The following is a 107,322-nucleotide window of genomic DNA, read 5'->3' as shown; positions in this document are numbered from 1 at the left end:
TTCGCGTGCGGAAATGCATTTTTCTCCCACGGTCCCACCATTATTCGCAATTATTGTGAACGATGTGCATTGACCTTTTTCTCACGCCACTATTCGCATGTGGAAATGCCCTTTTCTCACATCTTAATTCGCAAGTAAATGTGCACCTAATAATTGTCGCGAACGATGCGGAAATAATGCCACGTTTGGTCCACATACAATGTCCCCTGGAATATCTGCCAATAAATCCAATTATATTATTTATTTTAATGCATTTTTACTTTAATATATATCCTTTTTTTTTTCTTAGTTTTATTATTTTTATTTTTATTAAATGATATTTATTTATTTCTTCCGCTTTCAATGATGAGAGCAAGAGTTTGACAGGCTAGTAGGAAACCCTAGTGGGGGTACCCACTTAGACCACGTTATTTTATTTATATATATAAAAAACAAAATATGTTTATTTTTTTATTAAAAAATAATACAAATAAAATAAAATTTAAATTTATTCAAAATTTAAATTTTAAATTATTTAATATTTTATCTAAAAGAACTGAAATAATTAAAATAAATTTAAAATTGGTAACCAAATCACATGTAAATAGAGAAAAAAAAAATGAATATAGTTTAATAATCAAAGTGCTTCTTAAATCACGGAAGTGTATTAACATTCAATGATTAACCAATCAAAATGAATAAAAAAAGTAATTGCGAAACTTTTTGAAATAAACATTTTAATTGTAATTATATTTTTAACATAAAAACAAAACCATTAAATATATATAAAAGACAAAATCATTTATCAACACAATATTTTTTTTTTCTAAGGGACATTATCTCATTCAACCCTTATGAGCTTGGACAACTTAATTATAATATCTCGAATGAAATATAATAAAATTAATTTACATTTCACAATCCAACAAAAACAAGTATAAAAATCATTGATTCATTTTAAATTTATTTTTATTTTTTTCATCCTAATTTTTCTCAATATTTTCTTTCATATTTTTATTGGGAACAAAAATAACCTAATCGATGGGCACACAAAAATTCCTATTGAGCTTAGCCCATAAATAAACAAAACACATATTAAAAAAATCATTTTATTAAGAAAGGTACGGAATCTTATGATTACCAACCAATTAACACGTGTCTGAAATCTTAAACTTATAAAATTCGCACTTATGATCCATATGACGTCGTCTAATAAACCACAAACATAAATCCAAAAGGGAAATCCACCCCTCTTTTTTCTCTGCACTCACAACACGTGTCTGAAATCTTAAACTTATAAAATTCGCACTTATAATCCATACGACGTCGTCTAATAAACCACAAATCCACCTCTCTTTTTTCTCTGGACTCACCTGCGTTCACATCGTTATCGTTCCTCCATGATTTATTATTGTAATAAATATTACATAAAATATATATTTTAATTTTTATGATTTTATTTTTTGAAATATCATCTTCTAATTATATAAATTAAATAAAAGAAACATAATAATTTTTTTTACAACTTTAAATTTTAATGAAAGCAAATATATAATTTAAATTTAAAAATTCAATTTTATTCGAAAAAAGATGACTCAAACTTATACATAAATGCCAACCAGCTAGCAAAGAAGGGGACCGGAAGAAGACGACGGCGACTGGAGCTAGTAAAGAAGGGTGGCGGCAATAATTCAGCCTAGGTGGACCACTAGAGGGAAATTCAAAATTCACTTGAGCACATGTCTTAGGAAATTCGACGTTATCAGAAATGCGTCTGGGACACCTGGGTTATGAACGGAGGACGTCATACTTCACACGTGCCAAATTCAGGTGTTCCAAACTACTTTTTATTAGAATAAATAAGAATGTGTTTTTAAATATTAAAGATATTAAAACTGTTAATTAAAATCACCGTGGAACCAGGACCACCTCCTGATAGTACGTAGAATAAATTTTTTACGACAAGACAAGCATGATATGGAATGTTGCCTTCTCTTTTTTATCTAACACTCTGAAAGATTCCAAAAAATTGATGGAACAAGAGAGGCAAGGCTCATAAATACGAACCGAGAATTGAAATGTACGACAAAGATGACGCGTACTACTAATCCAGTGAGTGAGATGAATGACAGAAGTTACTCGGCCTGGTTTTAGGTAGTAACGCATCATCCTGCAAATCTCAGATGCCAAGAGAGAGACGCAAAAAAAAAATAATCGAGGAACGGTTTTCCATTCTGTGATCAATTATAATGGCCGGACGTATGTTTGACCTAATTAACTCCCTGAAGAAGCCGTCAATAGTGAAGATAAAGCATGTAGCAAAGGCAAGGCTGATTACAAATGGATACTGGGAGATTTCCGGGGCCCACGCAGCTGCAGAAAATCGATTTTCCTTGTCCTTCTCATCTTTTTATTTATCGACTTTTCTACGACAAGCATTTTCCCAGCATCTCGATTCTCCAAGGTAAAAATGCCTACCCCTCTTCATTATATATGGAGACCGAGGCCTTAGCGCGTTATCACTCATCACTCCTCACTCCTCCTCTAAAGCTATGGCTTCTTTGCCTTGGTCGCTCACAACCTCCACCGCCATCGCCAACACCACCAACACTTCAGCCTTCCCACCTTCTCCCTTGTTTCAAAGGGCTTCTCATGTCCCCGTAGCCAGAAACCGAAGCCGCAGATTTGCTCCTAGTAAGGTGTCGTGCAATTCTGCGAATGGTGATCCAAACTCGGATTCTACCTCCGACGTTCGAGAAACTTCCTCAGGGAAGTTAGATAGGAGGAATGTGCTTCTTGGCATAGGAGGGCTGTATGGTGCTGCTGCCGGTCTCGGCGCCACTAAGCCATTAGCCTTTGGGGCTCCCATCCAGGCACCGGATATATCCAAGTGTGGTACCGCCACCGTGCCTGATGGTGTAACGCCCACAAATTGTTGCCCGCCAGTCACCACAAAGATTATAGATTTCCAGCTACCTTCCTCAGATTCCCCCATGCGTACCAGGCCAGCTGCTCACTTGGTCAGCAAAGAGTACTTAGCCAAGTATAAAAAGGCCATTGAGCTGCAGAAAGCTCTTCCTGATGATGATCCGCGTAGTTTCAAGCAACAGGCTAATGTCCATTGCACCTATTGCCAAGGGGCTTATGATCAGGTTGGGTATACCGACCTAGAACTCCAGGTTCATGCTTCATGGCTTTTCCTCCCTTTCCACCGTTACTATCTCTACTTCAATGAGAGAATTCTTGCAAAGTTGATCGACGATCCCACCTTCGCTTTGCCCTATTGGGCTTGGGATAACCCTGATGGCATGTATATGCCGACCATCTATGCTAGTTCCCCATCATCACTCTACGACGAGAAGCGCAACGCCAAGCACCTGCCTCCGACTGTGATCGATCTCGACTACGATGGCACCGAACCCACAATCCCTGATGACGAACTAAAAACCGACAATCTGGCAATCATGTACAAACAAATTGTGTCGGGTGCCACGACTCCTAAGCTTTTCCTTGGTTACCCATACCGCGCCGGCGATGCGATTGACCCTGGAGCGGGTACCCTTGAGCACGTCCCACATAATATAGTCCACAAATGGACTGGTCTTGCTGATAAGCCTAGTGAGGACATGGGAAACTTCTATACTGCCGGCAGAGACCCCATATTCTTCGGTCACCACGCCAATGTCGATCGGATGTGGAATATATGGAAAACTATAGGAGGTAAAAATAGAAAGGATTTCACGGATACGGATTGGCTTGACGCCACGTTCGTCTTCTACGACGAGAACAAACAACTTGTTAAAGTCAAGGTCTCGGACTGTGTCGACACTTCCAAGCTGAGATACCAATATCAGGATATTCCTATTCCATGGCTACCAAAAAATACGAAGGCCAAAGCGAAGACGACCACCAAAAGTTCCAAGTCGGGAGTAGCGAAAGCGGCCGAACTCCCAAAGACGACGATCAGCAGCATCGGAGACTTCCCAAAAGCTCTTAACTCAGTGATAAGAGTAGAAGTTCCAAGGCCAAAGAAATCAAGAAGCAAGAAGGAGAAAGAGGATGAGGAAGAGGTGTTACTGATAAAAGGAATAGAGCTAGATAGAGAGAATTTCGTGAAGTTTGATGTGTACATCAACGACGAAGATTATTCAGTGAGTAGGCCTAAGAATAGTGAGTTTGCAGGAAGCTTTGTGAACGTACCACACAAGCATATGAAAGAAATGAAGACGAAGACCAATCTGAGGTTCGCGATAAATGAGCTGTTAGAGGACTTGGGAGCCGAAGATGATGAGAGTGTGATCGTGACTATAGTCCCTCGTGCTGGGGGCGATGATGTCACCATTGGTGGAATTGAGATCGAGTTTGTTTCCGATTGATCCCATCTTTCAATGATTATCCATTATATGTATGTATCAGGTAAGTCACATCTTTATGTGACTAATGGAAAATGTGAGACTTCTCTGTACTCTCCCGTCAAGTCTTTTATTAATTTAGAGCTGTTTGGTTTAAATTTAAGGGGTTTTTAATTAGTGTTAGTTTCCTGTGCCTTTTATTTACTTTAGATTGAAGTGGAAATTGAAGTTAAATTTACTACTTTTATAAGATAATATGGGGGGTTATAAATATTTTATAAAAAATCAAACAACTTTTTGTACAATTTAAAATATATTTTTTATAAGAAATAATATTTATCTCATTTTTATGTTATTTTTTTAATTATAAGTTCTTTAAACAAAATTAAACAAATATATTAGATTTAGGAAATAGTTTTTGATTTCTTAAAGAGGATCCAAGAAGTTGCAAAATATATTATGGGATATCCAAGATCATGGGCTTGATTTTCAAATCAATAATTGGAAATATACGCCATATTTGAATGGTATTTTTCTTCTTCCTACTTTTCCTAATTTCTTTTATGCTATTTACATAGCAAATGCCAATTTAAATGCCCTTCTTTTTTTAGATTTAATATCCAATAACTATTTGTAATACATTTGATGACTACTTGTTATATAATTATATGATATAAAAATAATGCAAAATAATAGCCCTGAGGGGTAGCTCAATTGGTCCAGTATTGGGTTTGCTCCCCAATGATTACCAGTTTGAGTCCCCTTAAAACCATTGAAGGTTTACCTAGTCGTTAACTTTAGGGCCCTGTGGGATTAGTTGAGGTGCGTATAACTTGGGTCGGACATCCAAGATTATTAAAATAAAAAAATATACTTGTTACAACTATTGGATTGAGTCCCTACAAATGAAACATGAGGTAATAAAGTTTTATTTATGATATTTTATTTGTTACCCCTTTTTATATATTGACATTAATTTGATCATTTAGCTTATATAACTTCCATTGTACATGATTTAGGTATATTAAAAATTGCACAAAATATATAATTTATGAGTTCATTGGAATATGATAAGTTGTTCATAATCGGTTTATAGATTTGGATAATCTAGTAAAGATTGTAGTATTATCTTATAATTTGAGAAATGACTTGTCTACCGCTAAGATGAGATTCTTATGATGAGTGCATTTGCATGATATTATTGGACATTTTTAAAGGATATATTTTGATTGAAAACATCCATAGCATAAGTATGAGTACTTGTAGACCCCCATATGGGGCTCGGTTTTCATGCAGCCTGTTTTGCCAAGTGTCACAATTCCATAAGGCCATATGTTGATTTCTAGTTGGTTGCTGGGAATCAGAGTAGTGGAATTGGAGGACCAATGAGAGGTCGACACGTGGCAAGAAGATTCCAAAGAATCTGCCGAAGCCGTTATGGAGGAGCGTCTCTGGCGGCTGGAGAGGAGGTTGCTTTTTGGACGTGTTTGTTGAGAGATATTTCAGGGAGAGGAGGATAGTTTAGCTTGAGAGAGGTGGTGCTTTTTGCGAAGCTGCTTGGAGATATTTTGAGGGGATCCTTTGCTTGGGTGAGGGGGCAGGCTGGTGACTTAGGGACACTAGAGAGAGAAAAACAGGGGAATCAGAGGAGAAAAGGGTGAGAGTTTGAGGGTGAGTTTCTAGCTTAAAGGAGAGGCTACCGGAGGAGAGAACAGGGAGCAGCAAACTGTGAGAGGTAGTGGTGCTATTGGCTGCCGTTTAGAGGAACTTGAGAGAGAGCGAGACTTGAGAGAGAAAGAACCAGAGAGTTAGAGTTTTCCAGAGAGAACAGAGAGCTTGAAGGAGAAGAAGGTAAGAGTATGACTGCCACTAATCTTTTTGTTTTTTTTCGTTGGTAAATAGTCTCTTTACCTCTTCTCGATATTTTCTACGGATTGCTTGATTTGTGTTTAGTTTTTATGGCTCATGTTTGGTTGATATCTCTTTCATTTTCTTCGAGATGATTCGAGAGTGGTACGACTATGTTTTTAGTTGGGATGGAAAACTTGTTTTGCTTTTGTTTTCAGTTCCATAGGATATTTATTTGACTTCACTCACCCCCACCTAAGCCCATTGATTGATGCATGACATGAGGCTTAGATGTATTCATTTTGCTCCAATTATTTGTACTCTGTCTTGCCGTTTTCCCCTGTTACTGCCTCTGGTGCTGGTTCAGATGCTATATGCAATAGCAGTATAGTAGGAGAAGGTGGTTTTGACGAGGGGTTTCCTGAGGTGGAGAATTTCATGCACATCATAGACTTGAAGTCTTGTGATAGAGTTAGAGAACCGTGAACGCAGCATTGTCATTTGAAAGAAACGATTTACTGTATCTGATTGATGTCTGGAGAGGAAGTTTTGGGCTGGAGAGAAGGAAGAGAGTATTATGTTTGAAGACTTTCTGGGCTAGTGATTATTTGAGAGTTGCAGACGGCTGGAGGAAATGATGAGCTGAGAGCGAAGGAAAACGAACTTGAGAAAGAAATAGAGCAAGCAAAAGCTATCCTCAAACGACGTTGGCGGCGAAACACCCCCGCCATCACCGGAACGCCAAGCGACCAATGAAGCCCCTTTTGAAGATATTTTTACCTGTTTTCTTTCATGCTATCCCTCCATGGTTTCTTCTCTGTTGTGGTTACATTCTCGTTTTTGGATCCTGTTCTATGCTTGGACCAGATCCGAAAACTGGCTGACAATTGTACTGATCTCCAAGGTTTCCTTGTTTTCAATGCTGTTAGTGGTGGTACTGGCTCTAGGCTTAGTTCACTGCTTTTCACTACTACAAAAATTCAAAATAATGACGTTTGATTCCTTGACACTTTTAAAAAGCGTCATTATTTAGATTATAATGTTATATTCAATGGCGCTTATTAAAAGTGTCATTGTTTAGTGTAATATTTTTCAATGCATGGCGCTTATTAGAAGCGTCATTGTTTGATAAGGGCCATCTAAGTATAACTCGGTATATAATGACGCTTATACGAAGTGTCGTAGGATTAATAATGTACCTTGACACTTTTCTAAAGCATCATTGAATTATGGGTATAAATATATCTCCCTAAAATATTTCTTCCCCTCCACGATCTCTCACCCACTAAACATTTCCTCCACCATTTCAAACCCCCCTCCCCCTCTCTTCCCAAATGCTCATCCAAAATCAACCCATGAGCAAGACTAGATGGGGAGTTGTAGGAGATTTACCAGTGGGCATCATCACACATCCTTCCCCTATCCTTCTTCATTCCTAAACTCTAACTTTGACAAACCCTATTTAGGAAACTTATCGGGTTACCCATGTAGTTCACCCTAGATTGAAGTTTTTATTTTTTATTTTTTATTGCAAATCGATTAATATCCGTCAATCTCTAGTGACCCAAGTGGCATGAAAAACATGTATTTGAGTTATGAGGTTCTTAATCCAGTTATTGTGGGTGACAAATATGGGGTTCTTGATCCAGCTATTGTGGGAGAGGCTTGAGGTGGGCATAGGGCATCATTTTGCCCAGATATGGAGTTACGGGGTTCTTAATCCAGTTATCATGGGTAACGGATATGGGGTTCTTGATCCAGCTACTGTAAGGAAGGGTTGGGGTGGCCATAGGGCATCATCTTGCATAGATTTGTAGGGAAGAGTGTCACATGGGTTGGACTGTGGTGGTTCATGGTGGAGTTGACTGTCATCGAGGATAAATCCAAGAGGTGATGCCTAGCTACAGGTTTCTGTTGCTTTGGGCTGGAGTTGAAGATTGGTAAGTATTTTTGTTTCTTGATTATTTAATAGGGCTTTCTTTGATTCTTTTATTATGAAAAGTTTTATCCTTTTGTTTCTTGAGAACTATTGGGTGAGGAAGTTGGAAGTTGTTTTTGTAGTTGTTATTGCAACAATGGTCCTTTCATTCATTTGGATGTTTCGTGACACTTAAACCCATTGGAAAGGAACTTTTGATAGCCAAGAAATTCATTTTTTATATGAAGTGTTTTTCCCCATGTTTTTATGAAATATTTTCTTAAGTTGCATCCTGAATAAACTGACTTTGACTATGAACCTATTTCTTGGTGTTGTGGTACCAAACCTTAGCTCAAAAATAATTTGACATGTAGTAGGAGTTGTTAGTTGTGTTATAATGGCTCACAATGTATTTTTGCATTCTGTTTTGGTACAGTCAAGGAATATTGACCCTCAAAGTTCAGGTTCAAGAGGCACTTAAATGGTATTCAAGTGAGCCTCCTGTTGTCCTTCTCATTTCTTTGGTGATTAATTTGTTTGTGACAATTATTTTTGAGAAGGGATTTTCTGGTAATAAATAGACAAGTCTACTTATGGTAATTCAGTTTTTAGAAAGGAGTTTATTAGAATTATATTAAACTAAAATCTATTTTTAACTATTTATGTTGAAATTTAATTTCTTTAAAACTAAATTCCTTTATTTTAGATATTTAATATAGTAAAATAAGAATCAAAATAAACTTTCATTCACTTATAAGAACCATAAATAGTAATTTAAAGCTAAAAAAATTTGATTATATATATTTTTTTAAATATTTTTGACAAAAAATTGAAGTTTTTTGTCATTGTTAATTAAGTACCCATTCTTAAAAAGTTTTATCAAAATTTTAAAGTGATGCAATTCATTTTCTTTGGTGCACTTGGTTTATTTTAAACTATTTCTGTTTGAAAGGCATGGTGTAACAGTTTGAAAGGCATGGTGAATTACACTTGGACTGAAGTTTTCTTTTTGCCTCTGCTTTTATTAGGTAAAACTTGTTCCCAATGGGTAAACTATAAAAGGAGAAATATGTATTTTATTGACTACTTTTAATAGGCAGAAAGATAAAATGATGTCATTAGGTTGCCCATGTTTCTCTCTTATGTGCTGTAAGTCTACCCTTCTTGAATTGAATCATTTTCTTTGAAGAACGTGTTGGGTGCACCATATAGAATAATAAACTAAGTGTCCTTTGCACTTCTCTCCACATAAATTTAAGGAAAATTCATAGCATTTTCTTTTATAAGGGTCACCTTTTTTAAAGTGAAACACCATACATGTGTATTAATTATGACCTTTCTTGCTTCAATTGCTTGAACTTAGTTTTTGTAATAGATTTTTTGAATTAAAACTATGATTTGAATTCTAAAACTTTAAGAGAAAATAGGGACTTAGCTTCAAAAGATATAACATCCGAGATTGCTACTCACTATGGATGTATTTATGGTTAACAAAATTAAAGAACTGTTTGGTTGTTTAGAAATAGTTTAAAATAATCTTAAAATGGTAAAAATATTTATATATTATCATTTTTTTCACATTACTCCGTAATTAATATGGTTAGTATAAAATGTATAATAATTAATTAATGTCGTATCTAAACTAAAAAAATGAGAGTAACAAAATCTATTTGTGCTTTTACTAGGATTTTATATGTTTTAAAATTCTCCTAATCATGAATAAGATTAAACTTGACATGATTTATTTGTTTCTAAGTAGTGAAATTTCTTATTTACATGTCTTTTTTTTTTTGGTAGAAAAGAAGAAACTCTTGTGTAGTAGTTAATAAAGTTTTGTTTTATATTTGAGTTGTTGTTGGGACATTTAGGAATGACTTTATTGATTTTAATTTAAACTTTAACAATAATTAATTAATTGAATATTTTAAATATTTAGTTTCATGATCGTGAGTGGGGCAATCATGGGGCAATCATGCATTATTGCATCCATAGAAGTGATTTGAAGATGCATGACAAGTATGTGTGAACACTTTCTAGCTATATTTGTATGCATGCATATACTCAAGGACTTGGTAGGGAAGGTTATATTTAGGGTTATGAGACTTGCAAAAGGTAATTGTGTTTTTTCTAATATTTGAATTTAGTATAAATATTTGTAATTTCATATCTATTTGATTCTTCTATCATTGCAAATGTGGAATGCCTTAGGTAGGAGACAAAACGAAAGAAAATTTGAGAAATTGAGCTTTTTATGAGTTTATTATTTTGAAAAAAATGTAATTTTGCTCTTTCTTTCTTTTGAGTTAACAGTTTCATCTTTTATTTTATGACCCATCGAGCTCTCCCCTCCCTTTCCTTTGCCACCACCTGTCCTTTATACTTCCCTACAAATTCAAAATTTATTCAATTTTACATTACATTGTTAGAGTTTTAAAGTTTGTTATTATGAAAATGCATATATATTGTATCTTTCTTATTTTTACTATATATATATATATATATATATTATTTAGTTAGTAATTTTGTTATGTCCTTACTAATTGAATGTAACTTCCTTGAGTTTTATTGATTTCAAGACAACTTCGGACTTCATCAAATTCGGATTTGGATTATTTAGACTAGTAAAATTTAAGGTAAGTACGTATTTATGGTTGGTAAAGTTTTTCCTAATATAAGAAATTAGGAAGAGTATCTATTTATTTCACAAATAAATATATACTTCTACTTTTTTTAATACATAGTCATGTGTAGGTCTTTTAAAAATAAATAAAAAAACTCACATATTCTTATGTGGTTGATTCTTCCTTTTTTTCTAATTTTACTCCTCTTACCTAAAGATAATTAGCTCCATAATTTTGTAGTGCAAACTTGTAAACAATCACTCAATAATAGTGTTTCAAGTGTGATTTATACTTAAATTGACTATGTATTTTTCTTCAAACTGGTTTTCCTATATGACAATTTAATATGGCTCTTGCAATTGTTAAATAATCCAAATTGTTAGAGTTTCTCTTCTATGGAGTTCCTTCATATCTTGGCTTGAATTATTCCTAGAACTATTCATTTGATATTTTCTTTGTTTATTTGAAAATTTCATGTTTACTATACTGGTTGAACATTTATTTTAGGTTAATTGTTTATATCATTTTTTAGTTATTCTATTTTGTTTTGAAGTATCATGATTTGTAATTTTTAACTTTTCGATGTTATATCATATTTGGAAATATATTGCTCTTGAAGATTTTTTTATTTATTTTTATTTTTTATTACTGATGAAACATTTTGTATAATTTTATTATAAAGTTTCTATGCACAACTAGTGAGAGATATCTTATCCTCATGTGATAATTAGCTCTAACTATTTTTCTCATACTCATGTTCATTTTCTCAAAATTTTCTACATTTCATTTGACATTGGTTCTAATTTTTTTCCTCAATTTTTTGTAAGGGTTATAGTTTTAATTATACTTATTGGTTGTTGCAAGTATAATTTAGAGATTTTCTATTCTTCGTATCTTTGTTTGCAGGTTGCAAAGGAAATTGGAAAGAGTCGATGCCAAAACGTACCCATGAAGATTATATCAATCAATGAACTCATTAGGCAATTAAATTAGGTTTTTGTAGATTATGGTTTATTGATCTTAATAGTTATTACACTAATGTTTGTTCTTTTTTAAAGGAATAAACAAATTTTGTTGTAAATAATTTGATATAATTAACAAATTTGTATGTAATTATTTTTCCTAAGTAGTTACATTAATTGTTCAACTAGATTGATGTATATCAATATTTGAAGATATTTTAATTAGCAAACTTCAATTTAATTTTATATCTTATAATTTTTCTTTTATTTAATTATATAGGAAATCCATTATTTTAATAACAATATATAATTATTATTTTTAATTGCAAATGCGTCAAATATGACACTTCTAGGAGTGTCATGGATAAGAAAAAAATCAAAGATGATGCTTTTAAAAGTGTCAAGATTGGTAATTTTATAAAAATTATTTTAGAAAAAAAATGTTCAAAGATGATGTTTTTACGAGTGTCATGGTTAACAGTATTCAAAGATGACACTTGTTTGAGCGTCATTGAATGCATTAATCAAAGATGACGCTTACTAGAAGAGTCATTGTTCACTAACACATATGATGACAGGCTAGAAGATGACGCTTTAGAGAAGCGCCATCTTTTCTGTTCCTTGACGCTTAAAAAGCGTCATTGTTTTCCTTTTTTCTTGTAGTGTTTGGAGCGTCTTTCTATTGATTTATGGCAAGAAATCAGTAGCTTGGGTTCGTAGGGCTGCAAAAGTTGAGAAGCTCGCCTTTCCTATAAGCATCCTTGTCGTCATTATTGCTGTTTCGGGAGCATTTGTTGAAGGAAAAGATTGACCATGCATTAAAGACATCGGGATTTTCAATTTCTGTCATGAAGGCAGATCAAAAATTTTTGCAACGTTTGGATGCTCCACATTGGCCTGTTGGTGTTGATGGTAATTGCTGTTGGAGCTGTCCCGATTGCTACTGAAAAAGTTGAACCAAGCACGAGAAGGAGTCTAGTACCACATTTGCAGCAGGGAGAAGCAGGTGTGTGAAGTTGGAACGGACATTGATTGATCAGCAGAGGAACGAATTTGAGGATATGTTGCGTGCTTTGGCATTAGAAAGGAGTCAGATAAAAGAAGCTATGGGATTTGCTTTAGATAACGCTGATGCAGTTGGAGAGATAGTTGAGGTTCTAACAGAATCTTTAACACTTAAAGAAACACCTATGCCCACTAAAGTTGCAAGGCTCATGCTTGTCTCTGATATTCTTCACAATAGTAGTGCTCCAGTAAAGAATGCATCTGCATACCGTACCAAATTGGAAGCAACCTTGCCTGACATAATGAAGAGCTTTAATGACTTGTATCGTAATATAACGGGAAGGATTACTGCTGAGGCCCTTAAGGAACGAGTTATGAAGGTTCTTCAAGTCTGGGCGGACTGGTTCCTATTTTCAGATGCATATGTCAATGGATTGCGGGCTACTTTTCTTCGATCTGGGAACTCTGGCGTAACACCTTTTCATTCTATATGTGGTGATGCACCAGAAATAGAAAAGAAAACTAGCTCAGAAGATACTGGTGGAGTAGGCAAAGTCCAACTTTTCCTAGGAAACGCTGGAACGGCAATGCGTCCATTGATAGCTACAGTTACAGCTACGGGTGGAAATGCAAGCTATCATGTACCTGACGGGGTGCCTCGCATCTTGTCACCTGCTTATTTTCATCATTATAATGCATCAACCTTAAAAGGAGAAAACAAGCTAGGTGTCTTAGAGGAGTTTGAGCAGAAAAGTGGAAGTGTCTGAGAATTTGGCCATGATGAAATAGGCAGCTGCCACGACACAGGTGCAAGCAGTTAATGCTAGCCAAAACTGAAGCAGATAAGAGGGTTGAAAGAAGCTTGAAAGGGATTTGGAGGAAGGGAATGGTAGTATCGGCCTGAAGAGTTGGAACAGGAAGAAGGGCTTTGGGCAGGGGAGGAAGATGACGATTTTGAGATGGAAAAGAATTGACCCCGGAGGAGCCAGAAGCATTGAATAAGATCAGGAAAAGAAAAGCTTGCTTACTCAACAGCATAGGATCAAGATTAACATTTACAGTGGACGTTCTCATTGAGAAATTCGCAGTAGGTCTATCTATATGGCTGCTTCGCCTTCATTGGCTATCTCATGTCTAACCCCAGCACTCACATCTTGGGCCCACGTGCATGTATTTTTTGGCTTGCATGGTACACTATACGCATAGCCACCCTTTGGGGTCACGTGTCACCTATTGCTTCATCATTTTCAACTCAAACCCTCTTTTGTAAATAATCTTGAAATCCCGTTTTTTTTCCTATTAAAATAATCCATAAATTTCCAATTTTCAAATAGTTTTCTAAATTTCATTTCTATCAAATAATTTTGTTTTATTTTTATTTATTTATTTATTTTTCAAATTATCATCTTTAGAATTTTTAGGATCACTCAAAATCTCTTTTTAATAAAATTTGCTTCCACTTTCTATTCGGCAAGCAATTTTTAAATCTTTCATGATCTTTTAAAATATTTTAAAAATAAGCAAGAATTAAATTCCGTAATTTCGAATAATGGAATTTATGGAATTAATTCATGCTAAAATAAACGGGCTTTGGTGGGGACCCGACATATCTGATTTTTCGATTGATTGACTGATTGATTTGATTTGATTATGATACATGACTGATTTATCATGCTCTCTTACATGCATGCTATTGGTCCTTAATTGTGCACTAACCCTCTCTCTTGATAGTGTATGGTGGCTTGTTGCTCAGGTACGTACCTACTTTCCTTTTGGTTGTTGTCTATGCATGTCCTGATTCTTATATGTGTATGATCATTCAAGATATTCATTAATTTACTCATCAATTGCCATGTTAGCTTCATTTTATTAGTAGAGACCCGACTTTAGGGACTTAGAGGGGTGCTACGGTCTTTACCGTACCTTCCCGATAAGTAACCTGACCCCCGAACTCGATCCGGTTTTTCACAAATCGCTTTTTCCAAAGTAAGGAGTCACACTTAGGGTTTTCCTTTCTTATTTTGTTTACCCTTTAAAAATAAAACAAAAATAAGTGGCGACTCCAAGTCATTTTCAAATAATCAATAAATCATTTTTCAAAATAAAATAAAAATCGAGCTCACCATCGAGTGGGAAACGCATGAGCCGAAATGCGGGGTCCACAGTACTATATTTCTAAATCTATGATTACTAATGATTTTTGTTGTTATTTTATTTGATTTGCTGCAATAAATTTGGAGGAACCTAGGAATAGTTTGCATGCACCTTACGAATTTCAGATAAGAGGAACGGAGTAATCCAAAGTTCCCGGTAATAACAACTACCTACAATAATTTTTAGATCATGAGTTTTAGGATATATTTTGCCACACTTATTTCAAAAATTAGTTTTACTCAGATATGAAAAACAATTTTTTGGGCTTATCATTGCGAAGGTATTATATTCTTAGATATAATGCAAAACTTTTTAAATATTTTATATGTTTTCAATTGTTTCTTAAAACATTATAGAAGAAAAAAATGATATGTTTTTTAAATAACTTCTCAAAAAACTATTTTAAGTCAAAATTTTGTGTTCCTTCTCAAAAAACTATTTAAAATCAATTATTTGGAACAAAGAATTGTTTTCAAGTAGAGTTTCTAAATTGATGTTTAAAGTTTTTGAGACATGAAATTTGAAAAAAAAAATTAGATATAGAAAAAATGATTTGTTTTAATATAAAAAATAAAATAAGAGAAATAAAATTCAAAAAGCATCTTAAACAAAATTTATGGGGCTGAACAAACCTTGTATTATGTGTTTTTTCCCTTTTATTTTCCCTTTTATCAAACTTTTCAAAATTCATATGTAGCTCTGAAAACCTTGGTTTGCATAGAGAGCTAGCTAATTTTAATAAGAGCCACAAGCAGAAATATCAATCCATCTGCCTAATTAATCATTTGATTTACTATCCGATTTGGGTTTTGGATTTAATGTGAACAATTTTCAAACTCTACTATTTGAAACCCAATTTTAGCTTGGGCCTGGTCCAATTTGAAGCAGCCTTTTTAACCCATGCCGAAAGGTTGCTGCTTCAATTTGAATCCCTCTCGACGGTCATTGTCTTTGAAAGAACAACTTTTACAACAACTTTACTTTAGATTTATTTTTTAAAAAATGTAAGAAAAAAAATAGAGAGAAAAATATGAAAATAGATTTAAAGTTAATAAATTATTTTTACATGTTTTTTGAAACTCTTTACACATATTTTTTTTTCTCTTCTATATAAAAAATAAATAATTTTAAAATGTACAAATGTCCTACTAATTTGAATTATATTTGATCTTTAAAAATTTGAATTATATATATATATTTCTTATTGTAAATCGAACATAATAAAACATTTTACTTATCATTTATTTTCTTTTTATTTTCCTTCGAATAAAACAAATTTACCATTTTTTTACTTAGTATTTTCCTTGAAATCAAACATAGTTCAACTCTGTCTCAAAAAGAAAAAAAAAATGAATGAAATACTAGAAATGATGATATTCCAAAACTCATAAATGGAATCTCAATAAATAAATAAAATATTTGAGGATAAAAGTCAAATTTCAATTTAAAATAATTTATCATAGTTATGAGTTAAACTTAATCATTATCCTTGAAATTATTTAAGGGGATATAGTTGTTTCATGCAGGATATCATAATGTCTCTATTGAGAGTTTCCATCTTGCTGCATGTTGAATAAAATGATTGTAGGAAACTTTCAATTACTTCATTCCAAGGCTTTAAATCATTAAAGTGCATGCAATCATTAAGGTGAAGTAGAGAGTTAGGGCATAGTGGGATTTCTGGTTTTTTTAGAATGAGGAGAAGAAGAGGAGAGGTTAGGGATTCATGGAATTTTCGGAATTTTTGGAGAAGTGAAATAAGTTAAAGGTTAAAGAAATTTTGAGAATGAGGAAGAAAATGAAAGGTTATGAGGGTATCATGGGATTTTTAGAGAAATAAAGAGATTTGGGCTTCTAGGGATTTTGAGAAGAGAGGTAGAATTGGTTTAGGCTTTGTTGCAATTTTGGGTTTGTGTTTTTCTCTTCTTTGATTTTTTCACATATGGGAGGCTTAACCGGCAAGGTAGAGGGCATTTTTAAAAGTGCATGAAACTCCAAATATTTTAGAAGTAGATTACAAACTTTGAAATATGTAAAAGTGATAATCTTAATTAGGAAAACACCCAAGAGGGGGGAGGGGGTGTGTGAATTGGATTTTTAAACGATCTTTTTCAAACACAACAAATTTGAGCAAAATAAACATAAATATAAAGAGATAAAGTTAGAGAAATCAAACACATATTTTATTTTATAGTGGTTCAACATTCTTTGCGTACGTCCATTTTCCTCAAGCTCCTAACCAAGTGAGGGTTTCACTATCTTGAGGCTTCAACCAAACTTCCAACGTCTTTACACTTGAATTCTGACTTTAATGAACTCTTACACAATCCCTTCAAGTCTCTTCTCACAAAAACATTCAAAATATAGATGAAAACCTCTCAACCTAGCTCAATAGAAGATAAAAAGCAACTGAAATTGCTAGGAAGAATGACAAGGGTGCACTTAATGAATATACAAGTGAGGATTTAATGTACCAAGTAGAGAATGAGAGCTTTTGGGTGAACAACATGTAGTTAAATAATTAAATGCATGTGTTCTTTTACTCATAAATGAAGTGGAACTCTCAATTTATAGGTTTTTAATTTTAGGATTCAAAATGTCAAAAAATAGCCTCGATAGGTGGAACTGGGGATTAATCGATTGACTAGTCGTTGGAAAATAAATGTATGGCAAGTGACTATTGGGCCTCAATTGGGACTTGATCGGACCTTGACTAGACCTAAACTGGGAAAACTTATCCATCGATCGAGAATGCGTAGCTAATAGAAGAAAGATAAAGTTTTTTTGCATTCCTTGATTGGGAAGGCATAATTGGTTGACTGGTACCTTAATCGGTTAAACCGATTGACTTATCCTTTGACCGATTCACCAATTTTGGCCTGAAAACCTACATTTTTCTATTCTTTTCACTTCTAACACTTAGGAGAGGTCTTTAAGAACATTAATGAGTCAAATTTAAAAAGATTTGCCTAAGGTTTGCATAAGAAAACTTGAATTTTAATGAAAAATTAATTTTAATGCATAGATTGAGTTTTTAAAGATGTATGAAAAGATATGAAAATTTTAAGTGCACCGATGCATTTCATTTACATATATTTCCTAAGATTAAAAGGTCTTTTATGTGTCTCGATCTTGCATTCATTGGGTTCTTTGAAGAATTTCTTAGATATCATTTTTAATTTCCAAACTAAAATTTGAAATTATTTTAATTCAAAACAATTAGCAATTTAATTATGGTTTGTTATCATCAAAACACGATTAAGAAAACCCTTGGACTAACACCCATTTTGCTAATAATTTTATATTAGTATGTGAAAACGTATTTTTCCCTAAATTGCGGACATAAAACAACTTTCACATGACTTAATAATAACTGTGATTGAATTGAAAATAATACCATGTCTAGTCTAGCTACAATATTGAAGAAGTATCTACAAGTAAATTAAAATTAATAAATTATTTTTATATATTAGTTTAAACTTATTTTACTCATATTAACTATTGTATATAAAAATTAAATAATTTTTAGAAAATATAAGTTTCACCCAAAATAAATAACATTTTTCTTAATATATATTTTTTCCTTTATACTTTTCTTGACAAAAGTTAAGGCATTGTAGTCATAATTACAAAATAAAAAATTTAGACTATTAAATATGTATGACAAGATCGAGATCTTGAATGAGGGTAGAAAAAAATGAAACTTGAAAATGTATACGCTGCAACGCTTGATTGGTGTTGTTTTTTTTTGGTAAGTACATTTCTATATTGTAAGCGGACCATTTCTTGGCATGTTTTGCTTTATACCGCAATTATGTATTTATACTTTAATCTTGTTTTATCATATTTGATTCAATTCTTTATATCTTATTCGCATTATTTGTATTTTCATTCAACAATTTTTAGTTTTCTATACACACATGATAAAGATGGAGAGCTCCCCAAGTACATAGTTGATACCTTAGTTTATTCCTATATAAATATTCATACAAGATAACCAATTTCACTCTTTAACCATATTCAACGTCCCTACATTGAAAGGTTTGTTTTTTCAAAGATAATAAAGAAAATTGGTGGAGATAATAATTTAGGCTATGTATTTTTATTCAAAAAAAAGGTGATATATGTCTCCATGATATAGGCATTCATATCATAATATCGTAATTCTTCATGTCATAAAATTGTAGTTGATGACTATGATTTTAATTTTTTTTAAAATGATCAAAATCATAATCAACAACCACTATTTTAATTTTAAACTTAAAATCGTAAGTGGTGATTGCGACTTTGAATATTTGATAAAAAATTCAAAATTATAATTAATATTATAGTCACTAATTACGATTTTAAATTTAAAGTTAAAATCATGATTGATAACTATTATTTTGAATTTGATTTTAAAGTTGTAATTATCAACTATGGTCATAAACTTATTTTTTAAAATAAATGTATTATATTATTTTTATTTTATATTTATTAAAAATATGTAAGTAGTTAATAAACTTATATGATTATTTTAAAAAAATAATATATGAAATTATACTATTGATATTTTTAATTTGATATAAAAATATTTTTGTTTAATTTTATTAAAACAATTTACATTATATTTAATATAACATAATTTTATCAAGGTAGGTACGGAATCTTATGATTGCCAACCAATACAACACGTGTCTGAAATCTTAAAGTTATAAGATTCGCACTTATAATCCATATGACGTCGTCTAATAAACCACAAACATAAATCCCAAAAATCCACCCCTCCTTTTTCTCTGCACTCACAACACGTGTCTGAAATCTTAAACTTATAAAATTCGCACTTATAAATTTGTAATCCATACGACGATGCAGCATTTACAGTCAATATTGAAGATAAGCATGTAGCAAAGCAAGGCTACAAATGGATAGTGGGAGATTTCCGGGGCCCACGCGGATGCAGAAAATCAATTTTCCTTGTCCTTCTCATCTTTTTATTTATCGACTTTTCTACGACAAGCATTTTCCCAGCATCTCGATTCTCCAAGGTAAAAATGCCTACCCCTCTTCATTATATATGGAGACCGAGGCCTTAGCGCGTTATCACTCATCACTTCTCCTCTAAAGCTATGGCTTCTTTGCCTTGGTCGCTCACAACCTCCACCGCCATCGCCAACACCACCAACATTTCAGCCTTGCCACCTTCTCCCTTGTTTCACAGGGTTTCTCATGTCCCCATAGCCAGAAACCGAAGCCGCAGATTTGCTCCTAGTAAGGTGTCGTGCAATGCTGCGAATGGTGATCCAAACTCGGATTCTACCTCCGACATTCGAGAAACTTCCCCAGGGAAGTTAGATAGGAGGAATGTGCTTCTTGGCATAGGAGGGCTGTATGGTGCTGCTGCCGGTCTCGGCGCCACTAAGCCATTAGCCTTTGGGGCTCCCATCCAGGCACCGGATATATCCAAGTGTGGTACCGCCACCGTGCCTGATGGTGTAACGCCCACAATTGTTGCCCGCCAGTCACCACAAAGATTATAGATTTCCAGCTACCTTCCTCAGGTTCCCCCATGCGTACCAGGCCAGCTGCTCACTTGGTCAGCAAAGAGTACTTAGCCAAGTATAAAAAGGCCATTGAGCTGCAGAAAGCTCTTCCTGATGATGATCCGCGTAGTTTCAAGCAACAGGCTAATGTCCATTGCACCTATTGCCAAGGGGCTTATGATCAGGTTGGGTATACCGACCTAGAACTCCAGGTTCATGCTTCATGGCTTTTCCTCCCTTTCCACCGTTACTATCTCTACTTCAATGAGAGAATTCTTGCAAAGTTGATCGACGATCCCACCTTCGCTTTGCCCTATTGGGCTTGGGATAACCCTGATGGCATGTATATGCCGACCATCTATGCTAGTTCCCCATCATCACTCTACGACGAGAAGCGCAACGCCAAGCACCTGCCTCCGACTGTGATCGATCTCGACTACGATGGCACCGAATCCACAATCCCTGATGACGAACTAAAAACCGACAATCTGGCAATCATGTACAAACAAATTGTGTCGGGTGCCACGACTCCTAAGCTTTTCCTTGGTTACCCATACCGCGCCGGCGATGCGATTGACCCTGGAGCGGGTACCCTTGAGCACGTCCCACATAATATAGTCCACAAATGGACTGGTCTTGCTGATAAGCCTAGTGAGGACATGGGAAACTTCTATACTGCCGGCAGAGACCCCATATTCTTCGGTCACCACGCCAATGTCGATCGGATGTGGAATATATGGAAAACTATAGGAGGTAAAAATAGAAAGGATTTCACGGATACGGATTGGCTTGACGCCACGTTCGTCTTCTACGACGAGAACAAACAACTTGTTAAAGTCAAGGTCTCGGACTGTGTCGACACTTCCAAGCTGAGATACCAATATCAGGATATTCCTATTCCATGGCTACCAAAAAATACGAAGGCCAAAGCGAAGACGACCACCAAAAGTTCCAAGTCGGGAGTAGCGAAAGCGGCCGAACTCCCAAAGACGACGATCAGCAGCATCGGAGACTTCCCAAAAGCTCTTAACTCAGTGATAAGAGTAGAAGTTCCAAGGCCAAAGAAATCAAGAAGCAAGAAGGAGAAAGAGGACGAGGAAGAGGTGTTACTGATAAAAGGAATAGAGCTAGATAGAGAGAATTTCGTGAAGTTTGATGTGTACATCAACGACGAAGATTATTCAGTGAGTAGGCCTAAGAATAGTGAGTTTGCAGGAAGCTTTGTGAACGTACCACACAAGCATATGAAAGAAATGAAGACGAAGACCAATCTGAGGTTGGCGATAAATGAGCTGTTAGAGGACTTGGGAGCCGAAGATGATGAGAGTGTGATCGTGACTATAGTCCCTCGTGCTGGGGGCGATGATGTCACCATTGGTGGAATTGAGATCGAGTTTGTTTCCGATTGATCCCACCTTTCAATGATTATCCATTATATGTATGTATCAGGTAAGTCACATCTTTATGTGACTAATGGAAAATGTGAGACTTCTCTGTACTCTCCCGTCAAGTCTTTTATTAATTTAGAGCTGTTTGGTTTAAATTTAAGGGGTTTTTAATTGGTGTTAGTTTCCTGCGCCTTTTATTTGCTTTAGATTGAAGTGGAAATTGAAGTTAAATTTACAACTTTTATAAGATAATATGGGGGGTTATAAATAATTCATAAAAAATCAAACAACTTTTTGTACAATTTAAAATATTTTTTTATAAGAAATAATATTTATCTCATTTTTATGTTATTTTTTTAATTATAAGTTCTTTAAACAAAATTAAACAAATATATTAGATTTAGAAAAGAGTTTTTGGTTTCTTTAAGAGGATTCAAGAAGTTGCTAAATATATTATGGGATATCCAAGATCATGGGCTAGATTTTCAAATCAATAATTGGAAGTATACTATTTTTCTTCTTCCTACTTTTCCTAATTTCTTTTATGCTATTTACATAGCAAATGCCAATTTAAATACCCTTTTTTTTTTAGATTTAATATCAATAACTATTTGTAATACATTTGATGACTACTTGTTATATAATTATACGATGTAAAAATGATGCAAAACAATAGGCTTGAGGGGTAGCTCAGTTGGTCCGGTATTAGGTTTGCTCCCCGTGGGATTAGTTGAGGTGTGTATAAACTGGATCAGAAATCCACGATTATTAAAATAAAAAAATAATGGAAAACAATTTATACTTGTTATAACTATTGGGATTGAGTCCTACAAATAAAACATAAAGTAACAAATTAAGTTTTAGTTATGATATTTTATTTGTTACCCCTTTTTATGTATTGACATTAATTTGATCATTTAACTTATATGACTTCCATTGTACATAATTTAGGTGTTTTGGATAATATATTAAATAACTAAAAAAATAATTTTTATCAGAAATATTTATTAAATTAATAAAATTAGTCACGTTTTAAACTTTTAAAAATGGTTTTTAAGTTCTATTTTTGGAAAAGAAAATTATTTTTTAATTAGGAAACGCTTAGGTTGATCATACTCAAAACCCTTCTTATAATATCTAGCACAAGTTTGTAGTATAAAACAAGAATTAAATGTCATGTTGTCTTTCTCTTCCTCAAAATCTACCATTATCTAAAATACCAAAAAAATTGATGCACGGAAGACTCATAAAAATACAGACTAATAATCCAAATGTCACGTTGTTTATGGACCACAAAGATGATATCTACTGTTGACCCAGTGAGAGGAGTGACAAAGGTTTCTCTATCGTAGAGGAATATAACGTGGCGAATCTTAGCTGCCTTTATCTCTAAATATCAAGAGAGAAAAACAAAAAAGGGAAAAAAAAATCATGTGGGGAGTTGCTGCATTTTTTTTTGAGATTAAAATTATATATTCATGTAATTTAAATAAGCATTTATGCAGTTACGTGATAAATGAAGATGCAGGCAGTGGGTGTTTGTGTTATCAATGGCGAAGCTAAATGTGTAAGTTTCCAACAAAGAGATACGTGCATGGTGTTTTGTTTGAGGAAAATCGAAGTGTCTGTTCTTAATCTCGACAAATAATTAATTAAGGAACTATTTTTCGTTGCTGTTAACTCCATGAAGAAGCAGCATTTATCAATATTGAAGATAAAGCAAGGAATAGGATGATTCCAAATGGATAATGGGAGATTTCCATGGGGGGCCTATACAGTGCAGAAAATCAGTTTTCCTTGTCCTTTTCAGCTTTTTATTTATTTACTTTTCTACGGCAAGTGTTTTCTCGACATCCCTAAGGTAAGAATACGTACTACCTACCCCAGTTCATTCTGTACAGAGACTGAGGCCATAGAGCGGTCTCACTTATCACCCGTAACTCCTCTAAAGCTATGGCTTCTTTGCCTTGGCAGCTCACAACCTCCACCGCCACCGCCACCGCCACCGTCACCACCTCCAACATTTCGGCCTTGTCACCTTCTCCCTTGTTTCACAGGGTTTCTCGGGGGAGTCAGAAATCGAAACCACAGATCTGCTCCTAGTAAAGTGTCGTGCAATTCTACAAATGGTGATCCAAACTCGGATTCTACCTCCGACATTCGAGAAACTTCCCCAGGGAAGTTAGATAGGAGGAATGTGCTTCTTGGCATAGGAGGGCTGTATGGTGCCGCTGGCGGCCTCGGCGCCACTGAGCCATTAGCCTTTGGGGCTCCCATCCAGGCACCGGATGTAAACAAGTGTGGTGCCGCCACCGTGCCTGAGGGTGTAACGCCCACAAATTGTTGCCCGCCAGCCACCACAAAGATTATAGATTTCCAGCTACCTTCCCCAGATTCCCCCATGCGCATTAGGCCAGCTGCTCACTTGGTCAGCAAAGAGTACATAGCCAAGTATAAAAAGGCCATTGAGCTAATGAAAGCTCTTCCTGATGATGATCCACGGAGCTTCATGCAGCAGGCCAATGTCCATTGCGCCTATTGCGATGGGGCTTATGATCAGGTTGGGTTTCCGGACCTAGAGCTCCAGGTTCATTTTTCATGGCTTTTCTTCCCTTTCCACCGTTTCTATTGCTACTTTCATGAGAGAATTCTTGCAAAACTGATTAACGATCCCACCTTCGCTTTGCCCTATTGGAGCTGGGATTCCCCTCCTCCTGGAATGCAAATGCCGGGCATCTATGCTGATTCCACATCAACACTCTACGACGCGAAGCGCAACGCCAACCACCTGCCTCCGACTGTAATCGATCTCGACTACGATTTCACCGAACCCACAATCCCAGTTTCGGAATTAGTTGCCAACAACCTGTCAATCATGTACCGGCAAGTTGTGTCGGGTGCCACGACTGCTAAGCTATTCTTTGGTGCCCCATACCGTGCTGGCGATCAGCCTGACCCCGGACCGGGTACCATTGAGAACGTCCCACATGGTCCAGTCCACATATGGACTGGACTTTTTGACGAGCCTCATGAGGACATGGGAAACTTCTATACTGCCGGCAGAGACCCCATATTTTTCGGTCACCACTCCAACGTCGACCGTATGTGGACGCTATGGAAAGCTATAGGAGGTAAAAATAGAACGGAATTCACGGACCCAGATTGGCTAAACGCCGGGTTCGTCTTCTACGACGAGAACGCCCAACTTGTTCGCGTCAAGGTCCGAGACTGCCTCGACCATCTCAAGCTGAGATACAAATATCAGGATATTCCTATTCCATGGCTAAAAAAAAGTACGCAGCCCAAAGCGAAGACGACCACCAAAAGTTCCAAGTCGGGAGTAGCGAAAGCGGCGGAACTCCCAAAGACGACGATCAGCAGCAGTGGAGGCTTCCCAAAACCTCTTAACTCAGTAATAAGAGTAGAAGTTCCGAGGCCAAAGAAATCAAGAAGCAAGAAGGAGAAAGAGGATGAAGAAGAGGTGTTGCTGATAAAAGGAATAGAGCTAGATAGAGATGATTTCGTGAAGTTTGATGTGTACATCAACGACGAAGATTATTCAGTGAGTAAGCCTAGTAATAGTGAGTTCGCAGGAAGCTTGGTGAACGTACCACACAAGCATACGCAGAGAATGAAGACAAAGACCAGCCTGAGGTTAGCGATAAATGAATTACTAGATAACTTGGGGGCTGAAGATGATGAGAGTGTGATCGTGACTATAGTCCCTCGTGCTGGGACCGATGGTGTCACCATTGGTGGAATTGAGATCGAGTTTGTTTCCGATTGATCCCACCTTTCGATTCTTATCCATTATATGTATCCGGTCACGTGTGTTTCGAAATCAATGAAGGTCATTTCTACGCATTATGTATCATGTAAATCACATCAGTATGTGACTAATGGAAAATGTGAAATTTCTTTCTACTTTCCCCTTCCATGTTATTTTATTTTTAAAGTTATAAGTTTTTTAAACAAAATTAATCTAATAGATATATGTATACATGCAAACCGTAATTATAGGACAATTAACCGAGTGGACAATTTTCGAGATAGTTCTGCCTTTAAAAACTTAAAAATGTGTACATAAATGGAAGCACTATTTCTTTAATTAATTTTATAGATTAGTTGGGTTTTTGTGCTAGGAAAGAGTAGTTTTTTGTTTTTCCTCTTTTTTGTTTTACCTTTTGAGGCTCATTGTGTGTACTTTCGTGCACATTAGTTGCATTTTTGTTACATTCTTTTATTTATCAAAATAAGCAAATAAATAAATAAAAACTTAAAAATGTGATTCTCTTTTATCTTATAAGAAACATAGCCCAGTCCTATTTATTCTTGAGCTATGTTTGGTTTCAGAAAATACTAAGTAAAGAAAAAAAATTATTTAGAAAAATGGTTTTCTCATATTTGATTTCACTATAAAAAATATAAAAGAAAAGAAAATAAAATATAATTATAATTAATTTGAATTTTATGTATTTTGAAATTGTTTAATCTTACTAAAATAAAGAGAAATAAGTAAAATAAGTTTAAAAAAATGTATAAAAATAATTTATTAAATTTAAATTTATTTTTTATTTTCCTTCAATTTTTCTTTCTTTCGTATTTTTCCTCAAATTTAATGAGAACCAAATATAACCTTACAACCTTACATAGCACATACTCTACTGAATCTATCTTTAGTTTCTCTCCGGAGACTTTGACAAAGTAGGCTTTCTTGGGTTTTGGTGAAGACAACTATTGAATATAGTTATATAAATTACCATTTTCATAGTCTTTATTGATAAAAATCCCAAAGTTGTTCATGACTTTGATGGAGATGCTCAAATTTGTTGGGAAAAACCAGAAAAACAACACACAACAAATAATTCTTTTCCTTTCTTTGTATGCCTAAAATAGGATTCTCATCAAATATCCAATTAGAGCAATAAAATAAATATCAACGAAAGCACCACAAACAATAAAACAATCTAAGAGAACACTAAGAATTTTGACGTGGAAACCCAATGTGGGAAAAAACCATGGGACCGTAATTTCAAACTTCTACTATCACCAATAATAATAATGAGTTCACAATAATTCTCTTTATAATAACTAGAGGCTCACAACAACATCAAGAATAGGATTTTTTGGCTAACCAACATCTATATCATCATCTACTAGATGAATTTCAACAAAAAAAAGTCTAAATCTCACCAAAGTGGGCTTTTCAAGAAAGCACCATAGAGATGATAAATCAAGGTATGAACCATTGAATTTATAGAGCTTGTTGCAAGGATTCACCACATGAAATTTGAGCCAAAACGGACAAAGTTTTCCTTTTGATCTTCCGTCAAATGCCCCTAAAACCCTTTCTTTCTTTCTCTATTGCTTTTTCTTTTATTTTTTCTCCAAACTCCTCATTGCATCATTTTTCACATTCTGTTACTTTTTTTTTTGGGCCAAAGGCCCTTCATTAGTCCAGTCCACAATGACGAAGCGGACCCAACAAATCTCCTCCTCCGTTTCATATGGTGGGCTTTAGTAAGCCCGTTTTTCACCTACAAGCTTCAAGCTTCTCCTTAGGCAAAGACTTTGTGAACATATCTGATCCATTCTCACTAGTATGCACCTTTTCTAAGTGCAATTCTTTCAACTCAAGCACATCACCAATCCAGTGATATTTGGCATCTATATGCTTGGATCTTGAATGGAATGTTGACTTCTTGGAGAGGTGAATAATACTTTGATTGTCACAATGAATAATATATTTTTTTTTGTTGTATACCGAATTCTTATAAGAATTTTTTCATCCACAAAGCTTCTTTGCATGCTTCTGTTACTACTATATATTCTGCCTCTATGGTTGACAAAATAACACATTTTTGTAACTTGGATTGCCAAGAAACTACCCCTCCTGCAAAGGTCATCAAGAATCCTAAAGTAGACTTCCTAGAATCAAGATCACTAGCCATGTTTGCGTTTGAATACCCTTCTAAAATAGGTTCATCGCTGCCAAAACACAAGCACATCCTAGAAATACTTCTTAGATATCTCAATATCCATTTCACAGTTGCCCAATGTTCCTTCCTAGGATTAAAGAGAAATCAATTGACAACCCCAATTGCATAAGCAATATTTGGTCTTGTACAAACCATTGCATACACCAAATTGCCAACAATAGATGAATAAGACACTTTGCTCATTTCTTCTTCTTTTTTTTTCTCACTTGTTGGACATTGCTTGGAAGAAAGCTTGAAATGACCTACAAGTGGAGAACTAATTGTTTTAGCTTTGCTCATATTAAATCTTTCAAGAATCTTTTCAATGTAAGCCTTTTGAGATAGCCAAAGCTTCCCATTCTTCCTATCACGGGATATCTTCATGCCAAGTATTTGTTTAGCAAATCCTAAGTCTTTCATTGAAAAAGACTTGCTTAGTTATCTCTTTAGCTTTTCTATTTTGCTAGCACCATGGTCAATGATCAACATGTCATCAACATAAAACAGAAGAATAATGAAATCATCATCTGAAAACCTTTTTGTAAACACACAATGGCCTGAAGTGGTTCTGTTGTACCCATGACTAATCATAAAAGAATCAAATTTCTTATACCATTGTCTAGGTGTCTATTTGGGCCCATATAAGCTTTTTCTAAGCTTGCAAACAAAATTCTCCTTACTCTTGACTTTGAATTCCTCTGGTTGTTCCATATAAATTTATTCTTCCAAATCACCATGAAGAAATGCAATTTTCACATCAAGTTGTTCAATTTCCAAATTCAAACGGGTAGCTAGCCTAAGAACAACTCTTATAGAGGATATTTTCACTACTGGAGAAAATATTTCTTCAAAGTCAACAACTTTTTTTTTGACCAAATCCTTTCACAACTAACTACTCCTTGTATTTTTTTTTTTTTTTTTTGTGAGCTATTGTTTCCATTTTTCAGTTTATAAACCCATTTGTTCTTAAGAGTTTTCTTGCCTTTAGGTAACTTTACTAAGTCATAGGTATGGTTCTCAAGCAAGTATCTCATCTCTTCTTGCATGACTTTATCCCACTCTTTCTTATTCTCATGTAAAACAGCTTCTTGGTAAGTTTCTGGCTATTCTCTGTCAATAAACATTACATATTCATTAGGAGGATATCTTGTAACAGGCTGACGCTCTCTTATAGATCTTCTCAATGAAATCTCAATTGGTAGTGATGAAGATGCTTGCTCTACTTGTTCAGTTAGCTCAACATCATTAATTGTATAGGCTTCATTATTGACATTCTCACCATGTTCTTCTTGTTCAACTGTAGGAACTTCATCATTGACATTCTCACTATGTGCTTCTTGTTCAACTCTCCCATGATCATCTTGTACAATAGGTGGAGGAATCGGATCCACAGTAAAAGGAATATTAACAGAGGATTTAGACTTTTTGACTTTATCAATATCATTAAGCAATTGATCTTCAAGAAACACCATAACTCTTCTTCGGATTAACTTTTTGTTCATTGGATCCCATAACCTATACCCAAACTCTTCATGACCATACCTTAAGAAAATAAACGATTTTTCCTTGACATCAAGCTTAGACCTCTCATTTCTGGGAACATGAACAAATGTTCTGCATCCAAATACTCTCAGGTGGTCATATGAGACATCTTTCCTTGTCCACACTCTCTCAGGTACATCACCTTTTAAAGGAACTGAAGGAGAAAGGTTTATCAAATCAATTATTGTTTTCATAGCCTTTCTCCAAAAGGACTTAGGTAGCTTGGAATGAGAAAACATACATCTAATAATTTCTTTAATGGTTCTGTTCATCCTCTTTGTTACCCATTCTACTGAGGGGTCTTAGGTACAGTTTTCTCAAGTATGATGCCACGAAGTTTGCAGTAGCTTTCAAATGGACCCCTGTATTCACCACCATTATTTGCTCTAATGGCCTTCAACTTTCTTCATGTTTCTCTTTTTATTTTGGCATAGAGTTTTTTGAAGGCGTCTAACACCTGGTCTTTAGTTTTTAAAGAAAAAACCCAAACTTTTCTTGAATGGTCATCAATAAAAGTCACAAAATAAAGTACACAACAAATAGTTTTAGTTTGCATGGTACAAACATCAATGTGAATTAAATTAATAATATTTGGCCTTCTAGATGGGGGGATATGTGTGAAATGCAACTCTATGTGTTTTTCTAGCTAAACAATGATCACAAGTTTTAAAAGGCATACTTTGCAAATTTGGCAAGAATTGTTTTCTAGCAAGAGTTTGAAGTATTTTCTCACTGATGTGGCCAAGCCTCCTATGCCAAAGGTTAATACTTGCATATTTCTAAATTGCATTGATCTCTCATTTGTGTAGCTTAGCTTCCATGACATAAAGAGTGTTCAGTTTATTTCCACTTGCCACTATTAGAGAACCTTTGGTGAGTTTCCATTTGCTTTCACCAAAAAAATTTGTGAATCCCTCATCATCAAGTCTACCTATGGATATCAAGTTGAGGCGAATATTTGGAACATACCTAACATCCTTGAGTACTAGTTTATTCCAATACTAGTCTCTAAGAAAATATCTCCAATACCTACAATCTTGGATGCACCACTGTTTCCCATTCTAACATTACTAAAATCACCAATTTTGTAAGAAATAAAAAAATCACTATGGGAAGTGACATGGAATGAGGCACTAGAATCAATCACCCAGTTACTATCTTGGGATGCAAGACTGACACAACCATCAATCATCACAAACAATCACAATATCACCTTCAGCGACAATTGTATTAGTCTTTTGGTTATTTTTCTCCCATTCATTTTGTTCTATTTTCAAAATCTTGCATTCTTTCTTCATGTGGCCAGGCTTGTTATAGTGATAACACTTGATATATTTTTTTTTTTTGGATTTGGATCTTCCTCTAGAACCATGGGAATTTCTTCTTTGACTTCTCCCACGTCTTTCTTGTTTTTCATGCCTCTCTTGTTTTTTAGTAACAAGTTCTCCAGAAAAAGATTCACTTTTTTCCTTTCTTCTAGCTTCTTCCTTCAACAAACTATCTTTAACAATCCTCATAGTTAGAATCCCATTTGAAGTGGAATTGCTAACTGTTACCACCAATGTCTTCCAACTATTAGGCAAAGAGCTAAGAAGTAATGATGTTTGCATCTCATCATCAATGTTCATTTTCATGACAACCAACTTGTTTACTATACCCTGAAATGAACTATTATGCTCAACCATATTGCTCCCATCTTTGTATTTCAAATTGACAAGTCTTCTAATTAGAATAGTTCTGTTTCTTGATTTTTTTTTTCACGAAGAGGTTTTCAAGTTTTTTCCAAACAACATCAACTTTGGTTTCATCATAAATTTGCTCATGTAGATTTATATCCATCCACTGTCTAATATAAGCAATGACTTTTATGTGTTAGACATTCCAATTCTCATTATCCATATTGGATCGATGGTTTTTCTTTCAATCTAATGGGCTTGTATAAATCTTTACAATAAAGCAAATCTTCCATCATACGCTTCCAAGTGGAATAATTTGATGAGTTCAATTTTATCATGTCATCTCATTCATTCATTTTAACATGTAAGTAAATAACTCCAAACAACTGAATGCTCTGATACCAGTCTGTTGGGAAAAACCGGAAAAACAACACACAACAAATAATTATTTTCACTTCTTTGTGTGCCTAAAATAGGATTCACATCAAATATCCAATAAGAGCAATAAAATAAATATCATTGAAAGCACCACAAGCAATAAAACAATCCAAGAGATTAACACCAAGAATTTTTACGTGGAAACCTAGTGAGAGAAAAAACCACGAGACCATAGTCAAACTTCCACTATCATCAATAATAATAATGGGTTCACAATAATTCTCTCTACAATAACTAGAGGCTCACAACAACATTAAGAATAGGATTTCTTGGCTAACCAACATCTATATCATCATCTACTAGATGGATTTCAACAAAGAAAAGTCAAGATCTCACCAAAGGGGGTTTTTCAAGAAATCACCATAGAGAGGATAAATCAAGATCTGAAGCATTAAATTTATAGAGCTTATTACAAGGATTCACCACATGAAATTTGAGTCAAAAAGGACAAAGTTAGCATTTTGATATTCAATCAAATGCCCCAAAAACCCTTTCTTTCTCTCTCTATTTCTTTCTCTCTTATATTTTCTCCAAACTCCTCACTACATCACTTTTCACGTTTTGCCACCTTTAAAAAAAAAAAAATTCTTTTGGGCCAAAAGCCCTCCATTGGTCTAGCCCACGATGAAGAGGCGGACCCAACAAAACTAAACAAAATCTTGCATGATAATTTTACATTGTCATTCCATTTGAAAGCATATGCATGTTTCTTAGCTTTCCATGAATGGGAAGACCTTCCATGATATGATAAACGGATTTTGTCCTTAAACTTGACCTCTCTATTCATACCGTGTGAATAACAGGGCAAGCTGTTCATGGGACAGTCAACAAAGTCCAACTATAATATGAGAAATGATTAGAGAAGATCTACCATGAGGCCCGTGTTCCAACCTAAACCTGATTCCAACCCAGGAAAATAAGGAGCCCCTCCATCTCAGGCCTTGTAACTTCCAAAGCTAAATGCTCAATCAAGGCCAATGGCCTGAAAATTTGAGGAATGTGATGTTTCCACGGCTGTGGAGCCCATTACAAGGCCACTGAATGTGGTATACTTCCTAAATATATAAACTCAAAACAAAATCAAAGGTGTTACTAGAAAAACTATCATCTTATCCAAGTCTACATCAAATATCCTCTCCTTTATAGTAGTTTGTTGAAACAATCTTAATATCTAAAATAAATATTAAATAGTAACTTCTAAGTTAAAAATTTAAGAATAATTAAACCTAAAGTTAATTTAAAGTCGTAAGTTCTATCAGATATCCTCTTATGCTTCAATTATCCTTTTCTATCTCGGGTTTTTTTGCATGTGTGTGCACATAAATGTGAGGAATTTTGGGAAAGGTTAAGTGGAAATTAAGGGAATGAAAAATTTATATAAGCGAGCAATGATCCAACCGCCAACCACCAACCACCATCCACCTTTATGCATTTAAGAGCTGGAGGTGGTTTGGATGGGAGAAATAGCAAAAGAAGCTTTCCACTTAAAGGAGAGTAGGCTTTTCCAATCAGGTAGATGATTTGCGCAAGAGAAGGAGAACCAATAAAAGTCTCATGCCAATATAAACAAAAATTAATTTTCGGGAAAATTAATTCTCTTGTAATTTACCAGGATGGGAAAAATATCAAATAAAAAAGTGATGGAAGAGAGTGTGTTTTAAAGTGAAAAAAATCACCAGGTGTAAATTCCATGTTGGAAAGGGATGACACATTTTTTAGGTTTAAACACATTTCCATTTGTTTAGTCTCATAGGTTTGTAGATAGGTAAGTGCATCCTACTCTGGGGACCCCCTCGTGCACATGCGAGTCTATGTGCACCTAAGACCTCTAGGATGTTGGCTGCCTACTACACTAAGATTGATAATCCGAGGGTGGATCCACGTTAAGAATAGTGTTATGTTACACCTCAGTCAAAGAATCTGGCACGTTCTTTACCCCATTTTTTAAGTTTTCTATTCGTTGTGTTCTGAGCTTTGATTTATTTTTCATTTAATTTCAAGTTTTCGAGCTTCTAGAACCAACAAAAGCATACATATGGTGAAAAATTAGGCAAGTTTTCTATGGAAAATAGGAAATTTCCAAGAGCCATGTAAGGGGAAATCGATTCCAACAGTGCACATGGGGTTTTTCTTTTTGTTGTATTTTATTTTATTTTTGTCTAAGTGGAATTTGGTCCTGATGCTGTGATGCATTACACTATGAAAAGTAAAAGCTGAGGAGAGTCCTAAGCCTTTTTCTCCTAACCAGCCCCATGAAAAGTAAAAGCTGAGGAGGGTCCTAAGCCTTTTTCTCCTAACCAGCCCCATGAAAAGTAAAAGCTGACGAGGGTCCTAAGCTAAGGAGGGTCCTAATCAGCCCCATGACTTCTCTTTCTCCTAAGAAAATGTTAATTCTCCAATAAGACCTTGTTTGATATTGAACGTGTAACATGCACATGCACCATCTCATACACGGAAATTCATGAACAATCAGCCAAGGCTGATAGTGGGTCAAAAATCAAAATAAGTTAAAAGCAGTATCCATGTTTGTTATACATACAACGACTGAATTAAATTGCACTATGTTAAACTATGCCTTCTTGATCAAGGAGTTCATAACGCATTAATATTATACACTAGGAAAACATTTTGCACTGATATCTCTTGAAATCCAAGTGCTCAGATCAAGCTTGCCCATCAAAAGATGTGTCATTGGGCTTTCCAATTGCCTCAATAAATTTCTCAATGAGCTTGTGGGATTTTAAAACTTGAAGTGGTACTATTACATAACACAAGAGATGTTGAAAGTCGAGCTTTTTGTTAAAAAAGTAACACCCCTTGGACATTTATGTTGAAAGTTGAGCTTTTCGTTAAAACAGTAACACCTCTTGGACATTTATTTTATTTATTAAATGATGAGTTTATTCTTATTATTTTTTAATCTTCTTATCATTTAAAGTTTTATTTTAAATAAAAATTATGTACAATTGTTTTGAAAAAGAGTGGGAGAGTTTGTATTATTATTATTTTTCGTTTGATTGATAGATTTTTGAACATTGGTGTATTTTATAGACATAAGAATCACATTAATTACCAAACATGTTAAAATTTATAATTTTCTTTATTTTTGTCCATGTATGCATTTGGGTTAACATGAGGGAAGACGATAATCACTATCAATGATGAATGTTTATTAATAATATTAGTTTATACTAAGAGATACTTTAATGGAAGAGGAAGACTTGTCATTCCCTTAATTGGGGGAGGTATTTATGGGTTTTTCTTCATGGATTTTTAGTGCGGTTCTTTTGCTTTCACAATTCTTCTTCCTTTTTGTAGGTTAGCACCTTTACAAGCTTGGAAATAATGATTTCTAATTATTCTCATGCCTACATCAACCTTTTTACGAGATTGTGTAGGTTTTTTCAATTGTCGGATTAAGATAGGATTAGTTTTTAACCTTTTCAATGAGGATCCTAATGCTAGTACGGAACAATCATAATTAAAATAGTGGATCAATTATATAATGGAAAAAGCAACTCAAAATGACTTAATTTTTTAATAACAACATCACCAACTTTCACATTGTTTTGATTAAAGGAACGTGAAATGACTCTCCACAATATAAAGGATAAGGGAAATAATGATGCTTTTAAAACTTTTAAAAAGGCATATATGGACGTTTGTCACTAAATAGAGGTAGCTTAGGTTTGAAATATAATTAAAAACACGTTACATAATTAAAATCAATTTAAAATATAATTAAAATCAATTTAAAATTTATATATATTTAAATTATTTAACATTTATATAGAAAAAAATAAATGAAATGAATTTGAAGAAATATATAAAAATCAGCATATCATCTATAAACAAATTAATAAATAGAAAAATAACTTGTTTACAATAAAACAATCGTTAATTATGGTGAGATTTTTTGTTTTAATTTATACAAAAATTGGTTGGGAGTTTGAAACACTTGGAATACCTTTATATGAATGTAGACCACATTTGGGCTGGGCCTATCCAACTTTGGGCCGGTCGTCTTCATGGCAAATGTAGCAAGTCTCATAGGCAATGATTTTATCTTTTACCTTAATGTGGTCCAACACTGTGTGCTTGGACGTCGGACCTTTTTTGAAAAAAAATATAATAATTTAAAAAACTAATTATTAAAATATATCATTTTTGAGCTATTTTTAAATTTACATACGATATTATAATTAGATTTTTCATAAAATAATTTCTTTTTAGGAATATGCCTATAGATTTTTATATCATGAGGAAAAAAAAAGTTGATATGAAGAAAAGTTTATAAAAAATATATGCGATTGAATAGAAATACGAGAAAAAACAAAAAAACACCCATTAAATAATAAAATTCATGGTTTAGAATGTAGAGATTTATATAAACATAGTTGATCAAAACACGTTGATTGACTGAAAGCAATATATTGTTTTTATGTATGAATTTACATCGGATAAGTTTGTATTGAATCTTTCACTTTCCTGCTCGGGTGGCAAAGGTGGTGATGATAACTGATACCAAAAACAGGAGACCATTTCCATTCGAAATTGCTCGAAAAGGACCTCAAGTCTGCCCGATGTTAGTGGCTCACTTTTAAATCTTGGAGCAGTGCAAATAAATGTGATTGAATTAGTAGAAGTAAGACAAAGGCGGCTACATGTTTTCCTCCCTGCTGCCATAGTAATCCTCTACGGTGCGCTCTTTTTGTTGACCTTTTGGAACAACTTCATTGCTTCCACAACTGCTCTTCGAAAATGTGTGGTTTCATAGGCGGAGAGTGTCGGTATGGGGGGCCCATTGTTTACTTTAAATGATTCCTTGCTTGACTAGTTTATATAGGTCTTTTTTTAATATTCTAAAATATATGTCTTCTACGGTTTCTGATAAGTGTAAAACGTGGCTAGCAGTGGTGGCATAGAGAACACGCTGAGGTGGGGACAGATGAGATGAAAGTTCAGTTGACTAGGTGACAAAGACGATATACATTTGGGGAGCAAGCCATAGGACATGCCGAACTGCCGAGGAAACTTAAGTGGACATCACGTCGGTGCTTATGCAGGATACCTACGAAATTTGTCTTATCTTTTGAATTTGTAGCATCAAAGAGACTCATGGCAATCAAACACTAGTACCTACTAAATTGTTAAAAGTTTCCTCTATCCAACTTTGAACATCACATCAAATATTTATAAATAATATAAAACTGGATTCTCGATGACGTGAGCCTTTAACTTTATCATTCAATCTCGTAAGAAAGTTTGTCGGATCTCAAAGTCTTACGAGATTCGACTAGAACTATAACTTCGTATTTACATAAAGATGATTGTGTGTAAAAGAAAAAGTTTCTTATTTGGAATTCCTGTAGAGTACCATGTCGGCATAAATATACATGGAAATATAAGTAGAATATCATGTTTGAATAAAGATGATTAGATAAATAATATATATTTGATACAACATTCATGGATATGACACGAATTGGACACATTTTTATGGACTTGAGGTAAAACTTAATTGAGTTTGGATTAAATTTGTAATAATTTACATAATATATTTAATAAATAGATAATTTTTGGATCAATTCATTCAATGTTTTTAGAATCGGGTCGATCATCGAATCGAAAAAGTTATCGATTCATGGTTCATTGGTCGGACCAACGATCGAACCATGATTGAATCGATGACGTTATTAATATATATTTTTATATTTATTAAAAATTAATAAATAAAAATAATAAATTCTATATAAATTTTGATAGTATCTATCATGTTTGTTGATTTTTTCACAAAATTTTTTATTTATAGTTGTCAATTAACCCAATAATTTTAATAATTTCAATAAATTAAAATGCCAATATATAATAAATAAAACAAAAATAAAAAACTAAAATGGAAGGCAAGACTTTTTCAATCGTGGGATGGGAGGAGGAGAGAGAGAGAGAATTAAATTTTTAAAAATTAAAATGAAAGGCAACTTTTCTGTGGGAGGGGGAGAGAGAGAGAGAGGAAGAAGAGGGAACTTCTAGTGGAAGGGCTCTTTGCCGTTGCGGGGGGAGTTTTCTAGTCCGCCACTAGGGATGGGGTGAAGGGATTTGTGTTGGGTGTTGCTGGCGGGATGATGCTCCAGTTGACAATGCGGCCGAATGACGCTCCAAGTGACAGTGAGGGTATCAATCACATGGGGAAGAGGGAAGGAAACTCAACGGTTGGGTCTAGAGGGAACCGGTCGATTCGTCGAACCATCGGTTCAAACGATTCAATTCATTTCTGATCTAATTTATGTTATTCACGTATTATGAATTTGATTTGATTTAACTTATTTAATAATTTATCACCCATATTATATAAGTCGAAATCAAAGTTCTAACCTAATTATAACTTTAAATTATTTAATATATATTTGATTCATTTTAAATAAATTGATTAATTAAATTATAAACATGTTTGAATAAGATATTATTCATACGAATTTAACACACAAAATCTCATTATTAAATAAAATGATCTGATGACTCAAATGGGTTACATGATATACTACCCATTTAACTCGAATTCCTTGCATTGTCGGAGAAAGCATTTTTGACTTTACTAATTTGAAAAACAAAGTGAATGTGGATTTGTTTCCTCATTGGTGGCCTTATGTGCTCCACTTTTTCAAGCAGTAGTTGATGTATTTTGATCATGTCGACCTGCATGATTAAATTCTGTACGCCAGTTTTGTTGAATGTAGTGGAAATCCACCTCTTTTGTTTGCCTTTTATAATACAAGTGCGGAATTTAAAAATCGTATACAATTATCTAAGTTAGTGAAGCATGTGCCATGGATGAATGATTCCTCGAGCTAGGCGACTGATGCATTTAAATATAATAAATCCTGCATTGCGCCAACAAGACAGAATGATGATTATGGTTCATGAACGTGAAGATATGTAACCTCGTTTAAGATAGAATTGAAGTTGATTGATTCAAATATTGTATGTCAATTAACATTATTTTAAGCATGTTTAATAAATCAATTTAATAAGATGTAATAACTTAATTTAAATTATTAAATAAATTAAGATCGTTCAATAAAATAGCTTAATGTCAAAATTTAAAATAATTATAAGTATTAAGTCTAAGTTGAGGTTTGATAAATTAACTTAATAATTTAATTTAAGTTATTAAGTAAATTAAATATTTTTGATAAAATAACTTAATTGAATGATTTAAAGTAAAAAACAACTTTAAGTAATAAGTAAAAATAATTAATTTATTTTTAAGTTTACATTTTTATTTTATCTTTTTATTCTTATTTACCTTAATTGTCTTTACGATTTTTTTTACTATTATTTGACCTTCACTATTACTCGACCACTTTTGCCATAATTATAATTTATGAGGATAAATATGCTCATTTTATAATTTATAATAGATTTTAAGTTAATTTTATCAAATAATCTTAATATTTAAAATAAAAATTAAGTAATATGTTTTAAGTCAATAATTTTAAGTATAACTTAATTTAAAGTCAACTTAAATTATTAAGTAATAAATATTGAGTTTTATCAAATACCCTTTAAATAATTAATGATTTTAAAATTTAAATATATTTTACCCTATTTATTTATATTTAATAAGAATTTCTTTTATATCTATGACTTCACATTCATTACTCATATTTTATAATAAGTATTTTATATATCTATAATATTCTTGAAATTAATGAGGATGAATGTTAGTTGTTAACATTAATGAGTAAATATATGTTAATTTGATAAAAATAAGTTAATTTTATGGAATAATTTTAATATTTAAAGCAAAAAGTTAAACAATAAATTTTAAATTGAAAACCTAAAAATAAAATTTAAATTGAATGGAAATTAATGAAATGAAAAAAGTGCAATTCATATAATTTTAATCTATAATAATATCTTAATATTACTTTTCTTTTTTTAAATGAAAAATCCACTAACACTATGAATGATTCAAAATGCATATCTCAAGATAAATAAAGTCAAGTGGGTTTTTTTTTTTTTGGTTGAAAAAAAAAAAAGGAAATGAAAGTCCATTCCTATAAAATAATGAATTTCTTAAGGGAAATAGTGTAGTTGAATCACAATGACGCCCACTTGATGCATTGCATACCCACTTGATGCATAAATATATAGTGAAGCAATATCCTAGACATGATTATCATCCACCTTCGTACATTTAAGAGCTGGAGCTACTTTGAATAAGAGAAAAAGGAAGAAACTTTCCACGCGAAGGAAAGTAGACTTTTCCAACCAGCTAGCTAGCTAGCTAGGCTGTGAGTTTTGGTAGATGATTTACCCGAGAAAAAGAGGACAGAAAAGTCTTATGTCGATTTAAACAAAATTCCGAGAAATGAATTTTCTTGTAATCCGCAGGCCTAGAAATTCTTGTCCACATGTTTTTTTTTTTCTTTTTTCAATATTCACTGCAGCACTTTTTCCAGGAAATTTTGCAGGAGACGCAATCGCCTTTTGACTACTTTCTTTTTCAAAACTTGCATCAGAAAAAGAAAAAAAAAAAATGTGGGGCAAAACCAGGCAAGTTTTCAAGGGAAAATGATAGGAAGTTTCCGTGACCCGTGTTAGTAGGAAATTGATTCCAACAAGGCACATGATGTTTATCTTTCTATTTTTTTTTTTTATTGTGTGTAAGTGGAATTTGGTGGAGGTGCATTGAAGGATGAAAAGTAAATGTCAGTTCATTATAAAAGGAAGGAGGGTCCTAGGCCTTTTTCATATCCATATCGCCTGATCAGCACCATGGCTTCTCTTTCTCCTCCGGCCACCACCACCACTACCAACATCTCCTCCCTGCAACCTTCTCCTTTGTTTCACAAAGCTTCTCAAGTCTCCCTAGTTGGAAAGCGAAATCCTAGATTTGTGCGTAGAGTAGTATCGTGTAACGCTACAAATGGTGATGAAAGGTCAACCTCTAGCTCCAAAAGTGGGGAATCTCCACTAGGAAAGCTTGATAGGAGGAATGTGCTTCTTGGCTTGGGAGGGCTTTATGGTGTCTCCGGTCTTGGTGCCGCTGATCCATTCGCCTTTGCCGCCCCGATATCTCCACCGGATCTAAGCGAGTGTGGGGCTGCAGACTTGCCTGCTGGTGCGCAGCCCACCAATTGTTGCCCGCCAGTGAGCAGCAAGATCATAGATTTCAAGCTGCCTCCTAAGAATTCCCCATTTCGCATTAGGCCGGCGGCTCACTTGGCCAGCAAAGAGTACATAGCCAAGTATAAAAAGGCCATTGAGCTCATGAAAGCTCTTCCTGATGATGATCCGCGGAGCTTCATGCAACAGGCCGATGTTCATTGCGCCTACTGCAATGGGGCCTACCACCAAGTTGGGTTTCCCGATTTAGACCTCCAAGTCCACAATTCATGGCTCTTCCTCCCATACCACCGTTACTATCTTTACTTCTACGAGAAAATCCTGGGAAAGTTGATTAATGATCCCACCTTCGCTTTGCCGTTTTGGAACTGGGATGCTCCTGCTGGCATGCAAATGCCTGCCATGTTTGCTGACCCTAACTCACCACTCTACGACAAGCTTCGCGACGCCAAACATCAGCCGCCAAAGCTGATCGATCTCGACTACAACCTCACCGACAGCAATGATACCAATGAGCAACAAATTTCCAGCAATCTCTCCATTATGTACCGGCAAATTGTATCGAGTGCCAAGACTACTAGTCTTTTCATGGGAGCCGCTTATCGTGCCGGCGACGAACCTGACCCCGGCCAGGGTACCCTTGAGAACATCCCACATGGTCCAGTCCACATATGGTGTGGTGACCGCACCCAGCCGAATATTGAGGACATGGGCAACTTCTACTCTGCGGCCAGAGACCCAATCTTCTTCTCTCACCATTCTAATGTGGACCGCATGTGGACGGTGTGGAAAGGGTTAGGAGGCAAGAGAAAGGACTTCACCGACCCAGATTGGCTAGACGCTGGGTTCGTCTTCTACGACGAGAATGCCCAACTTGTTCGCGTGAAGGTCCGCGACTGTCTCGACCCTACCAAACTCAGGTATGCCTATCAGGAGGTTGATATTCCATGGCTGAAATCCCGTCCAAAGCCCCGTCAAATATTGAAGAAGGTCGTCAATAAATTGAAGCACAAGTCTGGAGTAGCGAATGCAGCCGAAATTCCAAGTAGCAGCAGCATCGTCTTCCCCATAAAATTGGACTCAACGTTGAGAGTTGATGTTCCAAGGCCAAGGAAATCAAGGAGTAAGAAGGAGAAGGAGGATGAAGAAGAAGTGCTGGTGATCAAAGGAATAGAGCTAGAAAGGGATAAGTTCGTGAAGTTTGACATATTCATCAACGACGAAGACGATCCAGTCAGCAGGCCTGACAACACGGAGTTTGCCGGAAGCTTTGTGAACGTGCCACACCAACACTCCCATGGGAAAAAGAAGAACACGATCCTCAGGATAGGGATTAGTGAATTGTTGGAGGATTTGGAAGCCGAAGATGATGACAGTGTGGTGGTGACTTTGGTCCCTCGTTATGGGGCCGATGTTATCACCATTGGCGGAATTGAAATTGAGCTTGCCTCTTGATCACCTCACTACTCTTCATCAGAATAATGGCGCCCTGATTTCCATCCAGGATTGCAATGATTTCCAGCTCTTTTTGTGTGTGCATCAAATCGAATTTCGTCGACACTTCCTCCCTTTATGTGATTGGAATGTCTGTAATACCCCATTTTTGGATTTGAACTATGGATTTCTTTGATCCACTGGGACATGATGTAATGGGGAATGAATAAATTCAACGTTATGTATGGAACATTAGTATGCTTAATTCGATAGCCATGATTCTGCACTTTGTGTATTCACTCTCTCTGGTAATTCAGCGACTCTGAGAAAATTTAAAACATACTATCAATACTTGAAAGTATTCAAGTATTTTGCCAACTTTTTGGAGAAAATACTTACAAAAAATATTTCAGGATGGTTTGATTGTTTGTCACTGTCAAATTTTCAACAACCATAAAACCATATATAATTAAAGTGTACCCACTTTATTAAAGATTGCATTCAGATGACCATTTATTTAAAGGACTTACAATAACTTTTTATGGTCGGACCGCTCGATTACTTCTGAATCACTTCAATATCTGGTAACACTCAATCATGAAGCAGCTTTTAGCTTTATGAATAATGCATGATCCGTGGAATGTTGCTAGGTATCATTCAACATTTCTATCATAACGATGGTAATTTTAATGACTTTGGTTAATTGCTTTCATTTCACTCAAGAACAGTCGCTGAGAAAATTGCTTTCCCCTTTCTCTCACTTTCCTTATCGTTTTTCTCTATTCGTGAGGTTGCCTCTGGCATGGCGCCATTACTGATCCATTGCTTCATAGAGATCTGTGATCACACCATTAAGGAGACAAAGTCAAGGGGGTTGGTCTCAGCGCCTCATTAATTACTCTTATCCAGAAGATTAGTTAGAAAATTAATAGATATTATAATGGTTTTTGTCACGTGGAGGTTACAAATTAAATTTATATTTTAATTGTAATTAAGATTGGAAGATTTGAGATGGGCATTTATCAAAAGTGCTGACAGTATTCTCACATATTTTGTATTTTTTTAATGAGTCTTTTTATAATATGACCCGTAGAATTTGAAAGCGTGTTCGGTGGTAACCAGTAACCGACCGAATCACCAACTACATATGAAATCTGAAGAAATTAATGAAAGGTATAAACTTATAAAGTGACTCACAAATATTTGATAGGCGAAGGTCAATCGCCTGGTTTGATCATGGATTAAGCTGTTTAATTAATACATATATATAAATATCAACCGGCTTCTTGGAAAACGAGCATCAAATATTCTAAGTCCCACAATGGTGCATGCCATGATGCCAGTCGAATGGATAATTAGATTAAATATTTGGCAACAGGACGAATAAATTAATTATTTAAGTTATGGTTAGTAGCGCCAGTGGTCCTCACGTTTTGTCCAGTTGAATTTTCAATTTTTGTCGAATGTGAAATTTTTTCGAGTTTCACACTTGATTTTTATTAAATTTTTAATTTTGTCAAACGATGAACAGTTAGCCTACGTTGTTTGCGTGTAAAATTCAAATCGCGTCTTTACATCATGCCCAAAAGTCGAACATTTTTTCTGACCAAGTCACGATCCTTGCTTCATGGCTAAGGTGGCCACAAAATCAAACCCTATTGTCTAGATGGTCTCTATCATCCGGGTTGTAACCAGAGGTCTGCCTTTATTATTATTATTATTTTGTTGTGTGTATTAAAGGGTAAATTTCCTATTTGATGAATAAATTATTTTATTTATGGAACAATTTTTTAGTACATATTTAACGAAAAGTTAATATAAGCAAGGAAGCTTAGATGAGCTATAGCATATTTAGGGCTGTTTTGATAAATGTTTTTTAAAATAATTTTTTGTTTTCTAAAACAAAATATCAAAAAAATATGTTTGATAATAAAAAATTATTTTTTGTTTTATTCTTATGAAAAAAAAGAAAGTATTTTTTTAGTATTTCAAAAGAACATCTTTTAATTGTTTTCACATATTTCAATTTGATTTGAAGAATTGTTTTTAAAAAAATAATTATACTAAAATAATTAAAAATATAATAATAAATATAAAAAATATTTAAGGTTACAAAACATTCAAAAACTTTTTTTTTCAGAATTATTTTTAAAATAATTATCAAAAATGCCCTTGATCAATATTTTTTTTTTTAAAAAAGTCCAAATTTTAAATTAAAAGCAAGACAAACACATACCCTAATACCTAATGGGCTTTCCAACGGGCTATTTTGATCCAAGTTTTTATGATTTTATCACTATATTTATAACTTTATTTTTAATCACATTCAAGCTTCAATTTTTTTTTTAATTTTAAAATTTGTAAAAAACTATGAACATATCTAAAAATCTAATAAAAATAAAATTTTAAATATTCTATGAAATATAAGTTTTAAATTAAAAATTAATTTGATAAAAGAAATTATAAATACAATTCTAATATTTAAATAATCTGACAAAAAAAATTGGTGAAGAGTACAAGGTGTGCTAAATACAAGTACGAGTTTAAAAGGTGAATAACATATAGGGGTAAAAATGCCCTTAATTGCAGAAAATTCTTAGTTGTAATAAAAATGCCTTTAGTTTTCTAAATTATATGTTCAATATATACATGGTGTTCTATTTCTGTTCTGCAATCCGATAGTTTCTCTATAGGGAAAATTTGGTTATTGATGTTGAAGATTAGACTCTATTTGGAGGGCCAATTCTCTTGTTAGCTGCTCCGCACGATCATCCTGTCCACCAGCAAAAGTATATACCCGGAAAGCAAAATGGAAACTCTTCCAAAGCAGTTTAGTAGTACAATCCTTGGTTGGTCTTTCAGTTTTGGAACCAGGAGTCTCTTTATTCTCTACTGCTTTCATTTGTCTTCTCTCCTGCTTCAACAACAATAATCAATGACTCCTGCAAAATGATCCTTGGGTTGTTCATATATAGATTTTTTAAGCAACAGAGTTATTGCTTGAACTACCTGTAGTGCCAACTCCATGCAACTTGAGGAAACATCCACCATTGATTCCTTGATTCTAATAATGATATTGAAGTCGAAATTGATACTATGAGTCTGGAATTTCTTGGCTTCTTCGTCTTTGGTTCGTTCGAATGCTTCCACTTCTCCTTTGATCTATGTCATGCAATTGTTTTTCGTTTGTGATGGATCGATCCATGAAAAATAAGCCCGTTTCTAAGAAATTTAAGACATGTTGAGAATAGAATATAACAGTATGTATACCTTATTGAAGTAATGCTCAATCCTATCAAGGAGTTGGCCCAAAGGAGCCACTACCTTCCAAATTTTCAGGTTGGTCACTATAGCATCTAATTTCAAGTATAGTGCTGCGGCTGTCCTTAGTGTTTCCAACTTCTTTGTGGGGAAACCTTCAAACCTTGCTAACACCTGTACCTTGAAGAAGAATTGTGTCTTCAATCATCATCGTCAAGGGAAAGAAAGGATGCTTATGGTAATGAACAATAGAATTAACTTGGACAAGCTCGTATCAGTTCACCTGGCCTTCATCAATGAGGTCCTCAAGATGGGATTCGACGTATTTGTGGAACTTAAGCAGCTCAGTCATGTCCTTGGTCTGGAAATTAGTAATGGCACCTTTCACCTCCATTATTGATTTTGCATGTTTTTTTACGTCTTTTTCAATTTGTTGAAAGTATGAAGACCTGAAAAAAGGGAAACAGCAACAAAGGGGTCATTTTTCCCCCATGTGTATGACCTGTTGTGACTTGAGAGTTCAATGAAAAGTAGTACTTTTTTGTTATCTCTGCTATGGTATCAGCCATTCCTTGCTTTCCACCATTAGAATTCCCAGTCAGGCCTCTTCTCGCTTGAGATGATCTACCTTCTGGAATCGGTCCTTCTTGATTTGTTCCTTCCATCTTTTTCTTGAGAACTCGATATAAATTACCCATCTGGGCCGATCTCTTTAATCTGGTAGTTGGTCTTTTCGGACCTAAGTTTTTTGCTGCACCAAATAGAGGTGGCGGTAGTGGTGGAGCAGCTCCATTTTTGAGTGGCACGGGTGGGGGCGGCGCAGGCACTGATCCTTTTAAGGGCATCATAGGTAAAGGTGGTGGTGGTGGAGCAGCTCCATTTTTGGGTGGTGGTGGTGGAGGCACTGATCCTTTTAAAGGCATCATAGGCAAAGGTGGTGGTGGTGGTGGGGGTGGAGCAGCTCCATTTTTGAGTGGCTTGGTTGGTGGTGGCGCAGGCACTGATCCTTTAGAAGGCATCATAGGTAAAGGTGGTGGAGGCGGGGGTGGCGGTGGTGGTGGCACTGCTATATTTGATGCCAATATGGGCGACGATGCTAGGGAAGATGCTGCCATCTCCGGCCGCAACTTGGCTGGGGGCGATTGCGGCCGCGATGGTGCTACTGCTAATTACATATGAGGCATTCTTGGTCAGTAAGTTTCGTCCCTTTAATTGTCTGCTACCTGCCCCTTCCTCGTAATTGCTCTTTGCTTCTAGCTTTTGCTTGTTGGTTAAGTTATGAATTCTGGAAAATTCAGAGGCTTGTTCAATTCAATCAAAACTTGGTCCAAATTGCTCAAGTCAATTTGGGTGATTTTTATTTTATTTCATTTTTTTTTTGTTTTTTGTTTTTAATGACTTTGCTGACTTTCTTAACGAAAATATTGGAATCCCTGACTTGTCAAATATATGGTTTAGATTCGGCAGGACTTTTCTGAATCATTGGCTTATATAGTTATATTCATACCAGTATCTTGTCCCAATTTTGTTTAGGTGTATAACCCAAATCTGCCCTTTTACATTATTTTTAAAAATTGGCAATTTTCAAAAGTTTCAGGGTGTCTTTCTCTAAGCATGCACCAGGAAGACAATCTCAGCATGGGAACCACCATCCCAACTAGACACCCTGCTTCTTGATGACAGATCGTCATTATCAATCCATATAATAAGATTTTTACGCTAAAAACTTGAATGTCTTCTACAAACTAGGCCCATTAGATAAGCAGAGAAAATATGTAAAACCCGGAAAACCAGTAGCTTCAATAGAACACAAGAATTGATGTTACACACAAGAGTAGTAGAGCTATAGTTTCTCTTAATATTCTCCAAGAGTTTTGGTGTTGATGCTCTTAAAGTAAAACTGAAACCTAGATTGTTCATACCATAACTCAGACCAGATCCTTAACAGAAAACGCTTTAATATGATCGATTGCCTCATGATTTATTTATTTATTTTTGTTTTCAAATTATATTTGAATATATAGTACTATATTTTGTGATGAAATGTTTGTCATACATGCCGAGGATCAGATTCTATTTCTTGAGCCAATTCTCTAGTTAGCTCCTCTGCACGATCATCATGTCCACCAGCAAAGGTGTACACCCGGAATGCAAACTGAAAAGCCCTCCAAAGCATTTTGCCACATCCCTTTGTTGGTCCTTCGGTTTTCGACCCAGAACTGCCTTGGTTCTCCATCGCCTTTGCTTCTCTCCTCTCCTGCAAGATCAGACAAAAAAACTATATAAGTCAATTAATCAAGCCTTCAAAATGACCCTGTGAGTTTTGTTCATCAGCTTACCTTAAGTGCAAACTCCATGCAACTTGAGGAAACATCGACTGCTGATTCCTTAATACGGACAAGGATACCGAAGTCAAAATGGATGTTATGACTTTGAAATTTCTTGGATTCTTCATCTTTGGTTCGTTCCAGTGCATCGATCTCTCCTTTGATCTATATCATGTAATTGTTTTTGGTTAGTGATTGATGAAGAGGTAGAGGTAATGGGAGTCTCACAAAGGAGTTTATGGAAACTGTGATCCTTAAAGTTACCTTACTGAAGTAATGCTCAGCCTTGTCAAGGAGTTGGCCCAAGGGAGCCACTGGCTTCCAATTTTGCAGGTTAGCAACTATTGCATCTAGTTTCAAGTATAATGCTGCTGCCATCCTTAATGCTTCTAGCTTCTTTGTGGGGAAACCTTCAAACCTTGCTAGCACCTGTACATTAGAGAATCATGGGGATAATTGTCGTGAAGTGAAAAGATGCAAGCTGACAAGGGTAGATAATAGTAGAATTAAATCTGGACAAACTCATATTTGTTGACCTGGCTTTCATCAGTGAGCTCCTCAAGACAGGATTCCACATGTTTGTGGAACTTAAGCATCTCATTCATGTCCTTTGTTTGGAAAGAACCAATTGCAGCTTTCAGCTCCATGATTGATTTTGCGTGTTTTTGAACATCTTCTTCAATTTGTTGGAAGTAGGCAGACCTAGACATTTGAAAGAGAAAGGGAAACAGAGAAGTCATTAATATTTTTTTTCTAATTCTTTTGAAATCCAACATAATCCAAACAGGTTCATTCCTCTTTATAGGTTTGATGAAAAGCAACCTCTTTGTCATCTCTGCTAGTGCATCAGCCATTCCCTGTTTTCCACCAGCTGAGCTCCCAGCCAGGCCTTTTCTCCCATTTGATGATTGACCTTGTAGGCTTGATCCTTCCACCTTACCCTTGAGAACCCGATATAAATTACCCATTTGAGTTGATCTCTTTAATTTAGTAGCTGCTTTCCTAGGACGTAGGTTTTTGGCCCCACCTGGCGGAGGAGGTGGAGGAGCACCTCCTTTTGTAAGTAGCATGGGTGGTGGGGGTGGTAATGGCCCTGTTCCTTTTAAAGGCATGAAAGGTGGTGGCGGGGGAGCAGCTCCACTTGAAAGAGGCATGGGTGGCGGTGATGGCGGAGCAGCTCCATTTGAAAGAGGCATAGGTGGAGGTGGTGGTGGTGGTGGAGCAGCCCCAGTTGTAAGTGGAATTGGTGGTGCTGGTGGTGATGGCACTGATCCTTTTGAAGGCATCAAAGGTGGCAGTGAAGGTGGAGCAACTTCATTAGTAAGTGGCATTGGTGGTAGTGGGGGTGGTGGCACTGATACTCTTGAAGTCACCAAAGGTAGTGGTTGTGGTGGTGGTGGTGGTGGCTGCGGCGGAGGTGCTGCTATTTTTGGCTGCAACATGGGTGGTGGTAGTGACACTCTTTCTGCATTTAAAGAGAGCTGGGGTGGTGCTGGTGGTGATGGTGGAGCTGGTGGTGGTCCGAACACCTCCCTGTCTTCTCTTTCAAACGACGCAGAAGACGGCATTGGGGATATACTCAGGTTTTCAGCTTCACTGATTTTGTTATCTCCCCCTTCGTTGCTGCTCATATCGTTCAAATCAGCCACCACAACATCTGGTGTTTCCTCAATACTTTTGTCATCTTTTGCTTCCTCAAAGGCACCTGCTACTGTCATTTCAGAATCGCTCTTTGCTTCCATCTCTTGCTCTGGTTCCTTAACTGTGCTCTTCTTTTGGGTAAAATTAGAGGTGGAATCTTGGGGTATCACACGAGGGAACATGTGAAAAGAGAGGTGTTTTACATCAATGGGATTCAATTTCCCCACAGCTTGCATTCTCAGAGGCCAGAGAAAGGGTGGGGAAGAAGAAGCATATGCAAAGTCTCCAACTTTGGAAGGATAGTTGGTAAGCTCTGGAAGGACTGAAGTTGGAGTAACCGGAGAAAGGCATGGAGAGGCAGTTTTATTGAACGAATACGATCTCATAAAGGTACTTGTCTCTGGTCCTGGACTATTATCTTTCCCCGCATCTTCCTCTTCCATCATATCAAATTTGTCTTTTGCAACCTTAATCATGCAATCAAGTAGTGCTAACCCTATTCCAACACAATAAATACTCCGGGTTCAACCAAGAAACTAACTAAAGAGTAAAGTAAGGGAAGAAAATTGCGAGTTGCAACCAGATCCTGGAGAAAGAATTGACATACCCAGTTGCTCTAAATTTCCATGAGCATCATATTTGATATTGCCCATCCACTCTGTGTTCTTCATCCACAAGTCTCCAACAGATTTCAAAGCCCTGCAAAGGTAGACAAGCCCCTGTTTGGACATGTACTGATTAGTCTTATGGTCCAGTTGTTGAATTATGGAGAACACATCCATTAATTGCTTTTTCCAAGGATTAAACTCAGGCAACTGAGTGTCGAACCTGATCCATGGATGCTATTCCCATGGTTGCCGAGACTGGAATACCAGGTACAACTTCAGGGTACATCTTATGAAGCTCCTCCGTTGTCCATATCACAAGCTGGAAGAAAATGAAGGGCATGAAAATTCAAGAATCATGAATGATGAAACTGAAGAGAAGGGGCCTTTTCTGACTTCCTATGAGTTTCTGGCAAAAAAGAAGAAGAAGACCACCTCATCAATGGAAGCAGAGCCATCACATGGAGGTAGGTCAATGAGGTCTCGGAAGGTCATGATCTTCTTCCGGAGCTCCATGATCAAAATGAAGTTGCCGGTTTTTCCATATGGCATCTCTGTCTTCAAGCTTTGTGCTGGCTTTTGATTTTTGGATATGTTAGAGACTTTGGTTGCCTGCATGGTTAATTTGTGTTTGTTCAATTGATCAGAGGGCCTAAAAGGATTCATATGAAGAGAGTTTACAAAGATATGACACACACTTACGAGACGGGAAATCGTTTTGATTTGCAGAGAGCTAGCTGCCATTCTTTTGAAATTTAAATCACTTTGAATTATCTTCAATTCTACAAAATCTTACTCATAAACAATTGTAACAATTACAATTATCAACAAAATGCACCTTTAGAAATCCTTGCATGTTTTCAGAGTTCAGGAAAAAGTTTTCAGAACTACATCAAATCAATGAATCCGGAGGAATTGAAAGCAGAAAATCATTGACAAACTCAAGGAAAAAAAATATCATCATGGATTAAACAAGAAAATTATACAAAACTGAACGACTTTCTCAAACAAACTACATCACAAAATTTTCAAGACGGGCAATATAACCAAGGAAGAAAAAGAATATGAAGGATGCCAATTTAAGAACGTACCTCGAAGGTCATTGTCTTTCTGCGAAAGAGCAATGGCAAGCATGACCCAGAAGCCATAGCTGGTCACCGAGCCCAACTTTTATAAGGAGTAAGGACCTCTTCTCAAAGAAGATGGTAATGATGACGATCAAATTCCTTGAGTCACCATACCTGGTCACCCAAACCCAGGTTAATTAAAGAGAGAAGAGAAAAAAAGAGAGAATTATGATTAACACCGAGAAGAGAATGTTCTTGGCACTTATGTGACCAAGAACATTCAAAATTCAAATGGTGGTGTAATAAAAATTAAAAAGAAAAAAGAATGATTACGTGCGAGCCACTGTTTCTTTGGCTGAGAAACAATTTTTTTTTTTTTTGGGGTGTGGAACTGAGAGAAAGGCCGAGGGGAAGGGTCGCAATTTTTTAGGACACGGCCGCGTGAGCGTACCTGTCGCTTACTTGTAATGTGGCGCAAATGAGTTTGGTTTTTTGCCATTATGATAATGTTAATTGGGCAACGGCTAACTAATCCACCCCTTAAATGAAGGGTCTGGTGTTGGCCTTATGGGGTCCAGTGGGTCTCGGCTATGAGCCCATAGGATGCCAGGCCCTTGGTTGTGTAAATATGAGATGGATCTTAAATTTGAGGAACGATGAGGTGGGTGTTTGATTTTTAGGTAAAGGGCACAGAAGGGAAAAAGGCTTCATGGATATGGTGTAGGAGCTGTTAGTTTTAATTCTGTTTTTAGATTGTGACAACTGATATGGAAAGGGAAATTTTTAGGTAGATGGCATGGAAGGGAAAAAGGGGTATGCGGATGTAGTTTAGCTTTGATTGTATTTTTAGATCATGGGATATAACACAAATTTGGAATTGTAATTAGTTTTATAAAGAGTATTAATAAAAGAGAAAATATTAAGGTATTGGGCCACTATAAACTTCTCGTCCCAATCATTGAATATATATAATGAAATCTACGACGATTGGATGATGATAATACAAACAAATTGGATCAAGATAAAAGATTAAACCCTTTATAATTGGCATTTGAATGTTTGGTAATGTGAAGCCAATATGAAAGTGTTGGGATGATATATATATTTTTTTGGTGGGTCATAGAAACACAAATTTGTTTATGGTGAGGGAATTTTATCTTATTTAGACCCGACCAAGTATTAAAAAAAAAAAAAAAAGAGAGAGAAAAGAGACAGAAAAAGGAAAAAAGATTTGGTTTCATTCATGGTTGAAGACAGAGCATATTGGCTCCAGCAAAGTTCTACCTTGGTCCCACTCCTACCAGGCCACCCGCATTAAACGGGTCATTGTTAGGGCCCATGTTGATTCCATTGGCCTAATTAGCCCTAACACAATTGGATCGAGTCCAACTTTATACAAGCAAGCTGATGGGTGGGCCTAAAAACTGAGAGATCCTGTTTCATTGTTTGTGCCTCGCAAACCCACTATGATTGCGCCGGTTTTGGGCGGAGGCTTGCGCATTGCCAAGTCTATTTCTCAATTTGTTCAGTCATATCATATTCTCATTAAGAAGTTAAATGGCTACTGACCCTGGTAATCTGTTGAAATCTCTACCACTCAGGTATTAGGAGGTGCTGGCAGTGGCCAACATGGAGGGGTTGGAAGAATGGTGACTACACCGTTGGTCTAAGCCCAGCAGAATGGGTGTCAATGCTAGCATCCGGGTCATGTGACTGCAACCATTTTGAGTATTTAGGATAATGGATGCATTGTCCGGGAAATAATCACATTGACTAGTTGAGAAAATACTCACAAAAGAATGTTAGGAGAATCACGATGTTGCTCCCCCTACTTAGGTCTCTGCTACTTCTTGCTAGAACCAATATATTAGGGTGACATAAGCTTTTCAATTGTGCATATCCCACGTTAGATAGAGAAAAAAATTTCTAACACTATATATATATATATATATATATATATATATGAATTTCTCTTAAACATGTAGACATGTTTTGAAGTCGTGAGCTCCCATTGGACCTAGAGTGATATCCGACTGGGCATTAATAGATGAACCATTCAACACAAACAGGACAAGGGTTTCACAATCAGTAACCAATCTAGAATGAAAGAATAGCTCACCATTACAAAGAATGTCTATAATGTTTTCCGATACAACATACGTTTACAAACCAGAACACTATTACTTCCGAAGGGAAGATAGAGATCCACACAGCACCCAGTGGCATCTCTGGCCATCCTCATGAAATGCCACTGGAATGCCCACTTCCCCCTTAAGACAATTTGAGACCGAAAATTACATATATCACAAAAGTACTCTTTATCATCAAAATCACACATATAGCACAAATGGCAACAATAATTTAAGGCCTTATTACCTAATGCAATACCTGAGAATCACCGGTCCATGAAAGCGCATGAAATGCATCCATTGATTAGGTGGAAGCTGGCTTTGGCTCCAGATTTTGGATTATTCTCTGTGTAGGATGTAAGTTTCTCACCAACCAGAATTGAAAGGGCGCATTTGATTAACAGGGAGTGTTGAGGCTCTTCCTATCAGATAGAAGAGGTTTCTTGAACACTTATGTAACTGGATGAGGGTACTTACAGGTAGTTCCATTCCTTTCTCTGAGTGAACTTGTTCCATACTCATTCCATTGTTGGAGGATTTCTCTCTAAAATGTCTGCTGAAAATAGGTCTCACCAATTGTTGCACCATCCTCTTCAAATTTACAGACTTATCCTTCATGCTTTGTCAAGTGTTGTTGACAGAGCATCTAAGCCACAACACCATTCATCTTCTGACTTGGATTTTTAAGTTGGGCTGATTTTAGAAGAGCAGAGCCTTCCTTGTGTTTGATCTGTCCAGATACAGTCTGATCCATGGCAGAACTTGTAATGCTGGGTTTATGTGAATTTAATCTATTTGTCTCTCTGGTTGTGGATTGACTTGGATGCTTATTTTGCTTCGGGGAAGCATTTGCTGTTTTACAATCTGTTGGGACTTTCTTGGAGGCCACATGAGTAGAACCAGAAGCAGCAGTTCTTTCAGCAATTCTCTTTTGTCGTTGAATCAACAATTCTTCCGTTTTCTTCCGATTCTCTTCTTCCTGTTTATAAAGATGATTGATTAGTGGTAAAAAGGGGGGAAACGGTACAAGAGCAATCAAACAGCATTAAGGAATTATGAAACAAGATTGTCATCAATACCTTCTCCAGTTTGCTTTTTTGGACTATGGGCCTACTTATAGTTGATGGTTTCTTGCTCTTATAAATTAACTCAGGTTTGCTCTTCCCAAGGGGTCCACGAACTTTAGATCTTGCTTCTTTACCTGGATTCTTTGCACCAAGATCTGCAGTGTTCTTATTGTTGCTGCTCAAAGGAGACTTCTCATCCTCATGATTATTTATTTCAATGGCTGGGCACTTTTTATCAGTCTCTGAGAAGGAAATGTCAATTCCGTAATCAATTTCAGGAGTGTAAGATACCCCACCAGACTCCAATTCAGAATCTCGTTCGAGCACCATGCAAAGGTCATCGGGTTCATAGGCACCAGATACTCCAAGCTTATCCGGTGATGTATCTGGATTAATATTCTCAGTCTGGGCAGCAACAATAAGATCTGAGTCCATGCTCAAGTCTGTTCTCCACTGAGAATAATACTGATCATCAGCTGATGATCGAGCCTGTACCATGAAAGAATCATCGATAAGTGCATCTTTTCTACTTTTCTCAGAGTAGGAGCAAACATCTACTACCGATGAAGAGTAATCTCCATCAAAGATTCTGCGCTCGGAGGTTGCATTGTGGTTTTTTGATTCCCCAGAGTGTTTGGCAACAAACCAATCTTCACTGCTTCCTTTCTTGATTGTGGATGACTCACTGGTGCAATCAGCAAGGCTGCTTGGGACATCAGTTCCTGATTCTTTCAATCTCTGTGGGAATAAGAACTCCTCATTTTCACAATCCCTTCTCTTCATGCTTGGATGGAAATTCTCATCATTTTGAAAATCTTTCAAATTATTACTAACTTCATTTCCTCCATCCTTCTCTGTCACAACAAAGGAATCTGATGCAACTCTCTGTTGCACTGTGAATTTCTCGGATTCCAATTCCACAGCATGTTTAACTGCAAATGGAACAGTATCTTCAGAGGTCTTGATCATAAATTGTTCATCCTGGACATCTGCAGAATGCTGCTTTCTGAACCCATTAGTAGTTGACTCATCATCAATAGTCAGAAGGTTCTGGAAAGCATCCCAGTTGTCATTCCTTTTCTCTACCTCTGATGCATCTGCAGCCAGATCTTTGTCACCAGTGAGATGGTTCTTATCTCCTCCCCTTTTCTTATGATGGCGTGAGTTTGGTTTGTGGAGTTTCTCCAATGATCCAACTGCCTCATCTACCTTTTGTTTGAGGGCATCTCCATCAATGACCTCATCCTCATCCGAAGGAGATTCTCCAGAAACTCCGTCCTTTTCTCCATCCCTCCTTTTAGAAGTGATATAGTTGATATTGCGGATAACAACAGTCCTCGAGGACTTTCTCCTATGTTTTTTTTTGTATGAGCTGTCTGTTGAAGAATGCTTGCTGTCCTGCTGTATATCTGCATCTGAATCACTTTTGGAGTCAGAATCAGTGGACTCTGCTCTGTCTTCATCTGGGGTTCCACGTCCCTTTCCATTAGAAGCTCTCTCTTTTTTTCCTGAAGAAGATTTCTGATTCTGGCGATGATCGGGTTCCCGAACAAGAGGACGACCAGATTCATCCACGTTTGGAGGCCATTGCATATTTGCTGGATAGTAAGGAGGAATAGGCTGCATACCAGGAAAAGGATACCCTTGATATGGAGGCATTTGTTGGATAGGGCCTTGAAAATTGTACATATACTGAGGAATCTGGTTTGTCCATGGCATTGGCACCTGAACTTTTGCAGTAGTTGACGGTGTCTGATCTGAAGCAGGTGAGTTATTATCTGCAGATAAAATACTTAAACATCAAGAAGAGCCAGTTTCAGTTATAAATATATATGTGTAGATATTACATCTTGTATAATTTAATTTCATACAGATAATGTTAACCAGGATATTCCTGTAAAACCGTAGCTGTTTTCAGAATCATAAGCTCAAATTGGCAGCAGCACAAGCTATTTTGTTTTCTGAATATCATGGCAAATTCAATCTTAAAGTCAGCAATTTATGTCTATGTAAGTTTGATTTTTTATGAATCATGACCTCTGAATATGTTATTGTCAATGGCAGCACTAATTAGGCCTTCTTACCTCAATAGAAGTTTCTATTAAGCTTGTTGCTTTCTAACCATTCAAACTATTGTTTTATTTTTTGAGACTGTTAAACTACCTTTTTCCCTTTCCCTTTTCTTTAAGGCTTTGTTTGGATTTCAAATATAATGTGGATGAGAAAAAGGAAATACTGAAAATTGCTTAAAAATGAATTCCTTTCTCAAACTGTTTTTTCCATTTCCTTTCCTTCCCTCTTTCTTTTTGAGATCCAAAAAGAGCCTTGTGGTTTTTAATGACATTTAAAACAGAGAAAATATAGATATAAATATGAACCAGGTAAAATAACTTGAATGATGGAAACTTTTTGAAGCGCTTGAGCAGAAAAGGTTGTAGGTAAATATAACGCCAGTTATAGACAGACATTGCTTCTTAATATCCATGTTTGCATTCTTCCATACAAAATAAGCAATCTCTAGCTTCAGTCTACATGTTTATATAAGCTAAAAAAGACATTTCTAGTGAGGTGGACTGCTGAGATAATACTTGAAAATGAGTGCACCAGGTCTCATGTGTTGTTGGTATGCAGGGTAGTTAAATCATCATTTTTCAGAAAATTTTTCTGGTCTCTTAATTATGGAAAAAAAGGGTATTTAAAAAGTAATAATAATAATAAAAAAAACCTCTATTGCCATCAGAACTCGCATGGCTTGTGGTTGTGTCAGATTTTGATGCATCCAAAGAGCCATTTGTCATGCTAGCAGAAGGAGTTGGGAAATTTAATGTGATATTCTGACCAGAGGCACCATTTTCGCTTGTGAGTATAACTGCAGGTGCTCCCATGTAGGACAGTTCTGATGGGGAGCATGCCTTCACTGCTGCTAATTCATCCATCCAAAGACCATCTGCGTGCTTTTTCTTGCATAATTCCTTGAAATTAATGCATGCCTCCCTACATACAACCAAAATTTTGACTTAGACACATCCAAGTTCAACCTTTTGGGAAAAAATATGCAGAATTTATCCGTCAGAAATGAGATGAGGAGGGACATACAAAGCACATTTGCAATAAATCAAATGATATAAACTTTTTTGTGACCCAAAGCATCTAGAATTCCACAGAAAGTGTCTTTTTCCAAGGAGCAGTCATGAGTGTGGATACTATAACATTTGACTGCATTAGTTAGTTTTGCATCACAAATGCACTTGGCAAATTTCGTATTTGGTCCAATTCATACCTTAAACGTGAAGCTCCAAAAGCATCAGCAAAGGATATAAGATCGTCTATGTTGTCTATTTGAAATCCAGCAACAAATGCGCGTGCATAAGCCATTGCTTGCTCTCTACGGAGTAAGGCTTTCCGAGTCTCCATAAGTCGTTGAAGGCGAATCCTTTTCATGACAAGAACTAAATGAATCAATATGGAGATATCTGGCATGCCAAGGATGAGACCATAAATTCACCAAAATTAAGCCATTTAATAGATAAGATGGTTACTTGGAATTTTCTTCTTGTACATCATCTGTTCCTTCAACATCAGCTTTCAACTGAGAGGGACCATCAAAGATGCATTCAAAGGCATGAGAAATTATGAGAAACAATGGCCTTATAGAAAATTTTAGATGTATAACATTACCTTAGAGGAATCATCAGGTTTCCTTGTATTACCATTTGCTGCTGACTGACTTCCTGCTAAAGTCAGGTTAATTAGTAGATAAATCAGAATCTGTGATGCATTTGTCTGTGCTTAAGGATTGCAAACAAATATAATAAAATTCCATTATTATGCACAAGAAAATTTTTTCCAGGACTAAAAAGATGTATTTTGGGAAGAAAGGAAGGTTTTGCTGAGTTTCCCTTTTTTGACTTCTGGAGCTAGACTGCTCAACTTGTAGAACCTTTCAACTTGCAATAATAAGGGTATATAAAATAAATCCACCCAACTTTATTAATATATCTAACGAACTCATAGGTGATCCAATAATAGGAGGAAGGAAATCGCCAACATCAATAATCAGGAAGAACATGATCATTAATCAGATATGATTAGCTCTCACCAACAAATCACCACACCAGATTGCAGCAGGAGCATAAGCATTATTTTGAGTCAAATGAACACATTCAGGAAAAAATATATATCATTTTTAACTCTGAGAAAAAATGAACAAGCATCAAAGACCAAGGGCCAAATTTGTTAACAAAAGTTTAGTTCCCAGCTTACCTTCCTCAGTTTGCTCTGCTCCATGGGTGTTTGCCAATTCATTAGATTGAACTGAACTTTCAATGTGTGAGATCTCCTTCTCTATACTGACAAACCTTTCAAGAACTTCTGGTGTGCTAACAAATCGGACAAATCTGCCAAATAGAAAAATTAAAGCCCATGTCCGGGCCCAAAATCATCAATAGTTTCAGTCTCAATGAGCTTTCATCCACTAAATATCTATGCAAATGAGTGAACCAAGAAATCATAATGAAATTATGGTATGAATTTAAAACTCAAGATCTGAGAGAGACTTGATCCCTAAGCTCAATGCTGAACCAATCAATTGATTCACACACATGGCAACATATCCAGAATTCAGAAATCACCAGTCTAAAAACAACTCCCAACTTGCTGTTATTCAAGAACATATTGGCAAGAACCCAAAAGGCATACAAGAAGGAATTTGCAAATTGCAATTAAAAATTTTAATGCATGTTAAGAACATAAGAAGCATGACTATGCCCATTTCATTACTACCAAGAATATGTACTAAATTCAAGAAACAATTCATGAATTATTTTACATAATTTTCGAAACAATTCAAAAATACAAGATCTGGGTATTGTTGTTGCACGAAAAAAAGAAGAAGATAAAAATGGGAATACTTCAAGAACAATTCAGATGGGTTATGTCAGAATTTCAAAAAAGAAAAAAAATTGCGGAATTTACCTCTCAAATGTAGCTTTAGTGAACCAGGATGCATCAGTGGCCGGTGGGAGAAGCTTAATGGAATACCCACCTTTGGAAATCTGATCCTTGGCAAATTTCAGGTGAGAAATGAAGGGCTCCAGCAGCCCAGAAGCCAGTTTCTCCGTAATGGCTCCAGAAAAGATAACCAGATCACATCTTCAAATGCAAAAGGCAAAAGTCAAAACAGAGCATACCGACATCCACAGGAGCTGATAAGAAACAGCAAAATTACCTGGTTCTGGTTGGAGTTAGCTGAAAGAGCGCATAATCTAGATGGGTTCTGGAGTCCATAGGTGGGAGAGAAGAGAGATTCAGAGATTGAGCGAATGCGAATATGGGAAGTGGAAGATCATGTTGCTCTCTGCAACAAGTGGGAGAGACATATTCCAGTGTACATGTGAACTGTATATGAGTGAGAGAGAGAGAGAGCACATGTTCTTTGGCAATGGATAGTATTGAATGTGGGCCCCACTAATAATTCCCAACCATCACTAAAATCTTTTAGTAAAATATATAAATCTAAAATTATAATTTTTACAAATTAGATTCATAGAGCATGCATAATAATATATTAGATAAAGTTAATAAAAAAAAAAGTTGTTTTTATATTTTCAGTTTACCATTTTTTTATTGTGTGCATAAAATTATATGTTCATGATAAAGAAATTTCTTAACACTATATAAATACATACTTTTTTTAATTATGTAAATATGAATTATTAGATCGTAAGTATATAAATGAGAATATTTTATATTGTATTCAAAAAATATTATTTTTCATAGTCATTGATTAGTGCTATATATAGGATTATTACATGTAAAACATGTAAAGATATAATTAAAATAATATTTTTAAATTAAAGAATTATTTTCTTGCTTGGAGCTTTTAATTTTGGTTATAAAGGTTTTATGGAATTATTTTATTTTAAAATTAATTAATATTAAAAAAAATCAAAACATTTAATATTATATTCATTCTCGGGTTTGTTTTTGAGTTCCCATACAAGTGAATGACTTTCTTACACCCATCCCAAATATCTCTAAAAATTTGGGTTTTAAATTTTTGCAGTGGTAACTTTATTTATTTTTATTTATTTGTTAATTATTATTTAATAATATACTAGTTTGTTTTTTACTACCCTAGTACCATTTGCTTCATTCAATGCTCCATCTCCATCACATGTGACAGAGAAAAAAATCACATAAAGAAAAGGAAATGTGGTAGTAGGCTAGTTGCAATGGCTTTTTATTTATGAAGGTAGGTAAAAAGTGGTGAGAAAGCTTGTTCTCTTGTTACCTTGATTAAGCTTTTGAAGTTATGGGTCTCTCACTTTTGGGTCACCCACATCCTCTCCTCACCTCATACACTTTGTGGATTCATCATAATCCAAGTGATGCACTTCCTATTAATTAAGTCATGATGAGGATGTCTTACCTACCATAATCAAGAAGATCTAATACTTTTACAAAAGCTGTTAGTTTTGATGGCCCCATCTTCCCATGGATTGAGAACTGTATTGGTCAAAGAGTTACGCTATTAACATTTTGATTAATTCATCATAATAAGACAATCATATGTAACATTTTGATTAATTCATCATAATAAGACAATCATATATTAATTTTTCTCTCTGAAATGTTTATATATACATTGGGGTCTTATTCTCGTATTAAATCGGTACATATCGAAATATGGGATCGATCATGTTATATCGTATATATAATTAAATTTTATTGTTTTGGATAAAAGTTTATCTTATTGTTTTATTATTAAAACTATCCCATTGTTTTACACATAAATTCCAATTTCATTCTCTTATATTTTAGCCTTATTATTTATACTTAGTTTCAATTTCAATCTTAATTTTATTCTTTTATACCTTGGTCCTATTTTTGGTATCTTTTTCTAACGATTCAAATTTTACTATTATATTTTCAATGGTCGAGATTGTAAGTTGTTTGTGTGTCAGCGAAAACTTTGATGTCAACAATGTTAGTTCAAAAATACAAAGATAAAAAAAATCACACATACGGTACACGAGGTTTTAACGTGGTTTGGTTAACCATGCCTACATCAACGGATGAGAGATAATGATTCCACTATACAATAGAGAATATTACAGATGATAGAATCAGATATAATTATTGAGTTCCCGAAACATCTCATGTTTCCCCACTCATTGTATTTATACCCTACTACGAACCCTCTCGATCCACCGGATACCTCCTGTTCTTCCTCATATCTCTATCCATCTCGTATAGTCTCTACAAGTCCATCTCCATCTCATGACTTTTTCCCCTTATGACCTAGAATATTTATAGAGATATTTCCAACAACCTTCCTTATTCTATAAGGAATAATATATCAACCTATAAATATTATATATAATATTCTTTATAAAAAGGAATCTATACTAATTATGAATTTGGAACACTTCCTAACATAAGTTACATGGGTAGGAATTTGGTATTCTAGTATTTTCCCATACATTGTACATATTAAAGGGCAATGAAAGCCTCCTCCATCTGTCTCTACCACTTCTTCTGATGTATGCATATAATTAGTTGGATGCCAAGCCAACCATGAGACAGCTATGTTCCTTAGCTGGAAATAAAGACATTCTTTAATTATGACCACTCACCTCTCTATTCTATGAATTAAAAAATAATACGTGTGGGGTTATCATCCACATATAGAAGCCAAAATGTGCCCCCACACTCCTTTTATTTTCTCATCCCCATTGTAAAAGTTTCCCTAGAAAATTCCAAATCTGTCCACCCTTCCATGTAAAGTTCTGTACTATGGAATGAAAATCTACATCTTGGGTTTTGTGTGTAGGAATAGATGTTGCTTGAGCTAACATTAATGTGAGATATTCTTTGCTTGGTTGCCGAGAAAATGACTTTCCAGTACATGGAAAAGATATCGGAATCAGAGCGGAACTATGCAGCTTCCTATCTGTCAAATTATTCTTGCTTGCTCCAACTCAAGTCAATGGTTAAGCACATGTACCATTATTATAATTTTTATTTATTTATTTATTTGCATGGCGGAAGATCTATATACAAAGAAGGAAATTATGGTATTATATTGAAAAATTAAATTATTAGAAAATAAATTAATTTTTATTAGGTTGACAGCAGCTACACACATGCACATGCATGAAAATTAAATGATTTTTATTCTATTTCTCCTGGAATTAATTTATGTCCAATGGAAGAGTGCTGGCAAGGGAAAAGATCTGGTGGGTGGCCCTTGTTGCAGTGTGGTTTAGGCCCATATTTGAATCGGGCCTCAATAAAACCTAAAAAACTGGAATTATATCCAACATAATAAAAATTTGTGTAGTATATCAACCCACTAATATGGGTACACCTTTCTATTTAACTTATATCATATGGATTTTTACTTGTTGAATTTTTTAAAGTTTAAAAATAATAAAAATAATTTTTCTATAAGTGAACCCTTTTAAAAAATATTTTAAAATTCATTTTAGTATTTGTTTATTTGTATTTGTAATTTTCTTGAACTAATATTAATTTATCTATTAAAAATCATTGTATGCGTCTATGAATCCAATAATTTTATCAAAATGAAATAATTGAAAAATATTTAACGAAAAGTATTAAGATAGAACATTATTGACATATAGAAAGGAAAAAAAAAGAAAAAGAAATAAAGACAGAAAGAGGGAATGGCAAAACTATTAGAAATAAAAAAAATAACGAAGAAGAGGGAGAAATAAAGAATAAAATTATGAAAGAATTCGAGAGTGTGTATTTCATTAATTTAAGTATCCTATTTATAGGAATTGAGAAATATTAGAATAAATGTAATATTTAATTTTAAAAGGGAAAAGAAAAAGTCATCGTGGGTAAATGACTTTCCCTGTTAAATGAACATTGCTACTAATAAAAATTTAAGTAGACATTGACCGTTAAAACTCCCTTGTTAACAATCTTACTCATAAGACCTAATGGAACAAAACTTAGATGAAAAAAAAAAGTACAATATGCTAACATCCTCTGATAATGCTCCATCTCATAATAACATGACTATATTGTCTTTAATGACTTAATGTTAAGATATTTGAATTGATACATTTCAATTTGATTTATGAACTTCTTTAATGTTGTAATAGATGAGACTTCTTGAAAACTATATATGGAATAATTTAATCAAAATATTATTTGAATTTATTAAAATAAATTATAAATAAATGAATAAAATTATTTAACAATGTTTTATCAAATAATATTTGTTGATAAAAATATAATGATTTAAGATTTTGCCTTATTTTATACTATAATATCGTTATAAATATGGTTAAAAAAATGCATGAACATTAACTAGTATTAAACGAAATAAAAATTGAAAACTAATAGTTTTCATAACTTCTAGTTATTAATTATTTCGACATATTTTATCATAGCAAAAAATGTGCAAATTTGTATATAACTTTAGACTATGAAATATTCATTATATAGCTTATGGTTGTATAAATTTGTTTTGTACAACTTTCAATCATATAATATAATTAAAAAGAATTAGAAATTACTTTATAACTTTTGGTTATATTTTTGTAACTTTATAATTTTTCGTATAATTTCAAGTTATGACAATTTAATATATTTTATATAACTTCTAGTTATGATTTTTTTTTTTTCATAATATTTGGCTATATAAAGAAAAATTTTCTACTTAGTATTGACATATGTTTTTTCATTTAAATAAGATAAATTTAAAAAAAGTAAAATTTTATCACATATCTTTTATGTGAAATAGAGAACAATTTTTGGAAATATGTTTTCCTTTCAATGTTTCAATCTTCTATAAGAGCTCACAAGAGTTTTCTTTTGTAGAAACTTTTCCTGATTAAAGAATTTGATAATTTGGTCATAGAAGCAATTAAGTTTTATTATTATTTTTTTCCAAAAAATTATATAAGAATGTATTGTGAATTATACAAAGAAAGGAATAATAAATATCCTAAAATTAAGAAAAACAAATATTATTTCTTAAATTAAGAGAATAAAAAATTATCAATATTTCATTACTCTTGATTTAAGGAAATCTTGATTGAGGGGAATTCTTATCATTATATATTTGATTATGTGCAATTTCTTTCTTATTTTCATTATGTGTCTTGTCATTCTTTGTCCTATCTTTTTTTGTCTTTTTTTTTTTCTTTCCCTTAATATGCCCTTTAAGTTAGAGTAGAAATAAATATGGATGCTCAAGTTATCTTGAAACATGGTGAATGTAGGGATCCACCCCTAAGCGTACACGTGGTGGCCTCGCAAAACACTTCTCATTTGGACACGTGGCACGTCCAACCCTCTGTCCGGATGAGCACATGGACTGACACGTGGCACATCCAACTCTCCATCGGACGACCATGGGACTGGCATGCGATGTACACCTCCCTTGTTCGGATGTTCTGCCCAGATTCAGTGCTAACATCTTAAACAAGAGTCTTGACCGTGTTTCGCGGACAATCATTATTCATTTTGCCAAAAGCATGCTCGACAAGACCGTCCTGGGTCACTTTAGGTGACCTGCCACGACCTGCCCTGCGCCGCCTATAGAGCGATGACAAATCATCCCTCCAGCAGTCTTTGACAACTGCCTACAAGGTAATGATGGCTCTTCCACCCTCTAAGCACCATCATGACAGCCAAAAAGTCTTCCCATCATTCCGAGGGACAATGATCCTAACACGATAAAAGGCCCACACATAGTAAAAAAAGGTAAGCATTCCTAAGGAGAAGGGCCCAAGAGAGAATATCAAAATGTTAGAGAGTAAAACTAACAAAGGCATCGGAGGGTGTGTCCGGACCCCCTGTCTGGACATCTTTTGCAGGTCAAAGGAAGGAAGTATCATCTTCAATTGAGGATGTGAGTACCTCAGGCAACAACAGTGGATCTGGTAGCTTCAGCCCTCAACATTGGTGTCGTATGTGGGAAATAGCATTAGCAAGGATGTCCACACCTTCCAGAAGCCGTTCGTCAACCATGGGAGATGAAGGCTATTTTGATTGGTGTGTAACCATGGAAAGACGACAGATGGAAAGCGAATGGAAAATGTAAGCCCTGCTCTAAGAAACAAGGAGGCTTAGAGAAGAAAACGATGTGTTGAGGATCCAGGTCTCATCCTCGGGACCCCCTCACGACCAACGATTGAGAGGTTAAGGGGCAAACTCTAGGCTTAACCAAGGGGTAGCGTATCCTGGAACCGCAGGGGTCGCCCTTGATATGCGTAATGAGCGGCCTCATGAACGACCCTTACCTATGTATCATGCTCCACAGGATGAAAGCTCAGACTCCACTCGTGTCTCGTCAAAGAGACAACGTGACAAAAGACCCCAGTTGTCGGACGCAATGCATACGAGGCTAGGACCACATGCACCTGGTAAGGAGAGGCCACCTATGGCCGCGACCTGGGAGAAATATCCCAACCCCCCAGTCGCCTCCACCACCCGGGGCAATCCCCCACATCAAGCAGTACAACAAGCTGGAGGGAATTCATCAAATGAACCCCCTCTGGCTCCATCAGTAGGCGGTTGGATGACATGCTCTCCACGTCTTTCAGCTCGTATATTATCAATTACGAGCCCCCAAGAGGGTTTCTCGTTTCGAAATTTTCTGTGTATGATGGGTCTAGTGATCCGTTTGATCATATCATACACTACCGCCAACTTATGACTCTCAATATAGGGAATGACGCGCTGTTGTGCAAGGTATTCCCCGTTAGCCTACAAGGCCAAGCTCTTTCGTGGTTTCATCAACTCCCTATGAATTCTATTGATAACTTTTGGGATCTATTATAAGCTTTTGTGGGACAATACCTGTGTTCCGTACGACATAAACAGAATATTAGCACCTTACAAAACATAAAAATGTAGGAAGATGAGTCCTTGAGGGAATTCGTGAAATGGTTTGGTCAAGCTGTATTGCAAGTAGAAGGCTATAGTATGGATGCTATCCTCCAAATTTTCAAGCGAAGCATATGTCCAGACACGCCATTCTTCGAATCACTCGCTAAAAAGCCTCCCACAACTATGGACGACTTGTTCTGGCGCGCGAACGAATACTCAATGCTGGAAGATGATGTACGAGCAGCCACCCATCAAATTTTGGTCACCGGATAGCTGGCCAGAAATGACGCTGAAAGGAGTTCCAAACCTCCGAACTAGCAGAGGCTGCCCAACCGCAGATAAGGCGAGCAAAGCCACTCGGAGCTGCCACCATTTACACCTCTTATTGTGTCATATGAGAAGCTTCTTCCAATGATCCGCGAGCTATCCGATTTCAGGTGGCCCAAACCCATCAAAGCGAACCCAGCCAAGAGAGATCACAACAAGAAGTGTACTTATCATAAAGAACATGGACATACTACAAAGCAATGCAGGAGTCTTCATTACTTGGTAGAAAGACTCATAAAAGCGGGGCATCTGAAGCAGTACATCCGCTCAGAAGCCAAGGGTGGGGAGACTTCCCGGAGTCGAACCTCTGAGACCCTTAGGGCTCCAATCGCCCCCAAGGACGTAATCAACTACATCCATGGAGGACCCTTGGATGAGGAGTACGACTCCAAATGAAAAAGGCAAAGGTTGCTGTGGGTAGCGCTGGTACGCGAACGTATATGATTACTACTCAAAAAGATCATATTTTAGATAATAATTCTTATGAATTTCACGTCTTTTGAGTAGTAATTATGTCTAAAACACTCAATTAGCATGTTGCCCTTGCAAGAGTTACTAACTAGTTTTATGAAGTTTTGGAGTCATTTCAAGGTATGTTTTTGATAAATTGGTGGCAAAAGAAATGAATCAAATTGAAGAAAACAAATAAAGTTGATGATGATCCAAATGCATAATGAAAGAAGCAATGCAATCAGTTTGGATCGGGATTTGGAGTTGATTTGGAGGTAGTTGAAGTGGAATCAAGAGAAAGAAATGAAAGAAATTGCAAAGAGGAGTCGAAAAAGCATGTTTTTCAATTTCGCATGACCATGCGAAATGAAACAGAATAGGCTTGGCTGCAGCACATAAGGGAAATGTGAAAAGTGATTTCGCACAGTCATGCAAAACGCTCTAACAAGACGAAAATGCAGCTGATGGATTTTCCACTTCGCATCATCATGCGAAATTGATGAGGCTCGTGCGAAAATGTATTTTTCTCTAGATTCCTTGATAAAGAAGCATCTGGAAGACCTCTTAAATGATGCCAAGTGTCATTTTGACCTTGGCCTATAAATAGAAAAGTGATTGACTCATTTGAGAACTTTTAATACTTTTCCTAATTGTAGAACTTTTCAGACTTCTTCTCTCTATATAATTTTCTATTTTCCTTCATTTTCTCTTATTTTCTCAGTAGCCAAACATGTCTTGTGAGATCAAATCTCCAAGCATGAGTGGCTAAATCTCGTTTTTCTCGGAGGAGGGAAGATCTAGAGGCAAGATCTATGGTGAATTAGAGAATTGAGCTTGATTTGCAAAGGTAATTTGATTCAATTGATTGATTAATTGAAATTTGGGGATTTTTCTCTTCAAATTGTCTTGGATGATTACAACAATGCAAACTAGATAAATTCATCAAATTCTTAATGCTAGATTTGATGAGATTGAATAGTTGCATTGTGTGAATCATCGGAAGATAATTTAAGATGAATTGAATATATGATTCAAATTGATCTCTTGGATTAGATTACCTAATTTGAAAAGAAATTAGATTTAGACCTAAAGCTAAATCAAAAATCGATTTAGATGAAAATTTAGGTTTTTAATCTAACTTGATGAAAATTAGATCTCAACACCTATTCACCATGGAAATTGCTTTCTAGAAAATCCTAACTCCGAGAATCTCACATCTTATTAATTTTCTTCTCTTTTACACTTCATTTTCATTTCAATTTGAATACATTGTTATCTTGAGATTTTATCATGCAATTTCAAGTCAATTTCACTTTATTACAATCATTTCTTATAATCTCATTCAAGCCTTAATTACCGAGAATAATCCATCCTTGTAGACGATACCTAAATACCACTATGCTACAATAGTTTGTACTAAAACCACTTTTTGATCGGGTACAAATTGCTATAGAATAATGAATTAGGTTATAAATTTTGTTTTGATCCAACAAACGACAAAATCTAAGCGATCAGTATCAATTCCATCTGACCCGGATTAATCGACGGGAGCGCCCACCCAATAGACGGGACAATCATTCTCCCCCCAGTAGACCCCACATGAATACTGCAACCACATCGCGACGCCCTTTTCCTATTCCTTAGGATTGGGGACTTCGACGTGAGATGGATCCTAGTCGACCCAGGCAGCTCGGCTGACCTCTTACAGGAGTCAATAATCAAACAAATGGGACTCGAGCCCTCCAGCCTAGAAAACCTGGGACAAATTTTGTCAAGATTCAACGAAGCGACAACCACTTCCATTGGAGACATTGTGCTACCGGTCTAAGCAGGCCCAATCATCCTAAATGTGCAATTTTCAGTAGTAGAAGATCTATTCTCCTTCAACGCCACTTTGGGACGCACCTGGTTGCATTACATGAAAGTCATCCCTTCCACATACTATCAGATGGTGAGCTTCCTTACCGAAGACGGATAGATCGATCTATACGGTAGCCAGTTAGTAGCTCTCCAATGCTATCAGATAGCTCGAGAGGTCGGGCCTAGCAAGGATCACGAGCCGCCCCCCAAGCCTGCAAACGCACCTGACCAATAACAATTACAGAACTCGACGGATAAAGATCCCCCGGTAGCAGATCCCTTGTGAACAATCCAAATCTCAGAGAAGAACAATCATTTCACCTATATTAGTTCCATCTTGGCACTCGGGGAGGCTCAAAGCATTGAGGAAGCGCTCCGACAAAACCAAGATGTTTTCACATAGGCGCATTCCGATATGACCGAAATTCATCCATCAGTTGCCTCCCATCGACTTAACATCTTGCCCTCATCAAAACATATCCGGCAAAAGGTTAAGCGATTTCACTCGGACAGACAAAGATTATTCGGGACGACGTGGAAAAGTTATTGGAAACCGGATTCATCAGGGAAGTCGAGTACTCGAATTGGTTGGCAAATATGGTGGTGGTCCCCAAAAAGGAAGAGAAGTGGCGAGTGTGCATTGATTATACCAATCTTAACAACGCATGCTTAAAAGACAGCTTCCCTCTGTCGCATATAGATCAAATTGTGGACTCCACTATCGAGCAGGAGTTGCTCTCCTTTCTAGATGCCTTCTCTGAATACCATCAGATTCCCATGGTCCTCGTGGACGAAGAAAAAACTGCTTTTATAACGTCACATGAGCTTTATTGTTACAAAGTCATGCCATTCAAACTCAAAAACGCTGACGCCACCTATCAGAGACTGATAACAAAGATCTTCAGACCCTTGGTTGGTCGCACAGTGGAAGTATACATTGACGACATAATGATCAAAAGCAAAAATAGAGAAGATCATATGCACCACCTGCAAGAAGTTTTCCACCTGTTAAGGAGATACGACATGAAACTGAACCCATCTAAATGCGCCTTTGGCGTAAGCGTAGGGAAATTCCTGGGATTCATGGTCACCCAAAGAGGAATAGAAGTCAACCTTGATCAAATTAAGGCAGTCATGGAGGCACCTATTCCCAGGAACAAAAAGGAGTTGCAGTGCCTCACTGGCAAACTCGTTGCACTGGGACGGTTCATAGCCCGATTCACTGACAAATTATGACCCTTCTTCTTGGTACTAAAGAAAGCTGACGCGACTGGATGAACAGATAACTGCCAAAACGCCTTCTAGAAAATCAAACATTACCTCACACAACCACTCATCCTAAGCAGCCCCCAGCCTGGAGAACAGATGTACATGTATTTAGCAGTATCAGATTGGGCAATTAGCGCTGTTTTGTTTTGTTGCCCAACACATAAGGAGCAAAAGCATGTTTATTATGTCAACAGAGCAATGGCTGATGCAGAAACGAGATATTCGAAGATAGAGCAAACTGCCTTAGCCTTGTGAAGTGCCGCCCAGAGGCTCCGCCCATACTTCCAAGCTCACCCAGTAGTCATACTTACCGACCAGCCCCTCCGTAGCATCCTGCACAAGCCAGATCTGTTTGGAAGAATGCTCCAATGGGCCATAGAGTTGAGTGAGTATGGAATTGAATACTGATTGAGGCTATCCATGAAAGGGCATGTGATGGCTGACTTTGTGGTAGAATCTCTCCAACGACCTGCTCGAGACGAGAAATCAGACAAGGCGGAGTGGTGGACCTTGCAAGTCGATGGAGCCTCTCGCTCGTCGGGATCCAGAGTGGGACTACTGCTACAATTTCTAACTGGCGAACAACTGGAGTAAGCCATCCGACTGGGATTCCTCGCATCGAACAACAAAGCCGAGTACGAAGCCATTATGTTCGGATTGGACCTCGCACTTGCACTATCCGTCTCTAAGCTCAGAATCTACAGCGATTCTCAACTCGTTGTGAGACACATACAGGAAGAATACGAAGTCAGGGACGAGCGCATGGCCCGATACCTAACAAAAGTAAGAGACACCCTGCAACGGTTGGGTGAGTGGACTATCGAAAAAGTCCCCCGGGCTGACAACGTACGCTCTGACACCCTAGTAGGAATAGCTACCTCGTTTCCCATCAAAGAAGTCATATTATTGCCCATATATGTGCAGACTAGTCTCTCCATCACAGAAACGCCCGCTTGCAATGCTATTGAAGAAAGTCAGGAGTGGACGAGAGTTATAAAAGAGTATCTCCGGACAGGCACTTTACCTGAAGATTCCAAGTAGGCGCATAAGATTCGGGTGCAGGTTGCCCGTTTCGCCTTGATCGGAGAATGCCTTTACAAGCGATTTTTCACAGGTCCCCACCTCAGGTGCTTAGACCAATACGTATTAGTAGAGTTGCATGAGGGTGTATGCGGCAACCACCACGAAGGACGATCTTTGGCGCATTGGGCCCACTCACAAGGGTACTATTGGCCCACTATGAAGAACGACACTACGACTTATGTCAAGAAATGTGACAAATGCCAAAGGCATGCACCCATCCCACATGTACCATCTGAAACGTTGAACCCAATAACAAGCCCTTGGCCGTTTGCACAATAGGGAATGGACATAGTGGGACCCTTGCCTTTCGTAGCTGCCCAGAAGAAATTCCTGCTCGTTGCCATGGATTACTTTAGTAAATTGGTAGAAGTAGAGGCGTATGCTAGAATCAAGGACAAAGATGTCACGATATTTGTTTGGAAGAGCATCATTTGCCAATTTGGAATCCTTCAAGCAATCACAGCAGACAACAGTCCATAGTTTGACAGCATCGCCTTCCGAAATTTCTGCTCGGAACTCAAAATCCAAAATTTGTACTTCACACCACGCTATCCTCAAATCGATGGACAGACAGAGACAACAAGCAAAACCTTATTAGCAGCCTTAAAGAAAAGGCTGGAGCAAGCCAAAGAAAAGTGGGTGGAGGAACTGCCCGACGTCTTATGGGCCTATCGGACCACGCCCGGGTGACCCATGGGTAACACTCTTTTCGCTCTTGCATATGGAATGAATGCAGTCATCCCCACGGAAATAGGTTTTCCCACAATCTGGACTATCATACGAGGTCAGAAAGATGAAAACCTAGAGCTCGAAAGGAACCTAGACTGGGTGGATGAGGTAAAAGAAAATGCATCCATCCAGATGACCGCCTACCAGCAAATGGCGGCTACTCATTACAACCGCAAGGCACGACCTTGAGTCTTCAAGGTCGGAACACTTGTCTTCAGGAAAGTTTTCGAAAACTCCACCGAAAAGGGAACCGAGAAGTTCCAAGCAAATTGAGAAGGCCCTTACATTGTCTTTAAAACAGGCGAAAACGGGGCTTATCATTTACAAAAGCTAGATGTAACATCGTTACTCCGTCCATGGAATGTATCTAACCTTAAGCAATATTATCAGTATAGAGAAACAATGGGTGAAAAAAGAGTAGAGGAATGTAACATTTATAAATGGCTATAAAAATTATCTTTACAAAGTTGGCTGTACCATATATGGCAAAAGAGAAAACTATAAAGGAGAATTACACATAGAGGAAAAACATTTCATCGCGAAGGGCCTCCGGGATCGCATTTTCATCATCAGAAGGAAGAGAAGGAATATCGTGCATAATACCATTCTTCTTCATACAACAACGATAGTCGAAGAAGTACATCTCGTCCATCTGCCTCTGATACTTCGTCTCCAGCTCCTTCTTCTGAGTGGCAAATCTGGCTCTCTCTTTCCTTTGGGCAAGCAGGCCTGCTTGCAGCTCATCTGTTTTTTTTTTTTTTGGGTCGCGAGACTGGCTCGGAGCTCATCCATCTCTTTCTTCAGTTGAGAGTTATCCTGCTCCGCCCATTGTACTTAGCCTCCAGGGCTTCCATTTCCTCCTTCAGCTGGTCCGCTTTAGCCCGAATAGCTCATTTCTTTCTCTCAGCCAGTTTCAGTTTTTCCGCCCCATCCGCCACAACCTTCTAAGCGGCGGCCAAGTCAACCTCCACCATCTCTAACTTAAAGCGCATTTCTTCAATGTCGCCCGGGTGGTGGGAGATAAAGACCCACATAGCCTCTGCCACCTCCAATCGCTTGAAAAGCTGCGCACGAGTGCGCATCATATAGCGGATGCTAGCTACAACCTAGAAAAGGCAATAACAATCAAAGATAGTACCGGACGATGGAATATGCGTTGCTAAAAAAGAAGAAGAAGAAGACAAAATAAAAAGGATTACTACTTCTATAGTCTCTGGCACCGTCCATTCCTACAAATGCTAGATGCAAGACACGGATGACTCAAGGGTGCCAAAAGGGAGCCGGGCTGAGGCAGGGGGATTGCCTCTCATATTTACGGATACCCGCTTGGTGAGGGAAAAAAAGTTGGACATCTTTGTGGAAGGAGCTTCGGCGTCCGTGAAGCATGACACTCCCTTCAATATCTCCATCAATTTCTCCTAGCTTGGAGGAACTGCAGGGGTTGGACTACTCTTCTCATCCGGGGCCCCTTCATCGACCGCGGCGTCTGGACCAGCCTCCGTCCCGCGAACCTCTTCTACAGTGGGAGCGTTGCTGGGCGCAGCTACGTCTGGCTGGACTACTGCTGCTGCGCTAGGCCCCGCCACGTCCGGCTGAGTCATTGCCGCTGTGCTAGGACCCACTTCGTCTGACTGGGGCATGGTCTATGGAGGAGCCCTCACCCCCCCGGACAAGCCCTTTTGGTTGGGGAAGAGACAATATCGATAGCTTCATGCAACCGTTTGCGATGCCCCTCCAGAAACCTGGTTCTTAGATCGTTCATGTCTTCTTCTTCCTTCGGCTCGTTTACAACTCTCAAGCCAATGAATTTCGGCTGGAGCTGGGAATGGCCAATCCTCGGATTGATAGTGTCAAGCTGCGGTGAGTTAGAGGTATCCTCGGGCACTTGGATGGGGCTGCTTGGTTGGCTGGACGCTGAGTCTGAGAAAGAAGACGAAAGATCAGGAGTCGGGGATACAATTTTAAGGGCTTGTGCAATGGTCTTCTTTTTCTTCTTCGTAGCCTAGAGACAAGCCGTTGGCGATGAACCGTGACCTTTCTCACCAGACGCTTTCCTCGGCGTCCCTTCCTACCTCTTCTCTACCCGCTGATCAAGGCACTTTTAGCGTGCTTTGGCGTCCGTCTCGCGAGCCTTTTCATAAAAGGGGAGGTCTTTCAGCATGAAGCGTTCCCTAGTAATCACAACCTTTGGTAGTCGCATAGGGAGGATGTTGAGGACATATGACTGAGGTTCCCGGACAACCGCCAACAGATTTCGAGCAGAAAGGAGCGTCAGATAGTGTCTCTCGATGGCAGTAATCTCGAACAACTTGTTTAAGCGGTCGAATGAGGCCTTTTTCACCCACTCGACCAAGCGACCCCTCTTATGTGAACCTACGTTAGTCAAAACAAAGGAGGTCAGTCATCTAATGAAATTAACTCAAGTCTCAAAATCTAACACGGAATGGACACTAAAAGCTACCCCTACCCGGAAGCTTCAGCAAATAATTGGGGCAGAAATCCTTTTCCGGGTGTTCTGACAAACCGGCCCATGGTTCCCTAACTAGTATATGCCCTTTGGTTCCCTCTTTGTTCGAATCAGGAAGATTGGTCACCAGTTGAAGGGACGGAATATGGGAAAACATGCTGAAGATATCATTTTTTCCCTTTTTGATAGTATAGACAAAGAGGATCTCCAGTAGGGAGAGGTCCAAATTGAATAGCATATTCAGGATGCTGCACCCCATTAGCACTCGCACGATATTGGGATGGATGTAGGCTGGAGGAATTTGAGTGTAGTGGAGAAATTCTTTGAAAAAGGACGAAAGAGGAAAACAGAGCCCCGCATTGAATTGCTCATTGGTGAAATAAATGGTGTTGTGCGCGACTTTCTTTATGGACATAGGGTTCCCATCCACTAGTTGAACAGAGATGCCGTTCGGAAGACAAAAGCGGTCGCGAAACTCCCGCTCATTCAGCGTTTCAGTGGTTTTCTCGGATAGGGGTGTTTGGATCCACCATTCCCACTTGGTCCAACCGCGCTAGACGAAGTTACATCCTTTTCGCAGGTATGATGGAGCGTGGGGTCGAGACAGAACCTGCATGGCGCAATGCCGACAGTCAGAAGATAGTTACCCGACCCCACCGCTCTGTGGACAATGCCCCCAAAAGGCCTAAGATAACTAACCTGCCCAAGTCAGCAACCTCCCCAAGTTCAACTCCTAATTCTACCCAAGAGGCGATTCAGTCATTTACAGAGACGATAAGGGGGCAACAAAAGCTGTAGTGGGCTCAACAAAACCTCAAAATAACAAAATAATCTAGACACCCTTGCATAGACCTAGGCATTCCCTTTCCGCAAAAACCAGTAAAGCAATTTCCCAACCCACCGAAAACCCCCAAACATCTCCCCTACTCCTCAATCGCAAACAAACACCAAAGAAGCCAAGGAAAATTGAAGAAACAGGAAGCCGAAGATGAAGAGATAGAAACAGAGAGCATACCTGGAAGAAGCTTGCAACTAGAAGGAAAGCCGAGCCGCAGTCGCCTAAATGCACCGGTCGTGAAATCGCGAGAAGAACACCATTGAAAAAAACCCTAGGAAGCAATGCTTAGTCACTACCAAATGAGGGAGAAATAGAGAGAAAATGCAGCCTGGGGGTGGGTTCCCTATTTATAAGAAGGAACCCCTCAGGACCCCAAACGACCAGGCGCCCAACCGCACTGCGATCGAAACGACACGTCACCCGGTAACCCTCCCAAAGATCGCGGCTCACCATAAATGTCTCCCCCCCCTTGGGCACCACGTGTCAGGCGACCCAAAAATCATGATCGCATGTTGATATAGTATATGGAAGGTACTAGATACTTAATCGAAGTGCTAATTCAAAAACCATTTCAATTTTAAATGTAGTTTTTGAAACTTGGTAAATGCTAAGGTTGCATTTAGTTTGGAAATTTTTTGTAGTTTTCATTTTCTCTTTTTACTTTCTAAACAAAGTTTTATTTCCTAGTTTTTCTTTTCTTGAAAATGTAATTAAAAAAAAAGTAAAAATTGTTTTTAGAAAATAAAATTTGTATAGTCTTGTTTGGATTTGAGTTTTCACTAATATAAATAATAAAAAAATATAATTAAAATTTTAAATAATAAGCATGTCATAGTATTATTATTAAAAAGGATAATACATGTGTGATATTATTTGCTTCAATTTTATGTAATACATGTGAAGTCATAACTCAAGAAATTAAGATGTAATCCAAAACGTAGGTGATTACATCATATTTAAATTATGAATATCAGTTCATAGGGAAGAATAAGGTTTTGGATAAAACATTTGTTATTTGTTTCAATTTAATTACCATGAAATATTGAAGTGGAATACAGATTAATTATAGAGTTATTAGAAAATATTCAAGAGTTCATTTATTCTATGGTCTTGATAGTCTCTATCCTAACCATTAATTTATTTATACATCATATCAAATTAAGAGATAGAAAGATGAGAGTGCCATCATGAGGGTGTAGACTATGACTTTAATTATTCATTAATAGTAAGATTGTAATGTTGTTCATTAATGATAAGATCGTAATGTTGTTCACTAATGATAAGATCGTAATATTATTCATAAATCAAGATTATAATTTTATTCATTGATGGTAAGATTGTAATTTACTAAACATGGACTATTTATAAGCATCTTCATGTTTTGGGTAAGAGGCACATGATCTCTATGCCGAAGCTTACAAGCCACCATTCCTCTCCCTCCTCTTGTTTGTGGGTTTGATTGCCCATGCATATAACCTTCCATTAATATGGATTGGGCCTCACAGTGGAAGATCCTTGGTATTTTTGAAGCTAGAAACATAAGGATTCTACCGTGCATAAAAGGTTTGTTAGATTTTCCTAAGTCATTAACAACCATAAATTATGACATTGACTTTGTAATGGGTAGAGTGAATATAAATAAAGTCTTTGTGGTTAGGTCCCTAAGCCTCCAATTTCTATTCAGATGCATATACACCATTGTTTTGAGATTGATTAAGGGTTTAGAAACACTTTTTAACTCATTTGAATATTAAATTTGATTTTTGAATTCTCAAACCGTCGATGATCAGAGGTATGTTTTGGTTCTTCCTTTATTTCTTTATTTAATATATGCTATTAAGTTTTTTGAGCATTTTTATATTGGTTTTAGCATTTACAAGGTTTTGATTTGATAACTCAATTCAAAGTAAAATATAAGCATGTTTATTTTGTTCTTGTCTTTCATTACAATCAATCTAGAAACAAATTGTGAGCTTATATTCTTGATCAAAGAACTATTTAGAGGGGATGCATATCTAGTTCACAATTAAAAACTTTTACACTAATTTCACAAGGATTAAACTAAATCAATTATTCCCTTTTGATTAACCATCCTAATAACAGAAAAATATTCAATCAATACAATACACTATATCAACGTAAAAAACATCTACATAGATTACTTCAATCTCTATAGATACAAAAATCATGGTTTTATGAATCAACTTTAACAAAAATCTACAACTTTGAAAGAAGAATATATATTTTAACTTAAACTAAATGCTAATAATTTATAAGTCTTTTACCAACATCTACACATCCTTTTAACATATGTGTTAAAGTTTGGTGACTCGAATTTTATTTGGTTTGACCTAAAAAACTCATGGTACGACATATGTGGTAAAGTTAAATTGATGAGTTTTTTTGGGTTTTGTGCTTATGGTATGGACTTGTTCTATATAATACTTTCTCACGCATGCATGCACACACACAATATACATATATATGAGATGATATATAATTTTTAGAGCTAACGATGATTATGCTTTTATAGTAGTTGTTCGTATCACTCCTTTTTAATATCAATTTTTGACATAGTGAATTTTCTTCTCTTTTACCTATGATTTTTCATATAAATCTGTATGTTTTTATTTAACCTTTTTATATTGCTTATCCTCGCTTTTCTGTAACAATATGTGATGTAACACAACTTTCATACTTCCTAGCATATCACCTCAAATCCTTATTGATGCTTGCAAGCTCAAATATTCCTTAACCTTTGCCTTTTCTCCCGGCTTTCAAAATTCTTGCAATATAATCCTGATTTTTTTTAGAGTTTGCGGAAGTCACAACATGTTGTTGAAGTTTCTCTGATTTGCATGTCCAGAAAGAGCTGTTCAATTGTTTCTTAATATCCAAATCCTAGTTGTCTTTCCGTTATTTTTCATGTATTTTAGTGATTTTATTTTGTTAATGTCACCAACTAAATGCCAATCTATCATCTCCTTGATCTCCCTTTCATTTCTTATCCCTGTCAGTCGAACATTCCTCGAAATTTTTGATATCCTCAGCCTTTGTAGGTCGCATTAGGCACCTAGGGGCGGGGATGTCTCAATCAGCTATTAATCAACTAGCCAGATGGGCCTTTCTTACTGATATATACCAAGTGGCATTTGACACATCACAAGTTTTTTTTTTTGATTAAATTCGAAATTTAATTAAAAAATATATATATATTTTTATTATATTAAACTTTACATTTTATTTCTTCTTTCATTTTCACATCGTGACGACGTGATGACACTCCACCGATGCCATAAGGGATCGGTGTGGGCGGTGATTTCAGAAACTCCCAAGAAAATATGGTGTTTTTTTCAGAGCCTCACAGATGATTTTCCCTCTCCTTTTTCGTTGTTTCAGATCTATTTCTGACTCATTAGTTTGTGAACTCATTATTTACATCCCCACTCACCCTCGTCTGAAATTTCTAAACCGTTGCTAACTTGCTTGTCAGTCGTCACACATCTGGTTCTACGATACATGCTTGTAGACGTGGTTTTAATGCTATAATTTCATATGCCAATTTGTTTTTCGCTTTGTGTTTCTTTTGTGCAACTCTCAAGTCTCAAATTCCCATTCTACCGCACTGCGTACCCTTGAGCCTTTACCAGGACCAACCCCAATTTTGGTGTCAGATTAGTCTACAGAGAGTTTAGAGGACTTGGAAGATTTCCTCTCTTGGGTTAGGAAAAGTATTAATTTGCCTATGTGCCTCCTAAATGGGCGACCAGAGAATATGCATGTGTGGACGCCCCAGTTGGAAGAGGTAAAAGTATTAATCTGCCTACGTGACTCCTAAATGGGCGACCGGAGTATATGCGTGGACGCCGCAATTGGAAGAGGGGGTTTTGGTCCATTTGAGAGGTAGAACAAAGGACCGAAGCTCCGTGTCCATTTGCGCTCTATATAGAGTCAAGGCACGTTGCGCTATTGAGTTTCACACCATTTGTGTTATGTTTCAGGTTTCTGGTTTTGCCGCTGGTTTTGGAAAATGACGTGTAACTACCTTTTTGACACGTTAAAATTATTAAATGCCACTGAATCCAACGCAGCAATGATTGGATTGAGTTGTCCAACGCAACAAATTTCATCTGTGACGCAAAAATGCCGCTTAATTTATGTATGGGAATGAATTTGTTCTCTTAAGGATGGCTATGTATATAGTATATACAGTCCATGCCATTCACAAGCTTAAATTCCTACAAACTTGAACTGGTGCGTTATACATCATGCGATTAGAAACACTGTTGTTATCACATTTTTGGATTTTGGGTTTCCATGCAAAGGATCAATGTAACCTTCAAAATAAAATAGGAAGCGTACAAAAGGGCTTTTTGCATGATTAGTGTTTTTTTTTTTTTTGGAAATATTTTTAACAAAGTTTGTATCAGGTTATTTGATTAAAAGGGTCATTAAAAATCTTATTTTTGAAATTTAATTATTCACATTTTTTTTAAACTTTATTCGAATAAAAATACCCTTATTATTTTATTATAAAAATAATTTTTTCCTTTTAAAACCGATATCTAATACTTGAAATGGTATAAGATAAAAACATTTGAAGAATTAGATTCATAAATTTGTGAATTATTTTATCACTTTTAGCCAATTAACTAAAAAATAATTCTAAAATTGTTGCACTTATTGGATTTCAAGTAAAATTTGTTTTTTGAAAGAGCAGTTCAATATGCAAAATGTGAACTTGACTTTTTAAAAAAAGAGGTCACTATAATAAAAGCCAATTTGGTTTTTTTTAAAGATGGGTTTAATATAAAAACTTTTAAAATAAGAAGTAAACTCACTATTCAAAAGATGAATTCATACCAGAAAATGAACTCATATTTTAACAAAATGAATTCAATGCAAAAACAAAGAAAATGATGAAAAGTGTCGTGTTTTCATATTTATTTTTAACCAAATATTTCTTAAGAACATCTAAAAAAAACCCGGGACAAAAAGCTTCCGGCAAGAACTTAAAAAGAAAAGGATGAAATTTGGACTGATTTGAAACACTAATAGAAAACTGGAATGGTATGGCCAATTTTGCAGCGGGGTCCAAAGAAATGAAGCCATTTGATTGGATGTAGGTAGACCGTAGCAGGTCATTCCTAATAAAGAATGGGCAAAATGATGAGCGTGTTTGAAGGTGCAACTACTTAGATAGAGCCCAGAGAGTCAAAATTTTCAAAGTATTTTACTCAATTGCCTCGTTATGTCAGGCCAAATACCTGGTATTTTCTTAACTCCATTCCAAAACGTAAAATAGATTTCTCCCTTCAAAACCCATTGGTCGGGGAACTCCTATAAAAGCTCGACCTGTAAGGATCCCAAGTATTAACAAAAAGGAATATACAACAAAGAAATTAAATCAAAAGATTTGGAAATAGCGGTAGCTTCTCCAAGGAGCCATGCAGCGTTCACTAGCCAAGAACTTGTGTCACCATCTTGTCAGGCACCAAAGACGAGTCCCAACCCCTCAAAACCCATGCGACGTTTTCATAAATCATCGAGGAATTGATACCAAGAAGAATGTTGCAGGTCTGATCTATGATGATCTAATCAGGATGAAGCTGCGCCCTTTCTTGGACAACAAGAGCATGAAGCCTGGGGATAAGCTGTTTGACAAAATCGATTCCGCAATTATGAACTGCAAACTGGGGATCGCCGTCTTCTCCCCACGATATTGCGAATCCTACTTCTGTCTCCATGAGTTGTCTCTCATCATGGAGTCCAAGAAAAGGGTCATTCCAATATTTGTGGACGTGAAACCCTCGGAGCTTCGGGTCACAAATGGAGTTTGTCCACCCAGAGAGGTGGAACGGTTCAGCTGGGCGCTTCAAGAAGCCAAATACACGGTCGGATTAACTTTCGACACGGTTCATGGGTATGCAATGATCGTTTTCCCTGTAAATTATATGTATTTATGTAGTTTGATGTTCGGGTTAACTGATCATGAAATATATCGTTTTTACAGGGACTGGTCGGACTTTGTAAAGAATGCTTCAGATGCAGTGATAAAGAACTTGTTGGAGCTAGAAAGAGAATGGCCAGTGCAGAATGGAAAGACAAGCCGAATGCTCTGAGACTTTGGAGATCGACCATGGCGGAGCTGACATAATAATATCAAATATGGTACATTATGTATGATGGCCTGAATAAGGACGAAGCGTCTTTAGTGTTCATTTTTCAATATTGTTCATTGTTTTGACCTACAAGTTAGATTGATTCTTTGTATAGGAGACTGCAGAAAGATCTGCTTCCTAACTCATTCTATATATACATCTGCCTTTCTGAAGGGAGAATAATAAGATTGTAAATTAGATAATTTGTAAACATTATTTGATTCTTGTAAACAATGGTACCTGTAGATGATTCAATAAAAATGCTTTCTCATTACAACTGATGACTTAAACTACATGAAGCTTTGCTTTACTTTGGATGTATAAGATTAGACATGATGAATTCTCAATCCAAATGCGTTGCTCTGGTAGCTAAGAATATTAATTCTTTCTTGTTACCTATCACATTCTCGCAATTAAGTCCGAAATTTTCCTTTTCCATTGATACGTGAAAAGCAGAAGGTTGCACCCGGCCACTCATCAGTCTGTGACAACCAGCTGTTGGACACGGATTTGTACTTAGAACCAAGGACATGGGGCGGCAATTCATCTTCACAAGTTTTCGACAAAGGGAAATGAAAATGAAAATGAAATTGTTGTTCATTTTCTTTTCGGAGAAACCTATGTTTTAGGCAAAGCCGATCTTTAAAAAAACAGTGCTGCTTCCGTACATTTGCTAGGTTATCAAAAAAACCTAGAAATTTTCATAAAAAGGTAGATAATTTTTGTATTTCAAAACTTTTTTTTTTTTAATTTAAGGAAATTTTTTTTTTCATTTTCTTATTTTTATTTTTAAAAAATAAAAAATAGAAAATATATCCAATCCGTGAACTTAGCATTTATATACCTCATGAGTTACTTAAGGGTAATGTTATTCTATTTAGACTAATTCATTAAACAAACACTTAAGGCACCCAAACTTTGATTGTGTATGTAAAAATATGTTTATTTATATAAATAGTTTTTAATTACTAAATAAAACTTATTTATATTTTTAATAATTAATTAAACATAATTTAAAAATAAAATAATTAAAATTAATTTATTTACTAAAATTGCATTTGTATTGATACATAAAGATTTAGGCGACATACATGTTTGTTAAAGATAAGGTTGTGCAAGTGGTGGTGGATGTCAACCCCTTTTCCTCTAAATTTTATGGAGCACAGATTTTTGGCAAGAAAAAACATAAACATCCAAAAATCATAACTACCACCACCGACCACACATGCAAATTTATGACATTTACATACATTTGAGTTCTTGAGGTGGGTGTCATTTTCTTTTCTCAAATACATACAAATGTTTTCCTTCGTCAAGGATTCAGACAGGTTGGTTACAAGAAAAAGGCGTGCAGTTTCCATGCACGAGAGAAAATGAATAAAATGGGAGTATAAGAATCAGAAATATGAATTGAACAAGAAATATTCTTACCATGAATAGAAATTATTACTAAAATATTTGGTTCCACTGCCTCTAGGTGAAAACAAAAAGGAGTGGCAGTCACACAAGAGGGCACGACCATTTACCAGAAAACCGAGGGAGAATTGGAAGAGGTCAGGTCGCGTTAAAGGTCAGTTTGAATCCGAAATTGACCGTACGGAATCCCACAAACTCGTCTTCACAAAACATTCACCAACCCATAAGATTTCCTTGGGGGGCAAACTTTGATCAATTTTCCTTGTCTACAGTCCTTCTGATGGGTTAAGGGTTTGTTCAAAACAAGAATTCGTCTTTTCCATGGTTTCCCCTTTTTGGGGTGTTCTTCTCGCCATGCTAAAGAATTTCATTCTACCCATTAGGAAGTGAGCTGGAAGAAGGACTGCTTGATCTGGTCCAAACCCTACTTTATTAAGGGTTTTTATTCCTGTTTTGATTCAAATTCAAGTCTTCTGTAAACACCTTTTTGAAGTTTAAAACGACGTAACAAAAGTATATAAACTCCATTTTGGTTTGGAGTCCAAGCAGGGTTGGGACCTTTGGACCCTATTCCAACCCTAATATTCTAAACAAATCGCAGTCCCTGAATGACTGGGGAATAAGAATTCGTATTCTTCTGCTTCTTCTTCAAATCAGAAAATCAAACAGTAGAGGAAATTAGTGAGAACTTTCCTAAACTATATACCGTCTAATACTTTTGTGTTGGACACACAAATATATGAAAATTGAAAAGAAAATAATAGAGGTAGGTCATAGGTGGAAGAGTAAAACCCAGAAAGAGATTGAACTGAAAAAAAATAAAAGAAAAATAAAATAAGTTGACAACTTCTAGCCGTTGTTGAATTTTTCTCGTGGTTTTATTATTTAATTTTAGTTAATATTTTCTTGTTTTATTATTCTACTTACTAATATTTTCCTAAACTTTTACAAATATGACATCTGAGTTTCATTACCATATGTTTTGTTATGCAATAATAAGAATTGACAATAAAAAAAAAACACATATATGAAAAATTCTAGATGGGAAAAAACAAAGAGTAGAAAAAAAAGAAACCCATTGTATAAAAAAAAAATGAGAATTATTCAAAAGCGTGGACTGGGCAGAACAATTACTAGAAGGGGTGGTATCTTTTAATAATTCTTGGAGATGACTTTAATAGGCTTAATATACCAAAACTGCCCTTTAACTAAAACTTTTAAAATTCAAAGCATTTAAAACACTTCACTTGATTTGTCAATACATTTATGATACATGGATCCCATATTTATTGTAATTATTGATATTTAAATTTTAAATCAAAATTTTGGGTTTAACATTTACAATTATATATAATTTGTTATTTAAATTTACTATTTAAAACAAAAATAATTTTAAAAAATATTTTCAAAATATCATTTATTGTTTTTTTTTACCTTTTTATTTTTATTCTAATTTTTAATTTTATGAAGAAAAAAATAAGTTTTATAATTATATAATAAAAATGATGATTTTTTCATATTTATATATATATTATAATTTTAAATTGATAAATTATGTTTTTGTATTAAATTTAAGGAAGATAAAATGTTTAATTTTTCATTCAGATTCTCTAAAAAGAATAAAAAAATGATAGAGAAGGTTTAATCATTTTTTATTTTTATAATAAAATAATTTTAAAAAATTTATATGATTTTTTTTCCTTTGCATAGTGTTTTTTTTATTTAAAATTTTCATATAAATTTTTTTTCTCAATGCATCGAGGGGATGATGTTAATATATTTGATATGTTGAATATTAATAAGGTATAAAAAGTGATCTTCAATATTATTACTTTTATTATAAAATACCGGTACAACAAAAATATGTTATAATTACAATATAAATACACTTACATTATAATACATTACAATAAAACCTAATTAAGAAATTTATGAAATTTTTTTATAAAAATGGTAATTTTGTATGATCATACCATATTTCACAACATACCTATATCATAAATAATTTCTGAAACCAAATGAAATACTAATTTGAATTCATGTAGTTTGTATATATATACAAAAATTATTAAATAATTTTAAAACACTAAATAAATGTTGTTAATATATTAATACGATGTGTTGATACCAATAGTGTATGAATAAACATTTTTAGAATTATTATTTTTGTAATGAAATATAGGTACGACCTAAATGCATTATACTTACAATATAAATACACTATCATTATAATATATTACAACATAATTTAATTTATTTTTATTTAATTTTTTTACGTGCTATATTACCCAATGAATAATTGTGAGTTATTCCATTTAATAGGTGTGTTAGTCAATTGAATATTTATATATTATTCAATTGATGAGTGCTCCTAAAAAATAATTGTTCATTATATTATGATAACAAAGTTTTTAATTGTATGTTTTATATATAAAACGATATAATAACTTTAGGATATAGTTTTTATTTATGAGATATTAAAAGTGATTTTTTTTACAAGGTTTTTTAAAAATTCTCAATTTTTTTGAAAAAAAAATAGCAAATTTTTAAAGTCATTTGATTGTTCAAAAGTAACAACAATTTTTTCAAACTGAGAAATGTATGGTTGATTGTCTATCAACCTGTACTTATTATCATGTATGAGCCTCACATCATTGATAATCTCAATTTATTTATAAATAATATAGAAAACATATTTAAGGGTAAAATTGTTTTATAAAAGAGTGAAACTTCATAGTCATTATTTTTTCTAACCCACCTTTTTGGGTAATTCTCCCTAAAAAAAAATGATATAAAATTTGCTAACGGTTATATATATAACAAAGTAGGTCGACTTTATCTGTTTGATCCCTTTATACCATTATAGACCCTTTAAAAAATATCATAATTATAATTTTACTATATATGTCACACCGTGAATTTTTTGGATAAGATCAAGTAGGATTTGGATTACCAAACTCAAATATAAATTTGAAGAAAAGGTGGGGGCATATTCATAAGTGAGAGCCGGCGCAAACAGAGGGAAAAGGGGAGCTGACTCGCAGGTGAGACTTGATAAAGAAGGCAGGCATGGGCGGTACCCTTCTAAGACTTTCTGTACAGTCCTCCATCTAAGAAATTTACCTACGATTTAATTACACTAAATTTTTTTCTTTTTTTGTGTGCGTTTACATCTGTACTCAATTTATTATGTATATATTCCTAATTTCATACAAGAAGTAGAAGTTATGGTGTAAACTTACTTGTGTATAAAGGAAAATTTACAAAATAAAAAATTGAGTATATGAATAATGTAGTATAAATAGTAATATTAATAATAAAACTATAAATAATTTATTTTTATTAAAAATAATAATATTTTAATAGAAATTATAAAATATAGTTCTAGGATGATTGATTAGTGGTTAACAAAATGGGTCAACCAATTGTTCAAAGTGGCTAATTAATTTACGATGAGATTGAAAATGTTGGTAATAATGTATACAAAGTCTTACAGTCACTCGAGGGAAACCACAATTCATTGATATATCAATCAATTAGTTAGGATTTTACCTCCAACAATAGCTTGCAAAATATTATAAAGAATGATTATTAGAACTCATTCATGACATACATATAACTTACAACTTGTAAATCATATTAATTACACTTGAGACCAAGTACTTCACTAGAGAAAATTTTGTGCTTTTATATTTTTGTTATTGGGAAAGAATCTGGTTACTAGTAGTTTCCTTAACTTTTACTAGTATGACATGTGAATTTCATCACCACATGTTTTTGTGAGATTTGCTTGTGATATGAATATAAATTTGGAGAAAATGTGGGGCAGATTCATAAGAGAGAGAGGGCACAAGTAGGAGGAAAAGGGGAGCTGACTCGCAAGGGAGAGGGATATGGGAAGTATGGGCGGTAGCCTTCTACGACTTCTCTACTCCATCTAAGAAATTTGCTTACAATTTAATTACACTCAAAATTTTTCTTTCTTTGTGTGTGTTTACATTTGTGCTCAATTTGTTACGTAAATATTCCTAATTTTATACAAGAAGGTGAGGTTATACTGTAAGCTGATGTGAGTATAAGGAAAAATTTACAAAATAATAACCTAATTGCTATTCGTAATACCATTTTTACTAATGCAACATTTTATATTCTTAAACTATCATCCCTTATTCCTTTTCTCCTCTCTCTACTTTGCCCTCTCTCATCCCCAACCTCACGTACCAATTGCACCTCTTTTTGATTTTTTTTTTCCCAACCCCAACCCCCCACCCCACGTAAATTTTGTATTTTTTTTTTCATTTCTTTTATTTTTTCACAGTTTTTCATATTTTTCTTATATTTTAAAACAAAATAATTTCTTTAAATAATAAATTATAAAATGATTTTATTATATTCAATATTTTAATGTGAAATTCATAACTCAATTTTTAAAATAAAAATTCTTATTAAAATTTTAAAATAAACAATATTTAATTGGAATGGTTTTTTAAAAAATATATTTTTTATTGTGTTCAATATGATTTTTTTTGTAACCCAAACAAAAATATTGCATATAACTAGAGATTGATTAAGAATATGAGCAATGTAATAATTATTTATTTATACGAAGTAAAGACTCATTAAAACATTGAAATTAGTAAAATTGGTGAAAATTGGCAAAATCAAATCTTGTTTAAATTAATAATATTTTATGTGGCTACAATAATGTTTTCTTACAAAAAATTAGTAATTTAGTAAATATTATAAACAAATAAAAGAATTAGAATTTTATAATTATTATAAGTAAAAATTTATGTCATGAAGGATTTTCTAACTATTATAAACGAAAAATAATTTAGTAACTATTATAAACAATAAAAAAAAATCGATTTCTATAATTATTATAATAAAAAAATTTAGTCCAACCACCGCTTTCGGTGGTCGCCGACTTCCATTCCTGCTCCAAACCCTAATTGCAACAGCTGCTGCCGCCTCCCAAGACATCGAAGCCCCACTCAATTTGCCGGAGCCCTACCCAAGTCACCGAAGCCCCACCCAAATCGCCGATTTTTTTTTTTATATATAAATATATATATATCATCAGATGATTGAATTTCGTCATTCATTGTATTTCGTATGTGATTCGCAGTCTTAATCAATTAGAATTTTGGTTTAATATGTTGAGAAGAAGTTAGAGAGAGTTCTTTATTAAAAGGGTATATGTGGAAAAAAAATATGACAAAAAAGTATTACGTTTAGCAAAATGGATGTTGCGAATAGCAACCTCCAATAATAATAATAAAAAAAGAAACAAATTAAAACTATGTTTTGACACATTTTTTTTTAACAAAAATAAAATTAATAAATAAATCGTCCACTTGTTTCTTTATAAACCCTCTTTTTTTTTTTTTCCTTTTTTCTTTTACAAAAAATTATTTAATGATTAAGTTTTTAAATAAATATTAAAATCATTTTTTGTCAAAATAGAATAATAACAATGAATTATAATATTTTAAAATATTACACAAATGTTAATTTATATTACGATGAATATTAAAATATAAAAATAAATAAATAATGAATAGAGATAATAATTTTACGTGAATAATGTAGTTATACATAGTAAAAATTAATAATAAAAATTATAAATACTATATTTTATTAAAAATAATAATATTTTAGTAAAAATTATAAAATATAGTTCCAATAAAGCCATAAATTATAAAATATGATAAAAAAAAAATCATGTTTTGGCATGCATTTTTATAAATTAAAAAAAAAAGTTTTTCAACTAAAGTTTTCACATCAAACCAATTGGAGGTATTAAAAATCACTTGTGCAACATTTATTTATTTATTTATTTAATTTCATGGATAGTCTATGAATGATTAATTAAAGTAGGCAACTAATTGACCAAAGTGGTCAATCGGTTCACTATAAGGTTAAACATGTTGGTTAGTAGTATATACAAATCTTGCAATTAATTAAGGGGAACACAATCAATTGCATTATCGACATTTTGCCTCCAATAATCACCTATAAATCTCCAACGACTAGTTAAATGACTAAACGTTTGGTCAATTGGTTGAGTAGAAAATGCTACTAATGACTAGTATTTTACAAAATATTATGAATAATGATCATTGGAACTCATTTTTTGGCATACCTATAACTTACAAATAATTATTATTCATGAGTACACGCCTTCTTGAGTATTTTATAATGCACAAAACCTCAACTTACGAACCTTATTAATTGAACTCAAGTCCAAGTACTTCAATTTGTATATCTAATTTTGAGAGAGTTCTTTGCCTTTGTATTTTCTTGTAGTTGTGAAAAATTCTTGTGATAACCTTGTAAAGGTTGTGAAGAGCTTTAAGGGTATGAGAATAGCTCCGGGAGTTTGTAAAGGTCCTTTAGTTTGTGGGAAACCACATGTATGAATTTAAGCCTTGGTTAAAAGACCCTTGAAGGAATATTGAAAAATCCTCAAAACTTAAAGGAAGTTTAGGAGTATAGATGTAGACGAAATTTGTTAAACTATGATAAAATCTTTGTTTGCACTCTCTTTCTCTGTCTTTCTATTTGTTAGCCCAAATATTCTGTTAATCAAGTTTTGATAATGACAAAATAAGGGTAAAGTTACTAATGGTTCAAATCAAATTAATTATCTCAAATTCACTTATGAAAATTCAAAGGAAGTTCAAGCAATTTTGGAAGAAGATCTATATATATCACGAAGACTTGGGATCCATGAAGACTTAAAGTGAATTAGGATTAATTGTAAGATTGGTATTTTTGGTGCACTTGAGTCTAGATCATTTTTACGCACTTAAAGGTATTAAATTATCATTCCTTGAACTTAAAAGTATAATTTTTAATAAAGAATTTGATGATTTTTTTCTTTTTTCTTTTTTTTTTGTTTTAAATTAAAAGTATAAGCCAAATTCTTTTTAAACTTATCCTAAAAGGTTGTAAGAAGGTAAACATAGGTTGATGGAGGTTCTAAACCTCAAAGTTGGACTATTTAAGTACTTTATAGTACAATCAATTGAGGTTATAAGGAATCGGTTGAGCTCGTTGGGTTTGATTGGTCAAGGCGCACTCTGCACCTTCTCTCTCACTTCTAGTAACATATGTTCAACTATTTAAGTTAGAGTCTTGATTGGTTGAACCATTTACTTAATCAATTAATAGTCTAAACCCTAACAATCACCCATTAGTACATTAAATGCACAATGGCTAGTGAACGATTGAGTAATATTTGTTGCTTTTGGGGTCTTTGATCTAGAAAACTATATATATATTGAATAATTGTAGAGCATTTTTGTAAAAGAGAACAATTGTATTCAATTGAAAAACTATCTTTCTTTCATTCAAATATCTTTCAAAGTCCATCAATTCAATACTTGCAAATCCTTCTTGTGCACTAACAAATCTATCTTAATTCTTTCTTGTATTGAGAGCCTAAATTACTAGTAGGTTTAGTGTTCCTAAATTCATTATTACCTACCCATTATGAGAGAAGTTATTCAATTAGGTTGATTACTTGAAGGGGTTGTAAAGGTTCATTGGAACCTTGAAATTCAAGTGTAGACATTGAAAACTTGTGGTTCAAGTTTTGAACATAGTGGAACCCTTACTCGGTTAAGAATTTGAGGAGAGCGGATATAAAGAGCTTGCTAAAACACTATAAAAAGAGTTTACAATTTCATTCTCTTGATTTCTTTATATTGTGCTTTTATTCTTCTCATATCTTGCTTGTAATTAGTTAATTTCTAAAGAATTTTAACACACAATCCCCCACCCTTCTTGTTACATGATTGTTTTATTTAATATAACCCTTTTTTCACACTATTATTCTCTTTTGGGATTTGCTAAACTACGATGAAATCTTTATTTGCACTACCTTTTCTTTTCGGTTATTCTCTTACTATTATTATTGATTATATCTTTATGTTCTTATTTTATATTATCTTATAATTTGGTAAAAATACAAAAATTAAATATCACCATCACCTAATTTACTAGCAAACAAACTCCAAAATAAAGTAAAACTTAATATGTTAGAATTTGACATTCTTTAAAAATGCTTTGAAGTTGATTAATTATGCCAATTTTTATGAAAATTGTGAGTAAATGCATGTGTAATGAAAAAAAAAAAATCAGTTCATTCTCATATTTAAAATTAATAATTTATATTTATTTTAAATAAAATACTATTAATCATTATAATTTTCCAAAATATTATTTTTTTTATAAAAAAAAACATAGTTTGTATTTTTGTTAACATTATTATTTACACAAATTTATCATTACATCATTAATTTAGAAAGTTATTATCCATTTATTTTGTATTCATTTCTTATAATTAACTAAAAGATTATATAAAATTTTAAAATATTATATTCTTTTGTTAAAAGTTTTAAAATATTATTATTATTATTATTATTATTACTAAAAATATAATTTTAATATTTATCTAGAAAATTAATTATTTGAGAATTTTTTATAAATCATAAAAATGAGGAAGAAAAAAAGATGGATACATTTACTAAGATTGAATAGATGGATTTTTTTAAATAGATGAGAAGGGCGTCCATAACATGTGAAAGGAGAAAGGGGGGCCTGATTTTGAAAGGAGAGCCTCACAACATAATTTTCCTAGTAAAAAATTTAAACTGTGGGCAAAGATAGAAGTTCAGAGACTGTAGAGGGTGATGATGCCCCCACCATGATGGAAGCTGTTTGGTGGTAAACTTTTTGTGCCGACAGAAGAAAAAGACTAGAGGGGAAAAGGCTGGAATGACCCCACCAGAACAATATCTTGATGCCCGTGAGGCCATTATCCGTATCTGAGTTAGCCCACTTGGGCTGTCCCCCATCACCGACGCCTCCTTCCACATGCCATTGGCCTCCGTTGTTTGTTCACCTAGTCAACTCATCTCTATCCACAAAAAGGGATCTAAAAGCAAACCTTACACATCGTTTCCTCTCCATTTTCATATGTTGCTGTGCTGATGGGTGGAGGAGCTACCTTTTTCTCAGTCGTTGTTCTACTTCTAGTTCAATGCATCGGCAAAGGAACAAGAGCTGCGAACCTCAGCAGCAATGCCCATCAGGACTACACTCAGTTCCTTCTTGCGAATGGGGTTGCTCGTACGCCTCCAATGGGGTACTCCTCTTCTTGCTTTCTACTTTGATTTAGTCAAATTTCATTGTCTCTTAATTAATGATAATGGGACGTTATTCTTCGGAGTGTGCGTAGGTGGAACAGCTGGAATCATTTCCAATGTAAGATTGACGAGTCGACTGTCAAAGCCACAGGTACCATCACCCTCCTTTATTTTGTTCCATTGTCATTCCAGTATTAGTTAGAATTCAAGACTTCAAACCCCAAATTCATCACATTTTGAAGACACCTTCCTTTGTTTTTTTTATTGATTTGACTGTAGACCTTTGACTGCCAGAAAACTGGTTCAAGATTCAATTATTTTATCAACGCGTCCACCTGCTATTCTTCTTTCATTAATCCCATCCAGGTCCTGTGAATATTTCCACTCATGAAGAAATGAACATGGAACTTCCTCATTAAATTCCATACAATTTAGTGAAGTTCGACCAAAAGAAAACATAAAGGTCATGTTCAACTCATCCGAGTACAGAGGACTTCTGGCTCGACTCTGGTATTCAATAGAAACTCCATATGAACTATTACTTACAACCACCTACTGAGGGTATTTTCATAAGTTCAAATGCATACTTCTCCATGCTTATCATCCATTCTTACTTTGAGAAATTCATATGCATTGGATATGAAAGATATGTGGACGTGAAAGTATTGCAGTTGGACATGTTGCCTCAACTGAAAAATCATTTTTGGACTTTCAAAATTATTGTTTGACTTCCAATAAAAAGCCAGTTAAGGCGTGGGGAACGGGGAATGGGGAATAATAACGAATATTTTGTTTTCCGATCAATATTTTGTTTTCATTTCTATTATCAAGAAGTGGATTTGGTGGTTCCAATTCTTGTGTTTGGATGTATTTAGAAATAATGTAAGGTTGAATTTTTTTTTATTTTTTATTTGAATGTTAAAATATTCATTTTCATTTTAAAAAAACTCTCACATTGCATAGTTGTTTTTTTAAAGTTATTTTGGTGTGTGATTTAAAAACATACTTGTTTTAAAAATTAATACCACAATTGATTATTGTTCTTGAGAAATATTTTAAAAAACAAAGTAAAAAGTTTAATAATTTTTAAAAATAATTTGAAGATATATAATTACTATAAAAATTAATAGACATAATTAATGTTTTAAATTCTTTAATAAATCTTCTTAATTCTAAGAACAATTTGAAATTTAAAAATTGATTAATTAATTATTGATTAAATAAAAAATTCAAAGATTAAATTAAAAATTTCAGAAAATCATATCCTTAGTTGAGCATTAAAGGTCTGCATATAGTGAAATTTTTTATTCATTTATACTTAAAAAAAATTAAACTTTCTTTGTTTTTTAAATTCATTTAAAATAAAATAGTATTAATAATTATTAATTTTACATTATTATTATTTATTTTTAACAAAATAAATCAATTATGTTTTAATAAGATATTAATATCCATATTTTATAATATTTATCAAAATATAATTTATGATTTTATTATAATATTAATATTCAAATTTTATTAAAAACTATTTTTAATTTATTTATAATTAAAAAATTATTTTTATTCTTAATAAGACTTTAATTAAAGTCAGTTAATATTATATAAATTGAATTTATAATTTTTTATTTACAAAATCTAAATAAAAAATATTTTTAAAAATAATTTATTAAAAAAAATATTTGATTTTTAATTTTTGAAAAATGCTTTTAAAAATTAGTTGTGCTAGAGAATCACAATATATCCTCCTAAGAGATAAATCGAAATCCTACTTATAAGTGAAATTTCATTTTCTTTGAAATAATTCTTGATTAAGAGTGTAAGAAAAATAGATAAAATGATCCAAACCAACCAAAATCGATCATATTGGTTCGATTTTCGATAATAAAAAAGGTTGGTTTGGTTTGAGAATTTTGAAAACCAATTTTGTTGGTTCGGTTTTCGTTTTTCTCATCTCCTAACTGATAAAAACTGAATCAAACTAATAATCTAAAACTTATATTTAATTGTTTGATATTTGATTTCATTATCATCCTCTATTAAGTTATCTAAACATGGGAATGGATGAGAAAAGGAATGAGATTTCCATTCCTACTCCCCGTTCTCGCATACCAAACATGATCTTGCAGTCTTAGAAATAGTTTCCAAAAGTTGAACTCAAGATGGGAACAACCCATTTGACTAGCTAGCTCTTTCCAAGGGGATTTTACTCTCTGCTTGAACAGTAAATGATTCATTGTGGTACAAATGCATTAACTCCTGTAATTCTGTTTTATTTTTGTGGGGACAGCTGATGCTCTTATTTCAACTGGTTTGGCCGCACTCGGATACAAATATGTGAATATTGGTATGCATTGTTCACCCTCCTCATAATTCCTGCGAAATTTCGTTTTTTGAAGCTCTATACTTGTTTGAGAATAGTTGTTTTTGGCTAGCCATAGAGAAAAGTGCAGCCTTGTTCTGATTTAATATGAAATAATTCAAAAAAAAAAAAAAAAATTTGAGCATTAAGGAATTGAATATGTAACGCTGATGACTTTAATTTACATGTCCCTCACACCTAATTTCTGGAGTGGTTGTGGAAAAGCAGATGACTGCTGGGGAGAGGGGAACAGAGACTCGAGGGGTAATCTGGTAGCAAGATCTTCAACTTTTCCTTCTGGAATCAAGGCTCTTGCAGATTATGTTCATGCAAGAGGCTTAAAACTTGGCATATACTCAGATGCTGGGTAATCTTTCATAGCTTTTTTGTTTTCTTCACCTTTTTTCCTTCCCTTTTCTTCTTTATTTTTTATTTTCCTCCTACTTTATAGAATCCAAATGGAGCTTAAGAGAAAGATTAATTACATGATAGTGGGAATTCTTTTACTTTATGAACACAACCACTTAAGGAATGTGTACTTTTGTGTTGATCTCATCAGTTACAGCACATGCAGTAAGACAATGCCAGGCTCTTTTGGGCATGAGGATCAAGATGCAAGAACATTTGCTGAGTGGGTTAGTTTCTAATGCATTTGCTATTGTATATTTTGTAGTTAGAGTCATTTGCTATGAGTTTAAATGAAACTAAAACAGAGCTAAAGAGGGGTTCAGCTTGTGTGGGCATTTGGTTCAGGGGGTTGACTACTTGAAGTATGATAACTGTTATAATGATGGTTCCAAGCCTCAGGATAGGTACCCACTTTTTTCAATAAACTTTACATGTCACTTGAATTATTAGACTTCTCAAAAAGGCTTTTGTTATACCACTGAATACCCCTAGTTAGATCATCGTTAATGCGTCGAAAGATGATAATGAAATCTGTTTGTTTTATGACAGGTATGCAAGGATGAGTTCTGCATTACACAAGGCTGGCAGACCGATCCTTTACTCTCTCTGTGAATGGTAAGTCTGACTTCCTTCCTTGGTTTTTAATGGGATTCTAGAGTAGGTGCAAAAAAATTCTACAAAACAAATGGATTAAGGATGGATCAATTAGTTTTGAAATATAGAAGTAAGATGCATACATCTAGATGATTCATGAATTCCAACAGAGTAATATCTCTCTAGGGGACAAGAGAATCCAGCAACATGGGCTAGTTCGATCGGTAATGCATGGAGGACTACAGGGGACATTAAAGACAACTGGGACAGGTTCCACTTTTTCATCCTTTTTACTTTCAATGTAATTCTGGTTTAGTAGGAGACTATCACCAGACTACTGAGTCAGTTGCTTTCATTGAATTCTGCTTTTTTTTTTTTATCATTTCAGCATAACATCAATTGCAGATGCAAACAACATTTGGGGAAGATATGCAGGGCCTGGCAGGTGGAATGGTAACTGAAAATCTTATAACTATTATATATGAGTGTGTGTCAAATTATGTGGCCTTTGTACAAATCAAAATTTGAACCTAAAGTTGATCCTTTCATGCATCTTTGTGTGGTAGTAAGTAAATTAATGAGGGGTTGTGATCATAATAGATCCTGACATGTTGGAAGTGGGCAATGGAGGGATGAGTTTAGAAGAGTACCGCTCTCATTTTAGCATTTGGGCTCTTATGAAAGTGAGTTGTCAGTCTTGGCAGTTTTTTTGTCCATCTCTCTATCATATTTGATGATTCAAAACCTCATTCTATGTAACAGGCTCCTCTACTCATTGGATGTGATGTCCGATCTTCAAGCAAAGAGACTCTTAGTATCCTTGGAAACAAGGAGGTGATAGATGTTAATCAGGATCCACTGGGAATTCAAGGAAGGAAAATACATTCCAAAGCCAGCGTAGAAGTACATTTTAAGAGCTTGCTTTCATTCTCTCTCAAATTGCTTCATAACCAACATATTAAACATCATTCAGATATATTGGACAATTCAAGAAACTCCATTGCAAAATTGTCCTAGAACCAGTCATCTGATTCCTAGCACTTCTGAAACCTTTAAACCAAGTTCAATATAATTGGTTTTGATTACTATGACATTAAAGTCACCATCTTGTTGAAGTCAAGTTATCCATGTTTTACTTTCTAATTCAATTATGGTGCAGGTTTGGGCTGGGCCATTATCAAAGAGAAGAGTGGCGGTAGTATTATGGAATAGAGGCTCATCTCAGGCTCCCATAACAGTGGGATGGAGGGAAATTGGTCTATCTCCATCTAATCCTGTCACAGTCAGAGACTTGTGGACTGTAAGTCATTCCTCCCTTTCTACGGCTGGATTCAATTACTTTGCTTTTTCTTTTGAACTCTTTTTTGGCTTATGACTTCTCAGTAACCATACAGTCTACCATCTCATCATTTCATTCCATTAAATCATTGCGATGCTGAAAATTTTTAGCCCAAATATCTGTTTCCTTGGACAAAAAGTGTCCTGTCTTTTGTATCTTTCCTTCACCCAGAAGAAGAAGATATGGAGATGAATATATGGAGGAGCTGCACTTGTGGCCCATCCATCTAGTTTTCTTTCAGATAAATAGTCTCAGTCAATCATGAATCTTTTATGATCATAATCCATAAAAGGGAAAGTTCATTTACACTATATGTAGTGGGATGGACTCTTCTTAACCAAGTAGATAAAGGTTTAAAGCCATAATAGCTTATTGGACCTAAAGTGGGTAATATCTACATGGGAAAAAAGTAGGTCTTTACAATCCATCATAATCAAACATGCGTATGGTTTTGTCTCTCTGGTACAAATAGCTTATTCAGTATCATTTTCCTTGCAGCATTCATTTCTTTCGAGAAGTATGCGTTCCCGATTAACAGCATATGTTGCTCCCCATGCTTGTAAGATGTATATCCTCACCCCACTCTAAAAGTTTAAGGGGATTCTAGAATTCTTATAAATTCTAAGTGTACAACATATGGCCCCAGTTTCAAAGGCAGAGTTGAATGATAAAAAAACATTTGCCTGGACAATAGGAACATTAGTTGAAGGCAAACTGTTGTTCTTCCCTCGATAATTTATTTTTGAAATAGCATTGCTCCTGTCTAATGAACATATCTCATCATGTAAGAGGATAAGTTGGTGCCCAATAATTGAGTAAAGTTCAAGGAAAATGAACATGATTTAATGATCTCAATCAATTGATAATTAACTTGCCACACTGTTTTCTGGTGCTAGTGTGGGTAGCTACCTATCTACAAGATGTGAATTTGACTAATGAACTTTGAAATCCATGATTCTACCCTCCTAGCAATATACTTTTGGGCTGCTGATAGTGGAAGCTCATTTGAAATGGGCGTTCTGTAACAGAAATGAGAACCAACTCCAGATTCCAGAGTTTGCGAGAGTCAGGAATGCAGAACGCATCAGTCCATTTTGTTCTCTGTTTTGACACAAGGAGGTGAAGTTGCAAAAGAAAATATTTACACCAAGCCCTTTCTATGAAGCACATCTCTCCAAACTTCATATTGTTGCCTTGGCAACATAGACTTGTAGACAGGCTCAGGCTCATATTAAGCACAGGAAATTTGATTAACAACCATTCAATGATCAGCAATCTCACATAAACTTGAGTCCCTTCTTTTCGTATAAGAATCAATCTTCCGCAAGATGGACACTCATTTCTGAAGACAAAAGAAGAGAATTTTGGTGTTAGGCTTTTTATATGACTTGGCATATCTGTTAGTAATAAAAAAATTGGAATCACAAAATTATAGCAGAACTGATCAGTGGGTTCAGCTTCATAGATTCTTGGTTTGCCATCAATACTTCCAGGGGCCATGCCCAATGCCCATGTGTAGTAATTAAATGAGAAAATTTGAAGGGTTTATATTATTCAAGTTTTCCAAATTAGCCATTCAAGTAAGGTAACCCTCCTCCAGCCTGGGGCTGGACCCGTATGATTGTTAATAAATCAACTCGGTCTCTGTCAGTGTAAAAACAGCAGTGTTGGACATGTTAATAAATCCGAGCCTGTTGTTTCTCAATGAGCCTATTTCTGTTCCTGCCTCAACTACAGCTTGGCAAATTATGTTGACACTATGGGCATTGGCTAAAAATGGATGAACAGTCATTATGAGTATGCACCAGCTTTCAAGTAGGCTATTTTATATGTTCCATTAGATGCTACTGTTATCAGAATGTCAGAGTCTCTATTTTGGGAGTGGGACATCTTCATGGGATACTTCTCTAGCATTGGATATGCTACAACTGCAGCCATGAATCCTACAGGTTTCCTATTAGAGAGGTATGCAAGGGACCCGATTTTCCACATGACTCTTAAGTAGTCTTGGCTTCTGACTAAAGGCTTTCTTCTATAAAAGTTTAATTTGAGACTAGTGCCTGTATTTTTTCAGTTGAATACCATAAACTTGGTTAGGCTCCTGCAAATAGTTTGGGAATAATTGAAGTTTTATGGAAGATCAGAGCATTTAACAGCATTTATTGTAATGACAGCCATACTTACTGCTTTCGAATAATTCCAGGGATTTGTAGGTGAACTGTTGGCAAATCAGAAGAGGACCCAGAAACTGTGAAATAAGGTTTTGGTATCTGCTTACAAGGGTTAACTCAGGGAGAAATTGAAGATAAGAGCTTCAGGATACAGGCAATCACTTTCAAGGTGACCAAGAGGGCAAGTAGTTTCGCAAAGGGAGCACATACCCTGTGTGGCTTAGTAAAAGGTCTGAAAGAAAGGAAGCGTGCATCATTTCCAACCCTGTCAGATTCTAGTCATTTCTTTCCTCACAGGTCTTCCCCCGTAGCAATGAAATCCTGCTCACATACACACATGATCTAATACCAAATTCTTAAGCCTACCTTTCCTGTCTCTGTTACTAAGTACTCTTTCATGTATTCATATATAAATATTGTTGTTCACAAGGCTTTTCTTCATGCTTCCCCATGTTCTCTTCTTGTATAGTGGATTTTGCCAGGCCATTGTCACCTTTCCCTTAGACCGCAGAATGTTCAGAATGTGCCCGTTTTCGTATCTGGGATTAAGTATATTTCTGCCATCCATTACCAATCACACATATCCTCCACACAAGGCAGATGACACTAGTCCATGTTCTCCAAATGCCACCAGTTCAAAGGCGAGCTTTCCTACAGTCAAGCTTATTGGGCTTGATGAGCAAGCTGTCTCCATCGTTGCCCTGGGATTCATGCTTGTGGGTTGCGGATTCTCTGCGAAATTTTCAATCCCTTTTCCCAGCTTTCTTCACATTTATATGATCTCCTTTTAAAATAGGAAAATCCAGCATCTGAAAACTTCTCCTTATGTATCTTGTCTATTAAAGTTTTCTAAATAAAGGAAAATGTTGCCCAAATCATTCTCCTCAAGTTACTAGTTTTGCAGATGTGGTATGTTGTGTAAATTTTTATAGAAATTAAGAAAACTTCTGCAATGGATTAACTAAATTAAAAATGTAGCTAGCATTACTTGGTAAATTTACTAACAATTTTTCAATTATCCAACAAGGAGTTGTTGGGTGATGCCTTGGTATCAAATGGCATTGACAACTGCCGCCTTGACAGAGGCCTTTGCAAGCCTATTGATGGATACCCATTTAGATTTTGTGAGGCAGGTAACAATAAGTGGAGAATGGATCTGGAAAAGAGAGTGACACCATCTCCTTGTACGTGGTTACCCTTGGAGAAGCCCCTGGTTTGGATATTTGTTGATGGTGATAGTTCCATTAGTGTATTTCCTCAAAATAAAAAAATGGACCTCAACCCATACAAGTTTAGGGGCTCTGGCAGAAGAGGTCCCCAGCATGAGATGTGTGCCAAAATAATGACTTTGTCACCTTTAGAAAATGGGGTCCATGGGCATGGAAAGGAAAGAGATAAAGGAAAGAAAATGTAGAGTCACCGACCTCATACCTATCGGATAAAAGATTTGAATAGTGTAATATATATGATGAGATTTAGGTCATTAAATAATAACATAAATAAATAAAAATAAGGTACAATGATACAAATCAATGGAGTCTCGATATAAACAATGAGACAAAGATTTATATACAATGATTTTGTCGGATTATTGATACTTTTTTATAAATATTAAAAAATATTTTTTATTATTGAAGTTAGAGCCAAAGAAAAGACCTTGAATCCTAAGAGAATCTTTTGTTAAAATGACTGCAATTGGGAGTAGTAATGCATATGATTTGACCATATCGACACGTTTTAAAGGTCTTAACTCAATTCCAAAAAGAAACGGAGCTATCGGTAAGTAAAACCCCACATGTTATCTTGGGGCGGGCTATCAGTGAATTTTGATTTCTACATCCATTTTTCATACAAGCTCTTGGATATGGGTCCAAAGAGGTATAAGTCTAACAAAAAGGCTGAATAGTATAGACAAATGAAATGGGGCCTAATCGCTTTACCCCAGGCACATGAACAGATTTAGTATAAAACAGGTCAAACCCAGTATGCGTAATGATTTTAATTTGGCTATTTCCTATCTAATTTATTTTGGTCAAATTTGGTTGTCCACTTAATGCCCAGGGCTAACCCTTAACTTAAGCTTCATGGGTTTTGCCAGCAGTTGTTGTCACTCTTTGAGCAAAAGAAGTAGATGCTCCACTTTCATATGCCTCAATTACTTCTTCCCTTGTCAGCAAGAGATAAAGGAGCAAGTTAGGTTTACTATAGAGCCTTGAATACAACAGAGATGGAGAAATTGACGTCTAACACATCTCCGAGGTTTCAGCATAAATTTTCCGAAAAACTTAGCTTGTAAAATTTGAACTCATAACATGTATTATGCTCTATAATATCCTTTTTCGGGTATTGTCTCCTTTATAGATAATAAATTAGAAAAATAAAATAATCTCTTTTAGATTTAATAAATCGAGCAAATAAAATTCATTTTAACTGAGTCCATTTTTTAATGCTTAATTTCATAAAAAATGGATAAAAAATAATAATTATAGATTTTAGTTACAAGCACGTGCCCACGTGGCAAGTCCATATCTCTTTGAGGCTCACAAACACAAGCAGAGGAATTGTATTGCGGAAGGAGGTGAGTAGTTGTCTGATACATAAGAAAAGCATGACATCGAAAACTTACAGGCAGTTCCGGACCTACCCGTCTCCATTTTTTGTTGCCTTGTGCATTTTGGGTGGCCCCCCTAACGTCTCCTTCCACGTGTCATCATCTCCCTGGTGGAGCATCTACACGTGTCAGGATGCTACTGGGTCCAGTTTGGTAACAGCCGCCCTCCGCCACCACCTCTCCCCCAAACCAATTCGGTTACATATATAGTTGATACCACCATTTCTCTCCAAACACTTCGATCAACCCCTCTTCCTCTCTTACCCCATCTCGTCACTTGATTCATGGACAGCACCGATTCCTCCTCGGGCTCCCACCATCCGCAGCTGCCGCCGGGGTTTCGGTTCCACCCCACTGATGAGGAGCTGGTAGTCCACTACCTGAAGAGGAAGGCGGCCTCCGTGCCACTACCTGTGACCATCATAGCAGACGTGGATCTTTACAAGTTTGATCCATGGGAGCTACCAAGTAATTCATACTCAATTGTTTTGTTTTTCGTTTTTTGTTCGTTGTTTTAGTACTTGTTGATGCATGGGTTTTTGAAAATTATAGGTAAGGCTACGTTTGGGGAGCAAGAGTGGTACTTCTTCAGTCCTAGGGACCGGAAATACCCCAACGGCGCACGGCCTAATCGGGCTGCGACTTCTGGGTATTGGAAGGCGACTGGAACCGATAAGCCTATACTGACATCAAATGGAAGTCAGAAGGTGGGAGTGAAGAAGGCATTAGTCTTCTATGGTGGGAAACCCCCAAAAGGGATCAAAACCAATTGGATCATGCATGAGTATAGACTCATTGACAGCACTTCTTCTAATACAAAACCTCCTGGCGCGGACATGGGAAACAAGAAAGGGTCTTTAAGGGTATATATGGATATGTTAATATGCATTAGTTTGTAGTCTCTTATGGTATTGAAAAAAGCTCTTAATTTGTTGTGTTGGATAGCTTGACGATTGGGTGCTGTGCCGGATTTACAAGAAGAACATCTCACAAAGGCCAATGGAGAGGGACAAGGAGGAGTCCATGGAGGCCCTGCTTGCATCCCTGCCAGCTTCTTCCATGACCAGCCAGCAGAATACAAGGGCACAAACCCTGAGAAGTACAAATTTTGGTGCAGTGCTGGAACATGAAGAGATCTCCTTTGAAGGTATGTTGACAGGACAAAGCATACAAGGGTTGCAAAGCAGCTCCATGTCTCAGTACTGGAATGGGGCGGGATCAATCGGACCATCATCATCGGGGAAACACTTACATACTGATCATACCAGTGGCACCAGTACTAGTGAAATGGATGGAAACAGCTCATTCGTTTCCCTTCTCAACCAGCTTCCCCAAAGTGGTACATTCCATCAAAACACTCTTCTGGGGTCTCTAGCTGATGGTGCTTACAGGCAACCCCATCGGCTTCCCGGCATGAACTGGAACTCATAGTTTGGTTTCTGATTATGACTCTGATACTGGTATCCATATGCTAAGTCCAAATCAGAAAATTCAGTCAGAATTTGATGCCCCTTTTCTTGGCTTTGAGTTTGTTTTCAGGATATATACATATATATACATCAGTAGTTGTGCTTTTGTTCATGGATATGCAATTGGGATGAGTAATAACTGATCAAAATATTACAGATCTTAGAAGAAAAGTTTAATTTAAGAAACATAAATCGAAAGAAATGTTTAAGAAGAAACAAAGTTGGTTGATGGATTGGATGGATATATGGATTTCTTATTTTATTTTTTGTGATTTTGATTGCATGTATGTATGAGTCCTATTTAAGGCAAGAAATAAAGTTCCTTTCAGATTTTTCTTACTTTTTTCTGAGTAAACTTTCAATTCATAAAACCCTATAAGGTTTGGCATCAAACGTCTTTCAGTTCTCTCCTCACAACTCGTTTGAAAACCACACTAAAACTGAAATCATTTGAAAGCAAATTCATTTGTTTCCAAATAGGAATTAATCCAAATCCAAACTTGGGAACCATGAGATAAATAATATAATAGCCACATACATACGAAAGGATGATGTCGGACCATATGTAATCACTAATCTTATTACATCGGTTATTTGATTAGAAGAATGAAATAATCTTTAATTTCTAAATCGAATTTTTTATTTTATAAAAATACCCTTATTTTTATTTGTAAAAATATTATTTTTATTGCTAACTCCTTAGCATGTCGTAATCCTATATGTTGATCATAATAATTAGGTCCAAATGTCAACATGAATGTATGACAATCATGATTGAATGTTATCCTCTGATTTAATGTATCATCGTGTCATTGGCTCCTGAAAAGCATTGGACCTAGCTGCTGCACTGCATTGATTGGTGTTGATCCCAAGTGTGTCGATCTATTATTTGCTCTAACCCTTTCTTATTAATTTCACTTTCTATGCATTCTTTTTTCCAAATTAGATTCTATAGTTTTCAACTATGAAAGGGCATAATCTTGATTTCTTGAAGTGGGGAGACATGGAAAAGCATATCAGAAGGAGAAGGTCACATACGAGGGTGTAACAAGTGATGCTTGGGTTGTGGAATATGGGACCGTCTCATTTATGGAGGGGAAATCATGTCATAAAAACCAGGTAAACTCAGCCCTCCATTAAGCTTCTTCCCCTTCTCTTTCTGGTGCAAGAGAACAAAATCACTTTCTTGAAGAAATCATATCACTAATGCTTCATTTGGAATGCATATTGAGACAATGAAAACCACTTCAATTGTGAGCGTCCTTTCACTTTGGTCTCATGAAGATACCATTCCACTTTAATTCACACTGCCTAGTGCAAATGTGGTTTTACATGACTCATTGTTTGACATTTACCGCTTCAATGTCTTTTTATATTTCATTCATATTCTATTTTCTCTTTTCAAAAATAAAAAATAATAATAGCAACATTTATAAAAAGCACATAAAACAATTTTATACACAAATCTTATATATTTAACTTTCTTTTATTTTATTTAAAAAAAAATTTAAGATAACAAACTTTATTTTTTTTTTTTAATAATTTAAAAAAAATTAAGTGGAGAATGTTACATTTTATATAAAAGTTATTATCATTTTCTATTTTTAAAAAATAAAAACTAAAAATATATCCAAACCCTATATTTTATTCAATTTTAGTCCTATTTTTTTTCTTTCTTATTTTTATTTTTGTTTTAGAAAAACAAATGGAACAAACAAACATGTTTCAAAAAAATTTGAACAGATATATATTTGAAAGATGGACTTTAAGATGGGCTTGGAGGGAGTTCATCACCCTTGATTCTTGACGGGTTAACTCTGCATCTTAAACTGAATTTGAATTTTAAAAAATATGGAAAAACTTGCATATTATTGTGTTGCTAAAATATCAAGATTACTCTTAGAGGTTCAAATTGGATTTCAAACTCGTTACTTTTTCTTCAAAATTCAGACATAGATTCTTTACATATATAGGTTTTCATCCAAAACTTGGTTAGGCTTGAAACCCAAATATACCCATGTTACGGAACCACATCATCTCAAACCACCTTGGTAGTTGTAGGCCTTTCGGACCCAAAGCTAGCACACGATGGTATTTGTGCTTAAACCAACTGCTTCTTTGAGCATTAGATTTTGAATTTATATTTTAAACCCAATTCCTCATGTTGGAATTTTGCAACTTAAACAAGCCTATGTTGATACCTCGCGCTCTTAGCGTTCCACGTAGTTGCCAAATGGATGGACGCGCGACCTCAACCAATATAGGTTCTTAATTCAGTCGATATACCTGCAAAAGACGTCCGGACAGGGTGTCCGGACGCACCCTCCGATGGTTTTGTTAGCCATGGTTAAAGAGGGAGATATAAATCAGTTGGCCTTTTTCTAGGTCTCAAGCCCTTACCTTCCTCTTCGTGTGAAGGTTTATATATAGTGTCAGGAGTACTGTTCCTCTCATTAATGGTGGGGAGATATTTTATGTTGTCATGATGATATTTAGATGGCAGCAGGGTCATCACCACCCTACGGGCGGCTGTCAGAAACCGTGGTAGGTGATGCGGCTGTCAGAGATCGTGGGAAGTGATCATGTAGAACGATCGTGGGAAGTGACTTGTTGTCACCTCAACCCGTCCTTTCACTCTGCAGGTGATGGGACGTGGGTCATGGTTGGTTGTTGTGATAGCGTGTAAGACTCGCTTTACTTTAGTCAATGATCCGGACGATCATATCCGGATAGCCCATGTTGGTTATCCGGATGCATTGTGGAGCGGACGTATTAATGGAAGCCGTCCGGATGTCTATGCTTTGTAAGCGTCGTTTGCTCTTTCTTGAGGCAGTCCGGATACAAAGTGCATCATGTGTGCTTTATAGGAAGATCCGGATGAGGATGACCCGGATGACAATGCGTGCCATGTGTCACTGTAAGATGCGTGCCACGTGTCACTGCAAGATGCATGCCACATGTCACTACAAGATGCGTGCCACGTGTTCTCAGAGGGAGGAGTCCCTACAGCCTATACAGCATAGACATTATCATGGGTTTGATCTATAAGATGGTATTGTGAGCTTTGCCTTAAAGACGTTGCACAACAAAGGATTGAAATTTCGTGATATTTCGTCGAAATTTCGTGATATTTCGTCGAAATACTAGATAATATTAGATATTGGAGGTGGCCAAAACAAAATCAACTCCAATCGATTGAAGGATTTTTCGCTAAAAATTTGGAAATATCAGGGAAATATCGCCCGATATTTTGGTAAAAAATCAAAATTTCGCAGAAAAATCTAAAGCTAGGTGACTTTTCAAAAAAGGCCAATTAGGTTTTTTTTTTTTTTTTATTATGACTTGTTAATTTATCTTTCATTTTAAATTTATATTATCCTATTATTTTTAACCTACCACTTCACTTTTAATTTTTTTTTTAGATTTATCCTTGTAATTTTATTTAATTTTAAATATTTTTATCTTAAAATATTAAACATGTAATTTTACTCAAAAATGGCTACAATATAAAAAAAATTAATAAATTTCTAATATTTTATAAATTAAATTTAATTTGATATGATAAATTATTAATAAATTTAATTATTTAAATAAATTATTGTTAAGATAAAGTTGTTATCACCAATTTGTAATAAAATCTTAGAAATTAAATCTCAAATAAAATATTTTATATAAATCAGTTTAATTTTTTATTTAAAATGTAATAAAACCTATTTGTTTTAAAAATTTTAAAATAAATGAATAAAGGAATTTAAGTTTTTTTATTTTATAAAATTTGATAAATATTATCTTTAATCCTACTTATTTCTATTACACTTACAAAATAACTTTAATATATGTATTCTTCCTTATTTTATCATTTTTTGAAAAAAATTTAAGCATTTACATAAATTTTGAACCATTTCTATTTAATAAATATTTTTGTCAAAATATTCATCTATATTTCTGATATATCAGTAAAATCCAAGTACTTTACCGATATTTCAAACATTGTGCACAACCATCTTATAAATTCTTGTCTTTTCTAGCCACCTTGCAAAAGACAAGATCATAGAGAATTTCCTGATATTTGAATCAAATGAAGGTAATTAGTAAAAGTTATAAAATAAATAAGTAAATAAAACAAGAAAAATATGGCAGTGTAACCTTTCCAAGGAACAGGACAAGCAAGGAATTTGTTCAAGCCCAATAGAAACTAAAAGCTAACACTCCTTCATACTTCAGTAGGCAGAAATATTTGCATGAATTCTGCACATCATAAATATTCACAAAATAGATGATATCAAAGCTTCTTAGTGACTCCGTGAACCACAAAACAATCACATCCAAAGATACAATCACAATGAAGTTTGACAATGTTTGGCTTCAAGCAATAGAATATTATAAACAAGAGAACTCAATAGAACACCTCATAGTACACAGGCAGTATACAATGAATGCATGAAGGCGTCTCCCGAAAAAAGAGAGGTAACAAAAAGCCAAGACCCTATTTGATAAAAGCCCAACCAGTCCACGGAATCTACTACAGACGGGGGACCAAAATCTAACAGCAACTTAGACCAAGCCAAAAAATTACAAAGGAAGGAGCATTTTAGCCTTTGAACATAATGCTCCTTATTCTCAAAGGATTTACTGTTTTGTTCCTTCAAAATTGTCTAAAATAAATATAAAGGAGTTACCTACCACGCCTTTTTCC

General features: G+C 35.2%; 9 protein-coding genes, 1 long non-coding RNA gene and 1 pseudogene across 12 annotated transcripts; 7 read left to right on the top strand and 4 right to left on the bottom strand.

The window, feature by feature from the left end:
• The first annotated feature begins 2,527 nt into the window (after positions 1–2,527).
• PPO (polyphenol oxidase) lies at positions 2,528–4,489 on the top strand. Its single transcript, NM_001281116.1, is given in 1 exon segment — positions 2,528–4,489. A coding segment is annotated over 1 exon segment (1,824 nt). The 5' UTR covers positions 2,528–2,531; the 3' UTR covers positions 4,356–4,489.
• Positions 4,490–19,866: 15,377 nt separating this feature from the next.
• Positions 19,867–21,929, top strand: LOC100256583 (polyphenol oxidase, chloroplastic). The gene is given in 2 exon segments (XM_059740140.1): positions 19,867–20,320; positions 20,323–21,929. Coding segments are annotated over 2 exon segments (1,821 nt in total). The 5' UTR covers positions 19,867–19,947; the 3' UTR covers positions 21,771–21,929.
• Positions 21,930–23,611: 1,682 nt separating this feature from the next.
• Positions 23,612–25,686, top strand: LOC100261681 (polyphenol oxidase, chloroplastic-like; annotated as a pseudogene). The gene has a single exon (XR_002029618.2). The product of XR_002029618.2 is annotated as a polyphenol oxidase, chloroplastic-like (transcript).
• A 14,383-nt stretch (positions 25,687–40,069) lies between these two features.
• Positions 40,070–42,235, top strand: LOC100266870 (polyphenol oxidase, chloroplastic). Its single transcript, XM_010648796.3, has one exon. It carries the CDS (start codon positions 40,096–40,098, stop codon positions 41,968–41,970), a length of 1,875 nt encoding a protein of 624 aa, XP_010647098.3. The 5' UTR covers positions 40,070–40,095; the 3' UTR covers positions 41,971–42,235.
• A 2,233-nt stretch (positions 42,236–44,468) lies between these two features.
• On the bottom strand, positions 44,469–46,392 carry LOC104878424 (uncharacterized protein At4g04980). The gene is made up of 5 exons (XM_010648795.3): positions 45,748–46,392; positions 45,494–45,659; positions 45,220–45,384; positions 44,959–45,111; positions 44,469–44,863 (listed from the first exon to the last, which is right to left on the bottom strand). The coding sequence occupies exons 1-5, from the start codon at positions 46,323–46,325 to the stop codon at positions 44,654–44,656; spliced, it is 1,272 nt and encodes a 423-aa protein (XP_010647097.1). The 5' UTR covers positions 46,326–46,392; the 3' UTR covers positions 44,469–44,653.
• Positions 46,393–47,174: 782 nt separating this feature from the next.
• LOC100266951 (uncharacterized protein At4g04980) lies at positions 47,175–51,115 on the bottom strand. Its single transcript, XM_010648792.3, has 9 exons — positions 50,875–51,115; positions 50,219–50,395; positions 50,007–50,105; positions 49,786–49,897; positions 48,360–49,674; positions 48,074–48,239; positions 47,802–47,966; positions 47,550–47,702; positions 47,175–47,467 (listed from the first exon to the last, which is right to left on the bottom strand). Exons 1-9 carry the CDS (start codon positions 50,929–50,931, stop codon positions 47,261–47,263), a joined length of 2,451 nt encoding a protein of 816 aa, XP_010647094.2. The 5' UTR covers positions 50,932–51,115; the 3' UTR covers positions 47,175–47,260.
• A 1,833-nt stretch (positions 51,116–52,948) lies between these two features.
• On the bottom strand, positions 52,949–59,460 carry LOC100854548 (COP1-interacting protein 7). Of its 2 annotated transcripts, none has more exons than XM_059739959.1 (9): positions 59,274–59,460; positions 59,021–59,197; positions 58,310–58,443; positions 57,725–57,777; positions 57,586–57,635; positions 57,327–57,479; positions 56,772–57,040; positions 54,059–55,824; positions 52,949–53,958 (listed from the first exon to the last, which is right to left on the bottom strand). In XM_059739959.1, the coding sequence occupies exons 1-9, from the start codon at positions 59,330–59,332 to the stop codon at positions 53,626–53,628; spliced, it is 2,994 nt and encodes a 997-aa protein (XP_059595942.1). In that variant the 5' UTR covers positions 59,333–59,460; the 3' UTR covers positions 52,949–53,625. The 2 variants fall into 2 exon arrangements, with proteins under 2 accessions (XP_059595942.1, XP_059595941.1); XM_059739958.1 differs by having other exon boundaries at positions 57,725–57,780; positions 59,274–59,453.
• Positions 59,461–80,390: 20,930 nt separating this feature from the next.
• LOC100258317 (probable 2' cyclic ADP-D-ribose synthase BdTIR) lies at positions 80,391–81,065 on the top strand. Its single transcript, XM_002271903.2, has 2 exons — positions 80,391–80,866; positions 80,957–81,065. Exons 1-2 carry the CDS (start codon positions 80,391–80,393, stop codon positions 81,063–81,065), a joined length of 585 nt encoding a protein of 194 aa, XP_002271939.2.
• Positions 81,066–91,391: 10,326 nt separating this feature from the next.
• On the top strand, positions 91,392–97,230 carry LOC100263458 (alpha-galactosidase). Its single transcript, XM_002271872.5, has 13 exons — positions 91,392–91,674; positions 91,768–91,826; positions 93,963–94,019; positions 94,263–94,401; positions 94,594–94,669; positions 94,788–94,846; positions 94,992–95,057; positions 95,223–95,306; positions 95,425–95,489; positions 95,637–95,719; positions 95,799–95,939; positions 96,196–96,336; positions 96,874–97,230. Exons 1-13 carry the CDS (start codon positions 91,520–91,522, stop codon positions 96,961–96,963), a joined length of 1,215 nt encoding a protein of 404 aa, XP_002271908.2. The 5' UTR covers positions 91,392–91,519; the 3' UTR covers positions 96,964–97,230.
• A 4,134-nt stretch (positions 97,231–101,364) lies between these two features.
• Positions 101,365–102,738, top strand: LOC100244547 (NAC transcription factor 25). Its single transcript, XM_003635240.4, has 3 exons — positions 101,365–101,625; positions 101,710–102,020; positions 102,103–102,738. Exons 1-3 carry the CDS (start codon positions 101,442–101,444, stop codon positions 102,586–102,588), a joined length of 981 nt encoding a protein of 326 aa, XP_003635288.1. The 5' UTR covers positions 101,365–101,441; the 3' UTR covers positions 102,589–102,738.
• A 3,769-nt stretch (positions 102,739–106,507) lies between these two features.
• Positions 106,508–106,990, bottom strand: LOC104878363 (uncharacterized). Its single transcript, XR_785262.3, has 2 exons — positions 106,773–106,990; positions 106,508–106,688 (listed from the first exon to the last, which is right to left on the bottom strand). It is a non-coding gene; the product is annotated as an uncharacterized LOC104878363 (long non-coding RNA).
• Between the last annotated feature and the right edge of the window lie 332 nt (positions 106,991–107,322).

This window comes from Vitis vinifera, chromosome 10 (genome assembly GCF_030704535.1).
Source record: "Vitis vinifera cultivar Pinot Noir 40024 chromosome 10, ASM3070453v1".
In the NCBI taxonomy this organism is placed as follows: Eukaryota; Viridiplantae; Streptophyta; class Magnoliopsida; order Vitales; family Vitaceae; genus Vitis; species Vitis vinifera.
This window is presented reverse-complemented; position numbering and strand designations above follow the sequence as displayed.

Excerpts from the sequence above, each read along its gene's own strand:
- LOC100854548 (XM_059739958.1), bottom strand. The coding sequence starts at position 59,332 with ATGGACTCCAGAACCCATCTAGATTATGCGCTCTTTCAGCTAACTCCA. Across the intron at positions 58,444-59,020 it reads ACTAAAGCTACATTTGAGAG|ATTTGTCCGATTTGTTAGCA; the intron begins GTAAATTCCGCA and ends TCTATTTGGCAG. Across the intron at positions 57,781-58,309 it reads AGCAGAGCAAACTGAGGAAG|CAGGAAGTCAGTCAGCAGCA; the intron begins GTAAGCTGGGAA and ends ACCTGACTTTAG.
- LOC100266951 (XM_010648792.3), bottom strand. The coding sequence starts at position 50,931 with ATGGCTTCTGGGTCATGCTTGCCATTGCTCTTTCGCAGAAAGACAATG. Across the intron at positions 48,240-48,359 it reads CTAGCAGAGATGACAAAGAG|GTCTGCCTACTTCCAACAAA; the intron begins GTTGCTTTTCAT and ends TCAAATGTCTAG. Across the intron at positions 47,703-47,801 it reads CTGAGCATTACTTCAGTAAG|ATCAAAGGAGAGATCGATGC; the intron begins GTAACTTTAAGG and ends TACATGATATAG.
- LOC100266870 (XM_010648796.3), top strand. The coding sequence starts at position 40,096 with ATGTCAGTTCATTATAAAAGGAAGGAGGGTCCTAGGCCTTTTTCATAT.
- LOC100263458 (XM_002271872.5), top strand. The coding sequence starts at position 91,520 with ATGGGTGGAGGAGCTACCTTTTTCTCAGTCGTTGTTCTACTTCTAGTT. Across the intron at positions 95,940-96,195 it reads ATTCCAAAGCCAGCGTAGAA|GTTTGGGCTGGGCCATTATC; the intron begins GTACATTTTAAG and ends ATTATGGTGCAG. Across the intron at positions 96,337-96,873 it reads CAGTCAGAGACTTGTGGACT|CATTCATTTCTTTCGAGAAG; the intron begins GTAAGTCATTCC and ends TTTTCCTTGCAG.
- LOC104878424 (XM_010648795.3), bottom strand. The coding sequence starts at position 46,325 with ATGGCAGCATCTTCCCTAGCATCGTCGCCCATATTGGCATCAAATATA. Across the intron at positions 45,112-45,219 it reads TTGAGCATTACTTCAATAAG|ATCAAAGGAGAAGTGGAAGC; the intron begins GTATACATACTG and ends TGCATGACATAG. Across the intron at positions 44,864-44,958 it reads GCATGGAGTTGGCACTACAG|GAGAGAAGACAAATGAAAGC; the intron begins GTAGTTCAAGCA and ends TTGTTGAAGCAG.
- LOC100258317 (XM_002271903.2), top strand. The coding sequence starts at position 80,391 with ATGCAGCGTTCACTAGCCAAGAACTTGTGTCACCATCTTGTCAGGCAC. Across the intron at positions 80,867-80,956 it reads ACTTTCGACACGGTTCATGG|GGACTGGTCGGACTTTGTAA; the intron begins GTATGCAATGAT and ends TCGTTTTTACAG.
- LOC100244547 (XM_003635240.4), top strand. The coding sequence starts at position 101,442 with ATGGACAGCACCGATTCCTCCTCGGGCTCCCACCATCCGCAGCTGCCG. Across the intron at positions 101,626-101,709 it reads TGATCCATGGGAGCTACCAA|GTAAGGCTACGTTTGGGGAG; the intron begins GTAATTCATACT and ends TGAAAATTATAG. Across the intron at positions 102,021-102,102 it reads ACAAGAAAGGGTCTTTAAGG|CTTGACGATTGGGTGCTGTG; the intron begins GTATATATGGAT and ends TGTGTTGGATAG.